Raw genomic sequence first — 144179 nt, forward strand, 5'->3', positions numbered from 1 at the left:
TTTCTCCCCCCTCCCCCTTCCACTCCTTCAGGGTTCCCTCCTCTCACACCTGATATTCAATCCTGACCAAGTTAATGCCTCTTGCTCAGATCAGATGTGGCTTCAGAGGGATCATGTGACAGAAGAAGGCTGCTATAAATATAATTAAACCTTGCAATCACTGCCCCAGACGCCTTTGGGGGCAGGAAGAAAAGAAAGTGAGAAAGGCGTAAGAAATAGGGAAGGACAGGAGGGCCAGGAAAGGGGGGGGGGCATGCCTTGGACTGATCAGCTAGCGGGACTTGGAGTTTCTTCTGCGGTGTCCTTGTCCCACCTCAGCAAAAGTTGAGCTATGGAGCATTCAGAGCTCAAGACAGTTAAGACCCAGAAGGATACCACGCTGTGGGGTGGTGCCCCCCAATATGACTACGTCCATTATGACAATTGCACCAGTTATGGGATCCCATCTGAGGATGGTGGGACTGGAGATGATACACACTACCAGGAGAAGGCCCTCAACCATATCCAGGTAGAGTGGGGAATATGGAAGGTATTCTGGATCAGATTGCTTAATTCAATGTCAGCCCAAAGTTCAACGTAAGGCATTAAAAAAAAACTGTGTGTGTGTGTGTATGTATGTGTGTGTGTGTGTGTGTGTGTGTGTGTGTATGTATGTATGTATATATATATACATATGACTTTATATATATATATAAAGTCATATATATATATATATGACTTTAAACATATATATCTATATATATCTATATCTATATATCTATATATCTATATATCTATATATCTATATATCTATATATCTATATATCTATATATCTATATATCTATATATCTATATATCTATATATCTATATATCTATATCTATCTATCTATCTATCTATCTATCTATCTATCTATCTATCTATCTATCTATCTATCTATCTATATATATATATATATATATATATATATATATATGTTTTCACTGTGATTCACTGAATTGGAATTTTAATGACTTCTATCAGGACACCCTAAGTGATCAAACTGCTGACATGAGGATAATATAGAAAGAAACTTCAATATCTAATTCCGACCATGTTAGTTCACACTTATATGGTATGACTAGCATTAAAAAGCATTTAGGATGATGCATATGCTGTATTGAATTCTGAATAAATGTTCTATAATCTTGAGGATACCAGTTGTTATGCTTTGGAAAATGCTTTAATGTGCATTGTGGTTGAAATATCCTCCCTGGAGGTTTTAAGAATTAGAGAGCCAAGACATGATTCTTTTCTCTCTGTCCTACAGAAAGTCAGAGGCCTCTGTGTGGAAGATAACAATCTAGTGCAGAGAAAAAAGGCAGGGTTTTTTATGTCTTTAAAGGAGAAGTTCCATATTACGCATATAATGTTACCATATTTCTGATATTTCATAGAAGCTGCATGGATGCGTACATTTTACACCTGAAGATTTTGTTTCATTTGTAATACCTTTGTCCTTGCATGCAGAGTGCTGTTTCAGTCTTACAGTAGTTCTTCCAAAGCTGATATAGGTAGTCCTTGACTACAATTGAGGCCAGAATTTCTGTTGCTAAGCAGGGCAGTTTTTAAGTGAGTCATATCAAATTTTATGCCATGGTTGTTAAGCGAATCACTTGTAATTGTTAATAACTTGGCTGTACAACAAATCTGGCTTCCACCGTTGATGTTGGAATGATGTTGGAAGCCAGTTGGGAATATCGCAAATGGCGATCACATGACCCCATGACACTGCAACTGTCATAAATATGTGGCAATTGTCAAATGCCCAAACTTTGAACACATGACTGAGGGGATGCTGTGAAGGTTGTAAGTGTGAGTACCAATTACAAGTCACTTTTTCTAACATCAAATGTTTGCTAAATTAATGGGTGTAAGTCAAGGACTACCTATATATTTCAAAAGTTTTGGACAATTCTCTAATGAGTGCAACTGGCCATAGCAATTAGAAATTATGAGAACAGATCTAATATAGCTGGAAGAGTCTAGATTAAGAACACTTCTATTACAATAATCCTAAAATAGAATAGAATAGTTTATTGGCCAAGTGTGATTGGACACACAAGGAATTTGTCTTTAGTGCATATGCTCTTAGTGTACATAAAAGAAAAGATACATTCATCACGAATCATAAGGTACAACACTTAATGATAGTCATAGGGTACAAATTATCAATCAGGAAACAATCAATATCAATATAAATCGTAAGGATATAAGCACAAAGTTACAGGCCTGCAGTCACAAGTGGAAGGAGATGGGTGATAGGAACAATGAGAAGACTAATAGTAATAATAATGCAGCCTTAGTGAAGAGTTTGACAGTGGTGAGGGAATTATTTGTTTAGCATAGTGATGGCGTTCGGGAAAAACCTGCTAGAGATGGGCTAAAAGCAACCATTCAGAAGGCATGAGAAGACTTGGGCTTAGCTTCAGATTTTCAAAACTATCACATTGTTCCTTGCAATGCCCCGATCCATACAGAAAGTTTGATTTTTGTAATGACTTTCATGGAGGCCAGATGTTAAAAAGGGAATGCAACACTGGTAAAAGCTTGATTAGAGATATAATGTTTTAGATTTCTGGCCTTGAGTAGATTTGGGCAAGAATCATTCTGCAGCTAAGTCTCATGTTTTGAGTGTATTGTGAAAATTAGTGTATTGTGCAAAAAGGACATGTACGGTTATGGATTAAAATAACTTTTCTAAAGTAACTTTTATAAACCATGGCAATTGCTGTATAATTTGGGGAATTACTAATTTTCAACACATACATTTCTTTGACCATGCATCTTGGCAGAGGTGGGCTGCACTTACGTTCACAAGCTGGTTGTAAGCACGCACGTACTAGGTTTGCTCACAAGCATCCCTTTGGGAGGGAAAAAGAGCTTCAAAGAAGCAGGTAATCAACTCAGGCAGCTCCAGTGAGTAAAGTAGGGGCGGCGCAAAACTCAGCTGGACAGCAAGGGTGGAGAGAAGGAGCCAGAAAGTTAGTTATAAATGGATGGTTTAGCACAAGAGCAGGTGTGTGGGCCCAACCAGCGAGCGAAGCTAAGGGTTCGCCCAAACCTGCACAACCACGCAGCAGCCCACCACTGCATCTTGGGAAAGAATGTTGGACTCCATGCAAGGACAGGGACATGAAATGATATTGAAAAATCTTGATAATGGACAATTATTAGTGAAATCTTTCCCTTTTTACTGGCCTCAGCCATCTTCCTAGGGCCTTCTCTATGGGTGTATAGTGATTTTTGACACTTCAGAAATAATGCAAATTAAGCCATGGGCCTTAGGAACAGAAACAGGCTTTTGCTGCATAGTTGATAACTGAGCCTATTCTAATAGCAATAGCAATAGCAGTTAGACTTATATACCGCTTCATAGGGCTTTCATCCCTCTCTAAGCGGTTTACAGAGTCAGCATATTGCCCCCACAGTCTGGGTCCTCATTTCACCCACCTCGGAAGGATGGAAGGCTGAGTCAACCCTGAACCGGTGAGATTTGAACCGCCGAACTGCAGCTAGCAGTCAGCTGAAGTGGCGGCAGTACTGCACTCTAACCACTGAGCCACCTCGGCTCTAATGATACTAATACGTTTACATTTTCTCAGCTAGATCAAAGAGATAAATTCCCCCTCCTGACTGGTCAATGTAAGGCACTATGTTGATATTCAAGTCTTTTCTACCATCCTCAGACCCATGATAGCAGAACCCATGATCCAGTGTGATCATGTAAATGTTTACATTGATTTGCCTCTTAGTAATTGAATTGAATTGAATTGAATTGATTTTATTTGTAGGCCGCCCTTTTCCCTGAGGGGACTCAGGGCGGCTCACAGAAACCAGGGAGAGGGGAATACAATACAATACAGTACTAAGACAACAACACATAATAAAAATGATACACAACATGCATACAACATTCGGGCGGGGTAATGGTCCTTATCCCCAGGCCTGACGGGCGAGCCAGTTCTTCAAGGCTGTGCGGAAGGCCTGGACGGTGGAGAGGGTACGAATCTCTACGGGGAGCTCGTTCCAAAGGGTCGGGGCCGCTACTGAGAAGGCCCTCCTCCTTGTGGTTGCCAGCCGACATTGGCTGGCCGATGGGATGCGGAGGAGGCCTAACCTATGAGATCTTATAGGCCGTAGGGAGGTAATTGGCAGAAGGCGGTCTCTCAAGTATCCCGATCCACTGCCATGTAGGGCTTTATGGGTGGTCAACAGCACCTTGAAGCGCATCCGGAGATCGACAGGTAGCCAGCGCAGCTCGCGGAGGATAGGTGTAATGCGGGTGAATCGGGGTGCACCCGCAATCACTCGCGCGGCTGCGTTCTGCACTAGCTGAAGTCGCCGGATGCTCTTCAAGGGCAGCCCCATGTAGAGCACATTGCAGTATTCCAGCCTAGAAATCACGAGGGCCCGAGTGACTGTTGTGAGGGCCTCCCGGTTCAGGTAATGTCTGACATAGTTTATTTAATTTATATAACAACAGCATATAGACTTATATACTGCTTTACAGTGCTTCACAGCTCTCTCTAAGTGGTTTACATAGTCAGCATATTGCCCCCAACAATCTGGGCCCTCATTTTACCCACCTCGGAAGGATGGAAGGCTGAATGGAAGGCTTGAGCCTGGTGAGATTTGAACTGCCAAGTTGCAGTCAGTCAGCGGAAGTAGCCTGCAATGCTGCATTCTAACCACTGCGTCACCATAGCTCATGTAGTCATCCATTTCACAGATTGGGCAATTAAAACAAAACAATTAAACAATAGAGCCTTAAAACATTTTTAAAAAACCATTTAAATCATAAATGTAAACAAAACCATGGAAGAGTGCATTAAAAGTCTCATATACAATATTTTAGTCTAACTTGCCACTTGTGGTTTTATGATACAATCCCATCAATCCTATGAGCAAACATGGCCAATGGACTGCTGCTGAGGAAGTAGCAACTTTAGCTGTGAGGTGGGGATATCAGCAACCAGAGAGGGGACTAATATCAAAAAGCTTAATTTTAAGATGAACATTCATACAATTTAATTCCATATTTTTCAGACAGAAAGAATTTAAAATGAAGTTGCTAGACATTAATCTCTAAAATGGTCAATACTCTGTTTACCTCAAGTGCTCCAAACTGGAGATGCAGAGCGAGGGAGAAGTGAAGCCAAAAGAGCTGAAATATGGTGAGGAGAAAAGAAGAAGCAATGGGGTAGAAGCCAGTGGGACATTAGTCATCCACTTTGCTTTCAGGTTTTGATGTCAGACTTCTGGATATAAGAAACTTACCTATTTGAATGTTGAGATTAAAGTTGCAGGACATTACGCATCGCTAGGGTAGAACTAAGCAATACAAGAGTGGTGGCTTGGCAAAAATATAGGGGGAACCCAGGACAGAAATACCAAGCAACTCATGACTAAGAGATTCCACAGGAGACTTTGCAAGAAGTGAGACGCTTAGGTTTAGGATAGAAAACAAAACTGCTGATGAGCTGACCACATGGGACTGATTAGGAGCAGGTACCCAGGACCAATGCCTCTTTCTCCCCTTCTTTCTCTTCCCTTTTGCAACTTTCTTAACTCTTCTTTTTTTAAAAAAACTATAACAATTCAATCGGTATATAAAACAAACACAGGTTTGCTTGTCAGCTAAATAGATTGGTCCAAATTTATTTGTGAGAGCACCAATCCTTGTTTCAGATGGACTCAAGATACGTGAATCGCTAATAGTCTCTGGGAACAGCTTATATAAACAGTAAACAGTAACAGTTGGAAGGGACCTTGGAAGTCATCTAGTCTAACCCCTGCTCATGCAGGAGACCTGTACTAGGGATTCAAACCACTGAACTACTGACCTTTCTGATCGAAAAGCTCAGTGTCTTAGCCACTGAGCCACCTAGACAGGCTTATCAAGGAATAGCCAACAGCTATTCTTATTTTTCTGCTCTAGGTCATGATTCAAACTGGATTCATTATTGTGAGATGGTGGGAGGCTTGAGGACTTGGTGTGTGTTTGTGTGTGTGTGTATGTGTGTGTGTATGTGTTTAAAATATGTGGAGACTGGAGAGATATTTCAAAGAGTGCCTTCATTTTGAAATGGAGTGCATCTTGATACCAATTAATGCAGAACAAATAATGTGAGAGAGGTGCGGCCTTTATGCACTGTTTTTAATCTGCCCAAAGCACCTGCATGCAACCATCTGCATTGAATCATCTGAGGGTCCTTTTGGCTCAAGTATCTTCCTTACCATCTTATCCTACAACTTCTCTCTTCCCTTTCTATTTTGTCATGTTTTTTATTCCTCCAATTGGTTTTCTGTTTTATTTCAACAGATTTAGGTGAATCATCCATTGGTGAGCTAACTAAAAGGAACCACTTCTTTGGAATGACAGTGATGGCAAACCTTTTCGGCACCGAGTGCTGAAAAGAGAGCATGAGCACCAGGGGTGGGTTCCGGAAGCCACTACTGCCGGTTCGCTCATGGGTGCACATGCGCTTGATGCTCACTGTGTGTGCAAACGCTGCTGTCAGAAGAACAGTTCGGGGGCATGGCAGGCCTTGGTCACTGCCGGTTCCAGCGACCCAGGTCATCCAACCACTACCAGTTCTGCCAAACCGGTCCAAACCAGTAGGAACCCACCACTGATGCACGCTCCTCTGGGCCGCAACCCAGAAAAGGAGCTGCCAAAGGGGCATCCGTGCGCTGGAAAATGAACTTCCGGCTTCCAGTGCGTGCTGGCTAGCTAGTCTTCTGGTTACTGGCCTGCATGTGTGCATGATGATCAGCTGGCTGGCACTCATGCTCATGCCGGAAAACTGGAAGACCAGCTTTTCCAGTTTCCGGTACTGCCGCATGAACAAAGGCTAGCTGATTGTCACGTGTAAATGTGTGCCAGAAACACAAAAGAGTAATGGGTGATCTTGCGTGTGCCAGGAGAGATGGCTCTGTGTTCCACTTCGGGCATGCATGTCATAGTTCGCCATCATGGACAGAGGATGTGGTGTGCATTAATTTAATAAATGTAGAACTGGATCAAAAATGATGTGCTTTATTAGGATTCTTCAGGTTTTAACTGTCTTGCAGAATATTGCCCTATTTAAAACAACCCCTGAACTGGAAACATGGGCTCATTCTCCAAATATTTGAAGGGTCCAGCAAGGCTCCTGGTTGTCGACAGGAAAAGAAGCCTTAGCTTTGTGCAGTGATTAGGTTGTAAGATAAGAGTAGTAGCACCAACAGAGATTCTTGTAAGATCATCATAAATTGCAGACTCGTGGGCTTTCTTCTGATAAAGCTCCCTTTTGTAGTTCTGTTTCCATAATGAAGGATGAAGACTTGCTTTTGTCATGTTTTTAATTTATTTTTTGCTCAACAGTGGATGTTTACACCCTTCAGATATCTGAGGCGGTATCATATTGCTTCTTAGTCATCATTTAGCCCAGCTTGTTTAATCTTCCTTTTCACATCGGGCTGCCCAGCTGCTCTCCAACAACTTTTCTGGGCCTTTTTGGCCCCATGCCTGCCACTTGGCATAGCAACATACTGGAAAAGTCCTCTTTCAAGTTTGACAGAGCCTGCTTGGAGGGGAAAGAGCAAGCGTGATGTTCAGCATTGGCAACATGACTTTCTGTGTCCTCTGTTTTTGGGGCTGAATTAAGAGGTTGGGGGGGGGAATAGAAGGAATACTTGAGTTTGGCAAGATTTATTGTATATGTCAATATGCAATCATAAACAAATATAACAGATGTTCCAAAAAGCTATTTAACTCCATAGGATTTAAATGGATAAAATTAACATTGACAATAAAGGAAGTGTATTTTAAAAAGTGTATTTCTCCCCAGCTAGGGAGAAATAGTTGTTGGGATTTCAAGGGAAAACTGTATCTTTCTCCATATTTGGTGGCAGATAATATTCAGTTCTCAATGCCGCTCTTGTGTTGGGCTTATGGAATAACGTGACAAAAGGGTTGTAAAATTGAGTGTGACTCACTTAATAACCATATTGCACTGTGACAGAATTTCCGATCCCAATTGCCATTGTAAGTCAAGTACTACCTATTTAGGACCTCCAAGATGCTTATTTTTTGTGGGGAGGGGCAGGAGATTTCTGTGCCATTTTTAAAAAAATCTCGAATGGCTCAGAGACATGTATTAGTGAGATGGAGTGACATAGAAATTTAATAAAGAAATAAATTCATGTTCATTCATGTCACGTTGGAGATTACACTCTTGCAGATTTTCTCATCTGATTCAGACAGTGGGTTGAACATTCTAATAATGGTCCATCAATTTCCTTGTCATATTCAGATCAATTTCTGCTGAGATTCATGCTACTCGTGATCATCCTTCTGCAGTGATTGGATTTTCAGAAAATTTATTCAATTTCTCACTGGCACTTTTGCAGTTGCCTTCTTTTCTGGTGCAACATTGTTTAGAAGATAGGCATCATGACTCTAATCTAATGCATTGTCTCCCATTGAGCTCAGTCCAGTTGGTTCTCTATTTTCTATGCTATGGAGCAGATCAGGGAGTAGTTTGCTTGAAGACTCATAGTGAGACTGATGAGACACAGGGAAAATCTTTTTATTGTGCTAATCTGGCAAAAATGATGGTTAGGAAAGGTCACCCCTTAATAGCTAAGAATGACATACTTGCAAAGCATCCAAAGACAAAAGGATCTTGTTCACATTTGTTCACTTCTCACAGCAGTAACTGTGAGAAAGATCTAGGAGTCACTTAAGTTTGAGCCTGCGGTATGCTTCAGCTGCCAAAAATGCCAAGACAGTGCTAGGCTGTATCAAAAGAGGGATATCAAGATCACATGAATTGTTAGTACCGCTTTATACTGCACTAGTAAAACTATACTTTGAATCAGTGGCGGGTTGCTAACTGGTTTACTACCGCTTTGCTCATTCTTGTGCGCGTGCAACACTGCTGCTGCTACTGGTTCGACTGAACCATGCCAAACCGGCAGCAACCTACCTCTGCTTTGAATACTGCATCCAGTTTTGGTCACCACAATACAAAAAAGATGTGGAGACTCTTAGAGTCTAAGCAGAGCAGAGCAACAAAAATGATTAGGAGACTGGAGGCTAAAATGTATGATGAATGGTTACAGGAACCAGGTATTTGTAATCTAATGAAGAGATGGACTAGTGGTGACATGATAGCAGTGTTCAATTATTTGAGGGGCTGTCACAGAGAGGGGGGTGTCAACTATTGTCCAAAGCAGCTGGGGACAAGAGAAGAAGTAATGGATGAAAGCTTATCAAAGAGAAATCTAAACTAGAATTAAGAAGAAATTTCCTATCAGTAAGAACAAATAACCAATGGAACAGCTTGCCTCCAAAAGTTGTGGATGCTCCATCACTGTGGTTTTTAAAGAAGATATTAGGCAGTCACATGTCCAGAATTGTATAGGATCTTTTGCTTAAGCAGGGGGTTGGATTAGAAGACCTGCATGGTCCCTTCCAACTCTGTTATTCTGTATTCGTAACAGTTACTGCTTTTATTCACTCCTGTGTTTTCTCTAGGGATTTCTAGTAAGCCTAAGCCATTAAGTAAATGAAATATAGATTTGCTTGATTGGGGAGATGCATCCTTTCCCTAATTATTTATTTTTAGAAGTTAACATTGTAAAATTCAATGCAAATTTATAGCATTAGTGTTAGATTTTTATGACTGTGTTATCAAATCAGTGTTGACTATTAGTGACCACATTGCTAGGTTTTCTCCAGGACAATCTGTTTCCTAACTGATCCTTCAGATCTTCCACACCTGAGCTTAGGCAACAGCCCTTCAGATTTATTTTTATGGTGCATCTATTGCTACTATAACTAAGTCCATCCACCTTGGTGCTGCTTATCCTTTTTTCTTTCCTTCCGTGTTTTCCAGAACTATGTACTTCTCAAGAAACCTGAGTCCAGAATATGATAACTTGATAACTTGAACTATTTTGTCCATCCTTGTGATAAAATACAAAAGTAGTTTATCATTGTTTTCTCCTACATGGTATAAAATTTTGACTTTGCCATTGTCATTATCATTCGAGTGAATATTTGCCTCCAGCATCTTCCTATATATCATTGCTGCTTGATAGAAGTGTCTGCTTGCTTTAGATGAGCAGATCGGATGATCTTCACGTCTTGGGTGACCTTGCTGGGAATGCATACTTTTGGTGTATATTCCGGGTATTCTGTGATCATCTCTCCCAGGAATGCTTCCTGTCATGATGAGGCATCATAGCAGGATTTGAGGGTTTGGGGTTAATACTCCTGATTGCTACTGTTTGCCAGGACACTCAACTGTGCTCCTACTATGACAATTTCCCACAGTTCCCTCTGCTAATTACTCTTCCATCCCCTGCAATCACCATGGGAATGAAGAAAGAAGGAGAAGAGTGCTGTGATTGGTGTGTTCTATTGATGCTCAAACCAAAAATTTGAGATGCTATGGCATCTCCTAGCAGCTCTCAGAAGGCTAACCACAGAGAGCAACAGCCACTTGGTACTTCAGCCTTATTGCAGTCTGAGCAAAGCACAAAAAGGATGAAAAAAATGTTCTCATTCCATTTGCACAAGATAGCTGGCCGAATAGTGAAATCTGTCTTCAACCCTGTTTTGCCCTGGATTTCAGGACAACAGTTGTTATTGTTGTTGTCATCACCATCTCCATCAGAAACATCATAATCAAATCTGTATCCTGCAATTACAATTAACAAATAAAATTATTAAATTGAGTTAACTAGTTACCGTAAATAGGAAGTCGCAACATGTACCCCTAAGAAAAGGTTAGGGCAGAATACAAGTCCTGGCGGAGTGCATTCTGCACTTGAGGGCATTAGGGTTGATTGCACAGTCAGCCAGATGTTTAGGCTGGATTTGGAATTTTTATCCAGTTATGTGGAATCCAGCTATCTAGGATAGGCAGATGTTTTTATTTATTATATTAAAGATATCATTCCAGGATGTAAGCTGCTCCAAGTAAAGCTGCCTTTTGCAATTGAGTGATGATGATTTTGTCAATGCCAACACTGTTCAAGTGGTACTTCAAATATTTTGAGATTGGACCCAGGTACTGCAATGTCCACTATCCAGACTTTTTTTGAGCCGAGGTGGCGCAGTGGTTAGAGTGCAGCACTGCAGGCTACTTCAGCTGACTGCAGTTCTGCAGTTCGGCTGTTCAAATCCCACCAGGCTCAAGGTTGACTCAGCCTTCCATCCTTCCGAGGTGGGTAAAATGAGGACCCGGATTGTTGGGGGCAATATGCTGACACTGTAAACCGCTTAGAGAGGACTGAAAGCTCTATGAAGCGGTATATAAGTCTAACTGCTATTGCTATTGCTATTTTGGTCCCTCTTATCAAAAGCTTTTAAGTCTGGGGTGTTATGTGACAGATTTGTTTGAATTCTAACATCCTACAGCATTTAGCTCTTGTATTATTACGGTTCATTGCACAGTCAGTCTCCTAATATCCCAGAACTGGGATATTATCATTATTATCATTATACACAACAGTGTGAAATCACAGCTGCTAGTTCTTTAGTGGGGGTTGGCCTTCATATGCATTGAGTCCTTCTCAAGAACCTACTGTAGGATGTTATAATGTATGTTGTAGTATATGAGCAGATCCAAGCACTGGCCTTTTGTAATTGACAGATGGAGATTTTATCACTGTGCAGATTCTAACCTAATCATTTTCAACTACTTTTTCAACTATACATTTCCACCTGTTTTTCATTTCTGGCACATGATAATTTTTATAGATGTTCAATGAATCATTTTGATGACTGTGTTATGCAGTGGTAGGATTCAAAATATTTTACTACCGTTTCTGTGGGTGTGGCTTGGTGGGCATGGTGTGGCTTGGTGACCATGGCAGGGGAAGGATACTGTAAATTTCTATTCCCTCCCCACTCCAGGGGAAGGTTACTGCAAAATCCCCATTTCCTCCTGATCAGCTGGACTCGGGAGACAGAGAATAGATGGGGGCAGGGCCAACCAGAGGTGGTATTTACCGGTTTTCAAACTACTCAAAAATTCTGCTACTGGTTCTCCAGAATTGGTCAGAACCTGCTGAACACCACCTCTGGTGTTATGTCATTGTTTCTAATCTTTGTATGACCTTCTTGCGTGAGCTGAGTATATGATCAACTACTTCTTCTCCTTCTATGCACTATTTACTCTTTGAATCATTTGAAGATTTTTTTCAATTTTGGCCATGATTGCATTAGTTCAAATAGCTTGCTCTTGAGCAGCCATAATCCTAAATACCCACTCCAGTGTACTCTGGAGAAGAGTATCTATTATCTATTCACTCACGGGAAGAATTTCTTCTGAATATAGAAGACTTCCTATAGCTGTCTGTCCACCAAGCAGATTTTTTAATGTAAAGTTGTTAGGACAATATCTCCTGAATCTAGAACTCAGGCTTGTAATGAAATTAGTGACTGGCTCAAATAATCACTTCCTAAGCTATTAAGACTTTTAAAAGTTCAAGTTAGCATTTTAAATGCAAATCTTTTAACAAGGGAATTATGTGGTCCTTGTATCTTGAGCAGCATGTTGACACTCACATCCTACTCGGAAGGTTGAGAGTTCAATCCTAGGTAGTGGCAGATGTTTCTCTCTTAGAATTTGACATCAGGAAGGGCATCTGGCCAATAAACACACAGCTCCCTCCAGTCACCCTGACTATACCCCGAATTAAGGGATGACAGGGTTGTAAAAAGGGAGGTGTTTTAAATGTGTCCTTGTATTATGCTACAGTTAATATTCCATCTCTTGCCTTTTACACCAGCTGAACTTTCTGGACACCCTTTAAGCATAGTCCAAGGACCTCACTTTGCAACAATCAAGTCAGGATGCAGCAAAGCCATAATTAACAGCTTCCAGGTCGAACCAGCAGGAATGGTTGCAGATGGAACATGTTTCTGTAAATTGGCTCCTGATATTTGGGCATCCAGAGATAATTGGGGGCCAAAGAGCACTCCTATAATGTGAGTTTGCTTTTGTGGGGAAGTGCAACTACATACAGGGCGGGGCATAACCTTTTCCTAGGGGGTCACAGCAACACTTGTAATAACAACACAAATAATTCATACACCATTCGAAAGCCCATCAAAAACTGAGTTTATTGACACGATTTAATAGTCAGTATGACCACCATTAGCCCTTCGAACAGCATTCAAACGAGGTGGATAAGAACACAACAAATCTTCAAACAGTTCCGTTCGATTTTCCAGATTTTTCAACACAGTTTCCAAATTCATTCTCAAAGTTTCAACCGAATATCGATTTTGACCTTGCTCCTGAATCATCAGAGCTTCCACTTCATCCTTAATTATGGCCCCAATGTTCTCTGCCGGATTGAGATCTGGCGAATTTCCCGGCCAGACATCATTGCCCCAAAATTCGACATTGTTTTCCTTTAACAATTGCTGAGTCGCATTTGCACGCATGCAAGGAGCTTTGTCATGAAGAAAGACAGCCTCACCAACCACCAAGACATTGTCTGGATCACTGAGAAATGGAATGACATTCTCCAATAAAATTTTCTCACGGAAATAACTGCCATCCCAGGATTCCCCTTTATCCTTCAAAACCCAATGCAGTTTCTTGGCTGTGAAAATGACGAAAATCCCGATGCAAGTCGGATTGTGAACGATTTGTCGATATCGTTCATGTTTGGCGATGTCGTCGACGTCTTTAGCCCAAATTCGATCGTTCTGGAAATTCGGTTTTCGAATGGCATAAACGAAGAATTCGTCAGATGGCGCCAAATGAAGAAAATCTTCCTCGGTCCATTCAGACAACCAATCGCACAACCAAAGCCGATCTTGAACGTGTGTTTGAGTTTTCAATGGTTTGCAAATGACGTGGAATGGCTTCAAACCTTCTCGTTCTCGATATCGGCCGATTGTCCTTTGATCAACTCGTTTTCCACGAATTTGAAGGATTTCTTGGGCCACTTTTCGGTTTCCTTTTCGTTGTTTGCGACTGCCAGTTGCAATGATGGCTTTGCTTTCTTGGGACAGTTGCAGAGGACGCCCTTCTCCAAATTTTGTGAAACATTCTTGGGCTGTTTTGTTCCAATTATCAGTAACCCAATCCGGATGACGTTTCAATTTGTTTGCAATCCATTTTCGATTGATAAATGTCGCTCCAGCATCGCGAGCCTCTCGAAAGTCAATGCATTTTATTCTGTCAATGATCCTTTGTTCTTCCGAATCGAATTTTCCAGCCATTCTTAAAGCAAATTTAACATTTAATAGCTCATTCAATTCAGTTTTTTATGGGCTTTAAAATGAGGTGTCGCGGAAGTTGTAAACTGCTGTCGATCTTGCTGTGACCCCCTAGGAAAAGGTTATGCCCCGCCCTGTACAAACCAGAACTTGGTCCTCCCTTAGTTTTGCCTCAACTGTCATCCATCAGTCACTTCCTTCATTCTTTGAGGAAGGCAACTCTCCATTCTAAAATTTTGTTCATGTCTGTTTTAAAGCCTGTTTTCAACAGGATTGGAAAGAGATGCATTGTATTAGTCTGTGAATGTTCTAAAGTTCTTTGAACTTAAGATGCTATTTAAACAATCAAATCCTGGAATTAAAAAAAACATAAACTACACTGTTGACAATAGTGAACAAAAATTATAGGGTATTTTGGGGTAATTAGGTAATTTTTAAAAAGCCAAGATAATTCAACAGTAAAAGAAACTCACTACACCACACAAAATGATTTTTTATGGACACATATGCTCAAAGAACCTCATATATTATGGCAGCTTTGTTCATCCTTTTCATTCGGGGTTGCAATGCCAGAATTCCTAATCCACCTGGTAGGCATCAAATCTTGGCAGCATCAACCTTTGGCTCTTAAGGAAGTCCTAATTAAGAACATCTGAAGCAATAGCTTTGAGGAACCTTTAAGAGGCAGCACAATTGATGCACGGGATATAATACAAGTAAGCTATATTCAAATGGAAGGGAATGAATTTATTTTAAAATGTGTTCATAAATGGCCAGCTGGTTTTTGTGTGGGCTTCCTCCTTGATGGATGATTCTTGGCAGGTGGTGCCCAGAAACATTCAGGGAAATGAAAATGACAAGCAGTTGAAGTCTTCTCTAGTAATTAATTTGGCAGCATGCCCAAGTCATTCATTAAACACAATAAAAACAATGAACCAAAACTAGCTCAAGAGAAGCATGGAGAAGAGGTTTTCATAGGCAACATAGTCAATGGACACACTAGATAGGCATTACATGGAACACATGCAAATACAAGATTATATCTTACTCTACATTGTGCAGGTGAAATGGTAACACACAAATATTATGTATAAACTAGCAGAAGTGGACTGTGTTGAGTTGAATTACAAGCAGAAGTATACTTTTCTCTCTACTTACAGGTGTCAAGAAGCATGACTGATGCCTCAAGGTGGCTTGGTCAGGGAATTAATGGATAGTATCATGCAGGAATTTCAGCACTTTGGATGTTTCATATGGAAAACCTAATCTGATAACAATTGATGCTCAGTGGAGTCCTTGTTACTTCTTGTACTAGACCAGGGTGTCAAACTCATGTCATCATGTTTTCATCACATGACATATCGCAACTTCCCCCCTTCACTAAAAAGGGGTGGGCATGGCCAGCGCATGACACATCCAGCCCACAGGCCACAAGTTTGACAGCCCTGAACTAGACAATCACTTTTGACTTCTTTCTGAGGAATTGATACCCTTAAAGGAGGCATCCTTTGGTCTAGAGTTTTCTAGCTGTTCATTGCTGATGCTAATTGACAGTCATCTGTACATATGAGGCTCCTAAATATAAAATTGATTAGTTTAGCCTAGGATGCAGTCTTTTAGATTCCTAGCTGGAAGTCAGGGGCCCAAAGAGCTTGTAGCTAATTAGGTCTTACTCTGGGGTGGTATTAGCATCTGGAGTTTCTACCAGAAGTTTCCACTCTTTTTGGTGTAGGTTGGTGGTTGCTAATCAAGACTGAGTCAGGGAAAAATGATTCATGATGAGATAGATGTCCATAGAACTGCAGTTTAGGGGGTGGGAATGCTTGTTAATTTTTTAAAAAATTCTAAACAAATAAATGAGTCACAAAAAAATATGAAGTTTGTCTACAGAGTCATATTTTCGTGCATGATACTTCTTAAGAAAGACTTGGCTTTCATTCACAAGAGGCATAATTCTAAACAAATAATCTTTTTTTTTGGCTCAGATAAAAAGAAATAGTAAACCAATGAAATTAAAAGCTGAAAAACTTCTAAAAATCACAATTGGAAAGTATAGATGCCGTATTTTGATTAAGAATATTCTTCAAGGGCCAAACAGCTCAAAAAGTCATAAAAGTTCAACTTCATGCAATTACCATAATTGGTTTTATGGTAACAGGGTTTCTTGTTCTAAGTCAGAACAATGGAACTAATATTTTGGTAACTGGAAGCCTAATGGCACGGGACTGGATTTCCCCCCTGGTGTTAGTGGAGTATGAGTTTTGTGTGTTACACAACTGTTATGTGTTTTAAGTTGGAATTCAGGGATAAAAAAGGAATTCAGGACTCCCACAGCCCCACAGAGACTGGGAACTTGAAGCTGCTCTCCTTGCCTGCAGACAGAAGAACCTTGTGCAGTTCATGGGAAATGATATCTTGAGCTTCATTTTCCAAAATTCAATGTGTGGGAAAAATTGCACACCACATTTCACTATTAAATTTTCTATTACGTGAGATAATGATTCTAATAGAAGAGAATATTGCTTAGGGTTGAACTGTGGAGTCCTTGGTTGACTCTGAGCTTGGTTGTTGGTTGCAGATGTTTCTTTACCCAGCTAGGTAACATCATCAGTGCCTAGCTGGGTAATGAAACATCTGCAAGCAAATGTCTGCAAGCAAACAACCAAGCTCAGAGATCATCAAGGACTCCACAAAAAAAAGAGACTGCATTTCATGAACAGTATCTCAGAGATGGTACCTTAAAAGACAATAAAACTGTTAGAAAACTGTTAGAATAAAACTGCTAAAATGCTTGATGCTAAGTATCTCAGGGAATAGGTTTTGTTCTTGTATGAAACTCTTCCCTAACATTTCTGATTTTCTAATAACATCATATTTACATTGGACGTCATGGGCAAACCACCTTGGCATCTATGAATTACATGGTCTTCTCTGTGGCTGCACAAATACTTTTGAACTGCAATATTCTGAGAGATTCGTTTATCTGCCTTAATGCTTTTTTCTTCCAGAGAGCGTTGAAGACCACTATTTTTTGAGAAGGCCTTTGATTTATGTGGTTGCTTGTCATGTGTTTTACTGAATATGTTTCATCAGCTTTCTTATTATTCTAAAGGAATACATTATAATATTCATTTATTCTTATTGTTTTATCTAGTAAAATATTATGACATTTGGTAAGCAACAGCTTAAAAAGACTTTAATTTTTTTAAAAAAATGAGTGATTAAATATTATTAAATATTTTAAAGTAGTTAAAAAGAAAACATGATTAGCTTTTTAATTCATGTACAGTTTGCATGATAATATTTATGTTTTAATATGGGTATTGTATCTTTGTGTCTGTTGTTTTTATTCAATTGTTTAGCATCACCTAGAGTTGCTTTTTGTAAGCGGACAGCTATGTACATTTGATTAAATGAATTTAAAAATGGTTTACACTTTAGGACAAGCTGCTATAATCACAGAGGGTGTCATGAAAAAATAAACTTTAGGAATATGCACTTCTGTTAATTGTATGTCTCATGTGTGGGGCTGTGGGTATGTACACGTGGTCTAAGCAGTATGCACACTTCTAGTATGAGAGTTATACAGTTGCACCAAAATATCTCCTACATTCATCAAGGAAATATTTGTGAGAGCACATTACTATGTTTCAAAACATAGAGCCTGACATTAAATTAACTATTAGAGTAATGTCAGCTATCTACATTTATGGCGTTTCTGGTGTATAGAAAAGGGCTGGAAACTTTTGTTAATGAGGATACATAGATGTATATTCATTACTATCCAAATTGCATATTAAAGTCTCTGTCAGGAGTTTGAATATTTTATTTTTATTTTTAAAGAATATTCTCAGGAAAAAGAGCAAAGCAAAAGCAATGTACATATGTGACTGTTTTAACTACCCGGAGCTTCTGTGCTCAAAATCACACCTGCATTATTTTTTCATCTTTGCTGACATTTAGCTGTTCCCTTCCCATTCTTTAGAGGTGGGGCAACAGTCTCCCTGGGATGCTTTGCAGGAACAGCAGCCATTTCTGCTGTGGACGCAGTCTCTTGTTCTGCTGATCCAAGCATTGCCCATTCTCCTCCCTCCTTAGGGCCTTGGAGAGCATGTGTGTTCAGGGAGCAAGAAGGGTTCAACATGTTGGAGGTGTGAATTCTTAAGATCTTGAGATACACAGGAAGATGAACTTCAAGTGAGCATTCAAATAACCTATGCTGGATTACTGAAGGGCATGTGATCGAGGCCTGGGTGTTCTCAAACAAATTCCCCAGCCCCCAACACTCACAGAGAGAAGAAAGATATCATCAGTCAGAAATTTGATTGGCCACAGGTTGTATTTGTTATTTTAAAAAACAGAAAAGTGCAGTAGAACTTTCTTGACCCAAGATGCTACTTCAAACAAGACTTAAAAATAGATACAGTCTCCCTTGATTTTTGCTCAGACTCCAACAGATGCCTGGAACCATCCATTTTGCTTTGTGGAATGACATAGAAATTATTTGCCCTTGTCTTTTTTCCAACCTGGATCACAACCTCATTTTGTTCATATTTTCACCTGTACTGCAAGCTGTGCTGAGGGTATTGTATCTTCTTTATTTTTGCAGTAACAAAAGTTTAATGAAAAAAAGTGAGGCTAGGACATCAAAGCCTCCTTTTCCCAGAAAAGGCATTTCTCTTGCCCTATTTCTTTTTATTTCATTGTAGTTAAAATCTCGCTTAAAACATTAAGGTGCTGTTTCTCAACTTTAGCAGCTTGAAGATATGTGGACTTCAACCTACTCACTGGGGAATTCTGGGAGTTGAAGTCCTCACATCTTCATGCTGCCAAGGTTGAGCAACACTGCCATAGGAGGTAGATTGTGCATAAACGTTGACTATTACAGAGTTGGAGCGAAATCTGTTGGTTGTGACTTGAAGAGCACTGGAACTATTTTTTCTGAAGGAAAAAATCAGTCTCTGTTGAAGTGCTTTTATTGATTTTTCATCCAGTTAAAATCTCACTTTTCTCCAAGGAGTAGACGGTGTAAGTCAGCTTGTGGCTGAAAAATAAATTGAATGATGTTTGAGAGACAGTTAGGTTTTTCCCCCCTATTGCTCATTCATAGAAAGAGCAATTTCAATGGAAGAATGGTGGGCTATGGAGCTCTCCCCTTTTTTCTGTGGGTCATTTTATTTTGCAGCTGTTTCCTTCCTGCAGAATAATAGATCCAAGATTCCTTTATTCTCCCCATTAAGTCATTAACTGATTGACTTTTGAGAAAGGCCGCTCCACCAGTAGTAAGGCTGCTTTGAGTTCTTTACAGATTTAAAGAGTGACACTAACATCTTAAATTGTATCCAGTAGGCAACTGGCAGTCAATGCAGGGCAATCATATGGTCTCTGTTGTTTACATTAGTAGAAAGCCTAGCCATTACGTTTGGCAGAATCTGTAATTTCTGAAGAATTTTCAAGGGCAGCCACACATAAAGTTCAATGAAATGGACCAGGCATGTTGTAACCAAGTCCTGGATAACTGTTACAAAATCTGACTGCCTCAGAATGATTGCAGTTTGCACACTAGCTGGAATTGCATGGATAAGTTCCTCACAACAGTTTCAAAGTTTCAAAGTTTAATAACACTTGTATGCCGCCCAATCCCGTAGGACTCCGGGCGGCTCACAATACAAATAAATCAAAAGGCACAGAAAAAAGAAAAGATAGGCTTAAAAACACACCATGCACTCCATTCCAAGTGGGGCTGGACCATATTTTGGAGTCAACAGCCCCAGGCCTGCCGGAATAGCCAGGTTTTAGTGGCCTTATGGAAGGCTGAGAGGGTGAGAAGGGTCCGGATCTCTGCGGGGAGATCATTCCACAGGGCCGGAGCAGCTGAGAAAGACTCCCCTGAGTAGTTGCCAACCGGCATTGCCCGGTCGACGGTACCCAAAGGAGGCCCAATCTGTGGGATCTTATAGGTCGTTGGGAGGTATGTGGCAAGAGGCGGTCCCGTAGGTATCCAGGTCCTAAGCCATGTAGGGCTTTAAAGGAAACGACCAGCACCTTGAAGCGCATTCGGAGACTGATGGGAAGCCAGTGCAGCTCGCGGAGGATAGGTGTGACATGGGTGTACCTAGGTACACCCGATATCGTTACCATCAACTGATCCTTTGACAGGTGAGGTTCAAGAAGTACTCTCAAACTATGAACTTGCTGTTTCCCAAGTCAGGGATTTTCTTTACCAACAGCATCTTCAACATGTCTGGACTTAGTTTCAGGTTGTCCCGTCTCATCCCATCTATTACTGAAATAGTATAAAATACCGATTGCTTCCTTGGAATTAGATGGTGGGAGCAGTATAGCTGGCTGCTATCAGCATAGTGATGATATCCCTCTCTAAAGCTCTAAATTTAATGTAAATTAAATAAATGCAAATATTTATTTTTTTGACCTGGTTGGATGATGTCTCTGGCTAGAATATAGCAACTGAAAGATTCAAACTTGTTCAAAACAAATAGAAACAACAGGAGTTACACCGCCTGTTAAAAAATACTGTTACAATATTGCAATCTCAGCTAAGCATATGATGTTAATAATGCCTTCTGAAACCATATTGCAAATCTGTCAAAGAGCCATGAAATTGCAAATATGCAAATATGCAGTACCCTAAGATTTTGCCAAGCCCGGTCCTTCTAGCAAATTCCTTGATTTGTCTTTCTGATACTGTTCTATTTTAGAGGGTTAAGGAAGGCAGCGAGATAGGCAGCATATACATTTCAGAAATAATTTATTAACAGGGAGGATTTAATTGTCTAACAAAAAAGGGAGGATTTAATTAACTAACAAAATGAAATTCAATGGTGAAAAAAGTAAGGTTCTACACTTAGGGAAGAAAACCAGATGCACTGTACAGTAATACACAGTACCTTGCTCAATAGTAGTAACTGTGAGATGAATCTTGGAGTTCTAGTGGACAATCACTTAAATATGAGCCAGGAGTTTGCTGCAGTGGCCAAAAAAGCCAACACAGTTCTAGGCTCCTGAAGAAACCGTCTTTGGATCCAGCAGTTCTTAACAACTATCGTCCAGTCTCCAACCTCCCCTTTCTGGGGAAGGTTGTTGAGAAGGTGGTGGCCTTACAGCTTCAGCGTACCTTGGAGGAAGCTAACTATCTTGACCCCTTCCAGTCTGGCTTCAGGCCCGGTTACAGCACTGAAACCGCTTTGGTCGCATTGACCGATGATCTCTGGAGAGCCAGAGATGGAGGCCACGCGTCCATCCTGGTTCTCCTCGACCTCTCAGCGGCTTTCGATACCATCGACCATGGTATCCTTCTGCGACGACTGCGGGAGGTGGGGGTGGGCGGCACTGTTCTACAGTGGTTCTCCTCCTACCTCTCGGACAGGTCGCAGTCGGTGTTGGTGGGGAGGGAGAGATCGTCCCCGAGGCCCCTAACCTATGGGGTGCCGCAGGGCTCGGTTCTGTCCCCCCTACTATTCAACATATACATGAAACCGCTGGGCGAGATTATTCGGAGGCACGGGATTAAGTACCATCAATATGCGGACGATACGCAGTTGTATCTGTCCGCCCCGTGCCAACTCAATGAAGCGGTGGACGTGATGAACCGGGGCCTTGAGGCTGTTAAAGACTGGATGAGAGCTAACAAACTGGTACTCAACCCGGAAAAGACCGAGTGGCTGTTGTGTTTTCCTCCCAAAAATTTGGCTAATGTTCCAACAATCAGGCTGGGGGGGCAAAATTTACACCCCTCAGACAGGGTCCGCAACTTGGGAGTCCTCCTGGATTCACAGCTGAGTTTTGAGCATCACTTGTCGGCTGTGACCAGGGGGGCATTTGCCCAGGTTCGCCTGGTACGCCAGTTGCGGCCCTACCTGAACCGGGAGGCTCTCACAACAGTCACTCGAGCCCTTGTGACCTCTAGGCTGGAATACTGCAATGTGCTCTACATGGGGCTGCCCTTGAAGAGCATCCGACGACTTCAGCTAGTTCAGAACGCGGCCGCGCGAGTGATTATGGGCGCACCACGGTTCGCCCATATAACACCAATCCTCCGTGAGCTGCGCTGGCTACCTGTTGATCGTTGGGTGCACTTCAAGGTCCTACTTACCACCTATAAAGCGCTCCATGGTAGTGGATCTGACTATTTGAGAGACCGCCTCCTGCCAATTAGCTCCCTGCGTCCCATCAGATCGCACAGAGTAGGCCTCCTCCGAATTCCATCCGCCAGTCAGTGCCGACTGGCGACTACGCGGAGGAGAGCCTTCTCAGTTGCAGCTCCGACATTATGGAACACCCTCCCCGTGGAGATCCGTACCCTCACCACAGTCCAGGCCTTCCGCACAGCCCTGAAGACCTGGCTATCCCGTCAGGCCTGGGGATAGGATTACTCTCACCCCGCCCGAATGTTGAATGAATGTTGTGTTTTTATGGATAATTTTCTTTTATTCACGATTTTTTTTTCCTTTAAGTCTTGTCTTGCACCCCCTTCCCCTCACTATTGTAAGCCGCCCTGAGTCCCTCCAGGGAAAAGGGCGGCATATAAATTCTTAATAAAATCTAAAATCTAAAAAAAAAAAATCTAGGCTACATAAAAAGAGAGATAGAATCAAGATCATGTGAAGTGTTAATACCACTTTATAAGGCCTTGGTAAAGTCACACTTGGAATACAGTATCCAGTTTTGGTTGCCATCAGTGGTGGATTCCTACCGGTTCAGACCGGTTTGGACCGGTTCGCCCAAACCAGTAGTGGTTTGGCGGCCTGGATTGCACCCCAGGCCTGCCACGCCCCCAAACCAGTTCTCCGGGCGGTGCCATAGGTGCCACCATCTTGTGTTTCACTTCTGCGCATGCGCAGAACAATTTTTATTTATTTTCTTTGTAGCGCGCCCACAAATGAACTGGCAGTAGTGCCTGCTGGAACCCTCCCCTGGTTGCCATGATATTAAAAAAAAGATATTGAGACTCTACAAAGAGTGCAGAGAAGAGAAACAAAGGTGATTAGGGGACTGGAGGCTAAAACATATAAAGAACGGTTGCTGGAATTGGATATGTCTAGTTTAATTATTAGAAGGACTAGGGGAGACATGATAGCAGTGTTCCAATATCTAAGTGGCTGTCACAAAGAAGAGGGAGTCAAGCTATTCTCCAAAGCACCTGAAGGCAAAACAAGAAGCAATAAGACGGAAACTAATCAAGGAGAGAAGCAATCTAGAATTAAGGAGAAATTTCCTGACATTTAGAACAATTAACCAATGGAACAGCTTGCCTTCAGAACTTGTGAACACTCCAACACTGGAGATTTTAAAGAAGAGATTGGATAACCATTTGTCTGAAATGGTATAGGGTTTCCTGCCTGAGTAGGGGGTTGGACTAGAAGACCTCCAAGGTCCCTTCCAACTCTTCTCTTCTCTTAATTGAGGAAACAGAAACAGCAGTAAAGTGATGAAGTGGCTGCTCTTAATTTCAAGATAAAATAAAACAGATACACAGATCTTGGACTTCAAAAGTAGATGTCATAAATTCAGAAAGTAATCATGTGATAGGAAAAGCTAATGGAAAAAAGAGCTCAAGGATGTAAAAAATCCCTAAGGGAGGTAAAAGTAAAATTGCAAACAATTCCTTTGAGGAAGAAAAATGGAGAATTGCAGGAGTCTACATGACAATCCAAAAAGCATCGTGAAGATCTGAAAACAACAAAAAAAGATACATAAAAAGGGAATCTGAAAGAGGAAGAGGGCAGTCAGGTAACACAGCATTAGAGAGCTGGAGTCAGGAAAGTGAAAGTGCAGAATGAGTTGAAGTTATTTAAAGGATGCTAAGAATAACAAAAATGGTTTCTTTAGGCAACTTCAAAGGGAAAAAAAGAATTAGAATATCAGCTGCTCAATAAAGATGGCAAAACACTAACAGGTAACAAGAAAAGACAGAGAGTAGTGATATATGGCCATGATGGCAAACCTATGGCACGCGTGCCACAGGTGGCACATGGAGCCATATTTGCCGGCACGGCAGTCTTTAGCTCTGGTGCGCATGCACGCACTAGCCAGCTAATTTTCGGCCTTCTGGAGGGCTGGGGGATGCCATTTTCACCCTTCCCAGGCTTCATGAAAGGCTCCGGAGCCTAGAGAGGGCAAAAAACAGGCCCAACAGATCAACCGGAAGTTTGTTCTTCCGGTTGGCCCATTGGGCCTGTTTTTCACCCTCCCCAAGCTCCAGAGCCTTTCATGAAGTCTAGGAAGGGTAAAAATGGCCTCCTCTGGAGGCCCTCTGGAGGGCCGGGGGAGGCCGTTTTCACCCTCCCCAGGCTTTAAGAAAGCCTCCAGAGCTTGGGGAGGGTGAAAATTCCTCCCTGCACACGTGTGTGTATGCCTATGTGTGTGTGACTCATGTATACGAGGGAGGGTACTCACACATGCGCAGGTGGGGTCATGCACACATGCGCAGGTGGGTGGACACACATGCACACGTGATAGCATGTGCGCACACAATTTTGGCACACCTTTAGAAAAAGATTAGCAATCACTGATACATGGGAATGACCTTGGGAGACCTGGCAAAGAAATGCTGCCTAAAGACCAATCAGACAAGAGTGAACAAATCCCACAGCTGCATAGTGGGTTTAGGAAGAAGTTCAGGGAGAATCCTCCCTAATCATTGGGCTGTACAAGCGATGGTCGGAGAATTATACTTTTTTAATACTAGAATTATTCCTTCTTGCAATCATTAATAAGACTAGTTAAATATTCAATAAACGCCTAGAAATAATCTGGGTTATTTTCAGATTGAGTCAATTATCCTTGCCCCGCTCCTTCAAATAAGATCTGATCTATACATTGTAAGTGCCTGTAGTCTGGTACCTCATCATCTTGTATCTACAATGTGTAACTACTATTCAGTTTGGAAGATTGTGAATATAGGCATCTACCAGCAGGGATTAAAAATCTCTTCAAGAGTTGGGATTGGTTAACATAGATTCATCATTCATCAATGATTATATAGCGAGAAATAAGATTATGCATGAATGAGCTATCATAAATCTTTGCCACAGGCAGAACATTCATACCATTTCACATTTACACTTTCAAGTTGTCAAGCACAGCCTCATGAGATCTATGTACTGCTGTGAACATTTACCAATCAGGATTATGAGCAAAATATACTTGGTTGACATATGGCAGAGGACCTGGAATCATGTCTACATTTAGTTGTGCATTATAATTAAAGGTACTTCATTTTGACATACCTATTACTATATGTCTTGCACTCTCTGGCTGTCTTGTTCTATATTGTCTTTGGAGTGTCTTGACCACTTATGACTCTTCTCTCAGCTCTATGGCCAGTATACGGAACAACCTCCCAGTCTTTCCCAGAAGGAAGCAGCTGAACTTCTGAATAAGAAGTCTCAGGACCCCTTGAAGCGGGGAAGTCAAGCTGAACTCAAAGAGGAGACCTACTCTAAGTATCATGGTAAGCCCCAGTGAAATTGGCGCTTCCAAGAATCTCACAGTACCTTGGGGGAGTTTATTGCGTATGGTGAGAGGGAAGAATGGAAAGGAAGAAGACAGAATGGGCATTTTGATGCTTTAATTCTGTAGTTGACATTTTTTTAAATTTCACAATATCTTCCAACTGTTCCAATATAAAAAAAAGTTGCCATGATTGTGGCTGTGAGTGCATTCGGGGCAAACTACACATTGCATGCAGTGGTAATCTTAAGGCCTTTTTATGAATGAAAACTACACTATATTGCCAAAAGTATTCGCTCAGCTGCCTTTACTCACATATGAACTTACTGTAAGTGACATCCCATTCCTAATCCATAGGGTTCAATATGACGTTGGTCCACCCTTTGCAGCTATAACAGCTTCAACTCTTCTGGGAAGCTGTCCACAAGGTTTAGGAGTGTGTTTATGGGAATTTTTGACCATTCTTCCAGAAGCGCATTTGTGAGGTCACACACTGATGTTGGACGAGTTTACGTGGCCTACCACACCGTGGCTGAGTTGCTGTCGTTCCCAAACACTTCCACATTTTTATAATACAGCTGACAGTTGACTGTAGAATATTTAGGAGTGAGAAAATTTCACGATTGGATTTGTTGCACAGGTGGCATCCTATCACAGTTCCACGCTGAAATTCACTGAGCTCCTGAGAGCGACCCATTCTTTCACAAATGTTTGTAAAAACAGTCTCCATGCCTACATACTTGATTTTATACACCTGTGGCCATGGAAGTGATTGAAAACACATGTTTCTGATTATTTGGATGGGTGAGCGAATACTTTTGGCAATATAGTGTATTTGGACTGGGAGACTTTGGGGTAGGAAAGGGACATAAGCATTTAAGATCTCTTCTTCCCTCAGGTTTTCTCAATGAGAACCTCAGCAACACACTTTTTAAAGATTTTTACCCACAAATAAGGTGAAACATTTACTGACACTATTCAGCAACAGGGCAGTATTAGATTTGCTTTTGGATGATAAAATACTGTATATAGTTCATGTGGAACAGTGTCTCTCCACTTTAGCAACTTTAAGATGTCTGGACTTCAACTCCCAGAATTCCTCAGCCAGTTATAGGAATTCTGGGAATTGAAGTTCAGACATCGTAAAGTTGCCAAGGAAGAGAAACACGGATGTAGAGCAATAGTGAAGCTCATTCTTGATTAACAAATGCACTAGCATTCTCAAGCAATTCTGTGAAAATACATTTTGAATTTTGAAAAATACAGCATATCTGCTTTGTTCTGGGTTGGATACAGATTTCTTTCAAAAACGAACTAAACTAACTAAAAGCAATACAATACAATACAATAGTAGAGTTGGAAGGGTCCTTAGAGGTCTTCTAGCCCAATCCCCTGCCTAGGCAGGAAACCCTATACCGTTTCAGACAGGTGGCTATCCAACATCTTCTTAAAGACTTCCAGTGTTGGGGCATTCACAACTTCTGGAGGCAAGCTGTTCCACTGATTAATTGTTCTAACTGTCAGGAAATTTCTCCTCAGTTCTAAGTTGCTTCTCTCCACCCATTCCTTCTTGTTCTACCCTCAGGTGCCTTGGAGAATAGTTTGACTCCTTCTTCTTTGTGGCAACCCCTGAGATATTAGAATATTGCTATCATGTCTCCCCTAGTCCTTCTTTCTCTTAAACTAGACATACCCAGTTCCTGCAACCGTTCTTCATGTGTTTTAGTCTCCAGTCCCCTAATCATCTTGGTTGCTCTTCTCTGCACTCTTTCCAGAGTCTTCACATTTTTTCTACATTGTCGCGACCAGAACTGAGTGCAGTATTCCAAGTGTGGCCTTACCAAGGCATTATAAAGTGGTATTAACACTTCACGTGATCTTGATTCTATCCCTCTGTTTATGCAGCCTAGAACTGTGTTGGCTTTTTTGGCAGCTGCTGCACACTGCTGGCTCGTATTTAAATGGTTGTCCACTAGGACTCCAAGATCCCTTTCACAGTTACTACTATTGAGCAAGGTACCATCTATACTGTACCTGTGCATTTTGTTTTTGTTGCCTAAATGTAGAACCTTACTCTTTTCACCATTAAATTTCATTTTATTAGATAGTGCCCAATGTTCAAGTTTGTCAAGATCCTTCTGTATCTTAAACCTATCTTCTGGAGTGTTGGCTATTCCTGCCAGCTTGGTGTCATCTGCATTGATGAGTTCCCCATTTATTCCCTCATCCAAATCATTGATGAAGATATTGAAGAGTACTGGGCCTAAAACAGAGCCTTGGGGTAGTCCACTGCATACTTCCCTCCATGTAGATGCAATTCCATTGAGGACTACACGTTGAGTGCGGTTGGTCAGCCAGTTACGAATCCATCTGGTGGTGATGCTGTCTAACCCACATTCTTCTACTTTATCTAGTAGTAGGTTATGGTCTACCTTATCAAATGCCTTACTGAACTCCAAGTAAACTATATCGACGGCATTCCTCTGGTCCACTAATTTTGTCACATTATCAAAGAATGCAATAAGCAGGTTAAGGAAAGTTTGTCTACTATAACTAATTAATTCCTCGAGACGCACTGACCAGATTCTAAGATGTTTCAGCAGGCATTTGTTTGAAAACAGGCAAGACCCCCCCCCCTAATACGCAGTCCTGCTTTCCTGCCATTCCACTTCCCCTCACCCTTGCCCAGTTTCTCAGGGTATTGTGGTCAGTGCTCAAATAGCAGCAAGGAAGGTGTTTTGCAATGAGAAATTGACACAAGACCCTGATTAGAATTGGAACATAAAACAAATGGAGAAACAACACAGTTGTTTTTTCTTCAAATAAAAACGACCATTTAAATGTATTTTTAAAAGAAAACTAAGGATGCTATGTTTTGGCTGTTTAGCTCAGAACCTGTGTCTAAAGCCTGTAGAATATTTGATTTAAAAAAAAAGTTATTAAGAAAATTAGACAATATATGATAACTCTATTTCTGCATACAAAAAGGTTAATTAATGGGATAATTCAGAAATTCAAACATATTCACATGGGGACTCGTATTAGCAATGCTGAAGAGTAGGTGTTAATGGCCTATTAAAAATAATGCCATATGCTATTTACTGTATTTTGCCTGCATTCTCAGAGCACTGTAGGCTAAGTTACTTTTTCTAATTCAGATTGGACATCAATGTAAGATTTCCCCCCCTCCCCAGTTAAGTGAAATGGAGAATGTTTATTTTTCTTTTGTTGTTTTAAGCCTACTGTTTGCTATTTTCAACTAGTCGCATAACACATGCTTAATAAAATATGGATCAGGGCACTTCAAACCTGATGAATTTACTGATGCTTATGTTCTTCAACACCTCTGAATTAAGGAGAGTTTCTGCAAGCTTTATATGTATCTCCATCTGTTTGGAAGGAAATGACACAATCTGGCATGATTTAAGTGCTCTCATCCTGTTGATTTCAGTGGAAGAAATCTGACATATTTATTACAATGTCATACAGTTCCCAGTGTGATATATAGAACTATAAAATAGTAACTTTGGTGGAAAGTTTACCACTATTCAAAAGACCTTCTTTTTCTGCAGCTTGTACTAAAAGTATCAAGAATTATATTACGAAGAAGCTGGGAGAAGACTGGATATTCTTGATTCTTCTGGGTCTAGTCATGGCAATAGTCAGCTGGGGGGTGGATTATGCCAGTGCCAAAAGCTTGCAAGGTAGGTTGGTTCACACTCTGAAGAAATGCTACAATTAAAAACATATCTACTCTGTTTTATTATTAATGTGGTATCATTCACAACGGAAACCAATTAAAAACCTAACAAACGTAGCACATAAAGGGTCAAGCAAGACAGTAGAGCAGTGTTTCTCAACCTTGGTAACGTGAAGATGTCCGGACTTCAACTCCCAGAATTCCCGAATGCTGGCTGGGGAATTCTGGGAGTTGAAGTCCGGACATCTTCACGTTGCCAAGGTTGAGAAACACTGCAGTAGAGAGATTAATCATTTCTTGAAAGCACAGCTGACTGAAAGAGAAGCTCAGAGGTATCAGTTTTGGTCATGGAAGGTGTGCTTGTTTGTTTTCTTTCCTACTGTTTGCTCTTTCCAAAAGCAAACATTGTGCTTTTCCCTCTGGCCTTTCCCAGGCAGGTAGACAGCTCTCATTCCTAGTGAACACCTGTTATCCAAATGAGGAAGGAAATGGCCTTGGAAAGGTGCTTCATTTGTTCATTAGGCTGGCTGTTGGGTTGCTGCTGATCATAGAAACTGATCGGTGTCTGTCTGGATTGCCTCCAGATTGGCCAATCAGTGATCCTGCCCTCTTTGAACCCTGCACAGATCCTGACAAAATGCCCTTCCACAAAAAGAAAAGGAAATGCTTATTACTGATTTCTTCTATTTCACCCTGCCTATCCCTGCACTTGACACAGGGATATAGATGGAGGTAGGAAAGACTGCAGAGTAAGATTGGAAAATGTTCTTGCCTTGTTTAGTTAGGCTCTGCTTGTTATCATTCTGTAGTGGGCTGACTGCAGCCAATGACAACTCCCTGCATGGGTTGAATTTATGTTTTTTGGGTTCCGTTCAGGTGCTACAATCACTCATATCTATTGTCATTTCTCCCCTTACAGCTTACAAGTGGATATACAAAGAGATGCAACCCAGCATCCCTATGCAGTTCCTGGCCTGGGTCACCTACCCCCTCATCCTCATCCTCTTTGCTGCCCTCTTCTGCCAGCTTGTCTCTCCACAGGCTGTGGGTGAGGAATCAAGCGACAGCGAGAATATATGTCTGTTCATCTCAGGCCCCAAACTACACAACTATAGCAGACTTATTTGTCATAGATGAAGTCCCCTGTCTGCCTTTTTGCCTGCCAATTCCTATTCCTAAGGGATCAATGATCACTGATTCTATTATGTCCATGTAACTTGTTCTGTTTTTTATCAGTGCCAGAGGTGGTATTCAGCAGGTTCTGATCAGTTCTGGAGAACTGGTAGAGGAAATTGTGAGTAGTTCCAAGAACCGGTAAATACCACCTCTGACTGGCCTCACCCACATCTATTCTCTGCCTCCCGAGTCTCAGCTGATAGGGAGGGAATAGAGATTTTATCCTTCCCCTGCCATGCCCACCAAGCCGCGCCACGCCCACCAAACCACATCCACAGAACCGGTAGTAAAAAAAATTGAATCCCACCACTGATCAGTGTCCCATGGGTTTTTACATCGGGAAGAAGGACAAGGAGAGATTTGCTGCAGGCAGATAGGACACTTTAATATCTCCCATTAAATCTTATTGAAGATTCAAGCACTCATATTTGTTTGTTTGTATCCTGCCTTTGTTATTTTTACAAATAACTTAAGGTGGTGAACATAACCAACACAACTTTCTCCTCCTATTTTCCCCACAATAACAAACCTGTGAGGTATACTTCCTATCTGACTGAAGTCAACCTGGGTGTCACCTAAGAGGTCTGGTAGTATCTGACATGTGTCCCTTGTGCTGTGGTCTCTCAATATGTTTTGGGCTATGTTCTCTCTGAACTTCATTTTTCATGATTCCTTTCTGTTTTGCTCAGGCTCTGGGATTCCAGAACTGAAAACTATTATGCGAGGAGTAGTCCTCAAGGAGTACCTCACACCTAAAGCATTTGTGGCCAAAGTTGTAAGCCTGACAGCTGGCCTGGGAAGTGGGATTCCTGTTGGAAAAGAGGTGGGTACAACTGGGAGTAGACGTAAGGGAGACAAGAGGGTAAGTAATGGCAGGCATCAGCTTGAAGGCAAAGGCTTGAAAGAACTAAAGGATTCTAAACTCAGAATAGATCAAATGAAAGAAAAAAAACCAGATGCATTTTAAACCACATTTACAAACATTAAAATGACACAGTAAAAAAAGCCAAGAAGGAAACAAAAAGACATCCTCCCCTGCTGCCAACACCATAGGTGGGTTGCTACCTGTTCAGACAAACAGGTAGTGGTATTTTGGCCTTGGTCGCCCAAACTGTCAGCAATCCAGGCTGGCCATGCCCCTGAGCTGGTTCCCCGGTCGCTGATGCCATTGCCGGTATCTTTTTTAGTCAACTGCGCACACGCATGCAGTGAACCGTCACCAATGCCGCCAGCAACCCACCCCTGGCCAACATCCAGCTAAGCAGGGATTAACACCAGACAAACAATCAAGCAGAAAACAGTACATTAACGAAGGAAAGAAGCACACCCTCAGCAAACTGGCAAGGCAAGCTATTGCACATAAACAGGCAGTAAAACCCACTCTCACTTGCACTACTTGGGTAATGAAACATCTGCAAACAAAAAATCAAGGTCAAAAAGCATGAAAGGCTTCATAGTTCAACCCTGAGCGATACATATTCTCTTCTGTTAGTATCAGTGAAATAAACAGGTGGGAATGTTTCTGAACTAAGCTATTTTCCCCACTGGAGCACTAACCTAGCCAGTTCTCTTTTGCTGGCTGCCTAGTTTTCCCACTGGAGTCCTAAACTAGGCAGTTCTCTGTTGCTGGCTGTAAGACAGTATCTTTAATTAGTCTGACAGTGTCAGATGCTAGCATTTCTTTAGGTCATCCCCTTCTATTTAATTAACAGAGAAAGGCACAATCTCTTCCTTACATCAGCAGCAGAGGCACATGGATGATGATCATTGCAACTCTGGCTTCTGGCAGTTCCATTAATTCCCCCCCCCCCCTCAATACTGGTACTTTTGAGCCAAAGATATTTATCAAACTAAAAAGACATAAAGCACAAGAACAATGAAGTTACCAGCATCTCAGGAATTGGATGATAGTATAAATTGGATAACGGTGCCTGAATTGCAATTTCACTTTTGCATTATAGCAAAGCAAGCAGAGGAGTGCAACTAACTGGTTTATTCTGAGGCAGAAATAGACTCAGCTGGAAGAACAAAGAGAAGGGAGGAACTGCAGCTACATGGGTATACTTCTTCCTGGCTTGATAAAGGAGCATTTTGGGAAGCAGTCAGAGAGACCCATCCAAAAAGGAAAAGCCTAGACTTGAATGCAACCAGAAGCTGCAGAAACGAGCTTATTTATTAGAAGCAACTAAGCCACTCCCACATGCCCAGAGGCCTGGGGGACCAATCACTCCCTTTAATTATGGACTCCCAAATCCAGCCCTGAGTGCTTTTGATCTTCCCCACTACACTTGATCACCAAGGACAGAAGTTCGATCTGTGGATTTGATAGCACAAAAGAGCTAGCAAAGATGCTGAAATAGTTTTAGTTCAATGTAGGCAGGGAGAGAATGGTCGGAGGTGCATCCTTTGCTGTTGCCCTGCACTGTGATGCTACTCAGCCTAGTTCTTCCCAGTTCTTTATTTACACAATCTCTCTCCCTCTCCCTCCGGCAGGGCCCTTTTGTGCACATTGCAAGCATCTGTGCTGCTGTCCTCAGCAAGTTCTTGTCTATCTTTTGTGGAGTTTATGAGGTAAGTGTTCTGCATGCTTCATCTAGTTTCAGAGTGAGATTGCTGGGGGAGAGAACATTATATAGACTATTGAAGATGAAAGCAGAACTGAGAACATTAAAATGAAACAGTTCGTTCAAAAACAAGAACCTGCACAACACAGGAGATGACAGTGGGAGGAGTATTAAGTATCTTGACTGCAATTATGTCCAGTGAAACATGGAAGAATTGCTCAAGAATAATGTAGTGCAATTGTAATTGTACTGGAAAAAATATCAGGAGCAATGTTTGGCTTTTCCAAAATATCAATTTCTGTGTAAATAAAAGTTTGGAATTACGTATGAGGGAACAATTTGAACAGGTAATCTGGCAGTATGGAATGGGCTTTTAATATCAGTTTCCTATCCTCACGTTAAATCTGAACTTTACTTATCCTGTGGAATATCAACTCATTCTGATTTGCGCCTTTTCTCCTGATAAAACATGATTCCAAACTTTTGCAAACACAAATATGCAGAAGAGCCAAAGATAAACAAGGTTGGCCATATCTCTGTCATATATGCTGGTTGCAAAAAGACCAGCATAATTTAGGACTGAGAGTCTTTACTTCAGTTGTTACCCTTATGAAACTGAAGTGTTTGAATAGATGTAAATAAGGATGATTCCCCCTCCCCCTCTTCTTGTATTTAAGAGCAGATTCATTGAGAACAATTAACATGCAAACTGTGCTTATAGCTATGGCTGTTGTAAGCAGCTACGTCTTGAGGCTGGCTGTGACTCCAGAAGCTTGTTGCTTCTAACCCTAGCTGCAGAAATAAAATAAGCAACAGCTTTATGACTTGGCCAGACTGTATTCTTCCAATGGCTGAGAACAAATGCTTAGATGATTTATTTTAGAAGTCATCTAATCCAGGGGTCTCCAACCCTGGCAACTTTAAGACTTGTGGACTTCAACTCCCAGAATTCCTCAACCAGCTTAAAGTTGCCAAGGTTGGAGACCTCTGATCTAATCAACCTGAACATTAAGAAATAAAATGAATGTAAGGAGAATACGGGAAATGGGACCAAGGCAGGAAGAGTCTGAGTTCTTGTAGATACTGGCTGACCCTTGCTACTAAAGCCGACTCACAAAGCTCTAAAAGAAGGCTGGCTTTGCTGCTGGCAGATGCTTAGCATTTGAGCAGCAGGAGAAGAAAGGACTAACTCTTGCCTGTGCTCACTCTAACCCTGGCATGCCTCTCTCTGGCTGGGCTCTTTGTTCCAGAACGTGCATAGGCAACTGGACCTCCTGGTGGCCGCTTGTGCAGTTGGTGTTGGATGTTGCTTCGGGGCCCCACTTGGAGGCAAGTGCATTCCTGTGTTAATACAACATGCTGATGCTCCAGGCTGAGGACATTTCTGGGATGAAAGATGTGTTTTCTTTGTAACAGATACAAGAACTCTTAAGGCACAATGGTGCAGCTATTTTATCTCATGTAACCTTGCAGGGAAATGGAAAAACGCTGAATGAGCATCCTGTGGAAATCCACAGGGAAAATGACTATCCCCATTATCTCCTCCATTTGTTTTTTTTTCCTTAAGGAAAATAGGAACTTTAATTAAAATGCTTTACTATATATACTGTAGGCTATTTTTCTTTTCACCATTACCTTAAAACTGCTAAGTCAGGTGCTGAAAATACTTTGTTTTTACAGCTAGTCTATAAATAACAAGTATAGTCATAACAATGATAAAATAATACTTTGGGTTAAAGACCTTAAGAAGAGATTTTGTTGTTGTTCAAGAAAATACTTTTATCCATAGGCGGGAGGGAGACAATGATTCTTGGTATGAGATTAAGGATCTTAGAAATATTCAAGTCATTTTACAAAGATGAAATATTAGATGGGAGATAAATGGACTTCGATTTCAGCCTGGCAGCTTTTTTCCAAGAGCCCAATACATTTAAATATTGCCATATGGAGAAGTGTTTGTTTTTGGGAAATGGAAGATTTGTTTAATGCTGATTTTATTGTTTGTTTATTTATTTATTTATTTTTCTGTTTCTACCAAAAGTTAGAGCACAAAATATGGGTACTCCTAGAAGACGTTTAAATAAATAAAACAAACAAATAGCCTATAATTAGTCACTGAAGAAACACAATTGAATCCATAAGCTAATTATAGCAGATTCTTTATCAAGTTGCCAAGAGCAGGAAATCCGATGGCATCTTGATTCACTCTTTTTTTCCCTTTGAATAAAAGCAATTTTTCAATATATTCAGTGAGAGCAAGCCTGTCAGTCAACTATCAGCCACCCTGTGGTTATACCTGACATGGATCATTATTTTCTGAAGTGACAATTAGGTATAATTTGGAAATTTGCTATTTGACTTTTGCAACTTTTTCAAACTTAATTTGGAAATGTATACTTGAATGGATAGCAACAGCAGTAGCACTTAGACATATTTACTGCCCCATAGTGGTTTATAAATGCCAGCATATTTTCCCCAACAATTTGGGTACACATTTTACTGATCTCTGAAGGATGGAAGGCTGAGTCAATCTTGAGCCCATCAGGATTGAACTCCAGGCAGAGTTATTTTGCCATACTGCATTCAGACCACTGTGCCACCATGGCTTATATATATATATATCTTTAAAACTTTACATTTTTCCCTATCCTGGTTGATGAATGCTAAGATTTTTTTAAATTTACTGATAAAGGTAATTGATACCCTTCATTGTTTTTTCCTTGCTGAATCCTCTAAACAAGAATCTGTGTTTGGTAATTTTGAAATAAGGCATGTACTACAAACATGAATTTGAAACCTCTGTGTAAATTTGAATGAAAGCGCTTTAGTAGATAGAATTCAATATTGATAATAATCCTATCCATATAAAGATGACCTTTTGGGTTACCAGCTGTATTTTGGTGACTTCAGCAATCTCTCTTCCTATGTGCTTCTTTGAAGAGAGGCCTTGTTGCTCCTTTTTTTCTTTCCTCTTATTTTTTTGTCATCTGTGTATGGCAGTAAATCATATGAATTGGACAACAAAAACAGATTGAGTCAAACCATTTGAAGCTCCATCTAAGCAAAGAGATTCAGCCAGATACATTGCCTGTATGGCACATCCATTAATTCCAAATGAAATAATTCCTACTATTGTAATTATAATCTTTAATAAAATTACTATTTAAAAATAGAATTCCAAATGGAATGGTTCCTAAAGTGGTATTTCACTCATGAGAATATCAACCAGACAAAAAAGCTCTTTCATGCACAACATTCTGTTCATTGTTCACAATTTTTTATAAAAGCTAGACTACAATGGAATTCGTTCTAAGGCAGTGTTTCTCAACCTTGGCCACTTGAAGATATCCGGACTTCAACTCCCAGAATTCCCCAGCCAGCATTCGCTGGCTGGGGAATTCTGGGAGTTGAAGTCCAGACATCTTCAAGTGGCCAAGGTTGAGAAACACTGTTCTAAGGTACTGAAGTTATTCACAAGTACTTAGTACTCCCAAGTACTATCGTAATTGGGAGAATGCAGCAGTTCCATTTTGTAGCACATTCTCGAGGTATTTGTATTCACAGACAAAAGCCTGTACATTTAAAACACATCCAGATTCCTATACCTTCAAACTGGAGTTTTATGATGTGTGAAGGTATTCACAACATACGCTTCTTAACCATCAACTGTTAATATGCAGCACCCTTTTTGATGTTTTAAAAAATGTTGGATCTGAAAAGCTGAAAGTATTCTGTTTCTATAAGAGTTGTGCATTCATGTATAATGCCCCAATTTCTTGCACAAACATATTGGATCTTGTCCGGGCCAGAATGACATAAAACAGAAACAGTGACATATACAGAATATACAGTAAATGGGTCCAAGATGGGCTACAGAACATCAACTGATTGTCTTGTAATATTAGCTTCCAATCCTCTCACTCCTCTTCTTTCCTGTTTTTCCCCCCTCTCTCTCTGTCTCATCTCTTCCACTAGTAGCAGCCATATTATTATGCAGATGTCCTGACTGTGGGATGCGCAGTGGGGGTTGGCTGCTGTTTCGGGACACCACTTGGAGGCAAGTGGCTGCTTGCTTTTGTCTAAATTTTCCAAGTCACATCTTCTCTCTTGAATCATGCTTTAATCATTTATAAGACCTTTTATTATTATTAATATTATTGATTTTATATTGATAGCACTCTTCCTTCCCAGGATCCTATTGGTCATCATTTTCCAACCCATTAAAAAGCCCTCCATTTTTTTTTAGAATCTTAACAATATGAAGATTAGTGTTCATTCATAGCATCTTCCCATGCTTCTCCAATACATACTCAACTGAGAACCCATATGGGTAAAGCCAATGCAATGTTTTGAGAAGCCCCTTGTCACTAGAATAGGAGGCAGTGATGTCACATTGGAAGGGTGGCGGCAGCTTCTATTCCACCAAAATACAGGCTTTCAACATTCATTCCAGATAACCCTGAAGTTCTTTGGATTTTTTTTTCCCAGTAAGAAAACACATTTTACAATCAAGCTCAATTGATGTTAGGCAGAGTTCCTCAAACTTTTCCATCCCTGCAGCCCGGTGGAGTGGGGGGAAGGGAGATGGTTCTGCACACTCACCCGCCACTTCCACGGTCCAGTTCTGAATGCTCAAGACCTGGTAGTGGTCTGTGGGTTGGGTACCCCTGAATTAGATTCAGCAGTGCTATCCAGAACGTCTTGTGAAGTGAACTTAATATGTAATCCAGCCTCAAAGTGTTCTTCAACAGGAAACATTCTTCTGATGGTAGAAAGTTGGGAAAGTAGTGAGTTAACATAAAGGGTGACTTGGGGAACTTCATAAGGGAACTTACCCTTATTCCTCTGTGGCCTTATGTCAGACCAGTGGTGGGATTCAAATAATTTAACAACCGGTTCTCTGCCCTAATGATTTCTTCCAACAATCAGTTCACCAAACTGCTCAGAAAGTTAACAACCCATTCTCCCGAAGTGGTGCGAACTGGCTGAATCCCACCACTGTGTCAGACCTTATGAAAGCCATCTTTTACATTGGGCCTTCAGCGTTGGGGGTGTTACTTGGAACCCTGACACCTTAATTCTAACCATAAAAACAAAACAAAACGTTTGCAAAATGAAAAGAAATTAAAAGTAAACTTCACTTTCATGCCCATGTATTGTTGTAACTCTTATCCCTTTTGCAAAAGCCTATTTTGGGGGAGTGATGGCTGGGAGAAATAGTATTTGCATGCATTTTGTGGGCATAGAGAACTGATGAGAATTTTTATCTACTCTGTAGGTGTCCTCTTTAGCATTGAAGTCACTTCCACCTATTTTGCAGTTCGTAACTATTGGCGTGGATTCTTTGCAGCTACATTCAGTGCCTTTGTTTTCCGAGTCTTTGCTGTCTGGAACAAGGATGCAAGTAAGATGAGAAGAGGCATCTCCTTCCAGTCTCTCTTGCCATTGTTGATGCCTCCCTCAATTAGCTTCACACACAACTTCTGGAAGATTATGGGGATAGTGGGTAGGGGAATGTCTGTGCAAGGCAGAAGGGTTTTTAGTAACAACAGAACCATTTTTAACAAGGTGGTATTAAGGCTGAATTATTTCACTCTTCTTGGAACACTTACAATTCCCCCCCCCCCCCGAAAAAGTTCTTAAACCTGAGATGATGGTAATAAAGAGTGTTCTTAGGCTGTTCTGAGACTCTCTCATTGTTTGGGTACTGAGGGCCTAACTTCATGTTTTTTTTCCTTACCTGGTCACCCTGGTTGTTTATTCTCTCCACCCCCCTCCTCACAGTCACCATCACAGCCCTCTTCAGAACAAACTTTCGCATGGATTTCCCCTTTGACCTACAGGAGCTGCCGGCGTTTGCTGTAATAGGGTAAGCCCACTGGAGCACACCTAATTGCAGTTGGGGTTGCGGGGGTGAAGAAAGGCAAGCCATATTGAAAATTGTCCGTTTGAAGCAGTTAAATTAGAAAGTTCCATATTAGAAACAGATAAGGTCTCTTTTGAAGCATACTCAACTCTTAAGGGGATTACAAAGAAATGTTCACACAGTTTCTTGGGAACAGTATAGAAGTGGTTAGTCATTGCCTCTTCCCCATACAAGTCAAACTTTTTTCACACCTGTATTTCAAGCTGCCTTATATTAGCAAATATATGCACCCCAGCATGATGTTGCAGGATCCAATCTGGATCAGTAACCAGCAAGACCACACTGGGAATATTGCATCTAGTTTTGGTCACCACAATATAAAAAAGATATTGAGACTCTGAAAAGAATGCAAAAAAGAGCAATTAAGATGATTAGGGGGTTGGAGGCTAAAACATATGAAGAATGGTTGCAAGAATTGAATATGTCTAGTCTAGAAAAGAAGGACAGGAGTAACATAATAGCAGTGTTCCAATATTTGAGGGGCTGCCACAAACAAGAGGGAGTCAACTTATTTTCCAAAGCACCTGAAAGCAAATCAAGAAACAATGGATAAAAACCAAGGAGAGGAGCAACTAAGGAGAAATTTCCTGACAGTGAGAACAATCAACCAGAGGAACATCTTGCCTTCAGGGGTTGTGGGTGCTCTATCATTGGAAGCTTTTAAGAAGAGACTGGCCACCCATTTGTCTGAAATGGTATGGGGTCTCCTACATGAGCAAGAGTTTGGACTAAAAGACCTCCAAGGTCCCTTCCAATTCTGATGATGATGGTAATGATGATGATCTTTTGGACTCATGCTGGATCCATCCTCAGGGATCTTCTCTCTACTGGAATGTGTGCTTTGGGGCTGATCTATGTATTTATGTGTTGCCTGGTTGGGTGTGGCTTTCTATTGATTGATCGGGATGTTGATGGCCTGTTATTGGCTATTGTTTCCTTGTGCTACCAAGTCCTTGGCTCCTAAATTCCTTATAAACTGGTGGTAAATCAGCACTCCTGTTGACTGACAAGGAAATGTTTTGTTTTTGTTTGGCAAAAGGGAAATTACACTCTGCTTTGGGATGATCAGATGTAAAAGAAAACACTAGATATTGGTGTTAGATTTTTATTCTGCCTTTTCTGCAAATTATATAAACAATCCCTTCCTCAGTTTTAGAGACTTATGAGCTAGGTTGTACTGAGAGATGGTGACTGTGACTCAAAATTATTTGGTGAATTTCCATGACTGAGAGTGGAATTCCAATCATCGTCTTAATTAATATTTTTGGTTGTGTAGTTTATCATTAGGATTGAGAAATATTGTATACGCAGCAGTGACGTGTGGTGAGGTTTATGGCTGGTGAGGCAAGCGGGCAAAAGCCACCCTATGTTGGACACAGTGGCAGGGTGTTCAGATGCCCCGCCACTGTGTCTGACATAGAGGCATCCCGCATCTATGGCGGACACAGCACTGGGGCTTTTGAATTCCTCCCCCTCCCTCCAACCCACATACCTTTTCCAGCTGTTTCACAGAGGATTTCAACTCTGCTATTGTCTGCCATGATGAAAATGTAAAAATGTAAAAAGAAAAAGGCAAGAGCTGCTGAGGTCAGGCTGGGTTAGTTGCTGGCAGAGTCTTCAATGGATGACTCTGCTTAACTGTTTAAAAAAGCCTCTAAAAAAGTGCCCTATACAGGAGGAAGCAAGAGAACCACATGCCTCATCTACATAAGGAATTTTTCGGCTTTTAACCCTTGCTTAACTCTGCTCAAGTGATCATAAAGATAGACTAAATGAGGCACGTGGTTCTCTCGCCTCCTCCTGCAGAGGGCACTTTTTTAGAGGCTTTTTTAAACAGTTAAGCACTAAGCAGAGTCATCCACTGTGACTCAGGCAGCAACTACCTCAGCTTTTTTCCTTTTACATTTTTTTTTCTTTTCATGATGACAGTGGTGAGGTCCTGCCCACCCTGCCTCCCCTAACTGCACATCCCTGATACGCAGAAAAGCTGTTTTGTTGATTTCTTTGTATGCAACCTGACCAGAAGTCTTTTGGATCAAAAGCAAGCTTTGAAATTCACTCCTGACAGAATTAATTCAACAATTAGTTTAGTGTAGGGTGACCAGACGTCCTGCATTTGGCAGGACAGGCACGCTTTTTCATAATTTTTCCCGCGTCCTGGGCCGTTCTCAAAAGATCCTGCTTTTTAATTTTGGCGCCTTCTTCGATCGCTCACTCCCCCACCCATCCGCTGCTGCTTGCATGGGCAGGGTAGCGTAGCGAGTGAGTGGGCGGATGGGCAGGGCAGCGAGCTCGCCTTTCCAGCCCCACTTCCACCCGGACAAGCCATGGGAAAGCCTCCGCCTCTCCAAAAAGAGCCACCCTCGGCGGGGTCTGGAAGCGGCGCCTTTCCGCCAAACCATCCCGCGCGCACTTTGAGGGCCGGTGGGCGAGGCGAGCGCAGCAGCCAGAGACTCCTCCGCGGGACCCCTTTCGGCTCCGTCTGCTTCCCAGCCTGTCCCGGCTCTCCTGACTCCCGGGGCCGCCGCTTCTCTGAACTCACCCAAAGAGAGTAAGTGACGAGCATGGGCGGGGTAGCGTAGCAAGTGAGCAGGTGGATGGTGGTGGGATAGCCACCAGAAGACTTCCTGCCCACCACTGGCTGCACTGCAGCTGACTTGCCCCGGGCAGGCTGGAAGGCTTTGGAAGTCCGGGCGGGAAGAGCCGCGAGCGGATGGTGGTGGGATCGCCACCCGGGAGCCGCCAGCCTTCCTGCCCAACATCTACTCTCCCTGAACTTGTTTTGATGAGCGCGGGGCGACTGACTGTAGTTTGTGCCAGCCCCGCCCACTCAAACTATTGTCAGTTGCCCCGTGTTATAAAATTAAGATCTCTTGAATTAGATTCTGGCTGATGCGGCGGGCGGCGCGGATTGCAGCAGGGACGGCCACCGATTGCAGCCCGATTGCGCCAGGGGCTGCGCTGGTGGGGACAGGCGGGAGGGATGGGACTGGTCCTGCTAAGGGTGCGGAGGACGTGCCTCTTGTCGGTCGAGGCATCGGCTGCCCTCCCTTCTTCTGCCTTATCTCTCTGCCCATCTACCTTTGCGTTGGGAAAGAGGAGCAGAGTGGGAAAGCAAGACGGATTGCCATTGTCAGTTGCCAGGCTTCCAGCAGGTTGGCTGGACGCTGCCCCAGCGCTCCTGCCCAGTAGTAGCAGCAGCAGGTCTGGCGCCTGAGTGTATGGCGGAGACACCCACAGCCTTCTCTGGCTCACTGATTCTCCCCAACCCCGCGATTTTCCTCCTTTCCAGCTGGGTGGCGGGAGCGCCTGGGATCTCCCTAGGTCAAAGCCGAGAGGAAGCAGGGAGATTCCATATGAAGGCATCCCGAGGCTCTACTTTAACCCATGCGGGAAGTTTGGGGGGGGGGGGTTGCATCTTTTCCCTGGCTTCTTCGAGCTTCGTTCCTCCCGCTTCCGCTCCTTCAGCTGGAGACAATTATACACACACACCCCAAAGAATCCCAGGCACACAAACAAGCAGCTTCCCCACCGTGGGCTTTGTTCTTAACCGACAGCGGGCAAAGGGAATAGAGAGAGGCGGTGGCGAGGCTACCTTTTGCGGGGAGAGCAGGAGCTTGGCCAACCGTGGAAAGGTGCCCCGGGGCTGGGATCCAAGGCGCGCTTAACTAGGTGAGGAACTTGTGCGGACCCGCCGGGGCGTGGGAACTGAGGAAAAGAATAGAGAGGGGGGCGTGTGGAGAAGAAGAAGCGTGCTGAGCTGTCATCAGGGCTGCTGAAGCTTGCGAGGGAGATCTAGAAGCAGATGGCATGGGACTTGGAGTCCTATGATCTTGGCGAGTGGGGTTCCTGCGATGGGATTTGGAGTCCTAAGACACTGGCCATTGGGGGCTGCTACGATGGGATTTGGAGTCCGATGCCCCTGGCGATTGGGGGTTCCTGCAAGGAGATGCGGGAATAGGGGGGAGGGGTCTGCACAAGCCCCCCCGACCCCCTTCTTTGGAAGAGCCGGAAGCATTAGAGGAGGGGCCTTTGCACATCCCCCACTCCCCCGAAGCCCAGCGCCTGCTTACAGCAGCCCCAGATCGCCAGTGTCTTAGGACTCAGCACGCTTCTTCTTCTCCACACGCCCCCCTCTCTATTCTTTTCCTCAGTTCCAATGCCCCAGCCGTCCCTGCTGCAATCCGCACCGCCCGCCGCATCAGCCGGAATCTAATTCAAGAGATCTTAATCTTATAACACGGGGCGACTGACGATAGTTTGAGCGGGCGCGGCCGGCGCAAACTACCATCAGTCGCCCCGCGCTCATCAAAACAAGTCCGGGGAGAGTAGGTGTTGGGCAGGAAGGCTGGCGGCTCCCGGGCGGCAATCCCACCACCATCCGCTCACGGCTAGGTGGAAAGCCAGGGAAAAGATGCACATGCTCAGAGGCCAGGGTGACGCTTGCAAAGGAGAGATGCGAGAGGCGCTGGGATTGGTTAGAATCGTATGAAGCTTGGCTTTGGAAAGGTTGCGGGGGGGAGACAAGTGAAAGTGAAAGCCCCAGAGAGTGACGCAACCAAGAAGAGTTTTGCAGTGTTCCACGGCCTTCCCCCCTCAGGAAAGGAGGGTTAGGATCACAGGCACCTGACTCTATTCGCTTTGGGTGTGCATCATAATGTTGTAAGCCGCCCGGAGTTACCTGTGTGTGAGGTGGGCTGCCCTATGCATTTGCGTTTGTGCGCTGGAGAGAGAGTGAAAAAGAGAGGGAGAAATAATTATATTTATTAGATAGATCAGTGTTTCTCCACCTTGGAGACTTGAAAGAATTCTGGGAGTTGAAGTCCACATACTTTCAAGTCTTCAAGGTGGAGAAACACTGAGGTAGATGATAATGAGATGAGGGAGGGAGAGGGAGAGGGAGAGGGAGAGGGAGAGAGAGAGAGAGAGAGAGAGAGAGAGAGAGAGAGAGAGAGACCATAACTAGATAGACAGATAGGCAGGCAGATAGACGGATGGATAGAGAGAAAGAGAAAGAGATAGGTAGACAGTCAGATAGACGGATGGAGAGAGGGGGAAAGAGGGAGAGGGATACCATAACTAGATAGACAGATAGGCAGGCAGATAGACAGACAGACGGATGGATGGATAGAGAGAGAGAGGATATGTATAATTAAGATGACCAGACGTCCCTAGTGAGGCCGCGGGCTGGCAGTAACTGCGACGGCCTAGCTCCCTCCCCCGCCAGGTCAATGGTGTCCCTCTTTACCAATCTGAAAATCTGGTCACCTTAGTTTAGTGGCATGTTTACATACATGTAGTTTAAGAACGAGCTGTGACTGATATTCTAATCTTGGCTTAGGAACCCCAAACTCTTTCATGCTTTGCCAAGAGTTTCAGTACTGAGTTGTAGGTGCCGAATCTTTAACCAAATAACTCAAAAAGTAGTGATTCTTCCAATTGTTTTTGGACCTCTTACAGCTCAAGAATGTGTGGTTGTTCAATCTAGGTATATTAGTGACAACAAAAATCAGGATTAGAGTATATGGCGAACCTATGGCACGTGTGCCACAGGTGGAACGCAGAGCCCTCTCTGTGGGCACACTAGCTGTTGCCCCATCTCAGCTCCACCGCCCATGTGCGCATGCCTCCATCTGGTCAGCTGATTTTGGGGAATCTGCTGCGCATGCCTAGGGTGCATGCGGGAGATGCACACACATGCATGGGGGGAGCGCGGGGGGGGGTGCGGCGTTCCCCCCTGTGGCTCATTTTTAGTCCCAGGAAGCTGCAGGGAGGCCTGCTAGGCCTAAAATGGAGTGCAGGGGATTCACACGTGTATACGGAGGGGGTGGGGCACATGGGGGGTGCCGCACATTCTGGGTCTGGCCACATAGTCACACACTGTTGTGTACGCATGCATGCTTTCGGTACGTGACAACAAAAAGGTGAGCTACATCTGGCATATACAATGCCATGTACATTCTCTGGAACATATAGTGCTGTAGAATAGTGTTTCTTAAACTTTTTTCTCTTAAGACCCTTCCAACTTCTAAACATTAGGGAGGACTCCGAAGAGCTTTTCTTTGCATGGGCTATATTTTAGTGATATTTACTATATTAAAAATTAAAATCAATGATTTCACTGCTGCAATTGCCACTTATGATTGATTGATAGGATGTTGATGTTGTGTTATTTTTCAACGTATAGATAATTTTAATTTTGCAGATTCCTGAAAAAGTGGTGAGACTCTCCCCCCCCCCCGCCCCCGGTATCCTATGACCACACTTTAAGAAACAGTACTGTACAGTAGAAGATTATCTTGGGATATATCTTAGTTTTAGGGTCATATGAACATCTAAGTACAGTGCTGAGAAGCAAGCTATGGGGATATATAAACAAGGAGGGCAACCTCTGGAACATACAAATCATAACAGATTGGAAAATATTGTTAGGGAGCGAATTCTGAAGTGATAGATTGTGTTTTATCATTTTAAACTGTATTTTAAAATGGATGACAGTTCTGAATGTTCTTGCAGTAAAACAGGATGCAGAAAATGGGTTGAGATCTCTGATACTGCCTTTTTTGTTTTTTTATTTGCAGTTTTTAAAAAGTCACATAAATTAACCATTCAAATGGATGCCCTGCAGCCAGAAAAGTTGTGTGCCATTTGAAGATTTTAAAATCTTAATCAATAAGGTTTATTTCTCTCTGGTTACTTATGCCTTCTGGATATACTGTTGAACTTAAATATAAGGGAATGTGCAGAATTCAAAATGGAATATATTTTGCTATTTATCCTTGAACCTTTCTGGAAGAATCTGATCGGCTGTTGAAAGATTAGCTATAGATTTTTAAATCTAATTTTGACAGTGCTCTTATGTAAATTCAAAGCCGAGGATTAATTTTATTTTTCAAATCTTCTGTTATAGGATCTTTTCTGGGTTCCTTGGAGCATTTTTTGTTTATTTTCATCGACAGGTGGTTTTATTTGTCAGAGAACATACTACTCTAAGTCGATTCCTAACCAAATAGTGAGTATGCTTTGCTAACTTATTATATTTTTAAGTTTAGTTAAGATTGGAGCCATGATCTGAAAATTTAGAGAAAAAAGTTCAAGGGATAGACAAGTGGCAGAAGCTGCTGAATTATGCTCTAGTTCAGATTAAACAAGTAACACCTCCAATACATTAATATTTATTTTACTTCCTGATAAAGTGGCTGGATTTTTTGTTTGTGCTGAACTCACACTGATATCTAGCTAAGAGGAAAAAGTTCCACACATTCTCAGGAATCAGTGTTGAAAGCATTGGCTGAGCCCTTGTCTTCTGCGTGGCATTTGCAGCATCTTTCGGAGACTGTTCTATGAATTTAATTCCCGTTTCTTTTCTTTTTCAGCCGCCTTGTGTATCCTGGGGTGATAACTTTTGTGATAGCGTCTCTGACATTCCCCCCTGGCTTTGGACAGTTTATGGCTGGAGAAGTGAGGATTCCACTTATCTGTCTAGTTATTTATCAATTAACCTTGTGGTGTTGTTCTTCATTGCCTGAGGTTCCAGAGCAATGTACAAATATAAATAATAGAATTTATAAAAGCTCAATAAAACTAACAGTTGTAATAACACAGTGTATAAAAATACACACCAAGTGTCTGTTTCATATAGTGCAGGATACAGCGTTTTCCATTTGCACTTACTTTTCAAATAGCACTAACACTTCTTTGTTTGTGCTAGCACACTGGTGCTGAATAAACTCTTGCTTTTCCTTCTATTTTGCCTGCATGCTGAGAAGAAAAGCAATGATAAATCCATGCTTTTGTTGTATGGGAAAGGGAAGGCAGGGAATTCTGCCTTTGAAAAAATAAGATCTAGATTCATCCTGCTCATATATCGTATTAAGCCATGGTTTACTGAGTGAACTGCAAATAGAACAAACTGGGCTCAATAAGGAGCTTTGCTATTAACCATAGTTTACAAATCACAAAATGGCTAAGTTCACACAACATGTGGACCCAACACATTATGTCTTAACATGATGTATGAAAGCTAATCTTTTTTATTCTGTCAGGAATTCCATAATTCTTCCACTAAAGACCAAGGATGAATTCACAGGAGAAGGTTTTACTCACAGTAACCTTATGCAATCTTTTTTCTATTAAAACAGTTGTTCTCTGCTTGCTGGAAAAAGAGGACATCATCAAAACAATTAAAGAAAATATAAATATTATCCTGGATTATGAAACAATATAAATTACATCTGAACTGTGGAAGGATCTGTCAGATGGGTTGCAAATATGATCAGGGATTGAGAAAACCTCCTTTCCAGCCATATAATATTTGGTTGAATTCAAACTGGGAATCATTATTGCAGAAGAAATAGTATTTGGCTTATTTCTTGTGCTCTGCTGTTTTAGAGCTTGTTAGAGAAGAAAGCTGCCTCCCAGTTCCCAGTGTTTTGTCTTAAAGCTGGATGTTGGCATCTTCTTAAAATCTCCAAAACCAGATTCAAGATGGGTGGTCCTTTTCAAAATGCAATTTACAAAGGGGAAAGAATTTTACAAGACTAAAAAGATGAGAAAGGGCATCATTGGCTGGCTAGCAGTTAAGCATCAGTTGGTTAAATCCATTCTGTGCTTCTCTGTTGACCAGTATTGTTGGTTCTCTGCAAGGCTAGAGATTCTCAAAGAAGCAAGCATGCTGTGGTGGTTGTATCTTGAGGATCAAGACTTATGCAAATAACCCTTTCAAGCCTGGTTTTGTTTTGATTGTATGATCTGGAGGCCTGGGTGACAGAAAGACTGTTCAAAAGTGGCCTCCAACAAATATAATTAGGCTTTTTTGTATGAAGAGATCCTGCAGCAGCATCAAAGGGCAACAAAGCATGGTTCTGTCACAGAATACATCTTGCTAAGACTCTTCTGTTTCATAACAAAAAGCCAAAACAATTATTTTTTCACATCTACAATGAGATGCCATGCTTGAAGTGAAAATATGCAATACAAATTGGCATAATTTATGCATATCAAAATGTCAGTTCTGTTTCTAAATTTGCCTCACTGAGGTAGGGAAGAGTCTTCTCTGAGAGACAAGTATAATTGCCTTTTCTCCTTGTAGCTGATGCCCAGAGAAGCCATCAGCAGCCTCTTTGATAACTTCACTTGGGTAAAGCACACAGAGGACCCACAGGTCCTGGGGAGATCTGCAGTTTGGATCCATCCCAAAGTCAGCGTCTTTGTCATCATCTTGTTGTTTTTCATCATGAAGGTAGGGAGATAAACTGGCAATGCAAGTTCTATGTTGCTCCCACCATATTATGAGCCATTTCCCATGAGCAGAGTCAAAGAACTGTGAAGACTTCAATTCCTGGTTTACTTTTGTACAGAAACTCAGTTAGGACGTTGCCCAAACATTGTATCTCAGTGCTATTTGACTTCCCACCTTTTTTCAGTTAAGGTTTGTGCAATCAGTACTGCATAAAATGTAGTTTTAATGCCAGATTTCCAATGTGAATGGTCAAAATGATATTGCAACAACCATTCCTTAAGATAATTGCTTTGTTCCTTGCTCCTTTATTTACAGCGTAAATAAGTTGTCCCTTGAATTTATCCTTAAAAGATTATCATTTATTCTTGGTCCATGGGGAGGAGACTTTTGTTCTTTATGTCTTCCTAATGAATGAATTTGTGAACTTATGCAGTATAAAAAAGTTTATGCAGTAAAAAAAAGTTAATTATTTTTTATGTTCATCCATTTAATTTTTAAAAAAGGGATGTAGATGAATCGGATTTGCTTTAGTGTACACCATGGGAATTTGGCCATGTGTTCATGTATTGGTGAATCTTATGGAAAATACAAAGCTATACTAAGTGCTACAGGAACCGACATTTTATTTCTGCACCAGTGACTAGGGTCATGACAGGTCATAGTTTAGAAGCCATCTGTATCTGAAGCCTTCTTTCCATCCCTTGTGGAACAAATATCTTTTTAGTATGCTATCTAACCTAAGGGGAGCTTCAAAAGAAGTATTTATGCTAGTATTTAAAAAATGTTGAACTAATTGATGCATAACACACAAACCAAGTGTTGGCCAAGTCAACAGATATGGATTGGTCTGGACAACTGCTCTGCAATTTAACAGCTATATGATCTTTCTGCTCTACATCAAAATAACTGCTCCAATGTAGCCTAAGGGGGAGGAGAAATGTTCCTTTTTAGAGAAGCACATTGTGTGGGGAGAGGACTGGAGCGAGTAGATTAGAAAGGTAGCTGTTGAAGAAGATTCCTCCTTTGTATCCTCCTACTTTGCCAGTCAGAGTAGAAGGCAAGAGGCTCTGCTAAAACCTTCATCTGCCAGACTGCCCTCAAGCTATTTCTAGAGGGGGGAGGGGGGAGGGGAGAGAGATAGAGAGGAGAGAGGGACAGAGGGCAAGAGGGATGGAGAAGAGGGGAAAGAGGGAGGGAGGGGGAGAGAGAGAGAGACATTGCCCAGTAACCATGCTTGCTTATTACCTCTGTCCTAGTTCTGGATGTCTGTCGTTGCCACAACTATGCCAATACCCTGTGGAGGGTTCATGCCAGTGTTTGTGCTGGGTGAGTTTTAATCTTTTTGTGAAAACTTTCAGGCAGATCGAGATGGAAGGAATTGCTGGTAGAGTCATAAATAAAAGGGGAATTGTGTTTCTATGAAATGACTGAATGTCCTGAAGTCATTTCTCCTTCCCTTAATCCATTCCTATTTTACCTACATACCACCTTCCTATGTCTTCAAGTTCTGCAAATGATTGTGGCAGTCCCAGAAGTTATGATCTATTCATCCTCTGTTCCAAGATGCTTCCTTGGACAAGTTTATAGAGGACTAGCACTGAAAAGCATGAAAATCTGACTCTCTGGCAAGCCGAAACCTGGGGTACTTGAATGCTCAGAAATAGCAACGATGCCCACTCTTTCTATTCTGGCATTAAAGGAAGCAAGGATGGGTGTTGCTTAAGCTCTGGATGGTGACTCGTTGTCCTCCTTCAAAATATCATTAGAACATGAGTGTGTATTAGTGACCCTGATAAAGACAGTTTAGAAACTACCTTTGTTGGGTTTTAGGGGCTGCTTTCGGACGCTTGATTGGTGAAATCATGGCCTGGCTCTTCCCTGATGGGATTCTCTTTGATGGCTTTGTTTACAAAATCTTACCTGGTGGTTATGCAGTAATTGGTAAGTGTAAGACCCTCTTCCTTTCTCTGGTTCCAGTTGGGATCCAAGTGATGCTAACTTTGCCCTTTTTTCCCTTGTCCTGGGAAAGGAGCTGCAGCTCTCACAGGTGCTGTCAGCCACACTATCTCCACAGCAGTGATTTGCTTCGAGCTGACAGGTCAGATTGCCCACATCCTGCCAATGATGGTGGCCGTCATTCTTGCCAACATGGTGGCTCAGAGTTTGCAGCCAAGCCTTTACGACAGCATCATCCAAGTGAAGAAACTCCCCTATTTACCAGACTTGGGCTGGAACCAAATAAGGTACTTAGGGCTGACCAAGAAGAAAGGGGGTAGGCTAAAAGGTGGTGAGATGTTCAGGAGGAGATAGAGATCAGTTCAATCCCAAGCAACGAAACAGGTGGCTCATAGATTGGAATGTATTTATTTTGAAATCATCTGTAGCCAATGTATCAGTTATGGCAATCATAGCTCAATAGCTACTGTAAAGACTTTAAGTGAGGATGATTTGAGGTTTGGCTCTTTACATGATATCCTGAACCACAAAGCAACTAATCCAGTGGTGGGATTCAGCCATTTTGTACCTATTCGGGAGAACCAGTTGTTAGCTTCCTAAGCAGTTCGGAGAACCGGTTGTTGGAAGAAATATAATTTTGTTTTTTTCCACTTTACAGGACTAATTCTGTAAGGAAGGCAGGAAGGAAACATTCTGGTGTTGTTTCTAGCCTAATCTTTATTGCCCTGCTTACAAAAACTGCCTCTCTGGTTAACCCTTATTACATTGTAATAACTAAGGCGAAGCGCCCATTGATGTGAGTGACGCTGAGTTGGCCATGCCCACCCAGTCACATGGCCACCAAGCCCCGCCTACCCAGCTGGTCATTAGGGCAGAGAATCGGTTGTTAAATTATTTGAATCCCACCATTGAACTAATCACATCTTTGCCTAGCGCCTTGAACAAAAATGGATTAAGTAAAGTACAGTTAAGTTATGTTTGGTAAACAGCATGAGCTCACAACTCCCCAAAGCTTCAATTCATTAAAAATAGGTCAACTTTCTTGTGAGTAGAGTGAACCCCCAGGAAATGTGTTAAGGCTGTCCATTAAGAACCATTGGTTCTTTTTTTAACTCCTGGAAATAATTTAAACTGAGTGATGGTTCTGAAATTTCAAGCCACCTAATGCCCTGAATGGAAAAAAAATCAAAAAATGATGTCCCTTCTTTCTCTCAACACTAAGAAATAGTGATATCTGTTTGGCAACATGGCTGCCCCCCCAAGCATTTGTAGTTGTTGGGAATAGTGCCTATGTTCCTTTGTTTGTGTGTTCCTTTTTTTTTTTTTTGCATTTATATGGTTGCCCAACTCAAACAACCTGACTGGATGGCGAACAAAGACCAGTAAATGAAAATATCAAAGGGGGGGGGGAAGCAAACAAGAGCAATTAAAGCAAGTTTTTCTAAAAGCCTGTGAGGTTTTATGTTTTATGTTTTTCTGTTAGATGTTTCAGTATTTTAATGACATCCTGTAGGCTTTAATTAGTAAGATTTTATGGTAACTTTTTGATAGGAAGTAGCTTTCAGCAAGGGCTCAAAGTATGACATGAATAAATAATTCTCTTTCTCCCACTTTACTTATTCTTTCTTAATTTTTAACTTATGCCCACTCAAGCAAATACAATATTTTTGTTGAGGACATTATGGTGTCTGATGTCAAATTCATCTCCTCTAATTGCAAATATCGGGATCTGAAGGACGTGCTCCAGAACACCACGGTCAACACGTTTCCTCTGGTGGATTTTCCAGGTGAGCTTTGTAGGGAAACACATCAATTCCTGTTTCCAATTAAAGCAGTCTTGCCAACAGAGATTCAGGAAACGGTTTCTCCGGGATTTACTTTTGTCCCCTCCAAGCATTTCTGATCAGTCATTTGATTGGTTTTAATGAGGAATGTAAGGGATGTAATTCTTTCAAGTGTTGATTTATTTATTTTTTAAATAAGAGTTTCTGACTGCATTTATGATGGCTGCTGGCTCTGTGGGAATGTACAAACAAAAGCTTGCTCTTCCATTGGAAAAAAAATCCAGCTGGCTAGCGGATTTGTTGAATATTCATGCATTATTTTGAAAAGTAATTTAGGGTAAAATAAAATTTACTGATTGCCTCTTCCTAATAGAGAGACAGAGCCAAAAAAGAGAAAAGAGGGGCAGAGGCAAAGAAGAATTAATATGGAATTTTTCCAGAACTTTCTAGAACCTGAGCACTAGAGTTTTGGGAGTGGCATCAATGAGGAGAGATGATAGCATTGGTGACAAATTGGTAAACTTTGTATACTTGATCAAGAAAGAACTATCAAGAACAATGAATCCTCTCCATATTAATGTTATTGCTTCCCAATTCATAGCTATTGTATAAACTGAACCTATCATTTCCTCTTATGGGCAAGGAACACCATCTTAGTAGCAAGAATTCACAAATATATTCCTATAGTATAGTTCTGTAGTATGAAGGAGAGAGGGCAAAGCCAAAACTCTACTTTCAACTTAAAGTTCAGTTTTCTCAAAATGTAATTTAAACTTCTTTTTAATTTAATTTCTAATTTAACTTTCTTTTGTCTGGGGCAGGGAAAACAGTTTTTTCTTAGCAATGTTTACTTATTGGGGAAATCAGTCAATACTGAGAGAGTAGTGTAATTTCCAACTAGCCATAAAAATCTGAGAACTAAGAAGTCACTGATTTTGTGAATATGTATCACCTAAATGAAGCAGTTTAGAAAATAATTCAATAATTCACCACAGAGCTGTGGTGGCGCAGTGGTTAGAATGCAGTACTACAGGCTACTTCTGCTGATTGCTGGCTGTCAGCAGTTTGGCAGTTCGATTCTCACCAGGCTCAAGGTTGACTCAGCCTTCCATCCTTCCAAGGTCAAGTAAATTCTTGGTCTTGTTGATAAGACAAATTTAAAGATAATGATGCAGTGTCCTCCCAAACAAGGATTTCCATGAGAGGCACCAATACTTTGGGGACTACTGGGAACAATGCTACCATATTCATCTGTGAGTGAAGATGTGTACTGAAAAAAATCAGGGAAAGTATGGTAGCAGTTTACCAAGTAACAGGTGTTTTTTTTTTATTTAAAGCATAATGCATCTGATGAATTCACTGGATAAAGTGACCTACGGCTCAAGAAAGCTTATGTCCTTTAATAAAACTTGTTAGTTTTAAAAAGGGCTATCAGACGCCTTACTGTCACCATAGATAAACTCAACAATCCTCCTATCACGCAGGTTGAAGAAATTGCACTGAGAATTGGCAACAGAGTGAGCCAATTGCCATAGAATGCCCGTATAGTAGGTTTTGGTCACCAACCATCCTGCATTAGGATCCAGTACCTTGTGTGGGAGAGAAGGCAGCTACAGGGCATTGATGCCAAATACTGAATTGAATCAGCAGCAGCTGCAGTCCTGTGAGGAAATCTCACCCTGATGGAAGAGAAGAAGGAGGAGGGGAAGAAAGGGATAGTGTATTTCTGGAAAGGGTACATTAAGGCCGTTTCATGGTCAGAAAGCTTCAATGATAGTTGAGGAGATAACATAACTGGACTGCAAAATATAGATCCCTGGTAGTGCATTGATGAATGTCTTTGGTTGCTATTTTGTTTTGAAAATACATTGATTTTATTATAGTTTTTAATTTGTATGCTATCCTAAGTCCTTGTGAGTGGGTAGCTGTGCAAGAAAATAATGATATATGTAGCAGGGATAGAGAGAAATAACAGATTGTCTGTATTTTTGCAGTCCAAAGAACTGCCCTAGCTAAGAAAACCAGAGCATTATTGAGATGGCATTTGTTAGCTCCAGATCAAATGTTTATATAGTCTTTGATTCCACTCATTCTTTTACATCCTAATCATGACTCAAGAAGCACTTTGATTCTAGCAAGACTCTGAAATGGTTTTCCCTTGTCTGTTACTTGTCCACAATGGAAACTCAATAGTTGGTTGATGATTCAGAGGTATATTCTGAATTTATTGAATATTTCAAGAATGCACATGTGTAGGCAGAGGAGAAGTGGTGTGGACAAAGCAGAAAGTAGATATGCCCAGAGCGTCTTAATTTCTAACTACTTTTTATATAAATAGATTCCTGTCACATTTCCTCTCTTCCATTTTCTCCATTTCTAAAATTAAATTTTATTTAATGCATTTCTCTGAGTCATCTCATATGAAAGGAATGCTGCCTGCTGTTAGATTCTTTCTCATTGGGAAACAGATCAGTTTTCCAGAGTTCTCCAAGCTCTTCCAAACACACTGAAATCTGCTGCTCTATAACATATGATGAAATTCAGCCTTCTGAGATGTATTCCTTGATATTTTTCAATTTTCTTCTACAGCCCCGACCTGTTACTAAGAGAGAGTTATGAGGTGATTGTGAGAGGGAAGTTAAGAGAGTTATGAGGTGATTGTGAGAGGGAAGTTTCCTGGAGTTACCTTCCTACAATATGGCTGGAGCTTGCACTCTAGTTGTGTTCTTAGAAGAAAATATATCTAAAATCATAAGGCAGTCCAGAGACATTATTTCCAGGAGTGGGCTGCTACGGGTTCATCTAGGTTTGGGAGAACCCATAGCTGTTTGGAGAAACTCCAAATCCCTCCCCTGGCTGGCCCCACCCTGCCCCATCCCACCCCTCCCACCCGTCCCATTTTGGATGTGAGGTAAGTTCAATGCCCATGTGGAGGCTCGGGGAGGGGGAAAAATGGGCGCCCTGGAAGTTCCAGAAGGCCGGAAACGGACCTGTTTCAGGCCTCTGGAGGGTGTCCGGAGCCCAGGAGAGGCTGTTTTTGCCCTACCAGAGGCTCAAGGAAAGTCTCCGAAGTCTGGGGAAGGTGAAAATGCCCCCCAGGGATGCAGGAGGCCTAGGCCATGCCCACCATCACCACGCCCACCCGGGCAGAGTACCAGCTGTTGAAATTTTTGAAGACCACTCCTGATTATTTCCTGTTCATCATAAAGGTGTAAGGGTCATCATGTAAAATGGATTCATAAGCTGAAGATCTGTCAAGTGACTCTCTGATCGTTCCTGAATTTTAGACCTTAGATTTTTTAAATTTGCTTTCCTCTTCTCTAGATTCCATGATTCTCATGGGCTCAGTGGAGCGAACTGAGCTCCAGGGTCTGCTGCTCAGACACCTCAGCCCAGACCGACGTCTGCATCTTGCCAGGGAGACACCACAGAAACTGATTGAAGCATCTTATGATGGACACCAGTGGAAGCATGAATCATTCGCTTTTGTGGATGAGGATGTGGATGAGGAAGTAGAGGACAAGGGAAAGACTGAGGTAGTGAACGAGAGATTAATAAAATGAAAAAACAACAATAGTGGAAAGAAGAAAAATAAAGTGTAACCAATGAGACATAGTGACTAGGTAGATGAAATGTGAAACAGGAAGTCTTAAGTTAAAACTCAGAGCAAACTCACTGAGTGCCACTAAAGAAACTGCAATTCAACTTAGAGCAGGGTTGGAGAACCTTTTCGTCACTGACTGCCGAAATGGGAGCGCGCGTGCGCACATGTGGGAGCATTAGAAACAGGAAGAGCAGCTCCCTGGCACGCATATGCATGCTGGGATGCTGAGCTTCCAGTTTCTGGCCTGCATGCGTGTGTGAAGACCAGTTCGGCGATACGCATGTGTGCACTGGAAACTGGAAGCTCAGCTTCCCGGCATGCATATGCGTGCCGGGGAGCTGCTCTTCCAGTTTCCAGCACTCTTGCAAGCACGAAGACCAGCTGGCTGGCACACATGCATGCGCTGGAACCTGGAAGAGCAACAGGTGACAGCTGGCCTGCCTGGAGAGATGGCTCTGCGGCCACTTCCATGCCACAAACTCTGCCCTGGGTTTGCCATCCCCTTTGTAGCATGGGGAAAATAGCTGCTTCTGCTGAAGAGTTCATAAGGATTGCTGAAATAATATTTTTTGGAGAAGCAGTAGATTTTTAAAAAGTAGTTATTAGAGAAAATGCTAATTCTTGCTTTGTTTTATCTTCTGTAATAGTTTCCACAGCAGCCTGCTTTAACCCCTGATTACCCAGAAGGACCTAATGGGCCAGTGACTCCTCATAAGCTAGTGGCAGAGGCACCAACACCTACACAAACTCCAAGTACTGTGTCTTACTAGTCCTTTGTGGTGGTATCTGATGGCCAATATTTGAAGATTTAAAGGGCCTTTTCTAATTGGGTTATGGGATATAGGAGGGGAGGGGGATGTCATTTGGATTGCTGGAAAGTGGATATATGTCTGACTTATCAACTTGCTAATGCTAATATTTACTTTGAGGGGAACAGAAAGGTGATTATAAAAGAAAGAACAGAAAGGTGATTGTAAATTATGCAAGAACAAACTGCATTTGTTTTGGTATTTTTATAAAAAAAATTATTTTATAACATAAAAATTCTATTTTTAGTTAAACAATATGTTGTCTGGGTACAAATATTTTAGGAAATAATCAAAATGTTTACAACAATATTCATTACATTGCTATTAGTTTAATACAGTAATAACAACAACAACTACTACTTAATCAATTTAACAAGCCTCCCTTGTATCATGAGTCCTTTTCTTTTATCTACATGTTTCTAATTGTTAGAAACTGCCAGCCATTGATAAAATAACTCCCATGTCAAAAAATATTCCTTTTCCTTAATGGTAAGTCTATCCCTTTCTGCACATTCTAATATTTTTTAAATCACATTTTCATCTGTAGGGATCTCTTCACTTTTCCATTGTTGTGCAAATTCAATTCTAGCTGCAGTTAATAGATGTAAAAACAAATATGTATTCCCCTTGTTATACTGCATTTGTACTAGAGGTATTTGTTGTAATTAAGAGATGAGAGCCCCTAAATTAGAAGTTATGTCACACAACTGTGGTATATACTTTATCCCCCCCCCCCATACCTTTTTTCATCTGCTTTGCTCATGAATCACTCCACCAGATAAGGCTGTTTAATATTATGGGGATTTTATATTTTCACCCACCAGGTTATATGACAGAACATACTATTCTTCTAATTCATCATTGCTTTATCTCTCAAGGTCCATAAACATAGAACCAAAAGGCTACTGGTTTCTTTAGTGAGTGTTGTCTGCTTTGCCAGGCATATCCTCAGGGTTACTTACATTTTAAATAAATTTACAATGTAAACAAACAAATAAATGTCATAAAGCATTTAAAGTAAAGCACCAGTAAAGATTGCAGGATAGGGTTAGATTTGCCAGATTTATTTTAAAAGATGAAGAAGAAGGAGAACTGGCAAATCATGGTTGCTTTCAGATAGAAATGAAAAAGCTAATGAAAAAGCACAGGACAACTGTTCCATCTTCTCCTCCTTAATGTATTCCATCTGGAAAGAAAAATGCCAAAACAACTGCTAGGAAAATATAGGGGGATTATTGAACACATGATGGGGGAGGACACTTTATCAGACTCTGCATATTTTGACTAAGACAAAGACAAGTGACATAGATAACACTTCTTGACGTATAACTTTGTTAGGTCCACATACTTTTCTAGGTACATTCTGCTCCAAAATGAAGAGTGAATTTGATAGACATCGGAATTATAAAAGCATGATTAACAGGAGATTGGCATTTGATCTCTGTTAAATTTGTTTAGTAAAATATCACAGTTTATTTTTCTGTAATACCAGAGTCCTCAGCAATGGGGTGCATGGGGTGACTGTATGCCTGTCTACAAGTCCCATGGGCACCCCTAGATCCTTGAAGCCCAGTTTTGTTAAAATTCTTTGAATCAAAAGAAAATTATTGGGAAGTAAGGCTGCTCCAAAACAACAATAATGCCATCCTTGAGATTAACCTAAGGTTTCAGCAGGTGTTTTGGAGGTATAGTGTTGTCCTCAGAAACTTTCTTAGAAAATAGTTTATTGGGATGTGTGCAGCCCAGGGATTTATTCATATTTTGGTATGTCCTTGTTTTATGATTTGACGTAGCAATCTTTGTGTGAGAACCCCTAGAATGTATTCTCAGTTCCAAGGGTGGCTATTATCTACAGTATATTTGGGGTACAACAGCATGTTAGCACAATGGTAGCAGAGAGAGATTCCAATTGTGATTCCTCAGTGCTCCACATTTGAAGGCAGGCAACTGCCCTGCTGGATCAGGTCAAAGTCTCTATAATCTGGCATCTGTTAATAATCACCAAGTAGACCTGCCTTTCTTAATTTGTCCAATCCTGTTTTTTCTCACACACCCACTCACTTACTTTTTTGTACATAAGCCTAGAGCTTATTGGCTGTTGCAATCAGTGCATTTTACATTTTATTTCCTGCATCTTTTTTAGACAGTGTACAATTGTTATTCGTTTCACACAATTCTACAAAAGGTCTAGACAACATCAGAAACCATCTACACTCACCCCAGATTTTCCCTTCTGCTATCTTTTTGTTGCTGCGGCTAATCTATTCAGGAAAGGATCAGGACAACAGTACAATCCCTTTCCTAGCTTCCTATATGAAAATTTATACCTCTATTTGAGGCATGATGAGCAATTGGGAATGGTTGGAAGGAATGGTGCAGTTTGGTAAGGAAGGAGATATCCTCAATATTCTATCTGCATTTCCAACTTTAGCAATAGCAATAGCAGTTAGACTTATATAACGCTTCATAGCGCGGTTTACAGAGTCAGCAAATCACCCCCACAATCTGGGTCCTCATTTTACCCACCTCAGAATGATGGAAGGCTGAGTCAACCTTGAGCCAGTGAGATTTGAACCGCCGAACTGCCGAACTAGCAGTCAGCTGAAGTGGCCTGCAGTACTGCACTCTACCCACTGCGCCACCTTGGCTCAGTAAACTTTAAAGTCATTTCATATTCCCCACTGAAGATCCAATCTTTAATCATGTTTAGCACAATTAATAAGCAGGGAAAAACTGGCCAGTACATTTTTGAGCCAAACTATAAAATGGATGTGTTTGGGTTGTCTGATTTAGAGCCAGTTATAAACTGATCGTGATAGACAGATGTTACTTGATGAAATTGGTATGGCTTACAACTCAAACCCTAACCATGAATTAAAGTATTTGGAATTCCATGGCTCTGTACTGCTGACACTTTGATTAACTGATGATTGATGCAATTGTTCTATACTGAAAGTTTAAGAAAGCCAAATGGTATTTTTTTCCAGCAAAGCTATGCAGGTGACTGATTTGATTCACTCTTGTAATGAAATTGACTAGAGAAAACAACATAATCTCTGTTTTCTCAGCTTATCTAAAAGCATTACAAACACTTTTAAAAAATGAAAGGCAACTTGAGAGTTGCAAACAGACATATACATACACAACTAAGCTAAATAGGCACAATGAGACACCTACTTTCAGTTGGGGGCAATTAAGGGGGGAAAAGGGGAAAAGACAGTACTGTGTGCTTGGCTAATGATCTTTCCATGTATATGGAACACAGCATGATCACCAGAAATTGGAAGGCTGATTACATTTGGAACAAAATGGAAAGATCATGATTTTTCAAGTGCTAAGAAGTCTAGTAGTACAGTTTGAAGTAGGGTTTCCCAGGCAGCTTAGTTACTACTATATGGTTCTCCAAGCCCGACTTCTCTACGATCAGGTAGCCAGCCACTCATTTTATTTTTCCAGAAATCAGAGCCATCCTTTTCTTGGAATCTGGCCAATTATCAGCCTTAATCTTTTTGGCTTTGCCTTGTCTCTTTCCCTTTCGAATTCTGTCACAAACAATTCCATTTCCATGGACACTCAACCAGTAGTGTTTATTACTCAATAGTAATTATCATTATGAACAGGCCATCCAAACAGAACATCTGTGTGAAGTTCAGTCAACCTAGGAAAACATTTATCAACTTGTCAATAGTTTCCATACTGAAATGATAAATCATTGTTGAGAGGAAAAAAAAGATGACCTTGATAGAGATATACAGAATCTGTTGCCTAGGTAAAAGGGGCTGAAGCATTTTTAAAATCCAGAACAAGATGATACTCAGAAGCAGCTCAGACAGAGGCCTCCCTAATTCACTGAACTGCAAGGAAGAGGAGGCGGTGGTGGTATAGCATCCTCAGATTTCCAAGATTCCCATAGTATAGCCAGTGTCAATAAAAGTAGTTTCAGCCTTCCTGTGGCGTTGATTTCATGGCCTGGTCTACATAAAGGCTGACAGCCATCAAATACCAAATGCTCAGTTGAAAAATAAGAAGAATTATATTTATATGAAGCTATATTGTTTCAGTTTGCCTTTATATTGTTCTGCTCTGGAAAATATACATTTTGCTTCCTTAGAAATCAGAGGTGATACAGTGGCAATCTAATGTATATGCATTATTGAAAGGATAGGGAAAAAAGCTTTGCTTCTGGTTAGCCAGAAATGTCTGCAGAGTGTAGTACAAAAGATCAAGATGGCAGCCACAGCATAAAAATAGGTGAAGCTTTGTCTGTAGGTTGTGGCTGCCATCTTGATTTTTTTTTTTAATCATACCTGCAGAGAACCCAGTGGCCAGCCATTTTATTCCTTGCATTTTTCTCTCCTCACAGCCCGGAGATGTTGGCAGCTGAGGAGACTGATGGAGCAACTTCTTTGTCTCAACCCATCCCCTCAGCGAAAAACCTCCAAGAAGGTTTGAACAAGAAAACTATCCTATGCCTGAATAATTTTGGAAAAAGAGTTCTGATTGGTATCATACCCCGAGAAAATAGCATTTTTAGACTCAGAAGTGGGGGGAAATGAAATAAATTAAACTTCTCAAAATGAAGGACCAGGTAGCTCAGAAGTCCACGTGGGCACAAATCTACAAGTGAAAGAGAAGTTAATATGTACACTCCATGAGTTTTAATCTCTGCTGTCTTGCACAAATTTCGTAGAATGCTGGAATGCTTTTCCTATTGCAGTACCTTCTGTTCCATTCCTGTAGTCAGTGTTTGTAGTCTCAGGCTGGGAGATGACAGGGAGTTTTCTCCTCCTTTGAAGGACTTTCCCAATTTATTTGGAATTACTTTTGAATCCAACATTCCAGACAGCCCTTTGCACTGCCCCTTTGGCTGGGCTGACTGGGATGAAGCGGATAGGCAGAACATCAAAAGCTTAGTAAAAGTGAATGGAAATGTTATGGTTTTGGACAGTCTGTTTCTATTCCAGACTGGCCTTGTGATGAACAACATACATACTTCATTATGGTAATGGAATAGGTTAGCTATGCAACACTGATATTCTGCAGTCATTTATCAGTGTTTTACCCTTGTCTCCTTTTTCTTAATAGGGTTAATCCCTTTAGGCAGGAAAACTTAAAATAGCAAGGGAAGCTGAGCATCAATCATGACCTTTTGCTGTCAGAGATTTTGGAAGATGTTCAGTACCAGAATTGACCTATCCCTGTTCATTCATCCCTGAGCTGTCATGGCAGGAGCACAGATGTTTTATACATTAGCATGCATATCTAGATTTTAAATGTATTTTTAAGCCAGACTTTCAAATCACTTGAGAATACCTTATGTTGCCCATCTTTGTATCTTTGTATTTCTTTGAATGGAAAGAATAAGGATAATTTTCTACTATTGTTCAGTGATAGAAATTGATGAACTAACTGCAAAACATTTTCTTTATTATTATTATTTTTAAAATCTGTACGCTACATGACTGGCCTAATTATGAAAGGGGAACTGAAGAAGCAATTGAATCCTTCCAGCAGATAATATCACTGCCTAAGAAAAATTCCTTTGCAGATTAATATGCCACGATCATATGGATCTGCTTTAATTATTATAGTAAAGTCTTTCTTCAAATAATAGATAATAGATTTCTTTGTTACAAACATAAGAATCCCAAAACTGCAACAGGAAGAATGATAAGAGGGTATTTTGGAATTCTGTTCCATTTATTTGTTTATAAAAATTACACATGCACTTGTATGTCACAAATATGTGCACATTCAGAGCATTGTATTTAGGAAAGTAAATGGAGTGAAAGGAAACAGACGATGTGGGGTGGACAAAGTACGTGGAACTCCGAGTTTACCTATCTGTCCTGTTGTGAGAATGTGATATGGTAAGTTTCCTCAGAGGGAAATACTAAAAAGAACTAAGTGGATTTCCCCCTGCATTTCTACAAGCAATAAAAGCAAGGATATAAAACAAAGGAATACAGCTTGAGACTCAACAGATAATTGCCTTCAAATTTGCAGGCATGGAGGACAATAAATTCTGTTTTAGAAACTGTAACCCAAGATGCTTAGAATACATGGCCATTTCATGTGCACCTCCATGCTTTCTTTGCCCATGTGCTAGATCTCATGATACACACAGCACTCGTTGCAGCAACTGTGTTAAGGAACAAGCAACTGAAAATGAGATTTGGATTTAAGCTTTGCTGCCTTTCTTCTGATCTTGGAACTGATTACGTATTCCTTTCAGGATTCAGCAGAGATTGAAGACCCAATGAAGCCAGAAGAGGTACGTTTGGAAGTATAGCATCAGGCAAACTTGAGGGGAGTTGACATTTCCAATCAAAGTCATGCCAGGATATTCCATGAAACAGCCATGTGATTATTTTAAAACAATCACAAGATTATTTATCCATTCTCCACTATGAAATGTGACTTTTGAAAACAACTCCTTATTTTCTCTGTGACAACTATGCTGTCGTATATGTTACTATCAGTATGCGTGGCACCTCCAAGAACAATGGGAAAGAATATAATAGTCTGCAGGAAAAAGTTGAAGGTTAAAGGGGGAAGATGTGTGTTAAATCTTCCCCCTACACTAACGCTTGTAAAGCATTGCATGAATCATTTTCAAAAATATATTTGTACTTAATAGTCCTATGACAAAAAGTACAGTGTAATATCTATCATGCTTATAAACTATGTATGAGCTGTGTGACTCAAGAAAACAGGGAATATTAATAAGGCCACATGGTTGGGATACTCAATAGCACTGCAATTGCAGGTTTTAATTGATATCGAGTATGTTCACTTTCATCCAGTTTTCTATCTATAGTGGTACACAGGCTCAGATTTTTTTGATGAATGCTGTGGTTAGCTCCAAAGCTGCATGACTTTAAAACACTGTGGGGAGAAACTGAGTAGAGCCTTCTTCGCTGTGCTGGAGTGAATCAGATCATTTCTGTAGTCCCAAATGCTTTGTTGAAGTGAATTTGTGTTGTTTTGTCAGGCCTGGTAAGTAACATACCCCTGGAAAGGGTCCTTGGTTCTCTCTGAGCTTCTTATTTTTACAGACATTTCATTAGCCAAACTAGTAATGAAAACTGCTAGCACTGATAATGTTACCTAGTTTGGGTAATGAAACGTCTGCAAGAAAACAGCCAAACTCAGAGAGCACCCAGGATGCCCCATTTCAACCCTGAGCTACAAATATTCTCTTTCACTGGTAAGACACCCTTTCTCCAAGCAGTGACTTAACAACAACAGTGAAAACACTGCAGCTTTTTGCAGAAGCCACCATGATTACTGAAAACCATGTAATTGAATGGAAAACTAGGACTTTGCAAATGAAAAATTTAGGAGAATGGGTTGGAACACATATTTTTTTGTTCTTAAGAGAGCCTGTATAATGTCTGCATGAGTGAGGGTCTGTACAATATTCATGTAGACCTCCCTCCTGATTTCATTAGGGGATGGACTTTAAAAATTAAAAGCAAAGTATTCACGGAAAAAGGAATCTATGAGAAGGAATGTAAATGTAAAGAAAATGGAAAAGTGTACTGAGAGCAGTAGGAAAAAAGAATAAAAACATGGTGTTTACTTTTGGAAAGAGATTGGGTTCAGATTCCCCATTACAAATGGCTTTCTCACTGCTCTCCTTTGGATCCCAGTCAACCAAGAAGTTAGAAGAGGAATTGGACAAGTTGGGAAATGTACCCAAGAAAGTAAATCATGCTGGCCCATTGGCTAAAGTAAGCAGCCTGGGAAAGCGGTTGATGCAAATTACTTCTCTGAACTTGTGAACTCTTTTTTTCCTGTGTCAGATAGAAGTTTGGGAGCAGGAGGAGCTCGAGAAAAAGGTATGCTTCAGCAGCTGCCGCATAGATCCTTCTCCCTTTCAGCTGGTCGAGAGAACATCGCTGCACAAGGTGGGTGCCTGCATTTACTCTTATTTTCTACTTTCTTTGCTATCCAACTCTACTCCCATCAAGGCCTACACCTTCTTCTGATTTCATGATCTCTTTGTATTTCTTGGCCTTCAACATAAGGCGTGATCTTGCTCAAGCTTTAATCTATCAGATGTAGTAAGGCTCTCTCTATATAGTATGGCCTTGACAATTCTTCTCTAATTTTCTCTTTCAGGCAAATAAAAGGTACAGAATTGGGCTGAATCTACAAAATGCAGATCTGTTCTCTTTTCTTCTGTTCCTTCTTGCCTCCCCACCTACAGTTTCTGCCACATTGTCTTACTATCATATTTTTTTTCATCCATCTCTTTTCCATTGCATGTCGCCAACTTGCCATGCAATTTTGCAAAGTAAACTAAGAGCTGCAATTTTCAATGTGAAGCTGAACTTCTAGAATTTGAATAAGAAAAATAGCATTAAAAGCAAAAGAACCACCCCAATGTTCAATTAAGTTTATTTTATTTGTTATCATTCTTGCTGGTTCTGTGTCTTGGTACTACCACCCTTAGCTTAGCAGAAAATTTCATCTAAGACGCAGTGGTACTTCTTTAGACAATCTTCTCTACTAAAATGAGTTCTGTATGGAGGTAACAAGAGGGATCAAACTAGTTGGGCTTTACTTGTTTAATCTTTGCAGGATTAATTTTCCTAATAAAATTGGGAACAGAAATTGTTGAGTAAGTTGTTCTTTATTCTCAATGTTTATTTTCATTGTTCTCAATTCCCAATACATATTTCAAAATAAAGACGTTAATAACAGTGCTTCTTATGAATATGAATTATCAGTAAATATAAAATTGAAGAAAATCTATTTAGAATTTTTATATGTTTAATCAATTCCAAATATTTCAATCTATGTATAAGGTGACCTTCTTTAATTATTGTAGGTAGCAAGGTTTTGTTTAATATAAGCACATGTGTGATTAGGAGTGATGGGCCCTATTATAGCACAAATTGCCTATTTCCCTGCCTTTCAAAGAAGAAAAGTCTTGGTCTCACCTAAAATGATACTGGCAAGGACATATACAAAACCAAAAGGCATATTTTCCCTTTTACCTGGTTTGATTTATTCACATTTACAGTGCAACCCAGTTTTACTAAAATCTAAGTTTTTCCAAAGAGCTTACGTCTATGATCCTCCTGAGCCCTGGTGGATCAGTGGTTAGAATGCAGTACTGCAGTCTACTTCTGCTGACTGCAGGCTGCCAGAAGTTTGGCAATTTGAGTCTCATCAGGCTCAAGGTTGACTCAGCCTTCCATCCTTCTGAGATCAGTAAAATGAGGACCCAGATTGTTGGGGGCAATATGCTGATTTTGTAAACTGCTTAGAGAGGGCTGTAAAACACTGTGAAGCCGTATATAAGTCTAAGAGCTATTGCTATTCTATTGAGTTCAGAAGAGCTTAATTACATTTATATCCCATCTAGATGAACTCTTCCTCCTTTTGCTACCTGAGAATACTATTTACCATGCTAGTAAGAAGATAAAGATAATTTAGTCTGATGGGTCATAGGTTATGCAGTATTGGAAAATTATTTAACCCATAATTTTATTTTGCATATTGCATTGCTATATAACTCAATATCAGTTGACCTGGTACAATTTATTTTTTTTAATGCCAACAAAGTATTACATTGTGTTAATTGGACAAATGGATCTCCGATTCTAACTATTCCAATTTCAGACATGAAGGTTTCATTCTTTGGCTTTGCTTCATGTTTATTCATGCTAATATGGGTAAAACAGTTCTACCATTCTTAACCTGTTTCAAATTCTCCATGAGTTTGCAACGGTTGGCCTGTTTTATTTGCTAATTTGTCTTATCTTCTCATTTCTGTAGACACATACCTTGTTCTCATTGCTAGGACTCACCCATGCCTATGTAACCAGTATGGGAAAACTAAAGGGTGTGATTGCACTGGAAGAGGTAATTTAAATCATGTGACCTTTGTATTTTGTCCAGTTGAGTCTTGCTTGAGAAACTGTACGCCCCTCAGACAGGGTTTGCAACTTGGGAGTCCTCCTGGACCCACAGCTGACCTTTGAACACCATTTGTCAGCTGTGACCAGGGGGGCATTTGCCCAGGTTCGCCTGGTGCACCAGTTGCGTCCCTACCTGAACCGGGAGGCCCTCACAACAGTCACTCGTGCCCTTGTGACCTCTAGGCTGGAATACTGCAATGTGCTCTACACGGGGCTGCCCTTGAAGAGCATTCGGCGACTTCAGCTAGTCCAGAATGCAGCCGCGCGAGCGATTGTGGGTGCACCTCGCTTCACCCACGTAACACCTATCCTCCGTGAGCTGCACTGGCTGCCTTTGATCTCCGGGTGCGCTTCAAGGTGCTACTTATCACCTATAAAGCCCTTCATAGTAGTGGACCTGGGTACTTGAGAGACCGCCTACTGCCAATTACCTCCACTAGACCGATACAATCACATCAATTAGGCCTCCTCCGAATACCATCTTCCAGCCAGTGCAGACTGGCAACTACCCGGAGGAAAGCCTTCTCGGTGGCTGCTCCGACCCTCTGGAATGAACTCCCTGTGGAGATTCGGACCCTCACCACCCTCCAGTCCTTCCGCGCTGCTTTAAAGATCTGGCTATCCCGGCTGGCCTGGGGTTAAGATTCTAACCCCACCCGAATTGTGTGACTGTTGTGTTTTCTTTTAATATGTTGTACTGTCTTCATGTCGGAAAATTGTTTGTCCTTCCCCCCCCCACTTTTTGAACTGTGAGCCACCCTGAGTCCCCCCAGGGAAAAGGGCGGCATACAAATAAAGGGAAATGAAAAATGAAAATGAAAAAAAAATAAAGAAAAGGTCTAATGGAAAACCCAGAATGGGGGGGAAAAGATGGTAACGGGAGTATTACTCCTTATACACGACTTATACTTTACTCTTACCATTCCTTCTGGGATCCTGGTGGTGCCTTCTCAGTCCACATTTAGAAAAGGCATTTAATACCTTTTATCTTCCATTTAGCTTTATTTTACATTTCATATTCTTTCAATACTATCAGCAATATATAACATAACTCCCCTATGGACTTTAGATTCAGTTCTCAGAGCTTCTCCATACAAAGCCAGCAAAATGTAACTTGTAGTATCAATACCTGCAAATAATGTGTACTATTTAATTTTATTTTCATAAAGTTTAAACTGAAATATTTTATTTTATTCTGGCCTCTTTTTCATCCTTCCCTAATTTTTGAAGTGTACTCACTTGAAGGCTTAGTGCATCCTTGCTAAAACTTGCAAAATCTGATATAGAGATATATGATTATCTAGTCTATAAGAGAAATCCCTTTTTAAACCCTCTTACATTCAGAAGAAAAAAAATATCTTATAGCCTTATTATGGCTTTATTGGCTATAAAACCAACTGGATCGTGGCCCTTTCCAAAAAAGGAGAAATTAGGTTATGGACTTGAGTTGGATTTATACATGCTTAACTACCATGGCTTTGTCCTTCCTCCTAAGAATCTTGGGTGGAGTTAATGGCTATTGAGCCCTTTACTTCTTTCATGTAAACATACTCATCAGTATTTTTATAGAGCAGTCATTTTCAGCAACTCTCCAAATTTCCAACCAGCGCTACTTGAAGAAACCTAGTAGGGAGTTTAAAAATACCCTATTGTACCGTAAAGATGATAATCAAGGTTTTTTCCCCATCCCTTCCCCGCTTCATCAGTCATGAACTTCTGACTGATTTTCTCCCTTTATGAAGAACAAAAATAGCATAGATGGGTAAATATCAGAGTGGAGTTCTGACTGTGAGATGCAGTCCCTACCTCCCCGCCCCCCCCAGCAGCCCATTTGATGCTTCCAAATCCTCATATGTTAGACAAGGATGAAAATTGGGGCTCTTTCTGCATTTTTTAATGTTTAAGAAGCAATATGAGTGCCTTAGCTTTTGCAGAGAGTTAAAGCAGATTAAAGACCCCCATCCCCCAAATTTTCTTATGGAAAATGTTAATTTTGGTAACTCTTTCCAGATCATACTTTATGTATGCTGTTGAGATTGCTGTGGTCTAAACACAAATGAATGAATTGAATGTTTTAAATGCAGACAATGGGGTTAAATGGTTTTTGTCTTGCCTATTTTGGTGACATTGTCATGTGATAAGGCACACCTAGCAGGATCCTAAAACGTGGTTCTTAGGATGAAAATGATTGCCCTTCTGGTCTATGGAAACTATTTTAAGTCAGCCTTCCAAGGTTGATAAAGAGAGGACCCAGATTGTTGGGGGCAATATGCTGACACTGTAAACTGCTTAGAGAAGGCTATAAAGCACTGTAAAGCGGTATATAAATCTAAGTGCTATTGCTATTTTGATCGAGGAAGGGTACCTTGGTGCAACTTCCTTGTTAATTCTGTATCTCTCAAACTCTCAGCTCCAGAAAGCTATTGAGGGGTCTACACGTACTGGGGTCCAACTTCGTCCTCCTCTTGCAAGTTTCCGTGATGCCACTCAGACGACAAGCAGCAAAGAGCATACCAGTTGGTCTACAAAGATGTGGAGCAAAGAAAACAATGATACAGTCCCTGGGAAATCTGCAGTAGACTCAGGACCAGAGAACTCAGTGGCCCCTAGTTCCCCTGTCTCACAGCAATCTTCCCTTCCCAGGTAAAGAAAAGGGATTCTCTCTGCTTCAGATGCTGATAATAGAATTGGAGGGCATAGAAATTTCTGGCCTAGCTGCTGAGAACATCTCAGACACACTCAAGGACTTTAACTTATGCTCCAGAAACCTGGAAGAGGATGATAAGGATGATAACAATATGACAATATAATTGCACCTTGGGAAAAAATTACCTCATCCTTCGGCATAATCTGCCCACCATACTTACATTTCCAGAAAAGGCTTGTGACCTGCTTTGCTGGTATCAGTGGAAGATAATTCATACTGGAGAACTTGTGTGGCTGTGTGGACTGGCTTTCCTCTGCCATTTTCAGTGGGATGCAAGAAAGACATGCAAAGCAAATGGGTGGAAGGATCCTGGCTTATATCTTCTAGTTTTGCATCCTTTGATTATGATCCCTGTGTGGGGCACATGGTATGGCCCCATTGCCTATAGGGATATATTTCAGGTGTTCTTCAGATAAACCTACCACATATATCTTCATTCAGCATGCCATGGTGTTAGCCTGGTGGGGTAGTCCAGACAAAAAGTGTAACCAGGAGTTCTAACTCTTAACTTTATTGTAAGGTTGCATTAAGAGAATCTTGCCAGAGTGAAAATATTTCTCCCTTCCTTTGTTTTCCTTGCCAGAAAACTAGGGAGGGTCTCTTTTGCAATGTTTCCCATGCCTTCCCTCAATCTGTGGGCTGTCTTTTACACTCAGGTTATCCAGTCTGACTTTTCCTCCTGTCTCCGAAGGTCATTCCCACATGCCATTATACATAGCCATTTTCATCCCTTTCAGGTGTTCTGAAGGAGGGCCAGAGAACTTAACCCAGGCTCAGTCCTGATGTAGAGAACACATCCCAATTTGTAAACAAAACAGAATATGACAAATGCTTCATACCCCCTTTTACCTTTTTACAATGTCTTTTCTTTTGAAATAAACTCCAATCTATGCTCTACATGTGACACTAATTCACCCCTTCACAAATTGTTCTCATTTTGTCATTATAGGCTTAATACCTTATTATTTCTACTAATTTGCACATCCTTGTCCTAAAAAATAATTTCTCATATATTGAAATATTCCTCTGATACTTATTGCTGGGGTAAAAATACTAAAACAAGTCTAATTCTTTATTGAGGATATTACCACCAAGTATAGGTGACTTGGTATAATGGCAACTTGCTATTGATAATAGCAACTGCTATTATCCAGATAGTTCCCCATCTTGCCTATACAGAGACATTTATAAACCTTCAACTCAGTGGTGGGTTCCAGATCCCGGTGCAACCGGTACGGTGCAACGGGGCCGCACGCCCACCACATGCAGCACATGCGTACTTATCGCCCGCAATGCTCCACGATGGCTCCATGACGCTCCAGCTGCTCGGCGGAGCATTGCGCAGGCACTGTACACTCTGTGCGTGTGCGCAAATGCCCCAATCGGCTCAAATACAGGTAAGGAGTGCAGGCGGGCCCTCTAGAGCACTGTACCAGAACAGTCCCTGGTGCTCCCAACAGGCACCGGTACACCCGTACCGGGGCATACTGGTCGTATCCCACCACTGCTTCAACTCTATCTGTAGTGATGCATTTGTCAGAACATTACTGTTTGATTGAACACTTTGAAAAAATAGTCAAACCAGAAGGGAACATCAGTGAAGTTTAAATGCTGATGAGCCAAGGATTCAAGTTAAGGCTGTTTAAATATCACTTACATCTTAAAAATCCTACTTATTACTTGAAAGAAATTTCTACAAATGCTGTCTTAAACATATTTGTACCTGATAAATAAAAACTGATGTGGGAAGATGTTGATGTTGTTGAGAAGCAGCATTAATAAATGAAAGAGGGGGGTGGCATTTCTAAGGATATATCTGCATTTCATAACTTTTATACAAACGTAACACAATTGACTCTTTCCAAAGGAATCCCTAAGAAGAATGTACTGAACATTCTGTAAGAAATAACAAGCACAACTAAACTTTATGATTGTTAGTTGAGTTCAACAATTCATTGGAAGTATATGGCGCATAACCAAATAAGAAAAATCCTTGCTTTAACCTAACCTCTTGCACCTATAATCAATTCTTGTTGCAGTCATTGCACTCAGACGGAAACTTTTTGTGTTTCACTAGCACTGTACAGTACCAGTACTGTATCATCATCCACACTCAGTACAGATGTATTAATTATTTTTAAATCTAGTGTTTCTGAGCAAGATTTGGTCTAATAAATGGAGAAAAAATGTTTTGGGGGTTTTGTCTCAGGTATGAGGAGCCTAGCTTGGCAACATAGATAATCAGTGTCAAAGAAATTAAAATTTAGTCCTTGTAAATCCTCTTGCTTTTTTGGCTAGAGTTTCTCAGGGAAATAAGCACATTATTCCAAGCAGAATAGTATCAGTGTCAAGTTAAAATAAGCATCATATATTTAGAGAAGAGATTGGAAAGAGCATGTATGTGTAATGGAAGTTGCTTAGATTTGGCAATGTCATGGTTTCCACACCAGTCAGCTATGGCAAATGGAAGTTTTCCATCATTAGATAGCCATCATTCACTGAATTTCAATCTTTCATGGAGTTGTTAGTGGACCTGATAAAGGAAATAAGGTATTATTATTATTAATGGTGGATTTTACCATTATTTATGGGAAATGCCTTCCCCAGGTTTGTCAGAACCGCATTGGATAGGGTTTTTCTTGGAAATCGTGTCAATGTCTGAATGTTTTGAGGCAATTTGACAGCCATGTTCCCAAAGTGTCTAATCAAGACCGATTAAATGCAGATCAGCTTTATCTAATCACTGTTTAGTCATTCTTTCAACAAACACACAATTTGCTGGTGTATACATTTTAGTGCTGATTTCTATGAGTTTGTCATAGAAGGATACTGGCTATTTGGAATAGTACTTCAACAAAATCTAGAATTTGGGATACTTATCAAGCACTTAAGGCAAATCATTGTCAGTTTCTTTGAATCGTCCATGTCTGAGTCAAAATGCATATAGGTCTGTAAATCATTGAATTTTGATTCTGACATTCATGTGCATTAATAGCCTGTGATATAAAATGAGAATGCAAACAGGGCTTGTTCTCAGCTAAGCAATAAGCAGGACAACCTTTCAAAGGCACAGAAATTATTTCTTTTATTGTTGTTGTTGCCCCACAATTGCTTCTATGTCACAAGCTGCAACATCTGGGTATCTCTTACTCTACCTAAATAGTCCTCTAATTTATTTAGCCCATATATTTACTGGAGTAATAAATCTTTTGTTTGGCTTATACTGCTTCAAATTGTAGCTAGAGGATAGATGCAATAGTCATCCATTAAAAAAAACTGCCCAGAAAAACTAGATGCCATAGTATCAAGGATGTGAAAAAATTCATTAATATAAAAGTAAGGCCACATCCACAGCCTGTAGAAATTTTAAGAGTTTCTTCAGCCTACCATTGATTAGAGAGAATTAGAGGAAGCAAAAACAAACAAGCAACTCCATATAGTATCTGTTCACATTCTTCAGAATTATCAATGGTATTTTGCTTTGCCTAGGAATATTAATGTATTCCGATAATATCTTTATTTTGTTCCAAGATTGGGAGTACAATTTCTTTAGTAACAGTCATTACTAAATTGCATAATCTTCTGTCCAGAAAGACACTGTTTCCTCTTCTACTGGAGTAAACTTACCTTGGGGGTCCTTTCTGGGCTAGTAAGTAGATTTCAAATAAAACAGAAGGATGAAATATGCACTCTTTGATTCTATAGAGAATCTTCGAAAATGTTATTCTGGATGCTGTTGCTTTGTAGCGCATCAGTTTCCTGCAGATACATGCATACAAACATTTCTGGAAAAGAAAAGTCACATGGACGGGACTATAATAACACAAAGAGGAGTGCACAGATACAGTACTGGTTTTTAAACCAAAAATATGAAGAGATGCCGTAATGCAAATTATATTTCTGCCAGTGGCATTTCTGAAACTTCTCACCATTACATCAGCATGATTTTGCAGTCATAATCTGCAGTCTAGATTATGGGTTTTTTGAGTGCTTGTGTTTCATCTACATTTACATGTAGTCCTCATGTGTTAAATGGTCACAAGGTTGGAAATCACATGACCACAACTGTGCTTTCCTTTCCCTAATCCCCTGACTTCTGAATGTTCATCCCAATGCTGGGATAATTAGTAAGAAAATAATTAATGTTTATATTTACATTAATTGGAGAAGAAGGGATTGCAAGAGTAAGCAGGCAAACAATGGAGAATCCACATCAAAAACAATGAACTGGAATCAGCAACCATGAATGTGCTATGCAAACTGTCTGGTGTATTCCCCATTGTGAGTCTGCTTAAGTAATCTCTTTCTCTCCAATCATTTTCCTCTGTACTTAGGTATCAGAGAGATTGCCTACTGCTTGTTTTTCTCTTCATCCTCTTCCTTTCTATGGAATAGACATGCTCCATATTTCATTTGTATTAGGTAGAATCTGAGGAAAATGGGGTGGTGGAGAGAAATGGTTTTTACTTCGTACATTGACACCAATATATTTAAAATTAAATGACAAACATTAAGTCTTAACCATGTTTTAACAAAACATACTCACTTGGCTAAGGACATTCATTCAACTCTTTGTAATTAATACAGACTGAAAGGATTGAAACAGATCTCTCTATAAATACTGCTACAAATGGCAGCTATACTTCTATTTCCTTCTGACTCCCTCCATTAAAAAGCAGTAAAATTTATCACAGATTATGGTGGATTTCACTAAGCTAGTGCACATCAGATGCACTGAATTATAGATCTGTTATCTTGGTCAGAATGGTTCATGTGCTGTGCTAATGAAGACTTGAAGTAAGCCCTATAGTCAAGATCCAGGTTTTTCAAACTGTGTTCCATGGAATCCTTGAAAATATGACAAAATTCTATAAGAAACTTGGGATAAAAAAAGAAGCCACCGTAAGTCAAATGCATCCAATTTTTCCATCACTGGAGTTTTGTCTTTTGATCAGATGCTCCAGCTAAATTTCTTGCTTCAGAAAAAAATTACAACCACCTGCTATAGACTTTATGGAGGAGGAGAAGGACATGATTCACAGCTGCAATTTTCAGTAACAACTCTACATGCACAGCAACATTTGCATATTCTTCAATTGAAATGTTTGCCAGATACTAACTGTGAGGGCTACTTTTGAATGGCGAAGAATGTATGCTTTAGCTGTTCATACCATGATACTTAGCAGACAGGAATCTATCTGATTGCACAATCCATTTGGAGGAACTTCCCAACAGAAATAAAACACACTTCCACCAACCACAATGGCAAAACCACGTGCTGTTTAATAACATTAACTTGATGAGGTTCTTACATGCCCTTGCAGGCAACGCTCTCTTTTCCTCAATGGCTATTAACCATAACCAGGCATGAAACGCCATATAATTTTTATACCTATAGATATAGTTACACACAGGCACACAGACACACATGTGTATGCGTGCACAAAAGATATATGTATATATATATATATATTGAGAGAGAATATATATTCTCATAAGTCACATTATCAAAAACATGCACAGAATAACCAACAAAAAAAAAAGGTTTAAGCAAAGATGTTTTGGAGTTGGAAGACCAAAGGCAAATCTGGTTTTTTTCTGCTCGAGTGTCCCAGAACTGAAGGAGGTGAGAGGGTTATTTTGTAAACCCACTTCTACTTTTCCTCCCATTCCTTTCCTGGAAAGTCACTGTCCTCAATTAATCCCATATTTTAAAGATGGGAAGAAAACTATCATTCCCATCTTCATAAATTCAGAATTGTGAAAAGTCTTAAGACTGGTCTCTTTATAAACTTCCCTGCAAGACAACCTTAATAAGTTTAATAAAAAAAAACACGCCCCAAACCTTTGGTTTCTTTAAACATGCTTCAATTACACTAGCCACTATTCCTCTTTTTTATATAGTTCCTGTATTTATTGTCCTATATTCTGCTCTTAAGCTTATCCACCACTAGCTTGGAGGATGGGTCCAGCACCAAATGAACTGGAGAAATATTTAAAAAAATATGGTACTATATTCAAAACTGATTTTTTTATCTTTCAGACAACATTTTGCAGTTCCTAGAAATAACAGTAAATTAATATCCAAACTTATAATTGCCCATACAAAGTTTGGAACAAAATTCAGACATCTATGACGATGACATTTAAGGAAATATGTAACAAAAGTGCCATACTGAAGTACGTATAATATTGTTATTTCTAAAGAATTATACTACAGGTATGCCTGGACTAAAAATAGATGGAAAAACTGAATGAAAATAAACTATGAATTTATTTAAAATACTTTTTCTGCTTGCTTCACTATTAAGACTCTCAATTTGAATATGAAAGTTTCAGATTATAAATTGGTTTCCCACAATTATAATACTCCTCCACTCAGAAAATTATTTGTGCACAGAAAGTAAGCATTACATGGAAACCTGGCTTAGAATATTTTACCCCTGATCACCTGCGTCAGCAACTGCTGTGAATTATCTTTGCATAGAGAAGCATTGGAATCCAGGCTTCCCTCACCCCTGGCAATCAAAAATGGTACCATCTAGATACAGCTTTACTGTGCAGTGAAATGCAGGCCAGGGACCTGAATACCCTTGACAGCATCACTCCAAAACAAAATGGGGATGATTTAAAATGAAAAAGTAGCAACAAGCAGAGCAAATGCAGCTTTTCCACCACTGCTTCAATTATCTCATCTCCCAATTATCTTGATTCTTGAGAAGCTCAGTGACCGGGAGAAAAAGTTCAGCAGAAGCTGCTGAAGATATTTTGCTGCCCAAGGTGAGGCATCAGAATAAAACCTCTGTAAATATGGCAAATATTTGTGTAAGTTTGTTCCAGAGTTAATCCCTTCATTTTCCCCCTTCTTCTTATAAGCAGCCGGTAAATACAGAGAGATAATGACTTATCACAAGGGGCTACAATGAAGTAAGCAAAATCTCTGGCATCAGGGCTAATTTAGTGACTTTTAAAAACAATATGAGTCTATCTGCAGCTAAATTATCTGCACCTATGTGCCATCTTCAATATTTGCTAGATGGCTACATTTTTAAGTGAAATATGATTAAGAGATTGACTTCAATCTCCTTGAAAGTACCAAAAGTAATAAGCCACTAGCCACCTTCTCAATTATTTTTACATAATAATGTAATGCATAACATAAATGCATGGATCACAGTAGTTCTTTGTGGAGTCCCAATTTCTCATTTTATTCCTGCCATTGTCTGGACTGACCTAAAGCCAGCATGGTGTAATGGTTAAAGTGCTAGAGGATCAGATTCCAGCCTGGCTTTTGTCATAGAAGCTCATGGGGTGACTTGGTCTGGTCACTTTCTCTCAGTCCAACCTATCTCACAGAGTTTGGTTAGGGATCAACTGCTATCTCTATTATTATTAGCTCCTGAAGGAAAGAAAGGGAGGCTATATGTTGCATGTATGAATAAGTAAACAAATCTTAGAAACGAGAAATGCAAATAAGAGTAAGAAACAATTCATCAGCAACAGAACAACAAAGTAGTTCAAAACCGGCAGACTTTAGGCATGTGAGTCCATGGTATGTGTCAAAAAAGTCAATATGGCAATAATGACCATGTGATTGAAGCCCAGCCACTTGTATATCGCACACATGTACAAAGGGACAGAACTTCAATATCGTGGTCATGATCGCCATCTTGAGTTTTTTTGACCACCATCATTTCCCGTATGCCACTGCTTTAGGCCTGCCTAAAGGATAAAACGTATTGCTTCTTACACTCCTCTGCACTTCAAGGCTATATGCAGGAATGTAGGAGGTAAAGATACTAAAAAAATATATACTTATTTGTGATTTTAACATAACCAAGCTGAGACTTTGAACATGTTCTCACACTGAGCCAACTCATTTCCTAATTTATTGGTCTGACATGAAAATTACATTCTCATGGGCCAAGGGCCAAGAACAATGATGGCCACTGGACCATACGCTTTCTGCCCCACCCTGCCTGAGGGCAGTAAAGGTCACTGTGGAATGGAGTTGACATTTTCAGAGCCCTTTGGGAGGGTGCTGAAGAAGATGAGATGTCTCCTTTGCCCCTTAATTTTTTTTTTAAAGACGCTAGCCTGATTTGAGTGGCAGGAAATTAAGGGGGCTTCAAAGGAGTGATAATTTTGCTTTTCAACTCCTCTAAAACATACAAAAATATTGCTCTTTGTGAATGCCTTTCTCTATGTCCTGGAGTGGCACAGGCAAGGCCCTCTCTCACACCTAATATAGAAGCTTTTTCTAAGTAAGCCTATCTTAACAAACACCAATTCTACAGGTCTTATTGCCAAAAACTTATTCCTAAAAAGAGGTGAATAAGTTGGCTGAGGGTGATGCAAACTGAAATCCAATACAGTTGAAAGACATCTTACTAGGGCACAGGAAGGCTGTCCCCAGAACCTGTCCCTTGGCTCTAATCTTGTTCTTTCCCTCTGCTTTGCTGTTTTCCGCTTCACTCTTTATGTATTAAATTTATATAGCCACCCACTCCTATGACATTTAAATGTGTCGGTGTTAATATATGTAACTATTAACCATGTAACCCACTGTAATAATGTCTTGATATTAATATTTAATCAAGACACAATTTATATCTGGTTGCAGTTCTTGCAAAAGTCCTATTTTCATAAACACCCTGGTGATTTTCATATATACTTAGATGTTTCATTCAAGGAGAAAAAAGCAGGAAGGAGCAGAGTTAGTTATCCACATTAGCTCAGGTGAGAAATTGAAAAACATGAATGATGCATGTAAGACCCTTAGGCACTGACTAGGCATGATGTAGGAGGCACATAAAGTATCTGATTAACGTTCATTTTTTAAAATGCAGCTGCAAAGCTTTGGATTTTACTTTAAAAAAGGGAGAATGGTTTATTCTTTTCTCAGGGGCTGCTGATTTGCTCAAAAGTAGCTCCTACAGCTATTTCTTCCCTCATAAATGTTGTTGTTTTCCATTATTAGTGGAATAACTCTTTATAAATTATTTAAGTGGCCTTCCCAGTTAAGAAAAGTCCATCTAACAATTACTGAACTAAATTAAGGGGGGGGGGAATGGAGGATTTAATTGGTCCTCAAGGTTCAAGGACATTTTGTTTTCTTTCATTCCTAGTTAATTCTCTTCCATCTTGAGCTAGCAAATAGAGCCTGTCACTATGCTCCCAATGTTGTGATGTCATCCACCATGATGCCATCTGTTAGTTCTTCTAGCAGTTAAGAAATGAGTAAGGAGAAGGATTTAAGGCTCACAGGCAAGGACAAGCAGGGGACAGACATTTATGGAATGTTTCCTCCAGGACTCTTTGGCAATCCCTTGATTACCCGTTCAAAGTAAAACTGCTCAAATACCTTGGAATAAAGCTATCTAGCATTCATGCCACAACGTAAACACTGCAATATTGCACCAGAGAAAATTATTTAGTGAGTAGTACAAAATACGCTATTTGCTAACTATGATTCTATTGCTGCTATGATTCATGCAAAGGATCAGGAAGTGGCAGCAGAGGCTTAAAAATGACTTCATGAGATTCCCCCCCACAAAAAAAAAATGTCAAGGAAATCCAATGCCAGTTTTTACTTCATTAAAAAAAGATTAGACATTCCTAATGGTTTCATGAATAATCCTTTATAAGAAGGGTGTCATTATTCACATATATTAGCCAAGAATGGGGAACCTAAAGTCTCTATATGTGATCTAAGTGTAACTCCAAGAAGTCTTGGGTGGTAGGGCCAGTGGTGAGGACACAACATTTCAAGTTTACAACTTCTGCAGAGGAGTGCATTCCTCGACCTTGGCATAATCTCCAGGCATCGGATAACAGTATCTTATACATGAGCACAAACCTACACATCCCTTCTAATATTCTTCAGTCAGGAATTCACTGCCTATCAGTTCAGAGACATTCAAAATATAAAGCTACACACAGTGTATCTGAATTGCATGGTTTCATTTTGCTTCCAAATTTTTAAGAAGAAACCAAGCGATTAAAAAGAAAGGCATGCACATTACAAATGTGATGCATGTAACAAATGTGAAATTTCTGATCATGAACATGTTAACATGAAATAATAATAAATGCAGCCCTCATAGACTAAAACAGTGGTCTCCAACCTTGGCAACTTTAAGAGCTGTGGACTTCAACTCCCAGAGTTCTCTGGGAGAACTCTGGGAGTTGAAGTCCACAAGTCTTAAAGTTGCCAAGGTTGGAGACCACTGGACTAAAAGGTTCCCCCCCCCCTTAGCATTCTGTGGCAAGGAGCTGGCGCTGCAGTCTTCAGACACAGGTTGCTGTTAAATAACAATAAGGCAGCAGAGTTGGAGAACTGAGAGAGCAGACGAGGCATGGGGCTGTAACTTTCCCTCAACTGACCTTTTTTCTTAATGATCTTTCCTGGGATTTTTTTCTCAGTCAGGCTCCAAGCCCAGAAATAAACCCACCTATAAAGTGGTAAAAAGTGTGTGCAGTATGCTGTGCTATCTGCCTGTTTTCTTCTACAAAAAATAAATAAATAAAAATAAATCATCCCCAACTTTCCTGATCGAGGTTTTCTAACCACAATATATTCAGAGATGCAGAACTGCCTTGGCACAGACAGATAATAGTATTTGTTCTTCAGTTAGCTGGTACTAATGTGTTTATATCAGGAATCACTTTGAGCTGTTTCCATTCAGGTCAGTGAACCTGACCTGACTCTGTTTAGCAGCTGAGATCTCAACATTTGTTGTTACTTTTGAAGGTGTCACACAGATCTGTTTTATTATATGAATAGAGCAATACAGCCATTCTGATTATTTTGTCCAATCAAATGAAAGCTGTAATCTTTTAGGATTTGGAATGCGACACAACAGATAACTGAAGGATTATTTTCTCGTCTGGGGCCAAGTGAAACTGAGTAACTTTTTCTCTCTGCTGATGTACCTGGTTAAAAGCAGAGCCATCAGTACATTTAAACATAGGGAACAACAGGAAAGATATTTTAAAAGGCAAGATACCTTGGCAGGGGATGGAGAGAGAGGAAGGTAAATGGAGTTTCATATCCCGAACAATTCTATTTATTGATAAACCCTCCCCAAGAACTGTACAATTTAAAAGAAAATATGGTTATCTTTGTTTGGTAGAACTTTCCAATGATAGTTATAGAAATCTGCAATACAGTTGTGATTATCTATTCCCCCGTACACATTGTTCAGTCACATCCCCAGTTCTACAAACACAAAATTAGCTTTCCCTTGTTGTTTCTTGATTTTCATGCCATATGACCCTCTGGCATCTCTCAGACTGAGAAAAATATACACCTCTCAAACATTTGTGATATGTGGCATTATCAAATGCATGTTGCTTACATTTTCCTTTAAAAAAGAGACAATAAAATAAGGTATCTAAACAAGATGAGCCACTTATTATCGAGTTCAGTGAGCGCCAAGATGAAAGCAGGATACATTTACACAGAAACAAATTACCGTAAACATCCAGGTTTAGTCCTGGTCCTGGATAGGCACATGGAGCATAATGGTTTGGAGGAAAGGAGAATCAGGCTGCCTGAATCTCCACCCTCCCCCATCACAATACTGGAAACATCTCAAAGCTTTCTGGTTATCCTGAAGGCTCGATGATGTTGGAGTAACAAGAGTTTCATTCATTCTTCATTTGCAGAGATGCACACTCTGCACTCTTCATGGTTCTGCATCATTGCTGGGAGAATTCCCTACAACTGACTGAAAGCCAGAATGCAGCAATTTAAGAAAAAAAAAAAGCAAGAACATGAGGTGTTGTCCTCATATCCAGCGAAGTTCTGTATCCAACCCTCTTAGCCTTCAGTGGTTGGCACTGTAGCATGTAAACATATTTTAAAAGAGAGGTGGGCTCCCAAAGGCTCAGAGGTTGAGCAGCCTCCCCAACCCAAGGAGCCAGGAAGAGTAAGGAAACAGAGACAAGGAAAAGAATGGTGACAAAAGGCTTTTCTTTCATGCATTTTGCTTTGATTATTTTTGCCTGACCATGTCTGTATGATGAAAATGTTCTCAAAGAAGGTGCAGTAAAGGGGAAGACAGAGTTTCTTGGTTGTTGAAAAGCATGGAGTTCCTCTCAATACTTCATGAAAAGGGTGGGGGCACTTCAGCTGTCTTTTGCTGATGATATCTGAATGCAAAGCTTCTGACCCCAAAGTTTTCCCCCTTTCTCTACACAAAGGGGTAAGATCTGAGTAAATAAAGCATTGCTGTGCAATTTACTCATCAATTTTCTAGCCAGCAGACCCAGAGAAAACAAATTAATTGCAAGCCACATTGAAATTTCAGGTAAATAGAATGGTGTAGGAATGGAGGAGGAAAAGAGCAGAGAAAATGCCATTAGCTGTGAGTGTTTTCTCACAGTATAGGGTCACCTTTTATGCCAGTGTCCTTATTTTTCCTCTTTTAATGATGACCATAAACTTATTTTTATTAATTCTGGTCATTTTTTATATTATTATTTTCTTCTACTGTTTGTGTCTGACAAACAATGGTGAAAGAACACAGTATTAAAAAACTAGGTTTTATAATGCTTATTTCCATTTATCCAAAACAAACCAATAACTGAGAAAAAGGGATAACTTGAGATCAAACTCTCTGGGCCACAAAATGTAGCAATCATTCGCCTTCCCCCACCCACCCCAAAAAACCCCTTCTTCAAATAAAAATTGAGAAAAATGTGCCACTTACTTTTTTCTTATTCTTGACTGAGCTAGGCATTACAAATCCAGTATTTGTCATTATAACCAAAGCAGGAAATTGAATGGGAACAGTAGAGAATTACTCTTGGCCCAATCTCATTTTGCAATATTTTCAGAAGAACTTGCAAGTCTAGAAAAGGAGTATTACCTTACGCTAGATGGCACCAGGCCATTCCCACTGATGGCCAAAAAACTGTTGCAACATAAAAATTTGGGAGAAAAATAGAGGAAAACTAAGTACATAGTTAAGTGTGGTATGTGTTTGCTTTCGTTTCTTTGTCTTGTCTTCCCTGTATACAATGGAAAGACTGAACTCCATGTCTGCATAAATTATAAGATTGACGGATGACCCTTTTCCCTACATGCAGTGCCCAATAATAAATAGAAGGGGAAAAACCCTCTCCAGCCCCTATATAGGCAAAGTTAACAGAGGGTGGGTGCATAAGAGGCTTTCAGCGGCAAATGCATGCACACGTGCTGAAGAATGAGGTTTGAATTGGACTCAGAGTACCTCAGTTTTATCACAGAATAGTCACTACCCCTAAAGTCCCACAGTCTGGATCCATGCCCTCCACTTCATGGTCCTCTAGGCCTCAAGTGAAAGCTTCTCTCCAAAGAGCACCTCACTTCCATAAGTAGAATTCTTGATGAGGCCTGACTTTTTTGTTGCCAAGTTATCTCCCTCTCTCCCTGTCATTGATCCACCAGGTTCCAAGAGCCAGAGCAGAGCAGCCTTTGCTCAGAGGCTGTGCTAAGTGAATCAGCCTCACAAAACCACTCTTGATACCAGCATAACTTGTGCCCACTGTTTGCAATGTCCACATGAGGCCACTATCTTGCATTCCCTGAGCTTTCTGGGCAGTAAGTCTTAAAATTTCAGCCTAACGTGTGCAGGAGGAGGTGGGGGAGTTAGCAATGCCCAGCACTTTGGTCCTTGGCTTTACCTTTCCATAAATCTAAGGATAAACAAGTGTGCTATGGGGAACTGGGGAATTGAGATAGGGGGAATTGAGGAGCTGGAGCGGGGCTTCCCTGACACTTTCCCCCACCCGTGTTTCCCATGCATATTGTCAAAGGTTTCAACATCCAGGATCAGTTATTGGTTTCACCTTCTTCCTCATCAAAGGACTGAACTCCAGACGATGTGACATCAGAAACCTTGCGGCTAAGGGCAGTAGGCTCTGCCTCCTCTCTGGGTGAAAGAGACTCCAGATCCCGGCATACAACATCGTCCTCTTCTGGAGAAGGTTTCTTGTTCAATAGGGGAGCTTTCTCCAGCACGGGGTTTTCTTCCTCTTCTGCGTGAACTCCCACAAGAGTGCTGGATTCAGCATTCCCCCCATTACCAATGCTATCATCACCATTAGGAGTTGTCTGAGCTGGCCATACATCTACAAGGTCAGTATTTTGGAACACAGCTTGTTGCACTTGCTGGTGTTGTTGTTGTTGTTGTTGCTGCTGCTGCTGTAACTGTAACTGTTGCTGCTGCTGCTGCTGTTGCATTTGCAACAGCTGGTGCTGCTGGATAAGGTTGTTCTGGATTAAAACACTTTCCTGTAGGTTAGACTGACATTCCTCAAAGTTCTGGCCGAGGTAAGAGCCAGCAGCTGGGGACGCAATGAGGGACTGATCGCTGGTTTCCCAAGCATCAGATGAACCCAGGCAGTACATGCCTTGCGAGACGTAAGAGTGAGGCCAGCTGTCATACTGCACCTGGGCCAGGTGTTCTGCACAGGAGGTAGGAAGAGAAGAATAAAAATGAGAGAAAGAGAGGTGAAACACAGAATTGAAGAAGACATAGGAAAGGCATAAGCAAGAAGATTTTTTGGGACGAAGGGAAGCTTGCTCAGCAGTTGCCTGAGGAGGTTGTGAGAGGACACAATCTAATGGTTACTTACACAGCTGTTAGACTCTCAGAATCACACAGCTGTGAAGATGCATTCATGATTTATATCCAGATACTTTGATTGATCCAATGTACAGATCAAGTGAATATGGACTGAGAATACATATTCATGTTAGGTGTCTATGAGATATAGATGCTTGGATTGAACCATCTTTTGTGCTCCAGGGAGCTGCTGTGGGGGAATGCCTTGAGACATTTTTTTTTTCAGTGATCTGAAACAAGACCATAAAAAATCCAAGAGAAGAAAGAGATCTGACTACCAGAGAGAAGGCAGTGAAAGATGTCAAACTTCTAGCAAATACATTACACATACAATCATGGTGGTGCAGTGGTTAAAGTGCAGTACTGCAAGCTGCTTCTGCTGCCTGCTGGCTGCCTGCAATTAGGCAGTTCAAATTTCACCAGGCTCAAGCTTCACTCAGCCTTCCATCCTTCTGAGATGGGTAAAATGAGGACCCAGATTGTTGGGGGCAACATGCTGACTCTGTAAACTGTTTACTGTAAAGCACTGTAAAGTGGTATGTAAGTCTTAAGTGCTATTGCTATCATTTTATAGCAGCTCTGAGGCTACAAAATGAAAGACTAAGATTGAAATTGCATTCCAGCTCTGCCCTAATCTAGGAGTGCAAAAGTTACAAGTCATATACCATACTACATTGAGCTCATTTATGACCCCAGAGGAGGTGGTGTTAGTTTCTTTCTTTCTTTCTTTCTTTCTTTCTTTCTTTCTTTCTTTCTTTCTTTCTTTCTTTCTTTCTTTCTTTCTTTCTTTCTTTCTTTCTAACTCTTTTCCATTTTTGAGGCAGTGATTTAATGGCCAATTATATCCATTAAAAACAAAACAATAAAAATAGAAATATCCCAAAAACTCAGGCCAGTTTTCTTTCTTTTTTAATTTTTTGCTGCAAAACTGGTACTTACTTTGTCAGTTATGTTTCCCACAAGCTGCTGCCCAAGAATAAGTAAAACAGCTTTTGCTCTACTACTATATTTCAATAACTTCTCTTTCATTTGCTATTCTGTATATTTAGATTCTTGGTATCATTTCACCCTCTGCTGATAAAGGAGCCATTGTACTATAGTAGTGGCCAAAATTGTGGAAACCTTTTGGGAAAAGTGTATTTTTGAGGTTTGATAGCTAATAATACCACTTTTTTTTGGAGTAGTACCATAAAAGTATATATCAATGGAAAGATAATTTAATCAAGAATGTAATGCAACAAAGTTATTCAATTATCTGTATTTTATGAAATGTTATAGCCAAATAATCAGAAAAAGGAACATCTGGGTGTATACAAGATGAAATGGTGCAATGCAATAATTTTTGCATATCTCATTTTTTTCTACATATTTCACTTTTCTTCGTTGTAACTGCTATTCTAATAGCAAATCCTTCATAAAGGCTATTGCATTACATTCTTGATTAAATTATCTTTCCATTGATATATAATTTAATGGTGCTACTCCAAAGAAAATAGTATTATTAGCTATCAAATCTCAAAAATACTTGATTAGGTTAATATCAGGTAGCTTTCCTTCATCTGATTGTAGCCAATGAGCATGAGTGTCTAGAGAGCCAATCAGGTGTCCTCTTGTTTTGGCAATGAGACAATCAGATCACAGTAAGATTCAGTTATTGATGCCATGTATTGAAGCTGAGAGGAGGACATTTGTCAGTGTGTTATGTGATCACTATCAAGTTGGTTGTTTTTTTTGTGTTCTTTCATTTAGTGAGCTTGTAAAACGTGATAAAATTAAAGTAATGGTGCAAAGATCTGACTGGTTGCCCAGAAAGTGATGTAAAATAGTATTATTAAGTGAACAAGTTATAAAGTTATATACTTTATAACAGTTATAAAGAAATTAGAAGAAAAATTGGTGGAAACTTAACCAAAGGTACATTTCTAAGTTTTTGAAGTATAAGGATTTTGCAATTATTCATTACAAAACCACACTGGTAAAAGCAGGAAGAGGTGCACAACAGCAAGTGATGATAGAAGAATTAGGAGACTGGGCCTACGTGACAGAAGAAAATCATCTGGGTGTATACAAGATGAAATGGGGCAATGCAATAATTTTTGCATATCTCATTTTTTCTACGTGTTTCACTTTTCTTCTTCATAAAAGCTATTGCATTACATTCTTGATTAAATTATCTTTCCATTGATATATAATTTAATGGTGCTACTCCAAAGAAAGTGGTATTATTAGCCATCAAACCTCAACAATACTGTACACTTTTCCCAAAAAGTTTCCACAATTTTGGCTACTACTGTAGATTTAATAATTTCCCAGCTTGCTATTGAGAGGGATTTTAAACCAGTCTGGAGGACATCCACCAAGTTGCATCAGTCCCTATTTGTATTCTGAAGCAACACGGTCTAGACACAAGTTTGACCTAAATTCTACAAAGCTTGAGGCACAAAGAGACCTACCAGGTGGTGTTGGGGGACAAATAATGAAAGTAGAGGAAATAATATAATACAGAATACAAGCTGTGTCTTAAAGGGTTCAGTAATCTAGATAATATTAACTGAATACTGATTACAATAGCCTTCTAACAGTGGCCATTATTAGGGGATTTAAGGCTGATAGCAGCTTTCTTAACATTATTTAATGTGTTCAGTGCTGATAAAACATTTAAAACTACGATTTTCCTGCTTAGAGCTTAGCCAATGTATTGCATCAATAAATAGAAAGTTCGTAACAGATAACTAGGGCTGGTATGCTTCTCCCCATCAGTATAGCCTTAGCCTTCTCTAATTGTCTCATGAGAAAAAGATTACCTGTTTCCCTATAGCTTTATGTCCATCTCCTGGAAGCCTAAGAGGAAAACAAATATTCACCTTGATTCTCCATCATCTCTTGATAGTTTTCATTGTAGTTGCCAGTTTGGTTTTCCTGATTTGAGTTGACACTTACATCCTCACCATCCATGGAAGACCAGGCCATCAGTGTGGCTTCTGAGATAGCAAACTGTTGCATCACTCCTAAAATATCAAAAGACAGAAAAGAGTAAATGTCAGTTATGCAAATTCATTCCTTTCTCTCACTTATTAATAATCACATCATCTATCACTTCACTCTGTTTCTTTTCACTGTTTTACTGAACAATATCCTGTTTCAAAACTTTGAACCTGGATTCTGAAATTTTATATTTTGAATGGACAATCTTGTATCAGAATGGCTGTCTCATGCATATAGGTACATAGTCAGTGGCACAGGAATAAATCCCACCCTCAAAACATTCAGCAATGTTTGGAAGTTGCTAAAATATGGAATAGGAATACAGAACTGTATAGTAAAATTATACATGATATCAGAGCCAGAAATATGATCTATAATATTTAAGGAGGGAAAAGGAATAATTCAGCATAGAGACATTGAAATCTTTATTTGTTTTATTTGAGCCTGGGGAATAAGATGGTGAAAAGATATTATCTATATCGAGAGATTTGAATGGGTCCAATCCACTCCAGAGTAAGCATATATCCTCTAAGATAACTCTTAGATTATTTTCACACTTCTTCAAATGTAAGAGGAACAGATCAGAAAATTTTATGTCCAAACATCTGAATATCCTCAGTCCATTTATGCAATCCAAAGAAAAGCTATATTCCAAATAAATAGATTTGGAATTTTGATTCTAATGAAATAACAACATTTGCCTAATCCAGGTTTTGGGAAAGACTCAACAGGTAGACAACAATGTCAAATCCAGACTAAACATCTGATTAACTGTGCAAGCAACCATAATAATAGAGGAACAGTCATTGTGATTCCACAAATCTAGAAAAACTATTCTGTATCCCCCCCTTCCTCCTCTTCTTCCTCCTTTTCTACTTAGAGCCATTTGCATACAGAGAGGTGGTAGCATACCTGCAAGGAATCGGGCCTCTTTTTCTCCCTCACTCAGGTCAGAGTAAGCATCTGCATCCTTGCGTACCGTCTCATGAGTATGGTGCTGCTGGGTGGAGCCTGTGCCCCAACCCTGCCACTCAATCATATGTGCAACACGACCCTGCCCCATGGCAGTGGGCTTGGTGACGTGATCCTTCATGCTGCGGGATATCCCTAAGGCGCCAGACATTAATAAAACAAAGAGGGGCTATTATACAGCACGAGACCAATCTGTCATGACAACCTAGGACAAGTCTACTTTATTCTCTCTTCCTGTCCCAACATAATTACTCTACTACTACAGGAGACTCCCCGTAAAGGTAAAAAAAAAATGCTCCAAGGAGCTCCAGAATTGCTTTACCATCTTTTTATCTGTACAATACAATTATTCATCATTGCAGAGGAGAATCTGAGCTCGACAGCAAGAGGATAATTGGGGCCACAATATAACAACATGTGTAATGAATTTTAAACATCTAACAAAATATGATAATAAATGTGCATAAGCAATATGCTTTCTCCCCCCCACCCCCAAAAAAAATGTTATGTGGAGCAAAATCAGGACTGCACTGCTGAGGAATTAACTCTCATCTATTCTCACCCAACCCTCATGCATTTTATAAATTTGCTCTATGCCCACAGAGAGAAATTTCCATTGGCACTTATGTAGTTTTTCTCCTGATGCACACAAGAGCAAATCTCGGTGGGTATTTGGCTGCAGCTCAGCAGGAGGGAGAAAGAGATGAACTTATATGTATCTAGACTGAGCCTAAACCACTTGAAAAATGGGTCATTGACATTGTCTAATGGCCTAATGGCCGTTAGAGAATTTAATGAGACAAACAACAAAAAGGATCTATGTATTACATAAATAAATTAACACTCTTTCAAAAGACAGAATGTTGATTTTAGCTGTCTATTCCCTAATCTTTGCTCTTTATGGGACAGGAAATAATTTCTCTACTTATAAATCAAAAAGTTTATAGAAATTATAGTAGGCAACAACATGAAATTATACAATTTAATGTTCATTCATCGAAAGTTAAATATATTAATTGTAATGTATTGATTGTTAATAAAAGCAGGGCTGTCTATTTTCAGAATAGTTTTAACCATGAAAGATTAATGTTAATTAATTCTAGCACTTGCTTCTTTTCCTAGTTATGACTAAAATTTTCAAAAGCTTTAAACACATTTATAGAACTTCTTTAAGTCTGTGAATCTTTGGTATAATTCTTTCTTTTTTCTCTACTATGAGGAAAAGTGAATAGAAAATTCTGTTATTTAAAATGATTTTAAGGACAAAATCCTCCCAAGGCTGCTTACATAATGTAATCACATGGAATAAATACATAAATAATAAAATAGTAAACACTGATAAAGAGCAAAAATCACAGCATCATAACAATACTAAGACCAGCCAATACTAAAATCAAACTACAACTGCATCTAATCCCAGAACTATTCCCACATCGCTCCCATGAGCAGCAGAAAAGAATAAATATGCATTCAGGGTTTTCTAACACTGATAAGGCTTGATAGCTTCTAGATGCCAACCATTTCAGGAACATAGAGTACTGTAGAAAAACCCTGTTGTTTTGTATTGGTCAGCTTGCCACCCTCAAAGAAGGCAAGAGAAATTACTGGACTTTAAAGGTGAACAGGTTGATACTGGTGAGGGTGATATCCTCGAAATAATTTCATTGAAAAATTAGAATATCATGCAAAAGTTCATTTATTTCAGTAATGCAACTTAAAAGGTGAAACTAATATATGAGATAGACTCATTACATGCAAAACAAGATAGTTCAAGCCGTGATTTGTCATAATTGTGATGATTATGGCTTACAGCTCCTGAAACCCCAAATCCACAATCTCAGAAAATTAGAATATTGTGAAAAAGTGCAATATTCTAGGCTCAAAGTGTCCCACTCTAATCAGCTAATTAAGCCATAACACCTGCAAAGGGTTCCTGAGCCTTAAAATGGTCTCTCAGTCTGGTTCAGTAGGAATCACAATCATGGGATAGACTGCTGACCTGACAGTTATGCAGAAAACCATCATTGACACCTTCTATAAGGAGGGAAAGCCTCAAAAGGTAATTGCAAAAGAAGTTGGATGTTCCCAAAGTGCTGTATCAAAGCACATTAATAGAAAGTTATGTGGAAGGGAAAAGGGTGGAAGAAAAGGGTGCACAAGCAGCAGGGATGACTGCAGCCTGGAGAGGATTGTCAGGAAAAGGCCATTCAAAGTGTTGGGGACTTTCACAAGGAGTGGACTGAGGCTGGAGTCAGTGCATTAAGAGCCACCACACACAGACGGATCCTGGACATGGGTTTCAAATGTCGTATTCCTCTTGTCAAGTCGTTCCTGAACAACAAACAACATCAGAAGCGTCTTACCTGGGCTAAAGAAAAACAGATCTGGTCTGTTGCTCAGTGATCCAAAGTCCTCTTTTCTGATGAGAGCAGCTTTTGCATCTCATTTGGAAACCCAGGACCCAGAGTATGGAGGAAGAATGGAGAGGCACACACTGCAAGATGCTTGAAGTTCCGTGTGAAGTTTCCACAGTCTGTGTTGATTTGGGGAGCCATGTCATCTGCTGGTGTTGGTCCACTGTGCTTCATTAAGTCCAGGGTCAATGCAGCCATCTACCAGGAGATTTTGGAGCACTTCATGCTTCCTTCTGCAGACGAGCTTTATGGGGATGCTGACTTCATTTTCCAGCAGGACCTGGCACCTGCCCACACTGCCAAAAGCACCAAAACCTGGTTCAATGACCGTGGGATTACTGTGCTCGATTGGCCAGCAAACTCGCCTGAACTGAGCCCCATAGAGAATCTATGGGGCATTGCCAAGAGAAAGATGAGAAACATGAGACCGAACAATGCAGAAAAGCTGAAGGCCGCTATTGAAGCATCCTGGTCTTCCATAACACCTCAGCAGTGCCACAGGCTGATAGCTTCCATGCTATGCCGCATTGAGGCAGTAATTGCTGCAAAAGGGGCCCAAACCAAGTACTGAGTACATATGTATGCTTATACTTTTCAGAGGTCCAATATTGTTCTATGTACAATCCTTGTTTTATTGATTGCATGTAATATTCTAATTTTCTGAGATTGTGGATTTGGGGTTTTCATAAGCTGTAAACCATAATCATCACAATTAAGACAAATCATGGCTTGAACTACCTTGCTTTGCATGTAATGAGTCTATCTCATATATTAGTTTCACCTTTTAAGTTGCATTACTGAAATAAATGAACTTGTGCATGATATTTTAATTTTTTGAGTTTCACCTCTAAATCCACAACTTTCATAGTCACTCTGAAACAACCTGATATCCAGTGCCATGTAGCCCAGACACTCCATATCCCAAAACATTTGAATCATGGATCATCTTATAGGAAGCTGCAGATTATAGTTCAGAGATGGTGAACCTTTTCGGCACTGAGTCCTCAAACTGGAATGTGCGTTCATGTCCGTGTGCTGGACCACTGGGAAACCAAAGACCAGCTGGCCAGCATGAGCATGCCTGTTTTTGGACATTTTTGGGCAGTTTTCAGAGCAGTTTTGGCCTAAAAAACACCCCCCAAATGCCCTCAAACCCAGTCTGAAAAGGCCCCCAAAAGAGCCTGTTTTTTGCTGTTTTGGGGGCCATTTTCAGGCAGTTTTTTGGGCAGTTTTCCGGCACTCCAGCACCTGCAAAGACCATCTGGCCGGCATGCCGGAATCCAGAAGAGCAGGTAGCAATGGCACGCGTGCCCACAGAGAGGGCTCTGCATGCCACTTCTGACATGCGTGCAATAGTTTCATCATTACTATAATATAGTCCATCCTTGTCACCCTTACTGAATGGATAACCAAAGTGAAGCCTGGAGAACCAACCTAGGTTCCTGACTGTCACAGTCTCTCGGCTTTTGCCATAGGAAGAGTGCTCTAGAACAAAGGGTCCCCCAAAGTGGAATCTCTATCCAGAGCACATAGTTTTGCTATCCAAGGATTCTTTTTCTTGCCTGACTAAATTTTCATTTGTTCATTCTCATTCATCCTCAAGCAGCACTTTTGCACTGAAATAAAGAGGAGATCAGCATATAACTTTAGGAAAGCATTCCTCAATCCTATGTTCTTTAGAACGTTGGTCCATGGCTCCCCCACCCTCAGTTAATGTGAGAGTTGTGATTCAGTATTGAGAGATATTAAACTTAGGAAAGTTGTTGGGAAGAAACTATATATGTGTTAATGAAGCATGAAGCCTTACAAGTGCATTAGCAATTAAATGTCAAGAGAAGAAAGAATACATCACCCTTTATTGTGGGGGGGGGGGATAATTTTATTTTTGCATTAGGAAAAAAGGCCTTGCTCTGTAATCTGTGAAAGGTAATGGGTGTTGTCTAGTTTTTATTTTTACCCCAGACAGACAATAGCAAATTCTTGTTATGCAATGAACCATACCTACCTGCTCCAACACAGAAATGTGAAAGAGTAACGAACCAATTCTGAGACATAGGAGCAACGAGGGAATTGATGAATATGTGGCACTTAATCCTACAATTTGGGTAGGTAATAAATTACCTAAATTACCTAAATTTTCTTTTTACCCCTGTTATTTCATAAAAATGTGAAGTTAGGGCAAAAAGTGGATAAAACCCAGGTTAGTAAGAAGTACAACAATTTTAGATTCACAGGTTTGAGATCCTCACCAGATAAAGATGACTTAGCAAGAGCTCCAATCCCATAGGCATTTGAGTTTCGTTTCAGTTTGGGAAGAATTGAGGTTGTATCTTCCATTGATAGCTGAAAACAGGTCATACCAAGAAATAAACCATGAGATAGAGAAAAGGATAGAGAAAAGTAGGAGGTATTCTGATCTGAGTTTCTAAGAAAACAAGAAACATAAATCTAAAATAGAAGGAACAAAAAAGAAAAAACAACAGTAACTGCAGAAAGTTTTTAAGGCAAGTATTAGTTTTACATCAGCTCTAATGAGATAAAGTTAGATTTGGTGTCTGGCTGGAATGTGTTTTGCTACTAATTTATAATATATTATATGATAAGGTTAAATGACAGAAAATAAACAGCATTCAAGGTAAAACCTGTTGTGTATTTAAAGCTCCCAAGTGCTTCAGAGCATTTCTAACATAACAACTAATAACATAATACACCATCACCCTGGCAGTGGATTATAAATTTAGACAGGCTTATATCACAGTGATAGCTGTATAATTGGTGGTCTGAGTGAGTAGAGAAGAATAAGAATAAGAATGGATTACTGTTATCTGGATTCAGATAAATACTGAGTAGGTAAGGTCAGAAAGTATTTTTCAAATTTACCCAGCTGCTTTCTTATTTTGATTTAGTATAGAAACCAGAATGATAAAGTAAAGATTAGATTCCAGGAACTCTACACAGAAATCACTATTTCTTCTGCTCTACAGCAAGCAATAGAGCATATCTCATGTCTTAGTATTTTTTTTTCTGTCCCTACTTCTCATCTTTGAATGCTACACAAAGGAAACACTCAACATTATTGTTGAGGAACATGGTGTACAATCACAAAATGAAAAGAAGAAAAAAATATAGGAAGTGAAAAAATATTGCAATTGAAATTGGGTACAAATCCTCCAAAACCATAGATGTGTCAGTTAATTTTCCTTCTATATTATCCATGCAATCTGTGAGAATCCATACTCCTGAACTGCTCCCTCTTCTTACTGAAAATCCCCTCCCCATACATACACTAGATTGGCCATTTTTCCGGAATTTGCCTTTTATTGCAAATAGTATTGTGTGGGACCCAGAAAACCCAAGCATCAGAAAGAAGGTGGTTGAAGAACAGTGTTGGTTTGGGGTCCAGTAGCTACTTTTCTTTAAAATAAAAATGGCAGTATTATGCACATATATTGTAATTACTCTAGCACGTCCTATGATTTGATACTTGTCTCCAGAAAATGGGTTACAAAAGTAATTGGTTGTCTAATAAAAAATGTACTCAGAGCATTAAAGAATAGACATTTACATTTAGCCATGATCTGAGCGTTATTATATGCCTTTGAGTAGCTCATTATTGTTTGATCTAAGCAATTTATATGACAGTTAGTGATAAAATTAAATGGATGATTCCCATTTAATCACAATCTCTCCTTAGCAGAACATATGAGATCATTATTAGAACTGTTACTCCCTGAAGAATGTACAGAATGCCAACTATGTACTTTGTATGTATACAGAATGAATATATTTGCTTTTTTCTCTATTGTTTGAGTTTTTTTCTTTTAGATAAGATGTTTTGGGGGTATTCTTGTGGTAGACTTTTGGCAAAGCACTTCCTGTAGTCCTTTTTTAAAAAATCATGTTTGTTCGTCCAAGTACAGAATATTGTGGCTAACACAATAGGAATTATGTAATGATTTTGAGTTCCAGTTTAAAACTTTAGATTGTAGATAATCTAGATAAATTTTCTTTTCTGGATATTTAGGTTTTTTGGCGATGAAGACTACAGGACCTATCTTCTTTAATGGCATTTGCATTATTTCATGAACAGTTTGAAAGGTGATTTTTATGTGTCGCTTTTACAGAAGTGTATGTGTTTGCATTTATGTATACATTTATATACACGGTTCCAAGCTAGGAGAGTCTGAAAAATTAGGATAAAGTCTGTATTATTTTAAAATGCTATGATAAAAAAGAGAATGAAAATAAGGAGTCATTAAAATAGATGTTTTGGAATTATACTTGCAAATGATAATAATATCTTATAAAAATGTTTGCAACATAAAGTAAAATTAACCTATGTCCTTGAGTCCAGGCTAGCAAAGTAGTCATTCAAATATCCATCTACTTTAAGAGCGGATTTTGAATACCCACCCACGCATGGGTCAGATTTTCTGCTGCTGGGGATGGGGAGGTCTGTTGTAGGATCATGGACAAAATGTTTAGCTAATTGGAATTTGACCTTGAAATACACATATCTTCAGTGTAGTGAGCTGCCATTCAGATCCATTATTTGTTTTTCTGGATAAAGTATCAATTAGACTATTAACAGAAAAATGCTCAATCTAAGGTATGACCCAGAATTTACTAAAGCAAGATGGGTCCCTAATGGTCACCTGAAGACCCACCAGAAGCAAGGCTCTCACATAGACAGACTGACTCAGCTAGAGTGCTGTATGTACTCACATTAATGCCATCCCAGGAGAAATCTGTCCGTGTTTGCTACATAAGAATTAAGATAAAACATTAGTAACACCCAAACTCTCTCCATTCCATATTCATTTCATGTAGCAGTTGACTTTATTGCTTCCTCTACTAAGGATTTCAAAGACCAGGATGCATGTTTAGGGAAGAGACTGTTCTTGATAGTAGTTACAATTGTTAAGTGTATAGCACAATAAATAAAGATTCGTGAGAAAGCAAACTGAGACGTGAGAAAATATAATTATTCCAGAATCGAAGCTGCATGGCACTGAACATCAATGATACTGTCAGATGTTCATTTAAACAATGAGTTGAAAACTTATTTATAGCAGCAGTAGATGATTAAGTAGGCATAGATTTATAAAACTGCCTAAAGCTTAGGCACAAAGCTAGCTGGGTGACCTTGGGCCAGTCACTTTCTCTCAGCCGTAGGAAGGAGGTAATGGCAAAGAACTGTGCCAAGAAAATTGCTGGCACTTATCCAGGAAGTGCCCAAAATTGGACACAACTGAACAGGAGAAAAAGTGCCTATAGCAAAATATCTTTACTTTCCCTCTTCTTATATTCTTCCATTCTAGCTTTCTTCTTTTCTCATCTTCCCTTCCTTCTGCCAAGGTGAAATACTCTTCCTGAAAGCTACCTTCCTTTTATTCTTTTCCTTACTCATCCATTTTTTGATGTGACACTTTACTTATAGAAAAGCTTTTCTCCCAATATTTGCTCTACTTTATCTATATATAAATACTTTTCTCTCATCCTTCTCTGTCTAATTGAATTTTTCTTCCTCTTGACTTAGCTCTTCAATTCTTCCTTTCAGTTTACTAGATGATGTATCATATATTGTATCTGAGATTGCATATTGGCAGGAAAACAGTTTAGGATCGTTAGTTGACATGGCTTCACAATTTCTCAGAATTTCCTATGAGTCCTCCAACAATCAGCTGATAGCGTTGAAAGGTAAGCACCATCTGCCATTGTCTTAAGAGTAACTCCTGCAACACAAGGAAGCTGGATTTACTATTGGTAGTATGATGGAAAGTGCCCAGCAATGTCATTAACTCATCATAGGAGGTCCACTTTGCTTCCTGGATGGATCTGAAGCAACCTATATAGGAATATGGTACATTCCTGAACATTTAGAAAACATTTTCCAGCACCATATGTGTCTTATCTCAAGCAATGTAGCCTCACCTAGAGTTGGATTCGTATATACATGTGAAAACATGGGAGTTTAATGCAAATTTAACCAATGAAGTGTGCTGTTTAGCCTGCTTAAGCATAGTTGTTTAGTAATGCTTGTCTATTTAATGATTCTAAGATAAAATATTAACTATTTTATTACATGTGCTTAAAGAGAAATGACTGAAGTCACACTTTATTCTTAAGAACTTCTGCCCAGCATATTTCAAATTAAAAGAGGTTCTGCTAAAATTACTTCAGAAAATTGCTGTCTGACATTGAGAGAAGGTAGTGGTCAAAATAGACAAGATTAGTCTGGTTTAATTATTGGGCCACTAAATCTGAATGAAGGCAGAGCTCTGCGTAGTCCAATAATTATTTTATAACAGTGGCCCATGAGATGCCAGTAGAAAATTTTATAATGGAGAAAAATGGAACCACCTGAGCCAATTCTCCTACCATTCAAATGGATATCACATTGAGTAGTCAAAATCCCCTGAAGAGAGATTTCAGGAATCACAGTCTAAGTAAGCATACATCAAAATGCTCCCATCTATTTGCAGGAGTTTCATAAAAACTAAAATGTCATGCTTGAATAGCATTTATCTACTGTATTCCAAAAAGCTCATTAAATTTCATTTCATACACCCTATTAGATAAGTAGGCCACATACAATTATCAAAGAATCAAACAAAGTTATGCAAGAAGGATAATCCATCTGAAGGCATCTACTCTATGCTGATGGATAATGAAAACACATATACACAAAGAGCCAGCCCCTTATGTTTTTCCTTAACCCTAATTTCAGTACATGGGCCTGAAAAGTTTGAACTTCTTCAGGCACTTTGATATCTAATCATGTTTTCCCTCCTGCAATTGATTGGATCTATAAACAACTTTTCTCTGTGCAAACCATCCAAGTATTGTGGGGAGAGCTGCAGGATTATAGCAGAAAGAAAAGTATATAGTGTGCTGTTTTTCCCACTGAAATTCTGCTGCTTGGTAGTTGGCAGGCTGACTGTTATGTGATTAAAAAGGGAGGACACTTCCTGCATTCATATCTTCTGCTCCATCATAATAATACTCAATCCAGTCTGGTTCTTAGCTGAGTGCCAGGGGGAAAAAAATCAGATGCCTCTAGGGGACCAGGGCTGGCCATACTTGATGCACAAGACTTACTACCAAGTCATTAAATGACCTGATCTAAGTAGAGATTCTATAGCAAAAGGAGAAAATTATCTGCATGATCACAAGAATACAAGAGGATACTGTATAGAGAACATGAGTGGTTTTATCTCGCCGGAACTCATTAGAAAAATTTCACAGATAAGGATTTATCCTAGGCACTTCATGGAATACTGCCAAGATGTTTTTGACAGCTAATAGTTCTAGAATCTTATTGGATTCAAATTCCAAACAATTATTTGGTTTCCTGCCAATCTATATCAAAATGAAAATTCAAAAAAACTTATCACTGTCTACAATAAAACATTTCCACCCCTTTTGACTATTTGAAAGATCCCGGATCTTCATCCTGGAACATATTTGTTTCTGTGGGCTTGGTTGGAGACTTTTCTTTGCTGATGTTCCTTGTATGCTCTCTTATCTATGAAGTGGAATGAATGCTCACCTCAGTAGATGGTCTGTGGATGCTGCTTCCATGGAGTGAGCTGGTGCTGTCCATATTGATCTGGTCCACATCTTTTAGCCCTTTCCAGTCCACAGCAATCACTTCGTTTCCTGAAGCCACACAAAAAGTAATCAGAGTACCTACTTTTGTAGTGATTACATTCCAAAATTTCCTTGGCTTGGGATGTCCCATAGCTGATATAAAATGTTAATTTAAGCAGGAATCTCTGAGGAAGGCAGTCACACATTTCATTAGGATATCCCCTTCACCCCAAGGATGATAATATCCTATTGAATCAAACTATGATCTGATGTTTTTAAAAATGTTAGAAGTTTGGATGAAATAGTGTGATTGGCTGAAATATTGTTGAATGCCAGGAAAATTGCAAGATTCATCAATCATTGAAACTGAGAGAAAAGAGACCCCTGGATTTCAGAACAGCATTACAGCCAAGTTTTAAGAAAATGTGGTGTCACTTCAGACTCTTAGCACACACTTAGCAAATTAGAAGTTTAATAAATAAATAAAAACTGGCATTTGGGGTCCATCAAAAGAATCAAATCAACATTAAGATCAAATATAAATTATGAAGATGAATATCATCTACAGAGTGGTGATCCTTAAGTGCCTTCCCTTTGAGTCCCTTCTGAGGACAACAACTGAAAACTGACGGCCCAATTTCCTGCTCTTCTTAGGTGGGAAATCATACTGCAAGCTAAAAAAAAGTCAGATCATAAACTAAAAGAAAAAAGAAACTCTTCAAGCACCTGGGAAAAAACAGTGCTACCCAATTGTGTTTAAAATTCCCACCCATCCTTATACATCCCCTTATACATGAGGCCCTTGGTCACAAAATTTGCTCATCCTAAACCAGTAATGTACATATGTTAAACATTTGAGTAGAATATTAATAGTTACACTATAAACCTTAAATACTACATGGAGACTAGTTTCAAATAGGATTTGTACAGACAGACATTTAAACAGGACTTGTCATTCTTTTCTCCCTAATCAAGAGCCTGCCTGTTTCACAAACCATTCCCCATAACCAAAATACATCGATAGATCATTAGATCATGCAGTCATGTGTCTTCCTCTCCCCCTCCCATTTTTCAGATAGCTGAAGCAGTTCTAGGCAAAACAGTATGCATTTTAAATGCCACCTAATCAATACTGAGCTTTCTGAAGAAAACTTACAAAACTAGCTTCTTTTCTTAATCTGATCCTAAATAGTAAATGTATGTCATATGATGCATTAAATAACTTCTCAGGAAAATGGGGATCTGAAAATGATAATAATGCTAAATGTTTTGCTGTAACTATGGAGAGAGAAAAATTTAAAGCAGATTCAAATCCACAGGGTGTTTCAATTATTAGCACTTAATATGTATTTGAAAGTATTGGGCACTTGCCAGAAAGTGTGCCATTAAACATAAATTCATAACATGGTGTGTACCTCATGGACTTCATGGCAAAATGTTGCCATGACATTCAATAGTGCAAGCACAAAAGAGTTAACTTAAATGGAAGGAATGAAGCAACACTAAGTGCAGAACACCAAGCTGTTGGCTTGTTCAAGCAAAGCAGAAAAGAAAGCCTGGAGTGTGGTCCAATAGGACTCTGGCTTTGCACACATGAGCACTCCCGCTCTGCCTGGATAAACTAATACGTTAAATCCAGAGTACAGGAATTCCTGGGACATGCTAGTTTTGCCCCATGAAACATTGCCCTCCCCCTCAGTCCCCGCAACTCATATTCACCTTAGTGTAGTCATAATTATACTCGTGCATTCATTATACTAATTTTTGTTTCCTTCCTTCATGGAGGTCTGAGATAGTTAATTTCCATGGTGTTCTTCCATGATATAGTTGGATTTGTGAGATTTTCACCATAGAATTGGGCTGCTTATATTACCTAATATAGAGATACATTCATAAATAGTATGAATATTATGAGGGATGAATTCAAAGATTTTATAGGTTTAGATGTTTTTGGGTTGGGCAGATGAACTTCTTTGCCTTGCATGGGAGATCAATGGCACTCTAATCTTCTAAACTATTTGCTGTGCTTAATTGGATAGTGTTATGCTTTCATTCTTCTTTATATTTTCATTGACAGTTTTCAATGCACTCTCCAATGGAAGTCTTTAAAAGATTAAATGTCATTGCATAAAAGTGAAATACCCTTCTTTGGTGAATGGATGGCTCTGAGGTTGTCCATCTTTGCTACTAGGAGTGCTGTAAAATTATGCAAAAAAACATTGTCTCTGGATTTTTATAGTTCCTTAGCTCGATACGATTTGCCAAATAGTTTGGACATTTGGACAACAGTTTCTGTGTCATAAAATAACTGCAGTGGGATTGTATGCAGCACTTCATTTCTGTGACGTGACCACTACAATGCTGTCTAGAAGAACACACAGCACACAGTCAGTATGCAGCCCTCAACCTTTTCTTTGGCCCAGTTTGACTATTTACATTTGATTATGCATGTCAGTAAATTATTACTTTTACAATATACAATTCGATGAAATAGTATCTGCAAAGCCATACATTACAGATTATTTAAAAATATTTAGCAGTATTTGCTATAAACCCCATAATCACTTCAGGAAGAAAAACAAGTCTTTCTGAATTCCTTATACAGCTCCTATTGTTCAAGCACAAAAAAAATATTTTTCTGAGGAGGTCCTCAAGGGAGTTCTTTTCTAGCCAAATTGTGGAATCTATCACAGAAGCTCTATTTATAAAGAATAATTACAAAATACAAATCCCCATTTTTATACTTTATTCTTACCAGCACAGCCCAAATATTATGTGGTATAAAATTATTGTTCATCTAGTGATGACTGATTATTATACAATTATAAGGGACAATTATACAGGACAATTATATAAACAGCTACAGTTTGTACCAATTTGATTTTTTTTGTGGGGGGGAGCTGCAATTCCAGACCCGGGGGAGGGGGGGCAGAAACTGAGAAGGCCTGCCAGCTCTATAAGGCAAACCAGACTAAAAAAACAGACATTACAGTCATGAAGCTACTTTTATTAGAAGAGCTATACAAACAGAAATGTACAAGTTTGGATGTGTCTCCTTTCCTTTCCTTTTATCTTCATGTGAATTGTTAGGGGGTGGGGTGGGGCACTGTATGAGCTGTGCAAACCACTTTCTTGGTCTGGGCTCAATCCTCCTCTATCATTGTCCAGACCACAGTTCTACCTCTGACCTTCAAAATTTTCCTCTTTAGCTACAGTAATAGCACTTAGACTTTATATTGCTTCACAGTGCTTTACAGCCCTCTCTAAGCTAAGTTTACAGAGTCAACATATTGCCCCCAACAATTTATGCTCATTACAAGGCCTTGCTTCCTGTAGAAGACACCCCCTTAGCAAAGGATCCACAGTGAATGAACCATTGCTTCAAGACCCTAATGGATGGACAGAACTACTGGGAAAAGTAATCCTGAGTCATGGATGATATGCACACCTTGTATTGCATCTAGGAACATGCTGGTAACCACACAGCTTTTGAAATAGTAGTGTTGCATGAACAAATTGACTGGCTGACATAACTGCCTGAGCCACTGTGTTCTGGGCCAACTGAAGCTTCCAGGTGGTTCTCAAGGGCAATTCCCTGTATATCACATTAGAGTAGTTCACTAAGAGATTATCAAGACATGAATGATGGAAAACAAGAGTGCATGATCCAGGAAGATTTATCTACAAAAGATGGAGCTGTGTAAAAGTCATCCTAGCTGTAGATGCAACCTGCTTTTGAGCAGTTGTTCAGGACCCCAGATTACGAACGTCTATCCATGGAACTGAACCCTGCCTAGAATTAAAGATGGAGTGTTTTTGGAGTCAGAAGGCTTCCACACACTAAGTCACTCCATCTTATTGGAACTAAACTAGGCCTATTTCCTCCCATTTAGATCTAAGCACTTACAGGCACAAGTACAAATCCTCAACAGCATCTCCTGTCCAGCTGATGCCCTTACAAGTAGTAATGGTAGAAGCAGTGACGTGCGATGAGCTTTATAGCTGGTGAGGCAAGTGGGCAAAAGCCACCATATGTCTACCGCCCTATGTCTGCCAGCACCGGGGCTTCGGCGGGGCTTTCGGAAAGCCCCGCCAAAGTCCTGGCGCAGCTTTCCAAAAGCCCCACTGAACCCCCACTGCTGTGTCCGTCATACAGGCAGGATGCGTCCCGCTCTATGGCAGACACAGCGGCAGGGCTTTAAAGCCCCGGCGCTGTGTCTGCCATTAAGGCGGGATGCGTCCCGCTCTATAGCGGACACAGTGCTGGGGCTTTGGCGGGGCTTTCTGAAAGGGCAGCATTCCAAACGCAGCATAAGCCGCGGCCAGGACAGAGGGGAAAGCGGCGACAGTGGAGGAAGCGGCAGCGGCGGCCTATGAAGTTCCCATGATGCAAAGTGCCCCGCCACCGCCGAGGCCAACATTCACGCTGCTGCCGATGCCGCGGGTGGGCAGCGGCATCGGAGGTGGCGTGAATGATGGCCTTGGCGGCGGCAGGGCACTTTGTACCACGGGAGCCGCCAAGCACCTTTGCTGCAGACCCGGGTATGGTGCTGGACTGCCCAGCACCATACCCGGGTCTGCAGCAAAGGCACTTGGCGGCTCCCGTGATGCAAAGTGCCCCACCGCCGCTGAGGCCACCGCCTGCCCACTGCCCCGGCCTGCAGCCAGCCTAGGTGTTAAGTCTGTGGGCTTTACTTCTCAGTAGCCCCATATTCGCTTACCATGTTTGTTGGCCATAAATTCCCAAGTGGCTTCCACATGCAGATTGCTTTAATTTCCCATGTCGGGGATGATAATAACAATAATGTCTTAATGCAGACTTAATCATTCTTAAGGGAGAGTTTTTGAAATAAGAGACCTCTAAGTCTTCTGATGGTTCTGCTCTTGGCGGCTCCCGCGATGCAAAATGGAGAGTTGAACTTCCTCGGAGCATGAACTTTTCAACACAGGCACGTTTTACAAGCAAGACTCCTGCTGCTAGATTGCGCAGTTGCTCAACTGCAAGACATAATTCGCTGCTCCCAGATCAGGAGGCGGGAGAATCATGTGCCTCCTTTGCATATGAAATTTTTCGCTTTTTAACCCTTGCTTAACTATTAAAAGGCGAAAAATTCCTTATGCACGGGAGGCCCATAGTTCTCTCGCCTCCTCCTATAGTTAACACTAAGCAGACTCCAAGTCACTGTGACTTGCAATCTGGCAGCAACTACCTTGGCTTTAATTATTTAAAAAAAATTCTTTAAAATTCTTTCCTTTTCCTCATGACTGGTCAGGCCACGCCTCCCCTGCTTCTAGTGACTGCACATCCCTGGGTAAAAGGTAGCTGTTATTACTTAGGGCTCTGCGTATATGTCTGATTGGACTTTCACTCAGTTTGAATCCTTGTGTACTTCTATGTCTGCATTAGAAAGCATGGTACAGCCTGCATCAAATGAGCAGGAAGGAGGAGGGAAGGGATGCCTTTCTCTGACTGCCTTTCTCACAGAGGTGTATTGTTGCCCCCCTCCTTCCCCCCCTCTCTTGCAACTCATGGCTTATCCCACCATAATAAAATTTGTTCACAGAATTATCCTGCTGATGGACAGATGAATGCACAGAATCTTAAGTCCATAAACAGAACATCTTTCCATTGCATTAGAAAGTATAAAAAAGAAAATGCTCTAGAGCTATATGTATTCACCTTGTAAAAGTAATTTAATTTATTGGACTGTCTTGCACATATCAATTTAGTTTGCAACAGCAAAGTTGATATAATTGCACAACAAGTTGATTCAAATTTTCAGGTATATTAATACCTACATGAGCAAGAACTTTTCAGTCAGATATGTGATTCACCACAGTAATATTTTCCATTGTCACAATCCATATCCAGGGAAGACGTATGACTTAATTCAGCAAATTAGTTACAGCATTTAGATTTACATGACATTTTTACAAATAAATACTGTATGCTGGATTTATACAAATGGTTTCCTCCAAAGCACATTTACAATAAGCTGGGAGCAAGGTTATGATGAGTTGTCTCTTTATTATCCAGTGGCAGCAGGCATTTAACATTAGCAAATGCAGAATTCACTAGGGACCAGTCAAGCCAAGAACATGAATTCTCTGTAGATACCATGACACCTCACAATTTTTAAATGTCTGTCATTTGCTGCTAAAACAAGATTTCCTTGAATCTGGCTTGAAGTTAGCCATTAAACCATGGGGTTTTTCTCTCTTTTTTGACAATGCATATGGTAGAAAAGGCAGCATTTATTTTAACAAGACCACACACATCTTTTAGTGTAAGCTTCTCTATAACTAAGAGCTATAGAGAAGTATAACACTGCCTTGCCCAGATCTCACTGATCTCCATGAAATTACTGTAAGAGACTCTCTTAGAGGTTTCCCCAGTATTCATAAATTTAATCATTGAACTCAATCATCTGCATGGGACTTCAGAAGGATCCAATGTGTACCTACTAAAAATAATGTGAAAACAGCAGTTAAATAAGCAGCAGGCTCAGAGTCAACAACACACCGGTACCCTGCCAAACCATAATAGTACTGAAATGTGCTTGTTTAATTTTCTCTCCATGTAGGACAAAAAGCAGTTAGCAATCCTTTAGATAATTTTCAAGTTGGTCATGAATTACTGAACAGAGGCAAGCACTGCGAGCTGCCACTGTGCATAGACACTACTAATTAGAAGAAAGCTTCTGACTCATTAAGTGAATTGGCCATTAGTGAAGCTGGGAGGAATATGAAAATCGAAATCGAGTAGCGTGACTGACATTTTAATGCAATTAGGCTGCCAATGATAACAAAAATATAAAACCAGAGCATAGTATGATAATAAAAGATAAGGTGAGTTTGCATCTGTTCATCTCTCCAGGAAAAGCTGAGATCTTTAGTATCAAGTCATGGAGGGAGTCTCTGATTTGTGCCCTCAGGCACATCACTGGTGTTGCAATTTTTTAAACTGATAACTTTGTTTAATATTAAAAAGTTATATGATCAACTGAAAACTATCTTTAAAAAAAAAAGAACTTAAATTGAAGAAAAGTACTTGAATTATTCGTAGGGATTGTCTTAGAAGAAACATTTGCCTCTAGCTCCACTTATTCCTAATACTGACAAAGATCTGTATTGTATGTTGAACTTACTCATATATGTAATCTAAATGTAACCTTTACAAGAATTTTGTAAGATGTGAGTAAGTACGTTTACAAATGGGGCGGGGGGACTGGAGCTGATTGGGTCCACAGCAGCCCAAATCGGATTTCCTGAGCTATGCTGCCCTTTCTTTTAGTTGCTGAAAACCCTGGAACAAACATTTGAGGATCTTTAGTTCTATCTGCAGGTAAGTCTCTTATTTGTTTTTTTTAATCTGAGCCCAGACAGAACTGTTGTAGTTCCCTGCTGGGTGGATAAGTAGCCTGGGCAAGATTTTTAAGTCATCAGGTAATGATACTCTCTTCATCAAGCAGGGCTGTCCATCAATATGTGCTTTTATGTGGAAATATTTCCAACTGAAAGTAATTCTAACTCAAACAGCAGACAGGAGGACACTCAAATGTATGAAAGAATGGGCAAGATGTTTCCCACAACATGTTAGTTGCTCTCAAACTAAGTGTTTTTTTAATGACATAATAGCACATGAGAAGTAAGATGATATACAAATATTCACCCCAAAGTCATAACCTTTTAATGTTTTCATGCTTGAAAATCTGATTAGGCACTCTGTATGGATCTTGAGTCTTGCTATCTTGCCCCAGATTCTGCCCATCCTCTTTATACAGGATTCCCAGACCACTTGGCTTCCCTTGGGAACATGGATAAGGATCCATGTTGCTTATTGGGAGAGTGAGTAATCTATTATGGTTCTGCAACGATTTAAGGTTAATTTCCTGCTTGATCTCCCCTCCCTTCCCTCTCTGGGCATTTCCCAACATGTTGTCAAGGAAGGCTATTTGAAAGCCTCATTGCCATATGGAATTCAATTTTTAAGAGTTATACAGATATTCCTCCACTTACCACCACAATTGAGTCAAAATTTATGTTGCTAATTGAGAAATTTCTAAAGTAAATTTGGCCCCAATTTATGATTTTTCTTGCCACATTTGTTAACTGAATCACTGCAGCTGTTAAATTAGTAACACAGTTGTTAAGTGAATCTGGTTTCCCCATTGACTTCGCTTGTCAGAAGATAGCAAAAGGTGATCACGTGACACCAGGACACTGCAACCGTCATAAATGTGAATCAGTTGTCAAGCATCTGAATATAAATTATGGGCTATGGAATGGTCATAAGGATGAAAAATGGTCATAAGTCACTTTTATTAGTGTCGTAATTTTGGTCATTAAATGAACTGTTGTAAATAGAGGACTACCTGTAATTGTAGTAGTAGCTTTATTTTACATGCACATATAACTAGGCACAATACAAAAAAATAAAATATATCATCCATAAGTAATATAACAATCAAATTATAAAACCAAAATATAATATATATGAATTACTATAAAATATAGTAGTATGAATGTTCACTATGTTTGAAATAACCGTTAAAACGTATATCTAAATAACAATACATAACAATTCTGCATAAAATATAAGTAAAAATGTAAACTTTTCTGCAAAAATCTTCAATCTGGTGAGCCTCTTCACCCCGCACTAAAACTTGTTTAAATGTTAGAACTTTCTACATACAAAATAAGGATACTAGGCAAAAGAGCAGCCCAGTCTTGCTATAAAAGCACTGAATATTCTTGCATTATTCATATTAATAATACAGTGCTAAAAGCATAGCTTTCCTCTCATTAAAACCTCAACCCGGTCTAAGTCTAAACTTCAAATCTGGTGACCACATTCCACCCTCCTCTTCTTTTCCAATCTACATGGTGCTTAATGAAGAGGTATAAAGGACTTTTACATGTTGCATATTTTCTTTGAGTGTTTGATTTTACCATAATAATTATTGCCAGCTATAGATTTTGCATTTACATTTCTTATTTTCTTATTTTCTAAGATTTGCTGGATAACTACCAACCTCTATATGCCAAAATTGTAAAAATTGTAAAGTCTACTAAGCAGCATTCAAATTTGCAAAATAATCCAAGATCCTATTCCCTCCTCCAAAGTTGAAGCTAAATTATTTAGAGGGATCCACTATCATTAGATGAATTTTGGGCCAGAGAGTACTGGACAGATAGTCCTCAATTTATGACTATAATTGAACCTGTATTATGGTCATACATTGTGGTGGTTTAATGCATCATCATTGGACTGTATCTGATTTTACAAACTTTCTTGCAGTGTTTATTAAACAAATTCATTTAGTTGGTGGCAGGGGTGAAATCCAGCAGGTTCTGATAGGTTCTGGAGAACCAGTAGCGGGAATTTTGACTACTTTGGAGAACCAGTAGCAGAAATTTTGAGTAGTTCAGAGAACCGGCAAATGCCACCTCTGGCTGGCCCAGAAATGGGGGGGGGGATGGGGATTTTGCAGTATCCTTCCCTGCCATGCCCACAGAACTGGTAGTAAAAAAAAAAAGAATTTCACCACTGGCTGATGGGCTTTTGTTGCCAGAAATCGGAAGGCCAGTTCACGCCAAATGTGACCAGATGTAGGAGGAGAAGTGGCAGAACCGTGGGCGGTATCAAGAGGGATCAGCCTACAATCCCTACGTAGCCACAAGCAAACTAAGTCCAACATAAGTTAATGGTTAGTTGAGAAGATTCCTATGCATATGCATAATCAGCAATAAACTGGAACCATGTTTAAATGTTTCTGACACCACGCCTGACACCATGGGATACTGCATACAGCTATAAATGTGGGCTGGTTGTCAAGTGCCCAAAATGCAATTACATGATTGGAGATTGGAAAGGGGATTGGAACTTCAAAACCAGATTGTTAAATAGTTCTGGGGAAGTCTACTGTAACTTCAAACAATCACTAAACAACTAGTCATAAGTTGAGGACTACTTATACTTTATATTGAGAAATAAGAAGGTAAAGCAAGATGATTATTACTTATTTGCTATTTCTAATAGGGGGAAATCATCATTAAAAGCAAGCTGGTAAAGGCTCCAGGTGAGGAAAAAGACAGGAAACAGGACAATTTCGTTGGCTCAGCAAAAAGCTTTGATGGGCTCCATTTCTCCATCAGAATTGGCTTTTACAAGGATTTTTTTTTTAATGTTGGGAGCTTCTGATTTTCCTTCTCATCCCTTACCCCTTTTGTATTTGCTTTATGTCTTTTAGATTATAAACATGGAGATTTTGTTTATTTTTTTATTGTCCTGTAAAGCATCACGGAACATCCTGGCTGAAGATTAAAATAAAATATTTGAAGTAAGACAAACTAAAACAAGTTGAGAAGATTGGTTTTTCTTAATCGTTTGGTTTCCTTGGTCATAGGAAGCTAAATGATTAAAAGCAATATCTCTTTATCAGGTGGAAAATGGCCACCTAAGGCTACCAGACTGTGTTGCAGACCATTAGATGACAAGAGATAAGTAATATTTTCTTTATCTCTTTGTTGCCATTTAATGACCATCTGGATTTTTGCAGCCTAGATTTGGTAGCCCTCTACTTTCCCTTTATTCCCAACTCTAACAACTCGGGGAATCCTGTATTGTTGATAGTAAATGCCAAGAACACCACTCCAATCCTGTGACATTTGTTACGTGCTCCATATCTTATATGGGTGGCAAAATAACAGAATTAGCAGGGACCTTGGAGGTCTTCTAGTCCAACCCCTGCTCAAGCAGAAGACCCCATACCATACTAGACAAATGGTTGCCCAATCTTCGTAAAAACTTCCAATGTTGGAGCATCCACAATTTCTGGAGGCAAGCTGTTCCTCTGATTGACTGTTCTCCTTAGTTCTAGGTTGATTCTCTCCTTGATTAATTTCCATCCATTGCTTCTTGTCCTGCCTTCAGGTGCTTTGAAAAATAGGTTGATTTTTCTTTTCTTTGTGGTTACCCCTTAGACACTGAAACACTGCTATCATGTCACCCCTTATGGTTACATACTACTTTAAAATCTAGTATATAGCCCACTAGCCATAGTGGCTACATACTAGAATTTAAAAAACATATTAAAATACATAAATAAATATAATTCTCTAATATTTCTGTGTGAATATCTGCTGTTGACCCATCTTTCATTTCCAAATTCCATCAAGCTATAAACTAAGTATATATACAGGTAGTCCTTCACTAATGACCATTTGTTCAGCAATCATTTAAAGTTATGGTGCTACTGAATGAAAGGAAGTTACACCTGTTCCCTAAACTTATGGCTGTTGTGGTGGCCCAGAGATCATGTAATCAAGATTCAGGCACTTGGATATCCACTTCCACTTATGATCCCAGGGGTGCTTCAATTCCCTCCACTCCTCCTCCCCCATCTCTGCCCTTGGCACATCCTGCATGCTACCACTCTGCTGGCTCTGCTGCCCCCAGTTACTCACGAGGAGTGTCCAGCCTGGCCCTTCACAGGCAACTGTTGGCTGTGGTAAGCCTTCTTCCTGAGCCATGGACAACCTTGAGCAAATCATGTGTCATCTTGTGAAGCTTTCAAACCTTCCAAAGCTTGACAAAAAGTCTGTGTCTGATTTGGAAAAGAGCTGAAGGGAAGCAGAGGTGGCAGAGTGCAAGGTGGTCCAAAAGGGTAGAGATGGCGGGTGGGATGGGGAGGAAGTGCTTTGTCTTCCTGAAACTTGGGGTGGGAGGGACCAAGCCAGTAATGGCTTGGATTGGGTGGTTCCTCACCTAACAAACAGGTGGGATTTAATTAATGACAGCAACTGGGACTGCCAAGGTTGACGTTGCTATGTAGTCACATGGCAGTGCATTTTGCTTAGCAATGGAAATTCCTGTCCCAGTTATTAACCAAGAACGATCTGCAAGTGGTCTGCAAAATTAGAAAGCAGTTCTAATTCAGCAATGCCTACAATATTGCATTATATCCTTACAAAAGAAATAAAATATTCTGTAGCAATAGATAGAATGGTTCAGAAACATCACTATGAGTTATTTCTTTTTTAAAAGACATTTAACAAAATTATGTTCTATAAAAGAAAGGCAGGAGATTATCTTCATGGAACCATAATTTGTCATATGGTTTATAAAATAATAACTGCCCTCTCCTTCTCTCTCTGTCTTCTTTGTCATTAATAGACTTTTCCCTTCCCAGCAAACAGCAGCAACAAACAATAATTTTGAGGAACTGACTTTCAATTAATCAATGGAACAGCTTAATTTCCTGAGTTGTGGGTGCTCCATCACTGGAGTTTTTTTTTAAAAAAAAGATTGGACAGGCATTTGCTCAGGATGGTATAAGGTCACTATCATGGATTGGACTAGAAGACCCCCAAGGTCCCTTCCAGCCCTATAATTCTTTAATTCTAACAGAAAAAGGTACTACCATAGATTTAATTTGGCAGCTTGCATATAACTCTCTTGCTCCTGGATTTTCTAAAATAAAATATTCTACACTGAAATAAATAAACAAATTGGTATAATAATAAACAAATTGATAGATAATTCTTTGGAAGGAAATGAACATTTTTTTTATCCAGGAGTGATTAGCCAAGATTCTAGAAACATACCAGAAAAGAACAGAATAGATAGTTCTATTAGTCTAAATAGAAAGTCATATCCTTTGATATTTAGCGATGACTCTGTGTTGATAAAACAGGCATGTAGAAATGCACTCAATATAAAACAAATCCAGATAAAGTCACTCTAACATGCAATGCAGTATTATAACCTTACAAGCTCTGCTTCCTATTGGTAATAATCAATAGACAAGAAGCTACAATGAAGAAAATTCCTGCAACTGAATACTTCTCCATCTAGTCATACTGAGTCCAGCAGCATTGCAAATTAAATTGTTTTCAGCATCTGAGTGGAATCTATAGCATGGAGTCTATAGAGGCATAGTCAATAGATAAAATACAGTATATTTTATTTAGCACCCTTTGTTAGCTCTCAAAATAAAACAGTATATAAATATAAAATTCTATAAATCTTAACCCCCCAATAAACCATACAATATTCATAACTACTTGACAAACCGAGCAGGCTCTAACCCAGAATTCTGCTACTTTCTGCATTGTCTCTGAGCATCGATCTCTTAAATTGACTTGCCTACAATATACAATATCTTTCCAGGAATCTTATCTATATGGGGTAGGATAACTACTAAATGCACATCTCTGTAAGGAGAAAAATGCCACAGCAAATAAGATACAATCTTAGTTCACCTTAACCATATGGGCACGTTTGGTTCAGGTGTTAAGTATTCTTTCTTTCAGAAGGTCCAATGAGAAAACAAAATATGCTGCCATAAATTTCTTTTTGATTCATCACTTTAAGATTAATAGGACAAAATATTATGTCAAAATCAACTCACATAATCATTAACTGCCATGCTCACATTAGTTTACATAGTACATCTCTTATCTACTGTCTAATTATCAGCTTTAGTTTTATAAAGTTCAATTAACTTTACTCTGGGGCAACTCATATAGACAAGAGATTTTGTCTCCCATGTTATTTTTCAGATAAATCTAATACTATCTTGAACTATCAAATGAGCCATGTCCAACAGATGATGATAATGATTTGCCATCAGATCAGTGTTAACTCATAGCAACCACATAAATAGATTTTCTCTAGGAAGATCTGTTCTCAATCTGGCCTTTCAGGTCTTCCGATGGTGCAGCCATTTCTGCTATAATTGAGTCTATTCATTTGCTGGTAGTAATCCTCTTCTTCTACCTTTCCCAACATTATAGATTTCTCCAGAAACCTAGGCCTTTACATAATGTATCCAAAATGTCCAATGGGGAGACACAATAAATTAATCTAAATTATATTTTTGCTAACCCATTCTAAAAATGTACATTTATTTTCTCTAATTTCTACAATCTTTATAAATACGTAACCAGGAACAGTTGGGTACAGCTTTTATGTGAGATACTTTTGATGGGATATATTTGTTTATCAAAGTCCAGTCAACTCCCATGGGCTATTTCAACTGCACATGATAGTTATATCTTCAGGGAGACTTGTTGCCCCTACTGGCCAGTAGCTCTTCTTTCCTGTTTTTATTAACTACTTGTGAGTTAAAGAGCTAAATTACTTGTGCTATCATGGACTTAGCATCTTGAGACTCCTAGGCCTAATGATTTGGCTTCTGAAGACCTGAAGACATTATGTTTATTTGTCCATTTCTTGTGGTAGCACAAGTCAATCTATTGACTTTTCATTTACAGTTTTGTGACACATTGAAGAAACTTCTCACTTTCTACCATTCCATGCGGGATTGAGCAAGAACCCCAGTTCCTTATACATTTCAGCTTTTATCTTAATAGATAGGGAAGAGGAGTTTGAAGTGGAGACCATTCTGGAATTTTGGTTAAGTAGGAGATAGCTTGAAGATTTGGTTCTTTAAAAGAGCTACCCAAAGAAATTATTCCTGGAAGGCAAGATTGATGGATGCATGTTCTTTGTCCTTAATTGGTTCAGTTGCAATACTCTCACAAACCCAAATTTCCTGACTGGTTACATAGAAGAATTGTATTGTTGATTCTGTGGGGAGAAGGAGAACTGGGTGGATAGGGAAATCTGGAAGTACAGTGACCAAGGAAAGAGATCCTGAGGCTGACATTCTAATTACCTTCCAAGCTCCTGGACTGAAAAATCTAGGCAGAAAAAAGGTACAAGTACAGGTTAGGTGAACCTGGCTCAAAAACAGTAATGTGAAAGGACCTTAGAGTCCTAGTGGATGATTACCTAAACATGAGCCAACAGTATATGATAGCAGCCAAAAAAGCTAATATAATCCTTGGTTGCCTAAACAGCGGCATTGAATCAAAATCATGCATATTAGTATCGCTTTATACATCCTTAGTAAAACCACACCTGGAATACAGCATCCAGTTTTGGTCACCACAAATAAGATGTTGAGACTTTGGAAAAAGTGCAGAGAAGAGCAACTAAAGATGATTAAAGGCCTGGAGACTAAAACATATGCATAACGCTTGTAGGAACTGGGTATGGTAGTCCATGGAAAAGAGGAACTCAGGGTGACACGCTAGCAGTATTCCAGTATTGGAGAGGTTGCCACAAAGAAGGAGGGGGGGTCAACTTATTTTCCAAAACATCAGAGGGCAAGACAAGAAATAATGGATTGAAACCAATCAAGGAGAGAAGCAACCTGGAACTAAGGATAAACATTTTAATAGTGAGAACAATTAACCAGTGGAACAGCTTGCCTTTGGAAGTTGTGGGTGCTTCATCACTGGAGGTTTTAAAGAAAAGAGTGGACACCTGCCTGCAACAGCTATAGGCTCTCCTGCTTGAGCAAGGGGTTGGACTAGAAGACCTCCAAGATCCCTTCCAACCCTATTCTGATTGAGTCATTGAATTGGAGGATACTTTATTGCTGGAAGGAGAAATCTGAAATCATGGCTATGTCATATGAAGACTGTGGGGAAGGGGAGCAGGCACCTGAAGGAAGCAGGGAAGAGGACACTTTATAAAGAGGAGGATGCTTTTCTCAAAGCAGGAATGTTGAATATACATCAACAACCAATGGCCATATCACAAGGTAAAGTTGATCCATACAAAAAGTTTGGGGTGCTTAGTTTAAACTTCCAAGGTATGGTATAAAAGGAGGCTATACCGTCATTTTGATAGAGGGCAATCAACTAATGGAAAAGACTCTACTGTGAAATACTGCAAAGATATTTAATTAGCTAAGCTGCATTGTATGTCTGGGTAGCTTCTGCTGAGTTCAAGTCAGCTAAAAGAGGAAGCCTTTCTCAGCAGCCATCTCTATCCCTGCCTTTGCACTTTAATAAAGAGGCCTTTTAAGCAGCGATACCCAGGTCTATTCAGAGAATTTATTAACATTTCAGGGCCAGGTGAATATTTGCAAAGTGTTTCATCTTTTACTGTATTTTTAGCCCTCATACACTTTGTTCTATAGAATCATGTTAAGCCTAAGAGGAGTTTAGTTTATAAGAAAAAGAGCTGGCTGGGGTGGGGGCAGCGCCATAATTTATATAGATGATCTCTAAATTGAATCAGTTCTTGAGAAATGAAATATGACAGTTTTGTGGAATCTGGTAAGAGTCAAGAAATTATGAAACAATACAAAGCTCCATTATTGTTCGCAGTAGGAAGGAAAGGAGATTAATAAAGTATTCCTTAATTGATGGTGTACTGGCAGCAGGCTCATGCAAGCTTGAGGTGAATCAGGAGATGCATGCAGTGAAGTGCCATGGTGTAATATAATGGATGACAAGAATAATGATATGAATGCTAGAACAATAATAGAGAAAAGTGGCCAACTAGGATAAGGATCTGGATATAGTTTAATAAAAATGTTCACTCTCTGTATAGCTGTCATTACAATGGTCAATGTCATCCTTGGAATTATTAGAAAAGGAAACGGAAACTGAATTGGAGAGCCAGTTTGGTCTTGTGGTTAAAGCACCAGGAGGAAAAAATGGGAACAGAGCTGCTGATATTATAATGGTATTATAATGATATTATACTATTATATCAGCAGTGAGAACCAGTTTGATGTAGTGGTTAAGGCACCAGGCTAGAAACCAGGAAACCCTGAACCTAGTCCGACTTTAATCATAAAACAAACCAGGAGACCTCTTTCTCTCAGCCCTAGGAAAAAGGTAATACCAAACCACTCCCCAAAACCGTCAAGAAAACTATAGGGAGATGTCCTTGGTGCTCTCTGAGCTTGGTTGTTTTCCTGTAAACATTATCCAAACTAGGTAGCACTTGCCCTGTCAGTGTTGGTGGGAGTGGTCTTGGCGGTTCTTTGACCATTCCTACAAACACTGACAGGGCAAGCCGCTAGAACAGGACTGTCAAACTTAAGGCCTGTGCTTAGATCTGACCCGTGCGGCTGTCCTGGTAACAGCGAAGGACCAACGCGCAGTGTCTCTGCCATTGAAAATGGAGGTCGGGAGGGCCGTGTGCAGCCCTCCCGAGCGCTGTTTTCACTGGCAGAGGGTTGCTGGAAACCGTTGCAGCTGAAAACAGAGCTCGGGATCTTGTTTTTGTTGGCAGATTGGTCAGGTCACCACAGGCACCTCCAACACAAGTGATCTCAAGCTGGTCATGCCCACCCTGGCCCCTGATGTAAAACACAATCCTGATGCAGCCCTTAATGAAATCGAGTTTGAACCCCTGCACTATAATATAAACTGAGAGCAAACCACATTCCTTACTTATGATATTACCTAGTTTGGATAATAAAACGTTTGCAAGAAAACAACCAAGCTCAGAGAACATCATTTGAACCTTGAACTTAAAATATTCTCCTTTATTGAAACTACAGGAACTAATCCAGGCAATCACTAGGAGTTAATAGTGACTTATTAAGTATGGTACTTATTCTGGAGAATTTTGGTTATCACATCTTAAGAAAGTTATTATTGAACTAGAAGATACAAATATGAGCAACCCAAATGATTAGGAAGTTTTTTTTAATCTCCCTGGCAAGGAAAGACAACAGCAACTGGGGCTTGGAATGAAGGAAGTTAAAAAATATAAAATGATGCCTGGCATAGACACTGTGGATACAGAAACTTATTTTCCCCTCTCTCACAATCCAAGTCCATCTACTGGATCTAAATTCAGAGTGGTCATGTCTGATAGGAGATACTTGTTCACCCGGCTTATAGTTCATTTGTGAAATTTGCTGCCAGGTATTATCATGCAGATATTCAATGTGACCAAATCCAAAAAAGAACTGGGCAGGTTCATGCAAGATTGGTGGCTACTAATCTTGATGAATGCTAACCACCTCCTGAATTATACACGCATGGATTGCTGGAAAGCAATTGTGGAATAACGCTATTGCTCTCTAGTCAATTTAGCCAATTTTATCCTTTTTTTGAGTAGAAGACAAGTAACAGGCTTAACTCTCTAAAACAAGTCTTAAAAAATACCGTGGCTGGATTTTGTCAGAATCTTTGCCATCTGAATTGTAGCAGAATCTTTTCTGGTATCTATATCTAATACCATCTGGTCATTTCTGAATACAGAACAGAGGTCAGAATGCATAACAGGAAACTATTTATAGTCCCTGAAACTTCTAGAAACTGTGCTCCCAAATTCAGATAATTTTTCCTTGGCATGAAAAAAAAAGAAATTGAGAGTATACTTTTGCTTGGCATTAGTAATCATTAACTTTCATTTCAATTAAATGTATTATTGTTTATTAAAGTTAACACAAATACATTCCTTGCAAGGAAGACGAAAATAGATCTTGCTATTATTAATGATATTAACAACATAAGATCACCATATCCATTGCTATTGTTTTTTTTAATGTAGCTCCAGCTGTTAAAAGTTCCAACTCATCTGGGAGTAGAATGGGTTTATGCTTTTGTGGCTTTCCTCTATGTCTTGGATAACAGAATGAAGATACCATATTTTCTACTCAGTTTCCTCCTAAACTGACCTGTTATCCATGGCTTTGGACAGTAGTGGCTTATGTGGAATGGGGAAGAGCAGATTCTCTTATTCTCTGACAGAAAAAATATCTTGGGCCATCCCTGATATAGGAACTTTCTAAGGCCAAGCCACTTTCTATGTGAACATAGTTCTATGATCAGAGCATGATGTGAAATTTACAGTAGGAGATGACTTCTAACTATTATTGTAGTCTACTATTTGATTTCACTCACATATTATTTCAGTAATTCTAGAATTCATGAAGAATGAGCAATGTGTTACAAGGTGATGGTCATTTGTTACCATTGATGTAATTTATTTTTATTCCTTTCAGCCTACCTAAGCAAACTATTTCTAATGTTACAATACTCCTATATAGGTCCTTTGTGTAGAAGAACATATGCATAATACAACATACAGTATACAACAGCAATAGCAACAGCAATAGCACTTAGATATACATACTGCCTCACAATGCTTTACAGCACTCTCTAGGCAGTTTACAGTATCAGCATATTGCCCCTAACAATTTGGGTCCTCATTTAAACAACCTCAGAAGGATAGAAGGTACAGTCATCCTTGAGCTTGTCAGGATCGAACTCCAGGCTGTGGGCAGAGTTAACCTGCAATACTGCATTTTAACCACTGTGCCATCACAACAATTTCATTACTGCATGAAGGAACCAGATGTACAATGAAGTTACAATTAGTGACTCCCAAATAAATATATATGTATTAGAAACATGCAGGTGTCATATATGGGAATGAACAATTTATTTGTATTGCATTATTTGTATTTTGCATGGTGTTTTTTTTTTTTAAAAAAACCTGACATCATATATTTACCACAAGGTTCATTCTTTGTTCAGTTTTCACATCTCATTGGGTAGGCTGTTGCCTTAAAAAATGAAAATGCATGTCTGAGTTAATTTGCAATGTAAGGCTATACAAATCTAAAATACACCTCATTATTTGCAGTGGAGCTTATTCCCAGATAAATATATCTAGGATTGTAACCTACTTGCATAACTTGCCACTCTTTGCCTTCTTGCGGTGGGAGATTTAATACACCTTGTCTTTTACAGTGCATTCCTACAGCTACTGTTCCCCTCTCCTCTTGGTTTTTGAAGCCCACTGTCTTTTTGTTCTCTTAATAATGCCAGGCTGATTTCTATTAACACTTTCTTCCTGGAAGAGCTTCATTCTTTCTCCCACTGTGCACTACACTGGCTAATTTTAAATGCTATTTTCTCAAGTTACAAGAAGACTTGTTTTGCCCATTTATTCAGCCCCTTCAACTCTACTTGCAAGCTTCTAGCAAAACCAGGAATCTTAAAATGAATTACAGTTCTCCATTCTTTCTAACCAGGAAACTTTGGTTACCAAATTCAGTCTCTTACTTCAATTTTATACAAGATTCTGTCTTATTCAGAAGCCAATACACCTTCACAATTAGGATTTTCTGGTTTAATCATGATTTGGCAAGAAGCAAAATTCTTTGTCAAATTTTATTAGTGGATGTTTTATTAGTTTCAGGAATGATATTTGTTTATTTCAAAGTAGTTATACAGTGCACCATACTCTACTTTTCTAAATCAAAATGATTTAAGGCAAGGAGGAAATAATTTCTCCAAATCAATCAAACCATATTTAAAACATTATAGCAAGTATTTCCTCAAAGACTTCAACATTGGAATGGCAAAGTTCATGGACAAAAATGAAGCTTACAGACAGAGGTTCACACTGCACAAATTGGAGTGCAGTTTTAAGTTAAAGTTTTAATTTAATGTACAGAGAAGATTTGTTACTGGAAAGTAACAAAGTGCAATTTAAGGTTCCTGTTATCGCCTATAAAGCTCTAGATGAGTGGTTCCCAACGTGGGGCCATGTCCCACAGGGGGGCAATTTGATTTTTAATGTGGGCAATTTGAACCTTGTTTAAACCAGGTTAATGGTCTTTTAGGCTTCCTCTGCGTGAGTAGAGTTCCCTTTTTGAATAAAGTAAGAATTATATGTCACAGGGGCGGGGGGGGGGGATCACGATTTTAGAGATGCTTAGGTGGGGCATGGCCAAAAAAGGTTGGGAACCACTGCTCTAGATGGAACAAGGTCATGTTACAGTAGTTGTAAGATTTATCTTACAAGCCTCTCCTGTATGATATGTGCTTATTCCACAGACTTTAATATGCATTCTTTGTTGTTGGAAGATCACAAATGGCAATCACATGACTCCAGGTTCCTGGAGTATATACATGCCAGTTGCATATAAATGCCAGTTGCAAAGCGCCTGAATTTTAATCATGTGATGGTGGAAAAAATTACTAAACAAGCGGTTAAGGTTTAGGACTACCTGTATTTACCAGACCGACAAAGTTTAAGTTATTCAGCCATGTAAATTATTTAAATAATAAAAACATGTTGCCATTTCACAATGAATCTTTTGAATTTGATGATCAGGTTCACTGTAGAACTAATTACACAATTTCAGGCAGCAAGTTTGCTGTAACTCCATCTGTAATTCACTTCATAGAAAATATTATTTTTGTTATCTGTCTCAAAGGGACCATGATAAAGGAAGCCTTGGGTCCAGCAGATTCAGGATGATTAAGACATGAAACTTTTAGGGAACAGTTTAATCCAGTTAAAGCAGAGCTGGAACATTGATACACATTACAATTGCTTAACGAACGTTAAACATCATATGAAAAACCAGCTCGGGCACATTGTCCTTGAGCAGTTAGCATTACTTTGGAGAACAGTCATTATTTCCCCTGTGCCCCTCTTGCCTTCTTCACAGAGTGAGAAGGGAAGGGCTGAAGTGGGAAGCCTGCTGGCTGTGGTCTCTCTGTGTGATTTGCAGGTATGCAGATCAAGATTTAAAATAACACGGGGAGCTGTTAGTTGTAGACCAGGGTCCCAATTTTGGACTTGCAAATGGGAGAGGGTGGGAAAATGGGAGAGGGTGGGAAAATGGCAGAGATACAACACAAAGTCGATTTCCTTCTCTTAAAATAGGCAATATGAAGTTCTTTATTGCACTAAGCCTTATTGACCTTCAAGGCAAGAAGCACAAACTCTGAGTATGAGCACTACAGAATCATGCAAGAATATAGTATATCTCCCCTAGGGAGGGATCCTTCGGAAACACTTCCCATGCCATCTCGTCTGGACTGAGACATCTTCTACATGACACTTGTCTAACCTGTGGATTTTCCTCCTGTGTCCCAAGGTCCTTCCCACCCACCATTACAGGCATAGTTTGCACAAATTAAAATCTGTAGGTAGAAATAGGGCAATATTTCCACTGTACTTTTCGGTGCATGGGGGGAAAAAAGAGAGTGAGTCATATTTAAGGTACCAGTGGTCTGCAAAATGTTTGGCCACCAATCTAAATAAACTTTATGGATCAGGTGGAATAGCATATCAAGAATTCAGTGTCCTAACCCCTATTTGAATATAATAGCATTTTTCTCAGTAGGAGGAAAATAATTTTTGTCTCTCCAATCCTATTTTTTCTAGTTTAAAAACATAAGTTATTATCATTGATCAATGTTCAGACTGGCTTTGACATTTTTGTCTATCTATCAAGTCCTTACCAAGGACCAGATAAGTAGATCTGGATGTTTGATGGTGTTACAGATATCGTCGCAGGATGGAAACTGTTCCCAGTAAAACTGCCTTTTGCAATTGACTGATAGCAAATTTGTCAATGCCAATGGTGTTCAAGTGTGCTCCAATTGTTTTGGATTGCACCCAAGGTGCCTATTACTATTGGTACTACCCTTGCTTGCCTTTGCCAGTTGTTCTATATCTATTTGTAGATCTTTCTATTTTGTTATCTTCTGCAATTCTTTCTTTTCTCTTCTATGGTCTCCAGGCACTGCCATATCCACTATCCAGACTTTTTTGTCTTTCTTATACACAATTGTTAAGTCCAGAGTGTTATGTGGCAGATGCCTGTGTTTGAATTCTAAAGTCCCAGAGCAATTTAACTTCTTCATTTTCTTTTGACTTTCTCTATTTTATGGTCCCACCAGTTCTTCCTTGCAGAAAAATGATATTTTTGTAGATCTTCCAATGTACCATTGTTGCTACTTTGCCATGCTGCTGCTTGTAATCAGGTTGGGCAATCTTATTGCAGCAATTTGTTCTTGGTCTTGTAGAGCCAGAATTAGTCTCCCAGACTCTTTCTTTTTTCTTAGCCATTGCCAGGTCTGGTTATTAATTTGCTTTCCCTGTTATTTTTTAAATGTACTAGTCATGTATTGCTTTGTCTTCTCATGCCTCCATTCTGTTTTTCATTTGGTCTTTCTTGTAAATCAGTATGGTCTCTCCAGTAGTCAGTAAACCTTTCTGGCATACTAACTTCAGTGCATCTTTTTCATTGTTCTTCAGATATTTTTCCAAAGCCCATTTTTCTTCTTCAACCATCTGATGTACTTGCAACAATCCACGCCCACCTATTTGCCTTGGTAGATAGAGTCTGTCAATGTCACTGCGAGGATGAAGGGCATGATTCATTGCTCCTTTTTTGTCTTCTTATGCAGTTATGAAGTAAATCCTGTGGTCTGGCTTCCACCATTTACTTTGCTTGTTGGAGGTTGGTTAGAAAAGTTACAAATGGTGATCATGTGACCCTGGGACAGTGCAACTGTCATACATACATGCCAGTTGCCAGGTGCCTAAATTTTTATCACATGACCGTGGAGATGCTGCAACAATCAAAGTGTGAAAAACAATCATAGTTATTTTTTTTAGTGCCATTGTAACTTCAGGCAGTCACTAAAGAATTGGTTGTAAGTCGATAATATATAAAAGACAAAATGAAATAACAAGTGACATCAAAATCAGCAAAACAAGCAAACAATCAATGCAATAATGTTACTGATAAATATGGACATTTCATTTCATGCATGTGTTAACTGCTCCCGGACTGACACAGAAAGCTCAGAATTGAAATGAAATGGCTTGGAAAAACTCAGGAACTCTAATATGTTACACATGTTTACTCAGTTCAGTAGGACTGATTCCCAAGTGTGCAAAGGTCTGTAGCTTTGGCTGAATTAACAGCATAACAGCTGCATCATGGCAGTGTTTGAACTCAACTCAGTTATTAGTGTTTATTATCAACTATCTGCACCATTTCTAAAACAAACCTTGATTAATGAACCTTCTTTTTATATATTTTATTTTATATCAGTGATATGCTACTTTTCCTTGTGTATTTATGTTATTTTTCATATGTGTATCATGTCCTATTTTAAAACCTGTAATAAAAGATGATAGCTGTAAATGAATGTGCCTACGATGAAGACTGACTGTATAGAATGGCACTTGCCTGTATGCCAATGTTTTTCAATCTTAGTATTTTAAGATGTTTAGACTTCAACTCCTAGAATTCAGTTGGTAGGGAATTCTGGGATTGAAGTCCATTAATCTTAAAGTTGCTCTGGCTGAGAAACATTATTCTATGTATAGCATGCATGTATTGCATCAGATCAGCTGAAATACCATCTCATTCCCTTATGAATTGACAATCCTTGCAATGTGCTTTCATCCTCAAATTTAACAACCTGGGCTTCTAAATAATGACTTTTAGATAATAAAAATGAAAAACCAAGAGTATTCTGACAGAAATGCATTTCACTTTGGTCAGAGGTCTTTAAACCCCGACTTGATAGGCATTTTAGAAGTTCATCGATGGGCAGATTTAATTCTTCCCCCAATGAATAGACAAAAAATAGTCCTCTAAGAGAACAGCATGAAGTATGTGAAGTATAATGTTTCGTGCTCCAGATAGATTCTACAATATGATTGACCCATTTGGGGAAAGAAACTGGGAGAAAAATGATACAGACTTGGGCCTATAAACTTCAGTCAGGGTTTTTCAATCCTGGCAACTTTTATATGTGGCAACATATGTGGACTTCAATTCCCACAGTTCTCCAGTCAGAATTCTAGGAACTGAAGACACGCACCTTAAATTTGCTAAGTTTGAGAAACACTACTCTAACTTATGTCATCACAGTAATTTTCAAACTATCGATGTGGAAACTAAATTGGAGCTTATAGATAAAGTGAGCGTTTTATATGGGTTTTCTTTACTATTGCTACATATTGCATCCATCATTTGCTTATGTCATCTCCTGCCTTTTAGCCATGCCTGCCATCATGGCTAATGAAGAGCAACAGATTGAAGAATTCACAAATGTATTTCTTCTTAGAAGTGCATAAATATAATTCTTACAATACTTTCTTCCTCAGATATCTAACCCTAATTTGCCTTTAAATTATCTACATAGATAACACAGAATAGTACTTCAGTGAAAACCTAGCCAATTAAGTGTGGGTGTTATTGGGTTGCTCTTTGTTATTTTAGGAGAATGTGTGGGTGATCTTCACATGGAAGAGATAGAAGTGGAGTATTTTGGGTGAAATAAATTAATAGATTGTGTACTGGGCAGCTGAGATCTTGTGGGACATTTTGAAAATGTTGTAAGGAAATAATCTGGACTCTCCATACCAAAGTAAAAAGTAATTTGGACTGAAAACAAACAAATATTTTCAGAAAGTTAAAGTCTAGTATGGTCAGTAAATTAAAAATAAAAAAACAACTTGAAAGTCTCACACAAATGATTTTCCCTGAAATTCATGCTCTAAAAATTGAACAGCTCTTCAATGCCATAAATGTACGTATGTTGTTCTTGTTTAGCAACTGCATTGTTTAGCAAACATTCAGTTACTTCAGGGATGAAAAAGTAACTTTCCTGACAATCCTAATATTTTTTAAAAAAAACCTAGAAAAAAGGTTTTTTTCCCCTGTTTGTGCAAGACACTATTAGAAATGGATGACATTATTTTGAGCATTAAAAAAATAGTTAGACTAGTTTTCTCACAATTTGGAACATATCAAAACACTTAGCCTAAATGTTTATGTACCCAGATGAGGGAATACTACCCAGAAGAAAAACACTTGGGTAGCATCATGGTTCTTAATACACGTTGGTAATAAATTCAGTGGCAGAATTCAGTGAAAGCATCAATTCCAAGAGATTGTGTGTTTGCAATTTAGTGTCCTGTTGACCTTTCTAAATAAACTTTGCAAAACATTAATTCAAAAAGGTGCTTTTGATCACATATAAAGTCCTATATAGCACAGGCCCTGATATTTCAGAGCCATCTGTCTCTAATTATATACAATATGTCTATATTACAAGTTCCAGTAAGGCATGCTCTGGGTTGCATCAATGTTATCTAATGGGACATAGGAGTCATGCCTTCTCTATCACAGCAGCTGCCCATAGAATACTGCCTCCCCCCTTTGGTTAGCTGCAACTCTTTTTGCCTTTAAGGCGGCCTTGGTTCTTCCCTCAGGGCAGGGTGATATATAAGCCTGTTGAAAACACATGAGGTCTGCATTTTCATAACCTTGACTTGTTTTGTTATTAACTGAAGTTCTTATACCGTGATGTTTTTAACACTTGCTAGCCTGCCACAGTTACGGCAAATACAAAGGCATAATTTGAGCCAATACTTCTTACAACAGTTGTTCAAAAGAGAGTAAACAAGGATCATATTCCAGAGGCTGGGATTCTATCCAAATGATAAATTTGAGTACCGATCTGTACACTGGTTGCTTACTGTAGTAATTATACATCTCCAATTCAGTCAAATTTTCTAAGATTATTGCTATTCAGGTGACAACTTACTTTATAGAATTACAGTATTTTTGATTGCAGAATTACAGAATTTGGATTGCAGAAGTAAGGATTAGAGCAACAATCAGGAATATACAGGAAATTTTGTTATCAAGTAAGATTTATTATTTCTTTATTAGATTTTTGTTATCTATAACTGCAGGGGGCTGCAAACAAAAGCAGGATATTAAGTGAAGATTATCAAATGAATAGAGAATTGCAGGGGAAAAGACTATATACATCAGCCTAAATAGCTTGGAATAAAAACAAAAGTTTTTATAAAAGTTTAATAAAAATAGTATTTTAATGTATAAATATTAAATTCTTATGATTACACACACACGTTTTCGTAGATTTTCACGGGTGTAGGTATGCTGGTCTTGTTGTATTCGGGTCTTTTCCCATGTAAGATTGAGATTGTCTTGGCAGCGTTTCAGCGAGGTCTCACTCGCCATCTTCAGGCTGGGTTTTGGGCTTAAAAGCCCCAAACCCTTTTAAGCCCAAAACCCAAAATATTTTGGGGAGTGGCGATGAGCAATCTGAAATTTCATGAAAGAGTCCATGATTTAAAGTGTTTGGATGCCCTTGTGATAAGCAATTGAGCAGATATTTTCTGAGCTGCCAAATGTCAAATTAGCTAAATGGCATTTTACTTTAGTGGCTTTTTTCTTACTGATGTTAGCTTTGGAGGTAGGAATTGCTAAGCATACTTAAGATTTCCAGCTCTTTTGTTTCTCCCACCCATAAGGTATTGCACCTCTGTAGTGGGTATAGCAAAGAATTATTCTAAGCACATTTTCATGGAAGTAAGTCTCACTAAATTCTATGTAATCTACCATCCTATGGAGTCCATTTAAGCTCACGCCTTCTGCTTTGGTGACTCCATCCATCCACCTCATTCTCTGATGTCCCTTTCTTCTTTTGCCCTCAATCTTTCCCAGCATTAGGCTCTTCTCTGGGCTTATAAGCTATTTCAATTAAAACTAACACTGAGCAACCCAACCTTAATATATTTTACCATAAAATAGCAAACCCTAAATCTCTCTCTCTCCCCCCCCCTCTCTCTCTCCATTCAACAATGTTATGCAGCTTTTATTCTACAGTATTTTACTGTCCATCCATTCAACAGTTTCTATTTGTAGAAAAAAATTGCTAATAGATATTTTAACAAAATCAGTAAGGATCTCTATGACACTTTAAATAAATGTATGGCTGGATCAGTTTTCACCCAAGACTAGATTTCATCAGATCCATCAACAACCAATGAAGAGCAGCAGCATTGCATGCTAATGCTGTAGGTAAGATGCCATTGGGCAAGATATGCACTAATCTTTCTTAAGATCTGGTGGCGCACCTTAAAATGTTATTCAAAATGTATTTATCTCTAAAGTGCAACCCTTCATCATTTGGCTGTTTTACATATGCTTAATACTTCAAGATCTTACATCTTCAATGGGCACCCATGCATTAATGAACCAGAAAATTCCTTACAACTTGTATTAGGTTATTTCTATGTATAACCACTGTTTTTCTCCTGGTATACACAAATATCTGAAAATTTGAACCTCCACAAACGATATTTTCAACATTAGTATATAATGGCAGAATGCATGCAGAATGATGTAGGCCACAGAGACAGATACAACTGGGAGGCAAAAAAACCCAAAATCCATCATTAAACCCAATGCAAGGATGAAATCCATATTTGACCGAATTCAAAGGCATAATTCTCACTACTTTCAATGTTTTTGGATTGAACCTTCAGTGTCAGTAGTCTGTTTACAATATAGTGCAAAACTACACTTGATAATAGCAATTTGTGAACAGTTTAGGACATACTGTTTTAAATCCTGATCATTTTCTCACCTTCTAAAATTTTGAGAAAAGCAGTCACGGGATAGAAATTGAAAGTTTTTAAACACTTTTTCTTCAATCAAACAATCTACTCTCTACTCAGTATTAAGCAATGTGGCCTCAAACCCTTTTCTTCTGCAGAGAAAACATGCATACTTAGATGCGAGCAGTGTGTGTGTGTGTGTGTGTGTGTGTGATTGTGTATGTGTGCACGCACACAGGTTTGTGCTTTCAAGTGTATTCCCAAATCTCGTGTCCATTTTAGCTCATATAACTTGGACTCCTCAGCTTCTAAATAGATCTAAATTAAATAGATATTTAATTTCCCTTAATCACAGTTCCCATTCTGACTACTTCTGCACTTCCTAAAATGTCAATGCTTAAGGGACAGAGAAAGAGAAAAATATGAAATGGCAGAGGGGAGAAACAGATTGGCAGTTGGGTCAAATTTGCAAATGCAAGTTCAAATTCAGCCAGGTCATAAAGTTCAACATTAATAAAAGATTGCTGAATCTTGCACTACGATCCTCGGTATATTTACTCTGAGATGACAATATTTTACAGGATTACTCCTTAATAAATGCAACAACAACTGCAGTCTCTGAGTTACAGAGCTAAAATAGGATGCCCAGACACTCTGCAATGATTCATGAGCCCCAGAGAACTTGGGGGGGGGGGGGGGGAGAAATACAAAATAATAGATAGAAAGGTAATTAGCTGGCGTAGTATGAAAGAAGGTAGTTTACTCAAAATGTATGTGCCAATGGCACAAAATACCAAAATTACACCACATCCCTGATTGATGACAGGGAGTTCAATCTACTGGGGAAATCTACATAACAAGGCTTCTTACAGGGATTGTCAATTCCTATTGATTATTGCTTAAGTAAAATTCCTGGTGGATCAAGATTAACCTGACTAAGGCTACGCTTCAGGGCACCCCAAACCTACCTACTCGTCTATTTTCTGCGCAGATTACAGTTGTCAATGGATTCTGTAAAAATCATTTTATTTTGCAATTTTCTCCAAAGAGAAACTTGGGGCCGCAAAGTAAACTGGGTAGGGATGGACTGGTCCCAGTAGGCTTTAAAGGAAAGGAGGCGCAAAGAAGCTATGGATCTGGCACAGCTCTCTCTTGTAGGAGGGATCCAGTGGCTGTTCTCTGCTGAGGCGTGGGCAGCAACTACAAAGGAGGGAGGGAGAGAGGGACGTGCAGCTATCACTGCAGAGAGATAGATTCTGATGGTACTAATTGTAATGAGGAAGAGAGAAAATTATCAACTCCCTCCAACCTCTGTGGCCTTGCCTTTGATTTTTCTCAGGTTTACAGAAGTGTGAGGTGTGGGACCATCCATCTTTCCACCCCCACCACCCCCATGCCAATAAGGACATCCCTGTGGTGGAAGCTGTCAGGTGGCATAGCCACACACACCTTCTCTGCGAACCATCCCACAAAAAGCGCATTGTGGACTCTCGGGGAAACCTCTCGCTGTCAATCACCCAGCTAAGAAATCCCCTCCAGGGAGCAGAGAAGGCAGACCGAGGGTAAAAAGCCACATCCAGGGGTGGGGGTTGCCAGGAAGGGACGGGCAGCGCCTCCCGAGGGCAGGGGGGTCCCCCTCTCCGCGGTCCTGGCGCAGAACTCGCTCTCTGCCTAAAATCGAGACAAGGACGTGCGCTCCGCCTGCACCGCCGCACAGCTTGTGCGCTTCGCCGCATCAGGCCGTGCCCTGCCCAGCTTCCAGGACCGAAAGGGCGGCCAGATCTACGCCTGCCTAAGCCCGAAAGGGAAACTGCGGCAACCTCCATCTCGTCTCATCCACGCCCCTCCTTACCTACTGTCCTGGAGCCGATGCAACCCATCCTTCCGCCCAGCGAGGCTCCTCCAGGAGGAGGGAGCGGTGGCGAGCGGAGAAGAAGGAGCAGCCGCCGCCGCTGCCGCCGTAGCAGCAGCAGCCTGCGCACCGAAGCAGAAAGCGGGAGCGTGGCCGCGCTGTGGAGCCGAATTCCCGTCACGGCGAGTCCCCAAGGCGGCCCTCCCGGGGCCGGGTGGAGCTCCTCATCACTAGGCTGAGGTGCGAGAGAGCGCTCCGAGCCAGGGCTGCTGCAGGCAGCGCGCGACGCCTGGAGGGAGAGGCACCAGAGCCGCTTGGCCGCCGGACCCGCCGCTGCCGTCTCCCCTCAGCCTGGCGGGGGCCAAGAAGGATGCTCGCGGGGCTCACAAGGGAGACGGGTGGGCGGGGGAGGAGGAAAAGGAGCGCCGAGATTGGGTAAACAGCTCGGGAGCCTTGCGCGGCGCTGCCATTGGCTGAGTCGGAGCCGCGGCTGGAGGAAGGAGGCAACGGGGAGCCCCCGCGCTGCCGCTTCGGCTACGTGTGATGCTCGGAGCAGCAGCCAACAAACCAGACGCTCTGACACCCGCCCATTCGCCCCGGGTTGCGGCGGCGGCGATAGGGGGAGTGGCGCTGCAAAGCGGAGAACTTGCATTCACGACTTGCCAAGCGGCTCCGCTGCCGGAGCGGTCATTCTTGAAGCATCCTCTGAGGAAAAGAAAGGGCGCGGAGGAGGAACCGGCGAGAGCTAAATCAAGGAGTCCGACCTGGGGTTCGCGGGACGAAGCGTTGGGTTCAAAAGAAGTCCCTTCATTTGCCCCAGGTGAGCATGCAGAGGATGGCAGCCGGGAACGGGAAGGCGCAAGCTGCCATTCTATGCAGCCTTACCTGGGATTAAGCCCTCTTGAACCCAACGGGACTCGCGCCGCGTGCGAAACAACCTCCCGGCAAAACCCCGCACTGTGCTACGCGCTCTGCTTTAGAGCAGGAACAGCTCGGTTCGCCTGACGAGAGGACTAGGCGCTCTGAAAGCCCGTCTCGCGCTCCTCCTCCTCCTCCCCGCCCGGGTCCCCAAGGGCTCCGCGTGCGCAGAGCCTCCCAGCGTTTGCCGAAGGGAATTGCAGCAGCGCCTCGGAGCACGCGCCGCAACCGCATTGCCTTGCGCTGCACTGCATCGCTTTTTGCGGGCGCGTGGGGAGCTCCGCTGGACGGAGGGAGACCCTTGCGGAGACGTGGCGGTAGGATAAGGGACGTAGAGGCCGAAGGAAGAGGGGGTGGGGGTTGAAGTAAATTCGGTCGAGGATACTGGGAAGGAGACGAAACGAGACGGAAAAGGGTGAACAAGAGAGCTGAGCTGGTCGGCGACGGACGAGTACGGGTGAACGGAGGTGCCTCTAGGCAGAAATATCAGCAGCCGCGATCTTGCCTTCCCTGCCTTCCCCGGAGGAGATGGAGGAGGATCGGTCCCTCCAGGCAACAGGAATAGAGAAAAGCTCCCCACACGAACAGAAACTTTTATTTCCGTCTTTGGCTAATAAAAATACATTCTATAAGACAAACCGAAATTATCCCAAAGATGATTTTTCAAGAGGCAAAAGGTGCTTCTTCAGAGTTGAAAAAGCTTCTTGGATGGGAAGCAAAACATCTTCAAAGAAAAAAAAATCAGAAAGTCTAGTTGCCTCTTGAAAAAGCACCTTTGGGACAACCATGACCTGGATGACTGAGAATCTCCATAGACAAACCAAAATTATCCCTTAACCTCAGTAACTGTCAGCAACCATTTGTGGGGGAAGCTTATACACAACTTCACAATATTTTGCTACTTTTAGAGAAATAAATTTATCTTCATTATTTAAGAGAGAATACTAATAATAATTATCAGAGTGCCCTGGAAATGTAAATAAAAAGGAGACAATCGCTGGTGGAAAATATGCTGTAGAACTGACAGTACAAAAGTACATGGGCTGTGGTTTCTATGGCACCCGAGTACCAGGGCTGATATTAAGTTTTACATGAGTTTTCCTATATTTAACTATCATATTACGAGAAAAGGCAGCCGTTTCTGTTTGGCCTTCCAGAAGGCCAAACAGAAATGGCTGCCTTTTCTCGTAATATGATAGTTAAATAGATTATCTGCTTTAATTTGATCTAGCTTGATCTGATCCTAAGATTAGGATGGCTTCACTGGAGGAGCCATAGAGGTTTCCATAGCAGCTGGATCAGTAACAATTACGGGATTGTATAATTAAAATGATAGTATTGTGTGATCAGGTTCCGGTACATCATAGTTATATACATTATGAGTATTAATAACCAAATCGTAGTGCCCATACCAGATACATATTTATATCATATTATGGTCTCCAAATTCAGGAGACCCTTATATTTAGTTGGTGCTATAGAAATCACAGCCCATTTTATTTTGTAATGTCAGTTCTACAGAGACATTTGTCATTGCCCTCTTTTTATTCAAATTTTCCAGGGCACTCTGATGATTTTTATACAACTTATCTTAAACAACCAAGATAACTTTATTTCTCCAAAAGTAGCAAAATGTCTACAATATTGTGTGTAAGCATCACCCAAAAATGGTTGCTGACAATTATTGATAGTATGAGATAATTTTGCTCTGTGTATTTTATAGAGTGTATTTTTATTGGTCAGTCGCCATAATAAGGTCTCTGTTCCGTTCTCCCCTTTGTGACATGACTAGAAGGAGAGCTTCCATATTTACAGAGAAGCTGTAAGGTGGAAAGAAAAGCATCTGTTGCAGCAAAAACAAATGTCAGAGACTGATACAATCGTTTTTTAGACACTGAAGAAAGTTTGGTTATTGATTGCACTAAAGTGACATAGAGGCTGCCCTGGAGAGAATTTTTTTTAAAATTATAAATACTATGAATACTTCTATCACTCACCAGTCTCCTCACCACCTCAGCTTCTTCCCCCTCCACATTTTCAACAACTTTGTGTATATAAAATGTTCCTCTCTAAGGAGCTTATTTCATACATCTGCTGAAGTAGAGTGTAATTCATAAAATCTTGTATACCGTATTTTTTGGACTATAAGATGCACTGGAGTATAAGAACACACTGACATTTCCACCCTCTTTTTTATGGGTGTGTGTGTGTCTTTTTACTTCAAAAAGTATGGTAATCATAAATAAAAATGCAAAAGATTAAGACAACTAATTCTTGCCAAACATGTAGGTGGTGGCAAAAGCTGCCATGACTAGAACTGCCCAATGGGATGTTCCCTACTACTGACAGTTAGCTGAAGCTTAGCACTACAGAAAGTCCTCAACTTACCACCATAATTGAGCCTGAAATTTCTGTTGTTAAGTGGCACATTTGTTAATGCCCCAAGTTTTGCCGCATTTGACTATCTTGCCGTAGTTGTCGTGAATTACTGGAGTTTTTAATTTAGTAACATGATTATTAATTGAATCTGGCTTCCCCATTGACTTTGTTTATCAGAAGTTTGCAAAAGGTGATCACATGACCCCCGGACACTGCAACCGTCATAAATGTGAGTCAGTTGGCAAGTATCTGAATTTTCATCACAAGGGGATGATGCAATGGTGATAAGTGTGAAAAATGGTCATGTCATTTTTTTCAGTGTCATTCCAAAAAACTGAAAACAGCACCAGGATTAACACACAATCACAGACCCATGAAGCTCATAATAGCAAAAACAAGGCCATGAAGTCCAAACATCTGTTCAGACAGAAGTATTTTCATCTGGTGTTGAACCAGGGGAGGAAGATGGCCTGACATCTTAGGCCACAAACGTCTTGTATAAGATATATCACACAGGATTACTACAATTAACTGCAATTAAAAGTGATGGCATAGCCATGATAAGATGCTATGGCTGTGTCAGATATGCCTATTGTGAAGCTGCTTGCCTGCCAAGATCAGCATGGAGCAGAGCATCATCTTTATTTCAACCTACACTTAACTTGAGTTAGCACTAATTGGATCCAACCTATTTCATTTTTGACTCTCCTTGGTCTACATACTGGAGGTGTGATTTACTATTAGAATGGAGGTACAACAGATCATAGGAAATGCAGGTTTGGGAGAGAGAAAACTGTTTTAGCAATAGCAATAGCAGTTAGACTTATATACCGCTTCATAGGGCTTTCAGCCCTCTGTAAGCGGTTTACAGAGTCAGCATATTGCCCCCACAGTCTGGGTCCTCATTTCACCCACCTCGGAAGGATGGAAGGATGTGTCAACCTTGAGCCGGTGAGATTAGAACCGCTGAACTGCAGATAACAGTCAGCTGAAGTGGCGTGCAGTACTGCACCCTAACCACTGCACCACCTCGGCTCAATGTTTTGGTTCTACTTCCAGTGTTACTAATGCAAGGTCATCTTAAAAAGATTTTGTATTTTGTAGAATGTGTTTGAATGTGTTTGTGCCTGTGTGAAAATATTACAGAAATCTAGTTTGTTGTTCATGAAAGATACTTGAAATGTGGTAGCACGGATGCTGTGGCATGGAGAAGTTAGGCTTCCAAAAGTACTGGATTAAAAATTAGATTTAATTAGAAGTTATTCCAAAAGTACTGGATGAAAAAGAACAGAAACTTTTTTTATTCTTAATCCTTCCATGAAGAAGTTTAGGAGTTGTTATATGCAGCATTTTTCAAACATGGGAACACATGAAAAAAAATTCTCCCATGACTGTGTACAAGCATGCAGCATACATACATGCATCCTTATGTGAAAAATGTGAAATAAAACTGTTAAGTAAGTACATATGAAAGTTCTCAATGCTTGAAATAGGAGTTCCCATTTTAGAGTGTGTCTTTAAAATCTCAATTATTATAACATAGAATGTATTTGATGCTGTAGCTGATTGCAGGAATTCGGACTGAGTGGTTGAGAGTTTGGAGCATGAACTACATATAATAAAATGTTAATGACCAACACACTTATTATGGATTGTGCTTTTCGAGAAAAGAGAGTCACACCTGAAAGCTTCTGCAATAATACATTTGTCTCTCTTTAGAATGCTATATTTGTTCTCAAAATGACAGACTAACATGGCTGGATATTTCTAGAGAACTATCTTCACTGTATTCAAGCAAGGGCAAAATGACTCACAAGAGTAATACTTCCTTTCCTCGTCAGTGTGGGTTTGTGACTTTAACCAAGGTAAACATGATAATCATTTTTCTTTTGTCCATGCCTTTCTTATTCAAATAAAGTACAATAAACTGCAGTGAGTCTGATTTCAGTATCAAAAAAGTCATTTAGCTCAGAGTGCTTCATTCTCCATCGCTCATTTGCTTTATTGTGTAGCACCCAACTTTTTTATTTCCCCCAATAATCCAATTCTGGAACAAGAGAAGTTAGCCAAGAAGAAAAGGGACTTTTTGACAAAGTGCATAAGGTAATGTTAGGAAAGAGGGAAATTCAGCACCCCCCCCTTGCTATCTTGAATGGATACATACAATTAATTTCTATTCAAGCAAAGTAGAGAGTATACAAGTGTCATTGCCCCAAATACATCTTGAATCATATGCTTATCTGCTTTGCAAATTTAACTACAGTAACTTTAAACAGGAAGATGATCGTTCTATGCATAAAATTGGATGAATAGATACTAGACTCTCATAAGCCAAGTTCAATTATCAAGCATATTTTTTGTAGCAAACACTGGATGCTTCTTTATTGTTAGAGATGGTGGATGGTGCAGTGGTTAAATGCAGCACTGCAGGCTACTGCTAGATCAGCAGGTCAGCGGTTCAAATCTCACCGGCTCAGGGTTGACTCAGCCTTCCATCCTTCCGAGGTGGGTAAAATGAGGACCCAGATTGTTGGGGGCAATATGCTGACTCTCTGTAAACCGCTTAGAGAGGCCTGAAAGGCCTATGAAGCGGTATATAAGTCTACTGCTATTGCTATATATTGCTAGTTATTGCACACACAAGTGCTGAAGTGCTGGAAGGCAAGAAAATGAAGACAAGCTGAATGTCAGTAAAGATAGAAATGGCATGTTAAGAAACTAAGAATTTTAAATGCTGTCTTGATGCTTATCAGCTGCTCAATGTTGAGCATGTACATTTGAGAATTAACTGCCAGGGTTGGATGATAGGCTGTTGTGCTAAACCTTGCCCTCTTAAGTTGCCAAACTGTTTTTAATCCTATTGTTAGGATGCTTTAGAATTTCTTTCCATTTTCTTTTGGTGATTACTTTTGCTGGTTGGAGAATTCTAGGAGTTGAAGTCTACATATATTAAAAGTTGCCATGGGTGGGAATTCTAATTGAGATATCCACAGAGCTGCAGGTATTTTTTGTTATGCAGTTCTCCCTATAAGCTTTCTTGGGTGCCCATCTGGAAGGATGTTCCTTAGGGATGTTCCTCATCTCCTGGAATGTGACTGATATTTGGAAGCTGTGTGTGCTAGTGCACTTTTTCACCAAAAAAAAAGCATGACAAGGAGATGGCATGCTGTTTTAGAATGCTTCTGGATTAAGCTCTCCTTGATGTCCCGGCATGAGGCAACGGCCAATAGTACTACTCATTAGTTTTGGATTTCTAGAATAATTGTAGAATAATCTACAATTATTTTAGAACAACTCAAATTACATCTGCACCGAAAACCAGCAAGGGGCAGTTGTAAAATTTTCTGGAGGAATTTGCAGGATTAGCCAGGATTGGGTATTGTGATGTCCAATTGGCCTCGAGACAGAGTTAAAACTGAAGCCACGCCTCTGTGCTCCTTACTTCTGGTTCCCAGTTTCAACTGTCTGGCTGAAGAAGGACGAGTTGTTTTTGGTTCCAGTGATTCCCAAACACAATCCAGTGACATCCTGCAAATTCCTTCTCCTTGCCTTCCCCCTTTTGTCTCCATCTGCTTCCCGGAAGCCTCCCCTTGGTGTGGCTCGCTCCCTGCCGCCGGTAAGGGTTTTACAAGTTGTTTGTTGGGGCTACTAGAGGCGGGATGCCATTTTGGGCCTCCTGTTCCAGCAGGCCGCAAGGGCTGAGGCAGAGGCTGCTAAGGAGCCTTGATCTTGTCCCTGCCATCCTTGGGGGGCATCCCTTCTACAGCGGCGGCTGTGGCAAGGCCCTGTGGGCCCGGAGCGAGGCCAGGAGGCCTGGAGAGGCGTGGGACAATGAGGATCACGTGGCATGCTGTGTGGTGCCGGCAGTCGTGCGGCTTGAAAAGGGGCTGGAAAGGCCTACCGGCCTCTGAAATCACCATGCGGAGGCCGTGAGTGACTGGGGGACGTTGCTTTTTGCTACTGGTCGGGTGGGCTGAGCCTAGGGGAGCCCTGACCTGGTACCATGGCAGATAGAGAGGAGAGGCCTAATTCCCCCCCCCTTGTCTCCTGGGGAGGGACATTCCAGTGGGGCCTGAGAAAGGCCCACAGCCTTCCAAGGTCTTACACAGGGATGAAGAAAGAAGGCACAGGGCCCTGGAAAAGCTGGTGTCCAGGGCTGAACAGAGGGGTAGGCCTAGTTCTCCCCTGAGGTCCAGATCACCTATCAGATCAAGGTCTAGGTCCTCTTCCATGGGGGATTCCCCGTTATATGTCAGAGAATATGCAGGGGATATTTCTTCTCACCCCCCTCTCCATGGTAGAACAGGGCCCCTATCTGAGGATCTTTTTCAATGCAGGGGGCCCAGAGGGGATAGTCCCATTAGACCATCCTTGGCTCCACAGTCCGATGACTGTGAACAGATTGGGGAGGAGGAGGATTCCTTCATTAGGGACATGGAACAGCTTCCTGCAAGCATTCAGAGGTTTATTTCCTCTGCAATCTCACATGGAATTGCTACTGGTTTAAAAAGGGGGACTGCAAGCCCTGCAACTGGGGCAAAGGTCACTGGGGGGGGAGCACTACTCAGGCCAGGCCTAGATCCTCCCCCGCAGAAGTGCACTGGCCAATTTCACTTTCTTTGGCTAGCGAAGGTTCCATGGCTGGGGATCAGGTCCAGGGAGAGTAGATATGCCCGATGATGAGGATCCCTCAAAGCCTGAAACACCAGCATTCTCAGGATTATTTCCCCTGGATTTGTTCAAATCTCTGCTACGCAAGCGAGGGCCACAACACAACTGGGTGAGACGGAGAGCACCAAGGAAGGTGCCAAGGAAGGTGGCCCGGAAAAGAAACCAGAGGGCCGGGTTTACTCAGAACCTCCTCCAGCGAAGGAGGAAATCCCTGCTCCTAAACTATTCTTGGAAGTTGTTAATAAACAGTGTGAAAAGCCAGGGACTTTTCCTAACCCTAGTAGCAGTGATAGGAGATTCTTTAACATAGAGCCTAGTTTTTCTGAGGCTTTGCAGGTGCCCACAGTTGATCCTCCAGTGGTGGCCTTGGCTTCTGCGTCTATGGTGGTGTCCGACGATGTGGCTGATTACTTGAAAACCGATGACAAGAAGGCGAAGCTGACTCTTCGCAAAACGTTCCAGTCTTTCATGTGGGCAATCAAGGCAGCTGCCTCAGCATCGTTCTTCAGCCGTATGGCTATCCTTTGGCTCCAGCAGATGCAGGAACGGATTCCACTGGAGGAGGTGTGTACTCGTCAGGATCTCAACAAACTGGTTGCAGTCGCACAGTTCTCTGCTGATGCCACTCTGCATGCCATGAAGTATGCCTTCCAGGTGTTGACCTCCTCGGTGACCTCCCAACGTCTCCTGTGGCTGCGGGGGTGGCAAGCTGAGAACAAGGCGAAGTGGCATCTGGCCTCATCACCTTATGCTGTGGGCTGCCTTTTCAGTGCCCCGTTGGACCCAATCTTCATTGAGGACAAGAATAAGAAGAAGGTCATGCCCACGTCCGCAAAGAAGTCAGAGCAGAAGTCTGCACCTTATTTTCAGAAGCAGCCCTATCTCAGTGAGATCAGGAAATTCAACAAAGCAGGCATTTTTCAAGATCAGATAGGCAGTCGGATAGACACTACCTGAGGGATAGGCCTAGGTTCCAACCCCAGGGGAAGAGGCCCTTTTGGGGGGAGGTGGCCGGCCCTACCGCTGGGGCAAATAGGTCAATAGCGACCCCACCCATAGGCAACAGACTGATCTTGTTTGCCGACGCCTGGGCTGAGCTTACCACAGATGCCTGGGTTCTGACCACCATCAGATTTGGCATGCGCCTGGAGTTCCCCTCCATTCCCCCGAACCACTTTTGGACGTTTTCAGTCGCCAAGAGTAGGGATAAACGCTCTCTCATGAAACAGGCGATCCAACACCTCTTAGATATTAGGGCGGTAGCAGGCTGAACCAAAGTAGGCCTCAAACCTAAACCAAACTAGGGTTTCATGATATTAAGCTTTAACTGTTCATATATAGAAATTGTAAAGGTTTGTTTTTAGGACATGGTGTAGTTAGACACAGGTTAGAGGCACATGAAACCTGCTGAAGCAAAGTCTCTATTTTAATGTATTTGCTGGCTTGACTGTCCGGAAGACACATTTAACTTCCTCAAAATATGACCTACTCTGCTCCGTTAGTTGACTTTGTATTATTACTTCCTGTAGACATAATATTGCTGTAACCCAAGGGCAAATCTTAAGGGGTGTTTCCAAAACTAACAGATGGCTTTATCTGAACGCGATAAACTATATAAGGGATTTCCTGCCTATCACTCATGGTTCAGGCCATTTATTCTTTGTCATGAACCTGCGCAAATAAACTATTCTTTCCCTGGAGAGCTGGCTTGCGTGTCCTGTTTTTTCTACAACAACCGGACCAAGTAGGGTCAGGATTCTATTTTAACCTTTATTGTTCTGAAAAGGTTTTTTGGGGGTGGTGGTGGAGGGTGATACTAGATCTAAAACTTCTAAATTTTCACTTGGTCTATAGGAGATTCAAGATGGCATCCCTTAAATCCATCTTGGCGGGGATCAGGTGTAATGACTTCATGGCCTTCATCGATGTGACGGAGGCTTATCTCCATATCCCCATCTTTCCTGGCCATCGTAAATACCTCAGATTCTCCTATTTAGGTAGGCATTATCAGTATAGGGCCCTACCGTTTGGACTGGTGTCTGCACCTCAGACCTTCACTAAGGTCCTGGCTGTGGTGACATTTGAGCATGCTAGGGAGTATATTTCGTTAGTAGTGTCTACACTCCAACAGTTAGGGTTTTCAGTGAACTTGGATAAGAGTTCCGTGGTCCCCAGCACCAGGATTCTTCACCTATGGACTTTCATAGATTCCAGGTTGGGGAAGGTGTTTCTGTCCCACGACTGTAAAGTTAGTTTGTTAGCTTTCGTTAGACAAGTTAGATGTCAGCATTTTGTTCCTGTAGTGGTGCTCTCTAGCTTGCTGGGTAAATTCATTTCTTGCATAGATGTGGTGCATTGGGCTCCTCTGCATGTGAGGCCACTTCAATGGCATCTCCTGCTGCATCAGAGGTCCAACTTCAGCAATTCCAAGGCAAAGGTTCCAGTGATGCCGCAGGTACAGCTGTCATTGATGTGGGGGCTCTCCCCGGCATTACACAAGGGCTGTGAGTTTAGGGAGCCGGAGCACTTCATCCTGACAATGGACGCCAGCTTGTACAGGTGGGGACTTCTCTTGGAGTCCCGGATGGCACAGGGCCGTTGGACCTTGTTGGACCTTCAACACAATATCAACTGGCTGGAGCTGTGAGTGATTCACTTGGCACTGCGGCACTTCAAAGACCATGTTCGAGACCGGAACGTCTTGGTGCTAACCGACAATGTGGTGGCAAAGGCCCACATCAACCGGCAAGGCAGCACACCCTCCAGAGCTCTTCGAACTGAGGCGATGGCACTTGGCTCCTGGGCAGAGAGACATTGTCGATCGCTCAGGGCGGAGTACATCACGGGAATGAACAATCATCAAGCCGACTGGCTCAGTCGGGCCACGGTTGACCACAGAGAGTGGAGCTTTCTCCCGGAACTCTTCCAGACCATCTGCTCCAGGTTCGGCCGTCCAGAGGTGGACCTGTTTGCCACACCGCAGAACGCTCAGGTAGAATGGTTCTTCTCTCGGTTCCCGACTCGGGGGACAGAAGGAGTCGACACTCTTCAGGCTCCGTGGCCGGAGGGCCTGACCTATGCTTTCCCTGCCCTTCCCCTTCTCCTTGGGGTAGTTCGGAAGGTGATCTCAGAGAGGGCGTAGCTCATCTTAGTGGTGCCTTACTGGCCGCGCCAGGTGTGGTTTGCGGACGTCATGTGCCTGTCAGTGTCACATCCGTGGCGGATCCCAGGGAGAGATGTAGACCTCAGGCAGGGGAACCTGGTGCATCCCGAGCCACAGTGGCTGCAACTAGCCATGTGGAGATTGAGCGGTAGCACCTGAGGGACGCCCAGCTTTCCCAGAGGGTAATCTCCACCATTGAGACCTCACACAGAGGTTCCACCACCAGGATCTATGATTCCACCTGACGGGTCTTTTCAGAGTGGTGCCTGGTCTCGGGAGTGAATCCCCTTGAAGCTTTGGTACCGCACGTCTTGGAGTTCCTCCAAGATGGGTTGGATAAGCGGCTCTCACATGGCACCCTTAGGAGACAGGTGGTGGCCCTATCCACGATCATTCGGGGAGAAGGGCTCCTTCCACTTTCCCAGCTTCTGTTAGTTAAGAGGTTACTGAGGGGTGCGGGCAACCTCTGCCCCCTGGTAGTCCACAGATTTTCAACATGGAGCTTCATTACGGTTCTCCAAACCATGACAGGAGCACCATTCGAACCCCTGAGGATGGTTTACCTGAAGTTTGGGACCCTTAAGGTAGTGTTCCTCATGGCAGTCACCTCAAACCGTCGCATCTCCAAACTGGGGGCGTTGTCCTCCAGGTCGGCTCTTTCCACATTCCACAATAATCGGGTCGTCCTAAGACTGGATCTGACTTTTCTCCCCAAGGTAAACTCCCTTTTTCAGAGATTTCAGGAGGTGATCTTGCCGGATTTTTGCCAGGACCCGTCACATGATAGGGAACATCTTTGGCACTGGCTGGATGTCAGGTGTGTCTTGCGCATTTACCTGAGACACACGAAGACCCTCAGTAAATCTGAAGCACTTTTTGTTTCCTTTTACCCGTCTTCCATGGGGAAGGGGGTGTCCTCCTCTGCTATAGGGAGGTGGATCAAATTGGCCATTGCACTGGCCTATGAGGTTCAGCACCTACTGGTTCCCCAGGGCGTCACAGCACACTCCACCAGGAGCGCGGCTACCTCAGCGGCCTGGGATACAAAGGCGCCTATTGCAGAGATTTGTAGGGCTGCAACATGGGCGTCCCTGTCTCCCTTTATCAGGCACTACAGGTTAGACGCTTTTGCATCGGCTGATGCGGCGTTTGGTCGTAAGGTGTTACAACAAGTGGTAGCGCATGGGGAGCCCAGGACCAATAGTGCCCCCTTGAGGGACGTTAACTTGGGTATGTCCCAATCCTGACTGACATCGAAGGATCAAAAAGCGATGACTCTATGAACGCTTGGCCGCCACAAGTTGATCTTACCTGAACTGTTATTTTGGGAGGTTTGCAGGATTAGCCAGGTTCCCCCCCTAGCATTGGTCCAGGGGGTTGGGGAGTTCAGGGCGTAGGGTATGTCCCCTTATGACTTGTTTTCAGGTGTTTTTCAGTAGACTTGACTCGTTGAAACTGGGTACCAGAAGCAAGGAGCATAGAAGTGTGGCTTCAGTTTTAACTCTGTCTCGAGGCCAATTGGACATCATAATACCCAATCCTGGCTAATCCTGCAAACCTCCCAAAATAACAGTTCAGGTAAGACCAACTGTCATTCTCTGCAAATCAAGAGATATACTAATGTGGGATAATCTATTACCAAAACTGCCATTGTTATGATTTTAAGTACATGAAACAGTGTATCATAGGGGGATATGTTTTGAACCAAGGTGCATCAAATAGATTTATAGAATATGTCCAAAATCCCAGACCCTTGACTCTCAAAAGGAAGGAAATTTGGGAAAGTTGTGGCTACTACTAATTCAGTGATTCAGTAGACACCCCAGGTTTCTGGAATGTACTCCTTGCTGAATAGAGGGAATAAATCCTCTGTTCATTTTTTTAAAGTCCTTATTATGTGCATTTGTGCAGATTTTTGATTTGGTGAAGATATGACTATTTTGAACATTCACTGTTTCAACATCATTTCACATTTTTATTATAAATTATTGGGAATTGGTGGAATAAAAAATAAATCAATTATGAAAAGAAAAAATAAAGCAATTGGAGATCATCAGATTTGGTAGTTTCCCATAATACAGTCTTTGCATCAAATTTGCACTTATGTTAGGCAAGTTGACCTTTAGTGGGCTTGATGGTTCAGTTTGCCTTTAGGGCCTCCTGGTTTCACCTATGATAAATGGTTCACAGGAGTTACTGAATATAGTTACATCTCCTATGTAGGAGCAAGAGTCCACACCTTCCCCATAAGGTTTTGAAAGGGGCTGCTATTCCATGTAACTCAGACTGTGCATTCGTAGCACAAGTTATGAAGAATCAAGAAAGTGGAATTTTCAGCAAAATTGGAATAATAAGGAACTTTAACAAAACCAGCTATTATAATTTAGAGATCTCAGATAATGTCAGCCCTTGGAGGAAAACTGGGTATTCATTGTCATATATTTTAGACTAACTCTAATTCTACAAATCAGAGCTGAAGCAAAAGACCTTTGTTCTCAGGCAGGTGGTTTCAGAATAAAATTGTTCTTCATTCCAATGAATAGAACTTTTTCCTACTAGGTGATGAATATCAACACAGAAAATTTGAACTGAAGATTTATTCATTCTGAGGAAAATATACACATTTCAGAATCTACAGTTGTTTGCTGTTGGCTCCCTAACTTTGTGTGAACAATCTGACTGCAATTAGGCCAATGAATATTTTAATTGATAATAAAAAATATTCATTGGCCTAATTGTTCCTTATTAGTCAAGTCTTGACTTGTGCTTAATCTGATGCCAGAGAACAAATTTCTGTTGTAAGAGAATCAGTTGAGCTTAAGTTAATTTTTTCTGAATGATCAAAAATAAGAGAATAATCAGATTGGATTATTTTAAGGTAAATCAGGTATTCCAACACTCCATTAAAAAGTGTTTTTCTCTCTCCTGATAACTACATTTTAACCTAATTTCAGTTCCCTAAGTTTTAATATTCTCCTTAATCTTTCCAAGATCACCTCATTCAAAGTCTATCAGGCTACCACTGTGGTTCTGATATTGTAGGTGCTAGCAGGGATTTGGTCCTGCATGTCGTATATGCTGCTGCTAAGGGTAGATGAGAGAATTTGATCAGCCTCTGACCCAGTGATGATCTGCAGTATTTCTGTGGACACGGTAGACATATCTGTTATTGTGAACAATGAGACACTGTGTTTTTCTTCAACCATAAGTTTGAGCATTATTTTAGAACGCTTATGGGCAGAACTCTTTTCGCTAATTTTGTGAAAGGTTTGTCCTGCAATCTTCTCTCATTTAGCAAATGAAGACTTTAATAGCAGAAAGGTCGGGGAGGGGAGGTTGTGTCCAACACCACTGATAAATTAACTACCACCTTGCTGATTCACTGAAGCTTCAAAATTATTCTGCACTACCTTGAAACTTGCAAGAATTGAAGATACATGTGCCCAGCAAATACCTGGGGGAAAACATCATAGGAAATTGTTCCAGCTAAAAAGAAATCAGTTATATTTTTGGCCGAGTTAATTTTCTTCCTGTCTTTGTTTTCCAAAGCCAGTGAAACTACAGATTCTCCAGGAATGCATGAAATCCAAAGCCATTACATCATGCAATGAAACCTCTAGGAACATATCCAGCAAGAGCTGAAAATCTTGTTCTACAAAGATAAAAACAATTGGATTATTTGGTAAAAATAGTTTTTGTGGGGTACTTCAGTATGGCTAGCACTACAATAAATTGTATACATGACTTTATAGCTATTTTATTTTATTCAACTATCTTGTAGCATTCTTGATGTAGACAATTTCCAGAAATTAGGTATCACAGTGGGGTATCCCTGGATAAATCAAACTACATAATTTTGCCCTTTAATTGTAGCACAAGCTGTGCTGGTGTAGTGTTATAAATCAGAAGCAGAATGAGTCTAAGAAGCTAATTTAAGGAAGAATTACTACACTAAATAATGCCTTATTGTTTTTAGGACAGCCAGTTCCAAAGCTGTTGAAGCACAACTCCCATGCAAAGCACATAAGCAGCATCAAAGCAACAAGGAAAATTTCACAAAACATGTTGTTGAACTCATTTGTCCAATGAGATTATGCCATTCATTTTATGATTATTCTGCATGTTTGAGGATAACAAATATTCTATCAATACTTGAGTGGAAGTTACCAGAACTCTCCAACTGACAGAAATTAAAAAATAGCTAAATTTCAGGTGATTTCAGAGGCCATTTGTCTTCTATAGTCTTCTACAGTATCCAGGCACCCTATAAAGATGATATAATACCAGCACAGGAAGTCCTTGACTTATGACCAATTGAACACAAAATTTCTGTTGCTAAGTGAGATATTTGTTATATTAGTTTTGCCTCATTTAATGACCTTTTTGGCACAGTTGTTAAGTGAATCATTGCAGGTGGTAAGCTAGTAACATGGCTGTTAAGTGAATCTGGCCTTTCCATTGACTTTGCTTGTCAGCAGTTTGCAAAAAGTGTTCACATGACCCCAGGACATTGCAACCGTCATAAATATGAGTCAGATGCCAAGTGCCTGAATTTTGATCACAGGACCACGGGGTTATCACAACAGTCATATAAAAAACAGTCATAGGTCACTTTTTTCAGTGCCATTAGAACAGTCACTAAACTGTTGTAAGTTGAGGACTACCCGTATTAATAATTTCTAGTTAACACTGTATAAATATCACTGTATCATGTATTTTATGATACAATAAAACAATATTTTCAAAAAGTGGTATAATGCCCATTCTGATTACTATTACGTCAGTCCCACAATAGTTAGATTGATGACTGGGGAAGGCATTCTAAATTATAGTCAGATAGCCCAAATTAAGTTTATCAATTGTGCAGATACAGTACTTTAGGCAGAAATTATATAGGCACCTCCAGATGCTTTAATTATCACCCTGGAATATTCCTTAGTTTCACCTAATACATTCCCATTCACAAATGATGTATTTTGTCTTTCTGTGGTGGTACACTTGGTGATGGCGAAGTGAAGCATGCCCATATGTTTAACAATGATCATAATTTGTATTGCACTCTAACTAAATTTGGATGCTGTAAGAAAGGTGTCTTTCTGACCATCTTTGCAACAACAGATGGCAGAGAAGATAAACCAGAGAAAGATACCTACCTGGATGAAACCGAGTCACTTTTCTGTGGATCTTGTTGATTTTAGTAAATACCAGAAAATAGAATAGAATAAAATAGAATATTTGGCCAAGTGTGATTAGACACACAAAGAATTTGTCTCTCGGTGCATAACCTCTCGGTGTACATGCAAAATAATAGAGTAATAATCATAATAATGATGCCAATAAGAGAAGGTAGTAGGAAAACTGAAAAGGATAATAGTAATGGATCAATATTACATGGCTAAATATGCTTAAGCACAAGACAGTATGGGAATTAAATGTTCAGCAGTGATGGTAGGAGGGAT

General features: G+C 40.5%; 2 protein-coding genes across 3 annotated transcripts; one reads left to right on the forward strand and one right to left on the reverse strand.

The window, feature by feature from the left end:
- The first annotated feature begins 331 nt into the window (after positions 1-331).
- Positions 332-69231, forward strand: CLCN1 (chloride voltage-gated channel 1). The gene is made up of 24 exons (XM_032213116.1): positions 332-508; positions 25589-25727; positions 29299-29430; positions 30346-30474; positions 31292-31425; positions 33096-33173; positions 37145-37223; positions 38445-38570; positions 38951-39035; positions 46003-46104; positions 46469-46553; positions 48184-48333; positions 49590-49659; positions 50164-50274; positions 50363-50576; positions 51943-52076; positions 55398-55609; positions 56325-56430; positions 60850-60932; positions 62722-62760; positions 64295-64399; positions 66279-66365; positions 68832-69030; positions 69065-69231. Exons 1-24 carry the CDS (start codon positions 332-334, stop codon positions 69229-69231), a joined length of 2943 nt encoding a protein of 980 aa, XP_032069007.1.
- A 13716-nt stretch (positions 69232-82947) lies between these two features.
- FAM131B (family with sequence similarity 131 member B) lies at positions 82948-97771 on the reverse strand. 2 transcript variants are annotated; one of them, XM_032212540.1, is made up of 6 exons: positions 97667-97771; positions 94840-94875; positions 92364-92457; positions 87641-87835; positions 86608-86751; positions 82948-83582 (listed from the first exon to the last, which is right to left on the reverse strand). In XM_032212540.1, exons 1-6 carry the CDS (start codon positions 97718-97720, stop codon positions 82948-82950), a joined length of 1158 nt encoding a protein of 385 aa, XP_032068431.1. In that variant the 5' UTR covers positions 97721-97771. The 2 variants fall into 2 exon arrangements, with proteins under 2 accessions (XP_032068431.1, XP_032068432.1); XM_032212541.1 differs by lacking the exon at positions 94840-94875.
- Between the last annotated feature and the right edge of the window lie 46408 nt (positions 97772-144179).

This window comes from Thamnophis elegans, chromosome 3 (genome assembly GCF_009769535.1).
Source record: "Thamnophis elegans isolate rThaEle1 chromosome 3, rThaEle1.pri, whole genome shotgun sequence".
In the NCBI taxonomy this organism is placed as follows: Eukaryota; Metazoa; Chordata; class Lepidosauria; order Squamata; family Colubridae; genus Thamnophis; species Thamnophis elegans.

Bases quoted from the DNA above. Each gene is read 5' to 3' on its own strand.
- FAM131B (XM_032212540.1), bottom strand. From the start codon at position 97,720: ATGGACAGCACCAGCTCACTCCATGGAAGCAGCATCCACAGACCATCT. The intron at 94,876-97,666 runs GTGAGCATTCAT...ATTCTTATGTAG, and splicing joins TCCACAGACCATCTACTGAG to CAAACACGGACAGATTTCTC. The intron at 83,583-86,607 runs GTGAATATTTGT...CCTCCTGTGCAG, and splicing joins AGAGATGATGGAGAATCAAG to AACACCTGGCCCAGGTGCAG.
- CLCN1 (XM_032213116.1), top strand. From the start codon at position 332: ATGGAGCATTCAGAGCTCAAGACAGTTAAGACCCAGAAGGATACCACG. The intron at 46,554-48,183 runs GTGAGGATTCCA...TTCTCCTTGTAG, and splicing joins GACAGTTTATGGCTGGAGAA to CTGATGCCCAGAGAAGCCAT. The intron at 64,400-66,278 runs GTGGGTGCCTGC...TCATTTCTGTAG, and splicing joins AGAGAACATCGCTGCACAAG to ACACATACCTTGTTCTCATT.